This window comes from Cyprinus carpio, chromosome A20 (genome assembly GCF_018340385.1).
Source record: "Cyprinus carpio isolate SPL01 chromosome A20, ASM1834038v1, whole genome shotgun sequence".
NCBI classification, from domain to species: Eukaryota; Metazoa; Chordata; class Actinopteri; order Cypriniformes; family Cyprinidae; genus Cyprinus; species Cyprinus carpio.
The window spans coordinates 11,852,710-11,984,650 of record NC_056591.1 but is presented as its reverse complement, the minus strand read 5'-3'; the positions used below and the strand labels follow the sequence as shown (position 1 = coordinate 11,984,650).

At 37.8% G+C, this 131,941-nt stretch overlaps 2 protein-coding genes across 3 annotated transcripts; both read right to left on the bottom strand.

Annotated features, from left to right (window-relative positions):
• Positions 1 to 23,030: 23,030 nt before the first annotated feature.
• LOC109071944 (protein jagged-2-like) lies at positions 23,031 to 70,807 on the bottom strand. Of its 2 annotated transcripts, XM_042777634.1 has the most exons (26): positions 70,569 to 70,807; positions 69,808 to 70,128; positions 52,361 to 52,415; positions 47,207 to 47,464; positions 46,267 to 46,327; positions 42,554 to 42,684; positions 41,843 to 41,962; positions 40,595 to 40,708; positions 38,743 to 38,856; positions 37,099 to 37,212; positions 36,712 to 36,758; positions 36,449 to 36,625; positions 33,961 to 34,123; positions 33,661 to 33,825; positions 32,862 to 32,975; positions 32,662 to 32,775; positions 32,434 to 32,547; positions 31,446 to 31,562; positions 31,263 to 31,290; positions 30,480 to 30,565; positions 30,004 to 30,117; positions 28,948 to 29,063; positions 28,579 to 28,830; positions 27,953 to 28,084; positions 26,690 to 26,840; positions 23,031 to 25,737 (listed from the first exon to the last, which is right to left on the bottom strand). In XM_042777634.1, the coding sequence occupies exons 1-26, from the start codon at positions 70,635 to 70,637 to the stop codon at positions 25,211 to 25,213; spliced, it is 3,774 nt and encodes a 1,257-aa protein (XP_042633568.1). In that variant the 5' UTR covers positions 70,638 to 70,807; the 3' UTR covers positions 23,031 to 25,210. The 2 variants fall into 2 exon arrangements, with proteins under 2 accessions (XP_042633568.1, XP_042633569.1); XM_042777635.1 differs by lacking the exon at positions 37,099 to 37,212.
• A 17,488-nt stretch (positions 70,808 to 88,295) lies between these two features.
• On the bottom strand, positions 88,296 to 125,504 carry nudt14 (nudix (nucleoside diphosphate linked moiety X)-type motif 14). The gene is made up of 5 exons (XM_042777633.1): positions 125,330 to 125,504; positions 101,766 to 101,809; positions 97,832 to 97,896; positions 95,182 to 95,479; positions 88,296 to 90,714 (listed from the first exon to the last, which is right to left on the bottom strand). The coding sequence occupies exons 1-5, from the start codon at positions 125,408 to 125,410 to the stop codon at positions 90,465 to 90,467; spliced, it is 738 nt and encodes a 245-aa protein (XP_042633567.1). The 5' UTR covers positions 125,411 to 125,504; the 3' UTR covers positions 88,296 to 90,464.
• Positions 125,505 to 131,941: the final 6,437 nt, after the last annotated feature.

Here is a 131,941-nt window from a genome sequence, read left to right as displayed (position 1 = left end):
TCAGTTGTTATAAATATTTAAAATGAATAAATAATAACATAAACATAAAAATTTAAATATTTAAAATACTTTAATAGTAACTTAAAAAGATAATTACACCGCACTAAAAACTATTTTTAAATGCACAAGGCAACTGATTGTGACGTGCTCCTAAAGGGTTAAATCTTTGTCTAAATCTATTCTTACCAATCTGAATTACTAAAATCAGGCAGAAACAATTAAATATCCGATAATGAATATATGTATGGTACATATGGTACATATGGTATATATAGTTTATCATGGATCCCTATTTGAAATCACTGTGCTGTAAACTTCAGAAACAAAGCAATCATTTTTTTTTCTACAGTTTTCTGACACCAAGAACAAGCAGGCACAAGTATTTGCCCTCTGAATCCATCTGAAAGTATAACAGGTGTCATTATGAAGGGGCAACTGTGCATCATCCCTACAGCCTCCCGAAGGCATTATGTTAATACTTGTCTAAAAGCCAAAGCTGGAGCTGACTGGAGGACAAGCCCCGGATCTCCCATGTTTTGTTTTCCCAGCGACTGGATGCAGGAGAGGACCGGATGAAGGAAAGGGTCTGTGTGTAGGCCATAAGCCCACAGGAAACCAAAATCAGGAAAAAGAGATCAGCAATCCCAACATGATGCAGTGAGCTAGCAAAGAACTCCACACCAGAGCAAATCCCACGACAATGAGCCTGCTCTGAAAACAAGCCATCAAAATATGACAGCAGTGATCAGCAGCATCATACTGAACAAACCTTTCAGAAGAATTTACAATATTTTCCTGACTTTAACATTTAAAAGTAACTGTTAGAAGGTTTGTGGATGAATTTCAAACCTAAAGATCAGACCTAGTGCTTAGACTGTCAAAAATTGTGATTTAAGCACTGAAGACCCATTTCACATCAGCCCCACCCCCAGCTCGTGTCAGCTAATGCGATAGGTAGTTGAGGCAGTTTTAAGGAATAGAGGTGAGGACAATGTGGATTTGAGGGCAATATTGTTGGGCTAAAGGCGGGATGTCAGATGAATGTCAGGTATTGTGAGGACTGATAAAGTAGTGAGCCGTGGACCATGAGGAGGTCAGTCATTAGCCATGTGGAACGCTGATCCATAGAGGTGGAGAGGGGCCATTAAGCACACATCAGCGCCCATCTCTGCTCCCCAATCCCATCGTGCCAGTACAGACACCCAGAGAAAAAATAGAGAGACAAGAAAAAGCAGAACAATGGAAAGGAGAGGTGCAGAGGGTGGAGGGAACTGACAAGGAATGAAAAAGGATTCAGGGGTTCATAGGATCATATAGCTTCTCACCTTCACATATTTCCAAATTATATTATTATGACTACTAAGACTTCATGAAACTTTTTTCATGATCATCCAACTATTACCCGCATAAGAGAACTCCATGCCTGTACAAGGTAGTAAGACATAGAAAGGACCTTGCAAGTGCTAACAAGCAATGGCAGCTGAAGATGCTTTGACAACAATACCCACAAGAACTGTAAAAAGAAAGTTCCAAGAAAGAAACAGGTATAAAACAGATTTTAAACACAATAATTACCATTTGATTACTCTCAGTGGTGTGACTGTGAATAAAGAAGGTATTTGGGTATAAAATAAACATTAAATAAAAAAGTTCTCCAGAAATCATGAATGGAGAGCGTTGACTTTTGGTTAGCATTACTGCACTGATAGCTTATTAGCTCAACTTTGACGGGGGACCTATATTAGTGCCAGTCCCACAGGGCACAGAGGGCCAGGGACCACCTCCCTCTGCTGTCCACCGAGTGAGAGTCACACAGCCACATTGTCCTGCATTGTCGCTGGATGACATCACCGACTGATTTATAACACTGGCTCAGAAAAGGATTCTTTGTGTCCAAACAATACAGCTCTAAATGTTTGACACCCCATTAACTGGCCCGCTCTGTGTATTTGCATAGACGGATGGGTAATGATTAAACTACAGCCCTCCTCCTGCTAAACTGGCGCGGATGCACTCATGAGGATGCACAGTTGGTTGAGAAACAGCGCTTCAGTTTAGTCACTGTCACCGGCTGGCTGAAATATTGACTGTGCGTGAATATGCTTCCACTGCTGGCAACCTGACAGATATTTCTGAGTAACTTTGAATGGCAGCCTCAAGCTATGCGTGTCCATGCATTATTTGAAGAAACCTAATTCTACTTTCAAGCTTTTTTGAGTTCTTTTCCAGTGTCTCACATATTATTCTATGACCACAACTTAGTCCTAGTCATGAGTTGTTACTAGGATTACAAATAAGATGTATCTGTGTCTTTTCCTCTGAACATGTGACATAGGTCCAGTAGGGGGCAGCAGGAGGCAGGGCGGATTTGACAGGATTCAACCACCAGAATACAATTGACGCGCATGAAACACAATACCACTGTGCACACTCTCATATATATGGCACACACACGCTCAAATGTCTGGCTCTGTTCCATACTACTGACACACTCAAACTTGGTTTTACATGATGCAGCTTCAGGGCAGTAAAACCTTCTGCTTCATCTACATCTACACCCTCATTAGGGTTTCGCCTGGACTGGCACGGCTATAACAATTAAAGACAGACTGTCTTCTGACTTCTCACTGTTTCTTTGAAAGAAGTCCAGAATGGTATGAAACATCAAAAATCAACAGTAAAAGCTTTTAAATTTTCTACCAAGGTTAGAAATTAGCCAAAATTACGGGCAAGAATGTACTAGATATTTAAAATGTGGAGACAAAAACGCCCCTGCAGTACATTTTATAATATTTTAACAGGCCTATTACTGGTGGTCAAGTATCTGTTTAATGTGAAAGGGCTTTAATAAAATAAAATAAAAACATTTAGTGTGAAGAAAAAACTGCCATGACAGTAGACAGCAGAGCTGTATAATATAGCATTTGATGTTAACTATGAAAAAAAAATCTAGCAAAATGTTTTATGCTATCTATTTTTGAATTATTTAAAGCTATTTTTGTATTTGATTTTGTCCAACAAATCACATTTATTCAGATTGGGAATTTTTTAAATTGTATCAATTTCAATCAGTGAAATTCATTTTAAGCATCTGACATAAATAGATAGTGTTTTCTTATATAGTTTTACATTATATATATATATATATATATATATATATATATATATAAATACAGAGTAAATAAGCTTTCCATTGATGTATGGTTTGTTAGGATAGTACAACATTTGGCCGAGATAAAAATATTGAATAAATAAGCTTTCCATTGATGTATGATTTGTTAGGATAGGACAACATTTGGCCGAGATACAACTATTTGAAAATCTGGAATTTGAGTGTGAAAAAAAAAAAAAAACTTCCAAATATTTAGAAATTGACCATTACATTTGTCTAAATGAAGTTCTTAGTAATACATATTACTAATCAAAAATTAAGTTTTGCTATATTTACAGTAGGAAAGTTACAAAATATCTTCATAGAACATGATCTTTACTTAATATCCTAATGATTTTTGGCATAAAAGTAAAATCTATAATTTTGATCCATACAATGTTTTTTTGGCTATTAATACAAATATACCCCAGCGACTTAAGACTGGTTTTGTGGTCCAGGGTCACATAAACTCGTAAATGGGACAAATGCCCTAAAAAAATCAATTAAAGGTGACAAACATTATTCCTTAATAAAGTACATGCTATTGGAATGACTAATAACCTTTTTTTCTTTTTTGGTTTATTATAACATTATTGCTAATAATTGGTAAAATATTAACAGATAACAGATATCCTGAAGGGTGATTAATACCTTAAAGGTACATATTAGTACCTAAATGGTGCAATTCAGTATCTTTTGAAACTGTACCACCCCAGTGACAGCTTTTTATATGTAAACTAGCTGAAATCTGAATCAAATAAGAAAGCATGTTTTCCCTACAGCTACTTCCACTAAATCTACTGTCTGCTTGACGCACACCAGAGCCAACTGCAGCCTCCATTGTTGGCACTTTCTCCTCCATTTCGCTGTTCTGGTTGCTCCTGGATGGCGAAATTAAATTCTCGCCTTGCTCAGAAATCTAGTCACCCCACAGCCCAGTAACTGGGCAATCCTGCTTGCGGTGCCCAATCTCTTCTTGCTCAGCCCAGCCCTGGGACCAGAAGAGTTTTTACCACCTTTTAGGAGATCAACCTCTTATTTACCCTGTTATTTATTTAGGGATGCTTCCGGCCTCTGTCTTGGCTCCATCACCTTATTAATTCTTCTGAGCAACTGAAGTGGGTACATAATATCCTCTTTCTTTAGCAGAGCCATATCCCTGCCAGACAAAGTTAACCGTGCCCTGATGCCAAAGACTCAAATACAACTTGGCCTGTGCTTGTGGCGGTGCCAGCTGAAAAATGCTGTTAAAATTTGTCCACAAGGATGCATATTTACAAAGACAAATGGTGTCACTTTAGTGTGTGATAGATTAAGATAGCAAAGGTAAATATCCATATTGTTTGTAAATACAAATCCATGTGCCTTCATCATCTGATCCCGTAATCAACACTGGAAGATGTGCATTGAGAGAATGGACCCATTGTACTCGGCTAAGCATATATTTTATTTATAGGGGACTTTTTACTGTCAAATAGGGATTGGAACAGGTTCGTTAGCTATGACAGCCAGTGTCTCGTGGTGTTGAAATATCCCCCATTCTGCCACTCAGGTCTTCATCGTATAGGTGCCGCTGTGAAGCATGTCGGGCTCTGGGTTACTATATTCCTGACAACCACTGCACACCCCTTTATCAAGTGTGAGTTGAGAAGCTGTCATCTGATGCAGATGCAGAGGGCTAATCATTCATTCTTCCAGACAGCCAGTGAAGGTGTCCAAATTCCACACACATCAACTACCCTGAGCCCTCTGCATCCCCCCTGGGTGTTTCTCATAGCCACTGATTTTAGACTGGCTGCTAATGGCTGGGACAAGACTGTACTGCTGGTGGTTAAGGTGGGGTGGGGGGTGCAGGAACAGCTGCAGTCACAGGACAAACAGAAGCTGGAGGACGCTGGTCTACCCCGATCACAAACAGACACCACTAAAAGCAATGCCAGAAAAGACAACTGGCGAGAGCCGAGCAACTGTTATCTGATGCAGTGGGAACAAAACTCTCGCATCTTGGCAATTTTTGGCAGTAGTTAACATAAAATTACATCACAACATTGCAGATATTGACAGCAATTAATTCTCAGGCTAATATTATTCAGGCTAACACCAGTTTTATTCATGCTATAATGTCAGCCTACGTGAAAAAGATGCATGCTTCAACATACTTTTAAAAAAAGAGTACTTTAAGGAAATAATATTCTAAAAGAATCTATTATGGTGTAAATGGAATACAATGTTTTCAGACACTTAATTGCATGTTATTTACAGTTAAATTAAAATCTTTTATAGTATACATTTATAATAAAAGCAGTTAGTTGGATTTTTTGATCCACTTAAGTATGCAACTTGTATGCAGGCTTACGTATATCTTTATATGCAATTTCATAATTGTATTTTAAAAATGATTAAAGTGTACTGCCAAGCATTTATATGTGCAGACAAGCATTGATGGTAAACTAATATATATATTTAACGTAATTTCTATTGAAACTTGCATTAAGTTTTAATTTAGCATGCCTACATTTAAATATTTATTAAATGTAATAGCAAATAACATACTACAATTAAAAGGTAACACTTTAGAATACTGTTCTGTCATTAATGAATAACTACACAGGAACTAATGCACTATTAACATTCTACTACGATTAACTAACAAGAAACTCTGATTAACTAATTAGTAAGGAATAACGCTTAGTTGAAAGTGGTAGTTCACTATTAGCTAATCATTACCTTTCATAGCTCCCAAAAAACTACTAAGAATTACAAAATGTATAATTAATTCTAAAGTGAAAATCATGGTAGCCCACTACAACTAACTTTTCACTTTAGAATACTGATCCAAATAATTATTAATTCCAACTGAAGGATTTTGTAATACTTGAGTCATTACTAGTGGGTTACCATGACCTTCACTTTAAAATTAATTTTACATTATGCATTATTCATATTAATTACCAACTTTCATACAGTTTAAATATTATTATTTAATAATAATAATAATAAACATTTTCTACACATTATTAAAGGGATAGTTCACCAAAAATTTTGAAGAATAATATTTTATATATATATATATATATATATATATATATATATATATATATATATATATATATATATATATATATATATAGAACAATAATTATTCCAAATCTTCTGAAGTCATACAATAGATTTCTGAGGAACAGACCAAAATAGAAGTCATTATTCACTGAAAATCTTGATATCAAGCCCTAGATTCCCCAGGCACGACAACATTTTTGAAAGTAGTGTTGTCTGATTTGTGAATGAATCACTCTTTTGAGAATGATCTTTTCAATGAATCAGTTGAATCAGAGTGCTGCCTTCACAAAACTGACTAATCCAGTTCTTGAATACAACTCAGTGATTCTTGGTGGTTAACAGTTCACTAGAAGGGATTACCAGTGAATTTCGGTCTATTCTTAACATGAATATATTGTATGACTCTCATATGGACCACTTCTTGACATTTTAATAGCCTTTTTGAAGCTCAAATCCCATTCATTGTAATTTGATATAAAAGCAGCAGAAATTCTTCAATATTTCCGTTTTAGTGTTTCACAGAACTCAGTCCTACAGGTCTGGTACAACATAAGGTTGAATAAATTATAACAGAATTCTCATATTTGGGTGAAATATCCCTTTACCATAAATCGGACGTGACCATTGCAGGCTTCTCACTCAGCCTCACTTGGAAGTAAGGCAATGCAGTGTTATCCGTGCATGACCTTTAATGCTCTAATATACTCTAATTCATCTCAGCCACAGAGGGAGTCCATGCAACGACTAATCCAACAATGCCTTTCATGTCTGAAACACCAATTACAGGGGGCTGATTTGTAGCCACACACACATTTACAGCATCCAGACTTGAAGTACTGGTGATCATGGCCGGGACAAGCGTGGGAAAACTGACATGAAAGAGAGTATAGGAGTTGGAATGATTACTTGGATGCAAAGTGAATCAGCGGCATAGAGGCTGATAAAAAGCCTGTTCACTGGATTTCAGTTCAGACGTGTTGTCTCATGCACAAAATTACTAAACATCACTGGCTATTAGCCACTGATATCCAGCCAGGAAGAACATCAGACTGTGAGCCAGACAGCCAGGAACGCAGGATGGAGGTGGGGGTGCTGAGGTCTATTGTCAAAAGGATCGCTCTTACAGCAGAGCTGGACACTGAGCATTGAGTACTGCTATAAAAGGCTTCAACTAGCAGGCCTGTTTCTGATGCCCAGATTAACACACAGAGGTTGGACCTGGGCCATATCATACTATATCATGATAAAATAATACCATATATTTAATGTATAATTATTTGCAATAGTGCTATATATCCTTTTTTTAAACACTTGGACTTAGCTCATTCATAAAAAGATAGTTCACCCTAAAAAAAAAATAAATAAATAAAATCATTTACTTACCCTTAAGGTGTTCCAAATGTGTATGAGTTTCTTTCTTCTGCTGAACACCAAAAAAGATATTTGGAAGAATGTTGGTAAGCAGGTTTCTTTTTTTTTTTTTCAACAGAGGACATAAATTCATACAGGTTTGGATCAACTTGATGATGAGTAAATGATGACAGAATTTATATTTTCAATTAAACTTGGCTAATTGTTTTGGATGCTTTTTTATGAGAAAATCTAACCCTAACCCTAAAGTCTAAAGAACACAGTTAGAATGTTTTAAATTTTCAAAACTGGTCTGAGAATATTTCAAATCTAATCATAAAAAGTTCAATTGTGTCAGATCTGTTGCAGATAATCAGAACCAAAAGCGATTGAAGGCTGATAAGGAGAGCTCCATTAGTTAGCAAAAATGAGGTGTAATGGAATCTATAGGAGTCATTTGTGTCAAAAAAATAAATAAATAATAATAATAATGGGAGGGTCAGGTGTGTGGTGGAATGAAAGATAAACAGAAGAATGAAATGAATAAAGGATGTTATTGAAAGGAGGCCATGAGAAAAGCTCCACAGCTCGAAAGAAATGTTTTTATTTTACAGTAATCTCATGACTGTAACACTCACAACCACACACTTGTGTGTCCTCCCACTAAGCCAAAATTTCAATTGTAAGATTAAATGATTATGAATACAGCAACTGAAGACACATTCAAACCAAACAAATGACATCAAAAAAATAACTTGAGAATGACTAATAAATCTTAAAAAAAATACCTTACCACATATTATTTGTATGTTTAATGACGTGTCTACTCAGCAAGACCCCCGCCTCTGAGAAGTTCTGTGATCCAGTCAATGTAATCTAAAATCATGAGAGCTGGCTTGACCCTTCGGCAATTACAAACACAACTGATTCATTTTATGGAAGGAAGATGACATTACTGCAACAAATCTAAAACACACATCTGATGCCCTCTGTAAAATTAATTGTTACATTACTTTAAAAAAATTTAATCACACTATCCTTAATGTTATTCAAAAATGAGCCATTCACTTGTTTTGTTGAAAGGTTAATTTAAAACCAGACTGTCCTCCAACATATAAATGACCCTATAGGTTGTTTGTGCAAGCACCTTATTACGACCTATATTTACATTTTAAAGTTAAGTGTCTTCTAGTGGGTGTAAGAATAATGACAGTGTCGTGTTGCGTCTGTCGACATGAAATGACATGTGTGACATGTGACATGTGTCATTACCAATCAAAATACTTGTTTATTTAAATGCAATGTGTGAACTTTTCACATGGTCCAACCCGATCTCACGGCAATTTGTACATATTTTACTAGGAGGCTAATTCATACGAATTTGTACGAATGACCACCACCCTACCACCATGAGTGCATACATGAATGAATGAGCGAATGCATGAGTGCAGGAATGAATGAGCGAATGCATGAGTGCATGAAAGAATGAGCGAATGCATGAGTGCATGAATGAATGAGCGAATGCATGAGTGCATGAATGAATGAGCGAATGCATGAGTGCATGAAAGAATGAGCGAATGCATGAGTGCTTGAATGAATGAGCGTATGCATGAGCGCATGAATGAACCAGTGAATACCTGAGTGAATGAGTGCGTTAATGAATGAGTGCATGAATGAATGAGTGAGAGAAAGCATTGTGACTGCTGAAATAAACACTAAGCATGCATTAAAATGAAAGAGAAAGCTCCTCCTGTGCTGCTGGGGTTTGGGGGTTACAACTTGCCTTGGGTGTCCATTAATCCATTAGAGCATCTGATTAAAATATCAGACTGCAAGAGCAGTGAGTCTTCAGTCAATCAGCAGCCAAACTGAGAAACCTAAGGCCTCCACATCAGCTCATCAGTCCCTGAGAGATGCTGCCATGTGTTGCTACAGTACACACACTCTTCCATGCTTCATACTGTAGAGTATTTCAGCTAGCAGTGCTGATCATGCTCCAGTACTTAGACAGCATACTCATCTATTCTTCTTCTGTGCTTTTCAGTGGTTAAAACACAAAGCTTTTCATAAAGCATTTAAAGTGGTCATATGATGCAATTTCAGTTTTTCCTTTCTCTTTGGAGTGTTACAAGCTCTTGGTGCATAAAGAAGATCTGTAAAGTTGCAAAGACTAAAGTCTCAAATCCAAAGAGATATTCTTTATCAAAGTTAAGACTTGTCCATGACCTCCTAAAACGCCTCGTTTAAACACGCTCCCACATGTCAAAGTCACTGTGTGGGAAGATTTGCATAACACCACCCAAATGTTCACGCAAAGAAAGAAGGCGTAACTTTGATTCTCGCTGTAGTATTGTTGTTGTCGCCATGTTGTGGAGATGCTGTGTTTCGTTTTGAAAGCGAAACTACTTTGTTTGGCCTTCCAAATGAATACAATATCCGCTTAGTCATGCCTAGAGCTGATCCGTGCTGGTTGCTGAGGAAATACATCAACTTTGCACTGTGGATCGCCGGATCAGCTTTTACCGTGGACAAAGCGAGTTGAGTCTGGGGTCGTCACATGTGTCCTTCGTTGAATCCGCCAGCCGTTCCTCACTCAAACCCACAGTGTGTGACGCATTTTATGGAGGACTGTTTCCTGAACCTGCAGACTAGCCTACAATGGGTCTGTGATCAAAGGCTGTTCTATAAAGTGAGGCAGTTCCAACTTTGCAAGGACAGTCTGGTGTTTCTGACTCACAGCCTGTAAGTACATGTTTTATATTTAAAGAATTTGCCATTGATAATTCAAAGGTGAGTTTTGAGCAGTGTAGAGTAGTGCTTGTTTCTTTTCCCCTACCACAAACACAAACACAGACATATTTTTACGCATACCCATATCCAAACGCAACGCACCGCGTAAAAACACAGTATAAGTCATTATAATCAGTAATTATGTCCCCACTGGATGCAACAAATGCCTCGTTTGTAATGGGTTTTTATTGGTTTTGTCTGGTCGTGCCAGTCGGGAGATGCCATCACAGTATGGTAAAGGGCGTAACATTTCCGGCACACGCTTGAGGCTTGTACTTTTCAGAACGATGAGCTTTGTAAAAATTGACGAGTTTCAGAAAGGCAGGGCATAGAGGAGAAACAATAATGTACATTATGTGGAAAATAATGTTTTTTTTTTTAACTCTAAACTGCATAAACACATTGCATTACACTAAATACACAACATAATGTTCTTTTTAGCAATGCCATATGACCCCTTTAATTTTAGGTTAACATCTTTATAAACACAGGGTCAAGCATTTTTCAAGCTTTCACACCCTGAGTTCAGCTGTTATCGCTAGCTTAAACCATAAAGTGTTTTCAGTTTTGAATTAAAATAAAATATAAATATTAGAAAATATAAATATTATTAAAATTGCCTTGGCAATTAACTGAAATAACTAACACTAACTCTAAAACTGAAAAAAAAAAAAACTAAATAGAAATGTTAAAAAACAAAACTAATAAAAATGAGAAAAAAACTAAAGTTAATATGAAAACTGAAAATATAAACATAAAAAGCTATTTAAAAAAGAATATATGAATAAACACTATACAATTAAAAAAATAAAACTAAACAACACTGCCTTATTTATGAAACCTTGCTTCAGAACTGAACTGCATTGGCATTTGGTGTAAAGTGTAAAACAAAATGATTTTAAAATAGTTGTTTTGCAACAGAATTAAATTAAATTATTCATGAGCTTCAATCAATTTAGTTAGAGAACGACTCAAATTAATACTTTAGTATTGATATAAATATTAAATTACTTAATACTAATAATATTAATTTTTAATAATAATATTGTATAATAATATTTTTTTTCTTCTAGGAGTCATTTTGGGAGTTCAGTCAGATTCATTGCCATCATAATTATGCAAGAAGAATGTTAACCAACCATGGTTTACAGTATACAGTGCGAAATCTTGAAACCTGATAACCCAGAATTAATTACTAACAGAGATGCAAATATGAAAAACATGAAACATGAAACAATATAACCCAGGATTACGTTATCCCAGGTTGATTGGCTTTGGAAAAACAAAGCAAGCTCACAGAAGATTTCTCTGAAGTCACAAGTACACTCTCCCATCCTCTTTGGTGAGCTTCTGTTGTTCTGAAACCAAAAACCATGCAGCGCTGTGAGTACACAAACTGTCCCTGCTCTTCTTTTGGACAGCCCAGCTGGAGCATGTCTACAGCAGAAGAACCCCCACCATCTTCTTCAGAACACCGTCTGACGGGTTATATGATAAAGTGATGAGGGGGTGCTATGAGCGAGATGGGAATAGACTCTATTTTTAGAGTGTCAACATGGAACACATTCTAGAACATGCTCCTCAGGGAACACTGGTCTTAAAATTCCTGAAGGACATTAAGCTGCAGTCACCTGGTAGACAAGATAGAATTACTATTGTGAATATAAAGAGTTAAGAAAACCATATTAAAATGCCCAAAGAATTCATCATTACTTGATCTATTTAGGGTGCAGTTATAGCAGCATAGCCTTTTCCTTTAAGTATCTTCTTCTATTACCAGCCATATGTTTAGTAAATGCGCTTTTAGCATAAGACAGGCAGGAACAGGACAACAGGGTGTATTTCAATAGTGCCAACAGTTAAATCACTGCATCAAGTTCAAAGAGCTTCTAGTAAGCACATGACAGCTGCTGCTGCCATGCTGTAGCACATGATAGTAGTGACACATCAAATAGCGATTGTGTTTCACTACTACTTGATGTTTATGTTTTAAATATCTGGAGTAAAATGTCAGGGCCAAAGGTCACAAATCATGAAATCAGCACAGACGTTTAACTAAACTGTATTTAATTGCATCTACAAGTTGCAGCTAGGTATCAAAAAGTATCGGTTCTCATTTGCCACAGCTATAATGTTCAAACTTTTTTGATCTTTTTGTAGATAAACAAATGAATAAAAAACAAAAAGTAACAAAATGAAAACAAAACAAAATGAAAAAGTTATTTCGCTTTCATTATGTTGTCATTTTATTTCTTGTATCTTTTTTTTATTTAACAAACCTAAAAAAGTAAAACATCTTGTGAAGATGATGTTTTAAGTGTATGTTTTGAGCGAAGATGATCATTGTTTTCATTTTATTTGTCTTTTTATCTTTAAGATTGACAACCTTTGATCTTTCAGTAGAAATGATGCTTGATTTTCTGTGTTGAGCACTCACAATGAAGGCAAATCAGTAAAACTGCAGTTATATAACTACAACATAAGTTACAGTATGCCGTAGTTCGCACTATGGAAAACTTTGAACATGGAGCATTATTCATACTCCCAAAACAAATCCTTCAAAGACAGATTTCAATTGAGTTAGAAATAAATGTGTGGGATTGAATTGTTTGTGTGGAGTTCTCACAAAACATTGTTTATTGGAAAGAATTTTCTGGCCATTGATGCTTAACCACGCATTGCTATTTTTACACCAACACTTGTTCTCCTCGAACGAAGAGATATTGTATTCACCCGGTGCATAAACACACATAAACACTAGTTGGCTTGGAATAGCGTGCTGCTTATCAACAGGAAGTTACAGTTCCTACTATGGAAATGTCATTGTTTGACTCCTACAATACACATTAAGGGGCTTTCTGTAATCAGCTCTGGGGACTGAGGGGCTGGGAGCCATTTCTGTGCTCTCACAGAGAAAGAGTGAGTGTACTTCACAAACCAAAGAAAGATTCCTGAACAATGGATCTGACAGGATATAACTTATAGCAGGAAACTCTGAATGGTTTCCCACTCTAATGTAATCTTCAATCCATCATACTGACCAGTTATATTGTGCCAACAAACAGACCATTTAACAGCCTTTTATTAAATTAATAACAGTCTTTAGTTCAATGCATCACGTAGACCCACAGAAACATCTACTATGTATGTTTGGTAGGACAAAAGGAGCCTGAGTTGAGCTTGTATTTAAGGCTGAGATGCAAAACATGAGTGTTCTTAGTGACAGCACACAGCGTTCTCTTCCCTTTAATCATTAGCCTTATGGCCATAATCAGACAGTCTTGTCAGAACATTTATCTGTTTACTGAGGCCTTTTATGACAGCTTAAGCTCTGCTAAGTCTCAGAACCCATGTATCACATTTCCTATCAAGAGCGATGGTATACGTCAACTGTGTAATTACTTCCACTCACATGCAAACAGAGAACATCACATTTCTCCTGTCAGGTATTTTCTCCATGCATTTCCTTTGCTTGTCTTGATGTAATTAGGTGAGTCAGAACAAGTGGATTTTATAGGCAAGATGGGCTTGTCAGAATACAGGGGGGTTTGACAGCATCATTGCTTCCTAGACAAACAGGACTACACAGGTCAGCTGATTTACTCTAAGAAATTCTTAAAGCAATGACAAGAGAATATTCTAATCCTAAAGTGCACTGACGAAAAAAAATAAAAATCATTGGTTTAACTTAATTCAGTTTTGGACTTTGTAAATGGGTTTTCTTAACATTAAATTTAACTGTGAACTCTTCTCAAATGTCTTTGTGCAGTGGAGAGTTTAAAGCCAATAAAATTTATGAAAAGGTAATCCCAACTGGTATGAACATGGAGATTTTGAGTGAATAAACAAATACAATTTTTAAATGTTTTTTTTATTTATTGGCTGATTTTTCTTCTCATATTAAACAAATGGACATATTTTATTGTTTAAATTCAACAGAACGAAGACCAAAAGGACATACAGTATGCAGTTTCACTTGTCTACTTAAAAATATAAATAAGTGAATCTGAAAGAACATCTCAATAAACATAATTGAAACTTTGCATTTGGATGCATCATCTTTTAATCCATAAATTTATGGGGGGGGGGGATCCACTGGTTTAAATACATTATGCTTGTAGTGTAAGACTAACGGTACAATTTCTGCACTTTTGTATCACAGCCCAAAAACTATTTTTCACAAACCATTTGCAAACCAGTATGATCTCAGGTTTTTAGGGGGGCTATAACCTAAATACAGAGAGTCTGGAATCACCTATTAGTGAAAAATAGTGCAAGCTAGCATGCTAAATGTACCCATTTTACCAGGTGTATTGGATGATGTTGGCACAAAATATCCTCATGAGCACAAACACCACACTTCATCAAAATGGCAACTTCAAAAACGCTTCTAAATTCTTAAATCCATTTCAAACATAATAGAAAATAAAACATCATCAAGCTCTGTAGGCCGATCTCTCTTTTCTCATCATGCTCAGAAACACACCATTCAGTTAGCCTGAGATAAACCAACCTTGGAATGAGCTAACCTGGGCTAATATTTCACTCGGTTTGATCTCTGTCTTTCACAGAGGTCACATTGAGGGGAGATGCTGCAGTTCTTCTTCTTTGCATGGCTCCTCCCTTAACTCTGCAGTCAGACTGAAGATGCGGTCTGGCTCGACTTGTATCGCTGTCTGATATTCGATATGTCAGAAACATCCTCAGACAGTTGAGGTATAGGCAGGGTGGCTGCTTGCTGTCTTAAATGCACCTGAATGGAGGGGAGTTCTGAATGAAGACATGGAGAGGAGTAAGATGACTCTTCACATTTTGAACTCCACTATAAAGTAACTGTCAGCACTGGTACACTTAGAATGACAAGCTGTCTTAGTATTGTGAGTATTGCTGGCCATGTGAGGCAGTGCAGCACTATAGCTGGAAATGAGCAGAGGGAGAAAGAGAGACGCAGGGAGAGCTGTTGATGTGGAGAGCCCCACACAATGCCCCTGAAATAGATTTATCTTTAGAGCTGATCAATGGCCCCCAAATACAGAACACAAGTTCAGCCAGTTCAACATAAAAAAGCCCCTCATGTCAAAAAGAAGTTCACATTAGCAAACTTTAAAAAAGATTACTTTTTCTGGAAATAATATACTTTAAAGGAATGAAATTAAATAATAACTTAAATTTATATTAAATGCAATTAGCTGAACTTAAGAGTACATTTTTAACCCATAAGACTTCATTTTTGTATGTATACTTTTGTTGTAATTTCTGTTGAAATTTTACATTTAAATCCCATATTTTTATAAATGTATCCAGTTTAAATGTGATATCAAAACACACTAATTACACACTAAATACATGTGCTTTTGGTATGTAAGTCAACTCATAAAAATAAGTGTACTTTAAAGCATAATAAGATTATTAAAACAATGATTTAAAATGTAATTTAAAGTAAACCTTTTCATTTGACAATACATACTTTTAAAAATTATGTTAATAACCAGTCATGAAATGCAAGTAAAATGCAAGCACCAAATGCAACAAAAACAGGTTTTGATGAGTAAAATAAATAACTCAACAGTGGCTAGTAATGTTAAAAGGAACTGCAACTTAATACATGGCTTGAGTCAAAGAGTGTATAAAACTTAATTTACCAAAATACATTGTGTTTGTATTATGTGTATATGTGTATGTATACTGTAACTTTCTTACTCTTACAGTATGATAATGTGCAAGCCATGTGCAAGTTAAGATATTTTAGTGACAGAACCTCTAGGGGGCTGCCCTGTGACACATATAATGAGATCGGTACAGCACAGAGTGTTTGCCTGGGTCATATCGCACTGTCTGTGATAAGTTAAGGGCTTGAGGTATCAAATCAGACACCTTGTCAAGAGAGTGCTATCAATCCCTGTTTGAGTGGGGCACTGAGTGCCAAACGACTAGACAGACACAGGAAGGACAGACACAGTAAGTCACCATGTATTCCCCGCTACCTATTTTTGCATTATCATGCTGGCAGTGCTGGTCAGTGCCTCGCGTTGGCCCCTTTGGGGTAGCAATACGGCCCTTCCGAAACTACTCACGTCTCATTGACCCAGTTGGACCGAGTAACTAAGAGTTTGTAATTACACAGTAGGCCTGTGTCAATAAGGAAAAGATAAAAGTAAAGTAAATGGAAGGTCACACTACAGTTTTTGTTCCACTGACTTCCATTCATACGCCTGCGAATGTTGGAGACGGAAACACAAGCTCATGCAAAGGAGTTTTGTAAACTCTAGCCTGCAAATTTGTAGCACTTTAAGAGACATGACCAAAAGAAGGTAAGTCACAGTGTGATCTAATAGCTGAATCATAATTAAACTTTGCAGGGGATTGAAATAGACTGTATATTGTTGCATTTTGGATCTATTCTTTTTTGTTATGAGTTTACATTTTTAAAGAAGGCACTAAAGAGTTTGAAGTCATATCTCATTCCTTGCAATGTTTGAAGATAATTAGCATTGTCAGAGTGGGACCGCAGCTTAAGCCGGTCATTATTGCGAAATGCAGTGAATCATGAAACAGCACAGAGCGTGCATGGTACAGTACTTACAGACATATCATGAAATAAAGAAATATGTTGACATGAAATGCTGATTTGAGTTGATTTTATAATGATTTTAAAAATTTGTTAAAAAAAAACAGGCTAATGGCTTCAACAAAGTCATTAACCACCTTGTAACTAATATGTTTGTAAGATATTATTAGAAGCCCTATGGAGAAAATGAATAAGGGTTTTAACTTCCGGAACCAACCTAAGCGCTCCATTAATAAATATCCCACCACTGTCATGGCTGAACAATCAGAATCAAGTATTTTGGAAAGCCATGTAAAAATCAGATCTAAGCAAAGAAATACAGCGCTCAGACATCATGGGAGAGACAAAGATGAGGTGCCGCATCCTGGAATCAGATGCTACCCATATTTCCACCAGCAGACAGTATTCTCAGGGGAATTCTGGGTACCATCAACTCCACATGTTGTGAAAAAGATCAAAGAGCAGCATCCGAGCCAGCAGGGCAGCGTGCCAGCATACATGGTGACCTGCCAACCCCAGCTGTTCTTGCCATGCCCACGTCTATCGTGTTCAAACCTGACCTTTTGCAGAACAAGCTGCAGCTTCATGGGGAGGTCCCTCCTCTTCCTTATGGCAAAAATCTCAATTAATTAAAACGCCAGCATGTCCTTTTAACTAATGCATATGACGAATTAGTGCCCAGTTCCTGTTCAGGCTTGTGGACTAAAGTACCAAAGTAATGCTTGGTGGATCTAAGTTCCTTTTCAGACACAACTCCAATGAAGGCTACCACTCCCCAAGCTTTTGTAGAAGCAGCTGTGGGAAAACACCACATCTGCAATCCAGAGCAGCAGCAAGACCCAACCCTACTGCGGCATGTGACCAACTCCTTGGGCTTAGTTCACCCCTCGCAGATAATGCCTGAGTTCTGCCCTCTTTAATGGACACGACACGATAAGTTGTGAGAGAGAGCCAGATTATGATTATGACAGTTATAACACTGAGACACGATATCTCTGTACTCTCTGTACTGGTCAACATTTTATTTGATGTCCCTGGTGGTTTTCATACCTTTCACTATTCAAGACTGTGACAAGTATGTGAAATCATTCTTTTGAAAGTAACGTTACACAAAAGTTGAGGGCACTTAAGACAAGCCTGAACTGACATTGGAATGTGATATTACAAAATAAATCTATCAAATTTGTTCATTAAATTACATCTGGCAGGAAAAATATTACAAAAACAAGCTCCAGAGGGAGACCGGAAAAATAATAGGCATGTAAGGGTGTTTCTTCAACTATGAACACATTTGGTGCAGGGGAGGGGAAAAAAAGGACTAAAAACACTTTTCACTCCCACCAGTTTGCATGTCATTGTTTCTTTGTGATTTCCAACACATCTCATAAAATTTATTCTTCTTATCATTGGCAATTTTATGTATCCTGAATACACTTTTTATTTTTAGGGTTCCTTGTATTAATATTAGTTAACTACATAAGTTAACATGAACTTTACTGCTGTAGTTATGTGAACTAGTGATACTAGCACATCTGATGGCAGATGGAGTATTTTGACGACGACTTTCATACCTTTTATGGACCTTGACACTGTTATTTACTTGGCAGTCTATAGGACAGTCTCAAGCCTCTAGGTTTTCATCCAAAATATCTTAAATTGTGTTCCGAAGACCAACGGAGCTTTTACGTGTTTGGAACGACATGGGGGTAAGTGATTAATGACAAAATTTTCATTTTGGTATGGAGTATCCCTTTAATCATACATTATTAAACTTAAAAGTTGTATGTTAATATTATAAAATATTGGCCATTTATTTTGTATCTCTTAGTTGTGTTCAAACCTTTCTGTGTTTTTTTTTTTTGTTGTTTTTTTTTCCCTCAGGTAACATTTATAAGCACTGTTGAAATGTTTTATATATATATGTTATATGAGTAGTTTCAACAATCCCACTTGCAATCTGATACACATATTGGTAACTCAATAAAGCAATCTTTGCAAATGCTTAGTGTTCTTTAAAATGAGGCTGTGACAGACACAATGAGATTTTGTGAACAAAGGAAAACATTGTGAATCATGTTATAATTATGTGAATGCTTCCATCCAGATCTACAGAATCATGTAAATGAAAACCTACGTTATCATTTTTACATCTGCATTCCCTTATCATCAACAGGTATGGATTTTTTATTTTATTTTTGAAGTTGACCACAATTTTTTTATTTAATCACTCTATAAGCATCTTAAATTTATGTTATTGAAGTCTACACAGTGACAATACTGACATTACAGGCAAAGTGACAATGGAAAATTGAATCAGGAACGGGAAGTCTCTTACAAGTCTGTTTGATGACCATGGGCAGCAAGGGCCTGTGGATATCTGAGAGGTGAATCTCTATGAATGTGTATATTTTGGAAGGCACTCTCTTTTATGTCAGTGGGAATTTTTTGGTTTCTAGGTCACTAACACAGTGGTCAACAGTTATTCCATCCAAGCTGAGAAAAGCATTATTTGAATATCAGCTGACTATGAAAATAGGAAGATCTGGCTTTGAGTTGGAGGAAGCAAAGTCGCACCAAAGTCAACAGATCAACTCAGCATGTTCTCAAGGACAGGGCATTTAGCCTGCACTCTTCTTCCTTTTTAAATTCACCTTCTTCTGCAACAATAACATTTCAGGTGGTTCTTGGCAGCATGATGAATTTCCCAAAAAAACTGAGCCAATGATGTGTCTTATCAAGTGAACATACAAAATTTCACTGGATCTGAGCAGAAAAACAAGGTACACAGTGCAGCCATCTTGAGCTGCATTAGATGAATCTGAACATAGACACATGATGACAGTTCCTGCCATGGGAGTAATTCTTGATCTTGTATGGAGGGGGTGTTGCTTGCATGGGGGCTCATGACCTTTATCGTGCTGCCAAAGCCTTACCCACGAGACCTTGCTGCATAATCCATGCCTCATTGCTGGAATATAGGCCCCTGGGTGGAGTTCATCTGCTTCATCCCATATCTAGATGGAGGTAGTGTGGAATATGCACACCAATGAATGATTGGTGATTTACTTGCTTAAAATATCTCGTAATGTCAGTGATTTGGCTTATTCAAGTTCACAAGAACTTCCACAGGAAGCGCAATGAGTATTATTGACCTAAAAATACCACTGTAACGCATCTGTTCATATCCAAAAGAGGTGCAAACAACATCTGGGTGCACAACCAAACTCCCATTTAATCCTGTTGGGTCAACTGCCACCACTGGCTTCAGGCCAGAACATGTGCACCTGTTTGTTGAGCCCTGAAAGCTCTAGCGCCAGCTCTGCCACAGGTCACAAACGCTGTGAGGAAAGGCCTAAAGATGTACAGCTTGTTATGCAGTTTTAGCACATTTTGTCCCAGCAACAAATGCATGAGTTTTCCTCATGTCCTGTACTGCCTCTATATTGTGCTGGATATATTGAGTAGTGTTATCTGAATCCGTACACCCATGTGATGAGCAGTTTCTGCTCTCCTGGGATTTGTTGGAATGACCTCACTGCTTTGACATCCCAATCACACTCTTCTAAAGGTCAAAGAAGTAGCAGGATGAGTGACAACCTTTGATCAAATTATAATGATCTGACCCACCAGACAGAAAATGAGCAAATTATTCTGTCCATCAGTGGACGACGATGGCAGTTGCACATAGAGCAACAGTGACTGCCTACTTTTGGTCCTGGCAGTATTTTTCTCATGCTTTTTTCCGTAAGGATTAAAAAATTAATCCTTTATAAAAATTTATAAAAAATGTCAAGTTCTGCTGAACTGCAACATTACAAACGCATTTCAAAAACTTGAAAATCAGAGAAAAGTGCACACTTCACGTCTTTAATAAGGCAATGAACTACGAACATTTGAAGCACTGTGCATGTTGTAATATTATTAAAAATGATGTTGACGTAAAAGATGTTGATTAAAAGCGCAGAAACAAAAATTCCATTTCAATGCAGTATGTGGTATACAGCACAAAATAAGTAGAATTAATTACATCCAGTAATTGTCTAAGAAAAAAACTATTTAAAATAATTTTCAGTAAAATACAGCTGGAGTAAAATAAAAAAATAAATATTAGATGAAAAACTTAAAACGTAAAAAAAAGATAAATAATAAATAATTAGAAAATTGGAAATATTGCCGTCAACTAAATTAAATTAGTTTAAGTTCAAGTACTAAAATTACTAAAACTAATTTATCTAAAATAATGGTAAATAATAATAATGCACTCTATTCATATAACAAAAGACTATCCAACAGAGTTAGGTGACAGTTAAAATGTGGATCCTCTAGACGGTGAGCAAAGAACAAAAGAAATGTTTAAATCAAATCCACCTGTATAAATTATTAGACTGGATATGGATACTAACAACTGAGCCATTTTAAATCCAGACAGAAATAATCCTCGAATTCCAGTGAGGCGCCAAAAAGTTGGCAGTCACAAAAGTAAATCATCTATGTTGGCATTTGTCAAGTGTTACCAATTACAACCTTTTTTCTTCTAAAGGGGAGATATGAAAAGCCAAGAGGAATTATTATTGAAGGCAGAGGCTTTAAATTAGCCAACATACTATTCCCTATTTCTGTAAAGCCAAATGTTTCAGTTTCAGATCAACTCTGTCATCTCCTTAAAGGCTCAATGAAACCACGAGTCAAACTGTACAGTTTTGACTTTCTCAGTTTCTTGATTCGGCACAGTTGGAAAGATCTTGTCATATTGTCATATACTTTGAAGGGGAGATGCACTTTAATCAGTCAAACTGGCCGTTTTTGGATAGCTTGCTCAAATGCAAGAAGAATGGGAGGAGATTCTCCTGAATACCTAACAGCAGACTGACGGTTGAATGAGATGGACATACAGTACCTTTCATTCAGGTCATGACAGGCACAAAATGTTTATAAATGTGTGTGGGTCAGACGTCCTTGACTGCTAAGAAACACTTTAGGAATCTGGTATCAGCTTTCAGCCACATGCAGCCGTCTTGTACGGGGAGACGTGGGCAACTTTATAGGCTCCATCACACATGTAGATCACTCATGCCTGTTAAAAACACAGCAGTTTAAAGGTGCTTTATATGAACAATACTGCAAGACACTTTTTCTAAGAAATGTTTCTTAGTTCCAAATCAGCATATTAGAAGGATTTCTGAAGGATCATGTGACACTGAAGACTGGAGTGTATATATATATATATATATATATATATATATACACACACACACACACACACATCTTGGACATTTAATAAAATAAAGATAAGTACAAATAAATCCCTTATAAGTATATTTGATGCTCATGCATAGCCTAGAATATGGAGTGACTGTATTGTCTCAATCCTGCCTTCAGTACCTTTTTAATGCTGTAACTTTGTTGTGTACATTAACAGTAGTCAGAATTCCTAAGAGGATAGAAATAAAAAGCTAAAGTTAAGTATTGCCCACTGCCCAGTGTGAGATCGAGGATTAGCTTTAACGAGGGGGTTGAACCGAAGCAAGTTTTGATATTTTTAACCATTTTTCGAAATGCTGATATTATCATAGAATTTTCTGCAAACTGTAACAGGATTTAATGTTCAAAAGTGTGACAAACCAACAGAAAACATCATACAGATCCACTGCTAATACTTGTGTTTGTGCTGTTTTGCCTCCAAAAGTGATGTCACTTCCTGGAGTATGATGTCATTAGAGAAAGGGGATATTAGTATTTACTCCCTGAAAAATACTGCACTTCCAACAAATATGATCAGTATGTCTTAGGATACTGCATAACATATACACAACTGGCTTGTTTCCAACTTTTTAAAGAAGAAATTTAAAAAAATGACAAATGACATCTGCTCTACTCAAATGGGTTAAGTAACTTATAATTCATGCTATCATATATCAAGACATATTTGGCAGGGATATGAAAATCTACTTCTCAACGGGAATGACCCCAGAGCAGTAAAGCTTTACATTGTCAGGTCACGAAAGATTTTGCCTTATTTTTTTCTTGTGGCATAATGACATTCACACAAAAATGCAATAAATTTATGTTGCTTTACAATGCTTTTCATAGAATATCTAAAAAGCGACACAACTAGGTTAATAGTTTATTTCATGTAGGCCATTTACCATTAAAAACATTTATCAAACCGCCATTAATTACAGCTCCCAGCAGCAGTTCTCCTCTTCTTCACTGGATTTGCCTTACTCTCATAATGTCATTTTTCCCCACTTTACTTGCATGACCCAAGTTCACTTACACCATCAGAGACACCTAAACCCAACACTATGGTATTGTGAGCGATGTGAAACACGACTCCAGGCCTCCGTTCCATTAGAGCCCGTTACTTATGGAACAAAACCATAACAAACTTACTGCATCATCATAAGCATTCTCATAAAACATTCACACCAGATGAAGCCACGAGAAACCCATCATCCATTGGCCAGCCAGCAGTCAGCCGAGAACAGGAGACCAGTTACCATTGGCTGCTTCCTGTCAGTAGCATCTCGACTGGAAGCACGAGTTCCTGTATCGATCCGGAGTCGTCCTCACCTCTGGCAGGGGAAGGGGGATTATTCTGTTGTATTGGTAATACGATATGATGAAAAGACTTACCACAAACTCTGAACACCAGCAGACAGTGGTTCTTTAGAGCACATTGTTATAAAATGCTTTAATAAATAGTATGATTTATTTCTAAGAACAAACATAAATTCCACTAAATGAACCAAATAACTTTTTTTCAGAGCAATTCTTCTGTAAAAAAAAAAAAAAGACATCTTAAAAAAAAAACCAAACAAAACAAGAAAACTGTCCTCCAGCTCCACCCCATTTCCCTTCCATAATGGACATTGAGATAACTTGCTTATTTATACTAGTTTGTTTGCACTTGATTGTGAACCAATTGTTCAGGAACAGTTTTAAACGTTTGTCATCTTCCCATAAGCAAAAAAAAAAAAAATATATATATATATATTTAACACCATGATGAAAGAAATCAAATCATAGTCAGCCGTTTCTGAGCTAATCCATTTCTTTGAGTTGGTACCTCAAGTACAAATGCTTTAAAACATAATTGTTCCCTTCATCAAATTTAGATCCAACCAACCAAACAAACAAACAAAAACAGAAAAGGAGGAGAAAACAGCTGGACATCATAATTTTGACATATCAGCATTTTTACAAGAAACACGGAGCATGGTTTTATGATCAGCAAGAAAGGACAGGTGTGAAAAGGGAATAGGGGTCTTCAAGAAAGCGAACACACACGCCACAATACAGCACACGATTGTATAGGTGTCTAGTGAAAACAAAAACCAACAACATAATAGGATGATCTCTGATTATATTTTTGTTCTGACTGGGACGCTGTATACATCTTACAAAACCTGCCATATCAGCTGGCATAAATAAAAGGAATGGTATTTAAAAAAAAAGAAAAGAAAAAAAAATACAATAAACAATAATAATCATAATATTTAAATCATAATAATAATAATAATAATAACAACAACAATAATAATAATAAAAAAAGTGACTTAAGTTACTAAATTCAAATATACACAGCGACTCCTTTATTATATACAAATATTTACAGATCTCTTGTCTTTGTTTAAACAAATACCTTGATGGTGATATGGGAGCTGCTCTTAAGACCAGCCTCTCCTCTTTGTCGTGATCTATCAGGTCAGGAGACCCTGAAACCGAGGGGCTTGTCTGAAGGCACTTGCGACCGACTTAAAATACTGCAATCCATTTTTTTAAAGAGTGTTCAGCCAAGATGACAGAAAGAACAGAAAAAAAAACAAGGCCACTTTATAGGCACCGTAGCCCTCCTCACGGACGACGAGCTCGGTAAGGCAGGCGTGGAAGGAGAACAGATGAACGGTTGGAGGGGATCCCCCGAAGCCAGTGTCCCCCACCCCCCGCATGTGGTCTGCACCGAAATTGGGCCACTCGAAACAAAACCAAAAGCACAGCCATTTGTAAACAACAACAACGTAAGTGTCTTTATACGTTTTCTCTCACGAGTTCCTTAGTCCTGCTCCTAATCCAGCAGTTTTTTTTCTTCGAAAACAAAGCAAGGTTTCTCACTGCCTCCTTATAAAGAAATATAATTTGCTTCCTCTGTACATAAAAAAAAGGAACGAAAGAAATTTGCCACTTTATCAGCCTCAAAACATCTCGAAGAAGTCAAACATAAAAATAACACACGAGGAAAAACTCAGTTTCTGAGATGGCCTTGGTCTCCACATCCTGCTCGACGGAGCTCATACGCAATGTTCTTTGTGCTCTTGGCCGGTGGTGGCATTATTGACATTTTTACAGTTGTTGTCCTTTGGGCTGAAGCCTGTCCAGTAGGGTGCTTTGAGGGAAGGGCTACTGCAGTCGCCGCTGTTGCCGCTGCTCCGCGTGGTGCAGATCAGCCCGTTCTTGGTCTGCGCTGCAGATTTAGAGTACTTTTGGATGTGATGCTTGCCCCCCTCTGTCCCACACCACTCTTCAACCAGCTCCGGCTCTTCCTCCTCCATCTCCTCCTCGTCCTCCCCGCTTGTGCAGGTCCGATCCGGGGAGCCCATGAGCTTGGTGCGCTCGTACTGCGCATCCCGGTTGTCCTTGTGCTGCGGCCGCGTCACAGGCCTCAGCGGTTCCCACTGGTTGTTGACGCTCTCCTCCGTGGGCACGCGCTCCCGCCTCTCACGCTCTTTTCGACGCTTACGGGTCCACCACACGCAGACGATGATGCAGAAGACCCAGAGTACACACAAGACGACACACAACACAGGCACCAGGTAGTCTGTATGGAAAGAGAGTCGAGTCAGACATGGCAAATCTGGGATATATGTAAACACTATTTTGTCTAATACAATTGCAATAAAAACTCTAAATTAATTAGAAAAAATAGTATATATTTTGTTATATTAGGAAGTCACTTAAAACACTATTTGCTATTGACAATTTTTTTTATCTAAGCCGTATGGGCCACAACTTTAAAAAACAAAAAACAAAATAGAAATATAATAGTATAATATTAGCCATAACATGATAACAAAAATAACCACCATCTAAGCCGTATGGGCCACAACTTTAAAAAACAGAATTGAAGTAATAGATATTTCGATGGGCCAGCATTAGATATTTAGTTGTGGACACTCAATACATCAATTTTCCAATATTATTTAAGACAAAATAGTAAAAATAAAAAAAAAAAAATAAATCACACTATTTTGTATTCACAATAATAAATATAATAAACACTCAAAAATAATTAAATGTATAAATTATTTTTAAGATAAAAAGCCACTTAAAAATTCATTAGCTATTGACAAGAATTATTTTAAATTGTTTTTTTTATTAGACAAAATAGCATATTTTTTTAATATCGACTATAACATTACATAATCGAAATGAGGGAGAAAAAGACCAAATAATTTGGCTTTAATTCCTACACGTTTCAAATATTATTCCTTTTTTTTTTGCCTTGACCCAAAAGTTTGTTGTCATTAAGTTAGTCCCATCATTCTCAAAGTATTTCTGTGGTGTGACAGATGACTGCGGAGGAGTTATATGACTGTCACACAGGTTTATGACCTCCTGCCCACAACTGCTGGATCCTCTCGGTACCCTTCCTCCTGTGACTAACAAAGACATTTCAGCCGCACTAATTGGTGGAGACGGGGCATTGACACACGGTCAGGGGATGAAGGCTGGCTTTAGCCTTGAGGCCAGTTGGCCCCTGCTCTACTCACCCACTGTCTGGGACATGACCGGCATCTCCACTTTGACCTCGATGACGGCAAGCATGACGGTGCTGTTGTGCCGCTTGGACAGCATGCTGACTATGGTACTAGCTGCCTCCTGGATCTGACTGTGGTTAGGCTGCTCGTCCGGCTGGAACGACTGCAGGACAAATAATGGGATTAAATATATATTAGACTGCATCCCAAACATGTAATATGAGGCCAAGATTCCAAAGAAAAGCAACCTACAAAGAACAATTATTGATTGTAAATGTGAGGTTTTGGGGCATTGCTGCATTGACACTTGACAATCCCGTATTTGTTGATCTTCTAGATCCAATTTTACGTCTTGTAAACTAAATGTTTGGTTTTCTGTAATGTTTTAAAATTTGTTTACATCATACAAATATTTTGGTACAGACCATAAAAAAAAAAGAACTGAAATCTAACTATGACAATACACACAGTAAAATTACTAAAACGAAAGCAGTCTTTATCAAAAAAGCAGCTGACTCAATCATTTAAACTCTATTCTGTTTTCAACATGCAAAAACCTGCAGCTGTTCAAAGTTCCTGCCTACAGGTTCCATTTTAATGAGTCAGTACAGTTAAACATGGGCCTTTAGTTATTGACTTGTTACAACACTGCAGGGATTTAGTGTAATCTGATCGAGGATAAAGGATGCATTTGTAGGTAAGCACTATTTGTAAGTAACTTCCGTAAGGCAAAATGTTTCATTGAACACAGGAAACATGGCTTCAAGTTACACAAAACTTGCCTGACAGCACAAAGATATTAATTTTCATATCATTACCCAAGTGTATTTTTTTTTTTCAAGCTTATTTGGTTGTGCAACATTTTTTTGTCTAAATACAAAAGTGTATATCCTAAGGCTGTGTGAGATGCGCTGAAACCCGTTTCCAGCACTCCGTGTGGGTGGAGGGAATGCTGCAATGCAGTACGGCCCGCTGCTGGTCAGTCAACCGAATCTCATTACAACATAATGGGCTGGTTTGAAGAGGGGGCCAGTTGGCATTGCTCTGGGCATTCGGGCATTTCGAAGAACTGTGCTCGACTTGGTGAGGAAAACAAATTTGCATCCATTAACAGACTTGTGCGATGAGTATCCAGAACCCCCATGGTTTTGACTTTCTATTCTGCTGATAATAAATCTTAAGGGCCCACACATCACTGCATCATGAATTTAAAATGTGCGAGCATAGAAAGCTCTCCCTTGGTGCACAAAGCGAGGGTCTTCAAAATGTACTTACGATGGCCACCTCTACTGCGTCCTGGTTTTTGTAGGAGAGGTCACAAAGAATCAACAGCGTGCAATCTTTCGCCAGGCCCCGCGTGGCAGGCATATACCTCAGCTCTGAGCAGACGTTCTCCACTGTCGTTCCCTAGAATGCATAGTGCGTACTTAGAAGAATATTTCGGAAACAGCACTATTGTAGATCATAATGTAATTACGTTTGGAGAACGATCAAAAGGTACAGTACCCAATAACATTACCACCTTTTTTGGACATGGTACCCTGGTAATATCATACTTTCTGGAATTTTTTGACATATTTGGACAACTTCAATACCAAAGTACTAAGGTACTATGATATTTTTCAGAAATATACAGTTTATTTGGATAAGACTATTGTCATATTAAAGTAAAGTTACTGCTATGTCTTCTATGTGATCATGTTAACCTGGTAATAACATGATTTTCTGGACACACTACCATTACAAAGTTAGGAGTCTGGAAGATTTTACGTTTTTGAAAGAAGTCTCTTATGCTCACCAAGGTGGCATGGTATTACCATCTGATACCATCTTTTACCTTGGTACCATCACAGGGCTTTTGTATAATGAAACAAAACACCAACTTAAAGGTGAATACTTACTGTGGGTAGTTTGTCCCTGTTGAATATAAGGGTGATGCGAGCACAGCTCTTGTCCAGATAGACTGAGTTGGGCTCACATTTAGTTTGGAGGTTTGGGGCGGCTTCAGGGCTCGTACAAAACCCCCACTGGTGGCAAGGGGGAGAGAGACACGTCAGGAAGTTGTGCTCCAGGCACTCACGAGCTCCTGGACAGGAGTGAAGCTCTTGCCCTGGCGTCCCTGGCAACAGGCACGGTCGCCGGCCACACACCACCTGAGAAAGTGCCATGAACACATTGATTTATTTATATAAATAAAAAGAGAAAAAAAAAAAAAAAAAAAAAAAAAAAAAGAAGACATGTTTTTCGACATGTTTTCTTCAGGCACTTACCTTGGTGCACTCCACTTTGCCGTTGACACATTGACAAGTGTTGCATTCTTCCTCCCAGCGGCTGCCATGCGGAAACTGAAGTCCAGCATAGTGACACGTCTTCCCAATGCCAATGACTGCACCACAACACAAACACAAACACCGTAAGACTGGGGCCAATTCTAATTTAGAAGCAGATCAGTTTCCTGTCTGGAATGATCTAAGTCACATGATGCCAGGTCAATGCTCCTACGAACGATGCCGCCTGCCTTTCATGTCGTTCACTCCTTAGGAACCATATTTTCTGTTTTGTGGCTTTAGATCCATATCTAATAGCTTTTAGCACATCTATGCTAGTGTGCCAAATCACCATATTATAATGATTTATGAAAGATCATTTGACATTGAAGAAATGGCTGCTAAAAATTTTGCTTTGCCATCACAGAAATACAAAAAAAGTACATTTTAAAATATATGAAAATAAAAAAACAGTTGTTTTATATTTGTATTTTTACTGTATTTTCTATCAAATAAATGCAGCATTGGTGAGTATAGAAGACTACTTTCAAAACATTTTAAAAATCTTACCAACTCCAAACTTTTGAACAGTAGTATATACACATTCAAAATTTACAGTGTTTATTTTCCAGAAAACATACAAAAAATATTTGACATCCTGCACTAGAGAGATTTTTGTCCAATCAAATGCTCTCTAGAGACGGAATGTCCCACCCAGGGTTGCAAAAAGATGGAAAGTTTCCTGTAAATTTTGGAAACATTCCAGAAATTTTGGAAACTTTCCAGGATTTTCTGGAATATTCCAGGTATTTTTTGAAAGTTTCCGGAAATTTTCCAGCTCTTTGCAACCCTAGTCCCACCTGCTTCCGACTAACAAGCAGAATTAATATTCACGGCTGTGAAGTAAATAAACCATTCTGGCTATATTAGAGGCACTCACTTTGAAATAATAAGCAAAGCACATGATTTCATGGGGACTTTAAGGTCCATTTCTCAATATCAGCAAGCTGAGAGATGAAAAGGGATTGACTGATTTAATGATTAAACAGTAACTCTCACACTCTTGGCATTGAGGTCCAGTGCGACCGAGTGGGCAGACACATCGGAAGCCATTGATCTCATCCACACAGGTGGCACCATAGGCGCAGGGTGACGACTGGCACTCATCAATGTCTGGTGAAGCAAAGAAAACATGCATTCGCATCAATACACCTACTGCCTAGGGCAGAAATGTCAAATGGTTAGGAAAGCTAAAACTGTGTGGATTGATGGCGTTCCCATGGCTGCACCTCAGAAAATGAGGCCGGGGAAATGCATGGAATCCTTAAAGAGTACGTCAGAGCCATCAATGGACACAACACAAAAAACAAAAGAAAATAAATCACTTGCACAATAAAAATAAACTCACCTCCCCTTTCTTTATGCATATCCAAGCCTAAACCTTTGACCCCCGAGGAGGTCAAAGGGCACGGGATGCTCGGTAATCCACCAACACCCTCTTTCTATCCCTATTCTTTCCTCCTCAAGATACTCACTGATACGACAGTCGGGTCCAGCGAATCCAGGGGCGCATTCACAACGGAACCAGTTCACCCCGTCCACACAGATTCCTCCATTGTAGCTGCAAGGAGACGCGAGGACAATGAGGTTATCAGCCCAAAGAGACACCTTCGCCCCAGTGATTGACATGATACTTCCAATATACATGTATAGAAGAGGAAAGGCAGGAAAAAGGGGGAAGGAAAAGAGTTAAAGAGAGATGGAAGAAGCGGGATGCGGGATACTGGCACCTTTCAGATGCAAATCCCCACAGTGGCTCCTTGCTGGGATCCCCACCCCCTCTTCTGCCCCACCTCCCAAATCCCTTGCTCCCAGGTCAGCGATGAAGAAAGGCAGGAGGACAGAGCAGGCTGGGAGAAAAAGAGCCTGTCCATCCCCTCCTCCCCTCACCGCTGGGGGTGCTCTTTTAGGGCCATAGGCTCTATTGTGGTCCCCATTAAAACCAGCCCGGGGTCTCCTGAGCTGTCGGATTTAGGGGTGATTTAGGGACATCTTCTCTGGTCTTTACAACCAACGTCCCCCTTCAAACCCCTCCCCTCGGTGCATTCGCTCGCAGAGAATGGGGGTTAACGGGGCAGGAACAACAGGGTGGAATAGGGCAGAAAGCCATATTGAAAGGGTTATTCCTAGCCGTCTATGTTGTACAGGGAAGGGGAGGGTCGGCCCAAACAGAGGACACAACAGATCTACTGGCGTCCCCAGGCAGAACAGAGTAAAAAAGAAGAGGAACAACTGCAGGGCCACATAGGTCTTCTTACCAGGGGTGAGGGTTGCAGTCGTTGATGTCTGCAATGAATCACAAGAGAGGAAGAGAGAGTCAATGCAAGGCATTTGCGCATCGATCAGATGTAATTTAACACTTCTGTGGATCGTGATGTTTGCTTTTAGTGGTATGCAGACATGCACTGGCAGCTAAATAGTGAATTGGGGAATTCACTCACTCTGAGCGCAGGTGGGCCCCTCCCAGCCATCTTTACAGATGCAGGTGAACGTGTCACCACCACCCACGCATGTTCCTCCATTCAGGCAGGGGCTGGAGGCGCAAGTGCTGTTCTTTGCTGAAGCAGAAAGAGCAAATGGGAAAGTTACAGAAAGTACACAAGTGATTCTGTAGACTAGTATACCTCAAATTAGGGTCCAACAGGGGCCAATAGCTAAAGGGGTCTTAAGAAAATGCCATAATCTGTTACTAAAAAAAAAATAATAATAATAATAATAATGATAATTTTACATTCATTTTGTGTATAGGTTTCTGTAAGGTTTCAAGTCTTGAATCAAATGAACCAGCTCCAAAATGAATCGGAATCCAAAAAAGACAAAGATAGAAGACTGTGTACTTATATTTACATTCTTTTAAATAAAAAAAAAATTAAAAAATCTACCATGATACAATATAAACTGTAAACTAAAAAAAAATAAAAAAAAATAATAATTATATTATATGTTAATTAGAAAAGTGTTTGGGGACTGCGCATACGCACGCACACACGCATGTATGAAGCATGTATGAAGCATGTATGAAGAGAGTGAGAATGCAGGATTGCAACGTTGACTGTGTTGAGAAGGACTGATTTGATTATATTCATGCAAGCGAGGGGAGTCTATGAATAGTTTGGGGTTATGCACTCTCCCACCTTCAACACCACGACTGAGGTGCCCTTGAGCAAGGCACCGAACCCCCAACTGCTCCCCAGGCGCCGCAAGCAAAAAAAATGGCTGCCCACTGCTCCGTGTGTGTATTCACGGTGTGTGTGTGTTCACTGCTGTGTGTGTGCACTTTGGATGGGATAAATGCAGAGCACTAATTTATGTAATGGTCACCATACTTGGCCACGTCATGTCAGGTGTTTTTGGTTCAAAAAGTCTAAGAAACCCAACTGTAAATAAACTGCGAGTATGAAAACTGGACTTTCACAGAGGTCTACTCACCTGTGTTGCATGTACTTCCTCCCCATCCAGGAGCGCAGGCGCAGCGGAAAGTGTCTCCGTGGTCATAGCAGGTCCCTCCATTACTGCATGTGGTGGCATCACACTGATTTTCACCTAAAGACACAAAAAAATGACTCAAAATATTACTAGTCAGTTAACATATGCAGCTAAATTATATAACAGGAAAAGAGGGAGTATTTAAACATAAAACATGGAGAGGTAACTCACGTGAATGACAGGTCTTTCCTTTCCAGCCATTGGCACATTCACAGTAGAAGTCATTGACCAGGTCCACACAGTGGCCGGCATTCTTACAGGGGCTCAGACTGCACTCGTTCACATCTGAGTGCAGAAATACAAGTGAGAAAGATAAGATACTGAATGTAAAGAAGATCAAGATGATGAGGAAGATGAAGATGGACACTCACTGAGGTTGCAAAGGTCACCCTCCCAGCCATCCGGACAGAAGCATTGGAAAGAGCTGATCCCGTCGATGCAGGTACCTCCGTTTTGACACGGATTGCTCACACAGTCGTTTACATCTGGGTAGTTGATATATAAAATTTCAATGAACATCATCATTTTAGGACAAAATGTACATATACAATGGGGTTCAAAAGACCTAACTGAACCTCAGGAGCTTAAAATCTAATACAAAAATGGAAATAAACCATGTTTTCAACAAAATGAAATTAAATAATGTTATGAATTATGATTCTGCACTATTTTTAGGTCCTTAATCAAATCAAATTGATCATGTGAACTTAGTACAGATAGTCAGATGTTATTACTTCCATTGATGCCCTAGATGCTATTTGTTTTTGTTTGTGTGTGTGTATAATATTTTCAGTTTAATTGGCCTTGTGGTACCTATGATGAATTAATTTTCAAATATATTATGTAACTAATGAATACAAGTTTATTTATAAAATTATTAAATCAATAATTATGACTACTAATAAAATACCTTTTATAACTAATATTTATATTTCAAAAATTGTCATTACTTTTTAAAACAATCTGAAAAGAACTTGAAAAGTTTTGCTTAAAACTGTTGTGAATTATAGCACAGGAATCTGCTGAAATTGCTTGAAAAGTCACGCCAATTATCCATCAACTATATAAGAATAATCAAAATGAATGAAGAAGTGAACAAACAAGGACAAACAGGCATCACATGAATATGATTAAAAAAGGGAAAATGGTGAAACAGCAAGTATGACTCACTCTCGTGGCAGTATGTTCCTGTAAAGCCGAGCTCACAGGTGCAGGTGAAGTTGCCGCCCGGCTGGCTGATACAGTGGCCACGAGAACCACACACATTAGAGTTGATGTGTCTCACACCCCCATCTGAGCTGTTACTCGCCACAGTAATTGTACAGCTGTCAATCACTGGGAATGAGAAAACAAGAGAAGCGGGAATAAGATCGGACGGCTGTTAAGGTGAACTATTGTGCACTACTGTTCAAAAGCAGGTAATTTTTGGCTATTGCATCTGGGTCGGCAGCAGAACAGGAAGGGCAGTACCTTGGCAAGGGGTTGTCTTGCAGTGGTCCTTGCGGTTTTCACAGGTCTTGCCCTCGTAGTCTTCAGGACAGGCGCAGTAGAAGTCACCAGGCAGGCTGTAGCACAAAGCCTTATTCTGACAGGGGTTCGGTTCACAGGGGTTTGGGTGAGACAGACTCTCCACCTTCAAATGAGACCGGGAGCTTGATTTAGTGAATGAGTTAGGCCAGTCCTCTTAAACTAATAAGATAAACAGTCAGGTAAGCTGTGGAAGGCTCCCATAAGCCTACAGCTAAAGGAGACAGCACCATTATACTCACACAAGAGACCAATCAAAACAAACTGTGCAGCTAAATTTAGACATCCTTCCGCTCTTACCGAGTATATTCAGCTGGGACAAGGAACACTTTTGCACATCTAGTTCTCCTTCTACCTCGACTTGGCCTTGTTCTGGTAAATATTCTTAGAAATTAATTTCTAATTCACACAGAAACTCATAATTCTTCAAATTTGTCTATTCTATTCTATTCTATTCTATTCTATTCTATTCTATTCTATTCTATTCTATACAAAAGTGGGTTTAGAAGAGGCTTTTTTGACCACAAGTCAAATCACTGGTCTTCAGTCCACAGCAATCTATCATTTTGTAGTTGACTTTGCCAGTCTGTCTGAGGTAGACTTAGGACACGTTCACTATTTGTTAATTATAGTCTAGGACACAAGCAGATGGATGTCTTTACCCATTGCACCATGTTTCTCACCATGTGTGCCACATTTTTAGGATGCTGTGTCAAACTCTCTATGGGTCAAGGGTATTATTAAAAAAAACAAACATTTTTTATTAATGTGTTAAATTGACAGCCTAATACGACATTTTTTAACACTTTAAAAAAAAAAGTTATCTTAAATCAACACTTCACAATATTACTGTTTTATTGCAGAATTATATATAATATATTATAATATAATATAATAACAAACAGGAAAAACTCACTACAAACACCTGTTCTGATCATGTTTACTGATTAATGTAGGTTTCTGCAGCTTTCTATGAGCCCTTCAGTGTTCTCACAAATACATTTCTAGGGAGTTTTGGAATCCTTTTTGGAATGCAAACAACCTCTCTAAAGTACACATCTTGCCAGCTGCCATGTATGGTGTTAGATTGTTCTACTACGCTGTTCTCCTGAGCTCCAAGACTGCTGAATTTATTTTATTAGGGATATGCATTGTATATACTGGAAGCCGAACGCCTGCACAAAGCACTTCTTCACAGGCAGTGATGTAAGAGGAGAGTCTGCAAACCAGACTGTATCAAGATACATTAAACTACAACAGAAAAAAGAAATAAAAAAAAAACAACCATCACCACACCAACAAAACAAAAAAACCAGTATGATTTTCAAACAGTGGTATGTTGGTAGTCAAAACATATCATTTTTAATTACTAATCTAAAGGTTATTATCAAAAGCAAACAGATATATAGTGGTTTGAGGATTTCATAAAGTGGTTTGAGCATTTTACTGCATCTGAAATCACATATTTCCTTATGACTTTTATTTCAATTAAAGAGACCTAATCCCATATCAAAACATATCAGATTCTATGTCAATACTGGGCCAAAGCTTTATATATAGCCTCATGTGCACCTGCACTGAAAACAGCCCTTCCAGATCAAAAGCTTCCCTAGTATAGTCTCACTTTTCCAAGAGACTGCAGACAGTATGGTCTAATGTGAGCGTATGGCGTCCCAGGCATGAATATAACGTGAAAAATCAAGGCCCTCTCTTTCCCGGGCTGACTGTGGGCAGGCGGCCAAGAGGCCAAGAGAAGAGTTGCCTCATTCACTACAACTTATTTTTAGTCTGCACAGTAAGCCGAGACTGGCTCAGGACCAGCTTTCAGCACCTCTATAGAAGTCCATCTTTAGCCTTCCAAAAGACTTAAACTGGCTCCAGACCAGCAATAATGCCCACATGAAGAAAAAATACTTCAGCCCTCCACCCAAACCCTACTCTAGTTACCCTGGCACACCTGTGGCAGAATAGCAGGCTTGATCTGCCTTACACCAAGGCTTTAAACATACATACACACAACAAGGGGGTGCCAACCAATTTAGCGCTGCCAAACGAGATTGTGAGCAAAGTATGAATGGTGAAGTGACCATCTGTAGTACTAAATGTCACCAATTAATCAAGACTGAGCCCCTCTGTTTCCATTAAATGTTTATAAACAAACAGATGAATTCCGACTAAAACCCTAAAACAAAACAAAACACAAAACAAAACAAAACAAAACACAAAACAAAACACAAAACAAAAAACAAAACAAAACAAAACAAAACAAAACACCAAAAAAAAAAACAGAAAAGAAAACAAAACAAAAAATCTGGGCACAAAACAAAAATAAATAAAAAAAACATCATGTTGAAAAATACTGACAAAAAGTTTTCCATTAAAAAGCAGTTTTAAAATGTCTTTAATCACTATAAACAGTAAAGATTCTCACCTCACAGAGCATCCCTGCATAGTTTAGCGGACATTCACAAACAAAGCTGTCCAGAATGACATGGCAGTGGCCGCCGTTTTGACAAGGACCGCTGGCACATTTGTTCCTTGAGACTTCACAGTGCAAGCCCACAAAACCTGGAGGACACTGACAGTGGTAACCTCCATGAACCAGCTCCTGCACAGACACAAATAAAATGGCACTAAATATAAATAACAATTAATCGAGATGCTAAAGTAAACAAAGAATTGTAAAGGCTATACCTTGCATGTTGCACCATTCTGGCACTGTCCATGGCAGCCATTGAGATCTGCAGTCATGGGCAAATTAAATGAAGCGATTAATCAATGGCTAAGTGGAGTAAATCAGCACAGCAGTTAGGGACAGCTGAAGACGTGCAATTAATACAAATTAGATGAGCTTGGTAAGTGCGCTGAGGATGGAAAAGTTAGTACACTACAAATCAACACAAACGTGAGGTATAACCAATAACCCAGCATGCAACAGTAAGTAAAGCCTAAGATAAAATAAACAGTGTGCAGAACCCCACAGGATATCAAGTGTCCAAAGAGGAAACCCTGAGTGTCACTATAGTGTATGCTGTTAAAGACGGAGGAAAGGAGAGGCGAGGAGCATGAGGAGATACTGACTGATGTCACAGTTCTGTCCGGCCCATCCTTGAAAGCAGTCACAGTGATATCCACCAATCATGTTTTTGCAAGAGTGAGCATTTACACAAGGCTTCCCCATACACTCATTTGCATCTGTGAAAGTGAGGGAAAGAAAGAATTGGGAGATTTTGTAGACAATTGGTAGATTGGGAGATTAAAAGAAGGACATGTGAAGTGTAGAGTAGCAGGAGAGGAGCAGAGAAATCTGAGATCTCGTTGTGTAACCCCACCACCATTAAGCCCATTGAACAGTCTGCTGGCTTGAAACTCTAACAGTCACGACGATGCCAGTCTGCTTGACTTCCTGATCAATGACCATTACACAGCAAAAAAAAAAAAAAATTCTAAACAAACAAATCTAAGTCTTATTTGATAAAAAGTAATATTCTATTTTTAATATTCTAAATTAAAGTAATATTCTAGTTTTCTATTTGAATATGTTTTAAAATATAATTTAATTCTGTAATGCAAAGATGAATTTTCAGCTGCCATTACTCTAGTCTTCATTGTCACATGATCCTTTAGAAATCTTTTAGAAACATTTTTAAAATCTATGTTGAAAACTAACTAAAAGTTCAAAAGAACAGCATTTATTTAAAATATAAATGTTTTGTAAATGCCTTCACTGATGCTTCTGATCAAATTAACGAATACCTGCTGAATATAATACAACTATCTTAAAAAAAAAAAATCTTACTGACCTCAAACTTTTAAACAGTAGTGTATAAATATACATAAAAACATATTTAGATTTTGGAGAATATTCACTGAAAACATTTTAAATAAAATTAATAAAGAAAACCAATAGAAAATATACAAAATAAATATTTTTTTAAATGTTCTTCTTAAATATATTTGTTTAAAGGAAGTTTAAACAAGACAATAAGTACCAAGAAAAAAATCGTAAACTAAGGGTCCACTCGTATCACCCCTCCTTCTTCTCATCCCTTCACTATTAGCATACAGCAGGTGACCAATCAGTTCAGGGGGCTACGACTCTTTTGACTTAGCCATGAAAAAACTAGTGTTTATTAGGTGTTTAAATATTCATCAGGGGCCCCTAGTGAGTTGTGTTTCACTCCCCTGCACACCTGTCCTCCTGGAAACACGACTCCCCACCATGCTCAGGCCTGGCTCTTGTGAGTGAAACACAAGCTGGAGGCTAAGGTTCGAAGCGTAAGATGAGCAGCCCGACTCCTGTTCCCACCCCACGCTTGTTTACAGGTCACAATCCACTTCCTTTTTACATTCATCACTTCCCCTGACAAGCAAATTGTGAGCAAAAGGATGATAAAAACTCCTGTGGCACCTGCAATGGGCCATGTGATCTAGTTTTAGAACCAGTTCTAAGGCTGGCCCTCCTTTTTACATATGCATGTCTTACAGTCAACAAGGATAAGGTTGCCACTACAATTTCTTCATGCAGACTAATCAAATCTTGTTTTAAGTCTTGCTTTGCCTAAAACACATGCAGACTTGCAAAGTGCATGCAATTTAGATGCAAAAATGAATAATATGGCATGAGTGGATGGTCCGATGAACAGTGTGTGTATTACAAACTCAAACCTCCCGAAATGCTATAGTTCAAAACACGACTGCAATACTGGAGGATCTCAATCTTACCGATTTGACACGTCATCCCAGCCCACTGAGGAGGGCAGACACACTCAAAGCCATTTTCCAGGTCAATACATGTTCCGCCTTGCGCACACGGGCTGGAGGCACATTCATCCATGTCTGCAACATCAAAACAAAATCATGTTACGTTCCGCAGATATGAAAAACACACCTAAAATTGTGCTTTAAAATAACATGCTGAGAGACAGTTTGCATAAAAAAGCTATTACAGCCTTAACATCCCATACTATTATGGAAAGTTTTCAGTTTCATGCATATAAACATTCAAACTGGGCAACTTTACACCCAGCATGTGTGTGCAGTCTATTCACCGCCCACCACACACGCATACACTGCAGATACACATGCTAGAGAAAGGATCGGTTACATTGATTAAAAATTATTCAAAGTGGGGGAAAGCATTATGATGTATACAGTGCAATGGAAATGTTTCAACATGTCTGCTTTATGGTTTATATATTGTGACATATTCACAAAATTTAAAAGAAAATCCAACACCAAGCAGAAAACTATAGCATGTACTCAAATATCAATAAATGTGAACGGTTTTGATGATGCACTGCTTCCCTTGTCATCACAGTAGGTCCCAATTTGGTTAAATAATACAAATGATGTACAGTCACACGAGTGCAAGTATAGGGTTATTTCTCAATAGCTTCACACACATCCAGTCATATTTTTCCACATATTATTGTTTTTAACTTGTTACTCTACATAATGCGAAGCTGTGTTTATCTCTGCTTTGCATCATTCAAAAAAAATGATGCAATGATGCATTATATGTCATATAATAATATAATATAATATAATATAATATAATATAATATAATATAATATAATATAATATAATATAATATAATATAATATAATAGGTGGTTAAATGGCTATGGGGAAAGGGCAGGGAAGAGTGTCAGTGTGTCAGAGAGCAAAGGCTTTTCTTTGTGGAATACAGTAACGCGATTAATTTGATATAATCCAGGTCGCCAGATTAGCTGCTATTAGAGCACAAATCGTTACAGTTTTAATACGATCACAAAAGCACAAAGAACTGAGCAGCAGCCATTCGAAATTTGAAAGAAAACAGGAGGAAACAAAAACAAGAGAAATTCCTCCCTCCTTTTCTTCTTGCTTTAGTCTTATACATATATTGTGGTGAATGGGGTGGAGCGGGGTGTGTAAAAGGGTCAGACAGGCAAGTGAAGAGGGAAGAGGTGGGGGGGGGGTGAATGTCCAAATTCCAGCAGGGGACCCTGCTGTTGCTATGACGATGGAAATACAGCCTCATATGTGTGGTGGATGAGACTGAGGAGGTAGGATGTGGAAGGAGCGATGAAGAGTGTGAGAAATACCAAACATTAAAACACTGGGCATCCAGGAGGTGAGAAACACATTTGAAGCCGATCAAATATGAGCCCTGTGGAGCTAAAGTGGGATGTTTTGTGGAACGGGAGGGGTGGAGAAGGAAGGGTGACCCATGACACACTGTGTTCTCAATTTGTGAAGCCAAATGCTGGTTCAAAGTGCAGACAGATTATGCAAATCCCCCTGTCTCAGTGATGGGTATCACCAGACTCTAATCCGGGACCAGTAAGAGCTCAAGCTATGCTCGCCATGCGATGGGACCCCGCTGTGCAGCCAAGATCCAAGACTGGCTTCCCTTCCCATATACCTGACACATCCCAGCATGACAAGCATGACACTGGCCTCAGCATCTGGACACATGTTGGGGAGGGGACGGGTGTGTATACTCTAGTGTAGGTCTGTAACTAGGTCTCCAGACTGAACAAATTGAGCCTGGAAAAAGTCAGACAGGAAGGTGCACGAAATGTTTACGCACCTTTAGCACAAGTGGGTCCCTCCCAGCCTGGTGGACACTGGCACTCAAATCCAGTCGGGACTTCGTGACACGTTCCTCCGTTCGCACAGGGGTTGGAAACACACGCATGTTCAGCTGCAAAAACACAACAATGCTTCATAAATATAGACAGAAAAGACACTGATAAAATGCATCTAATTACCTCTATATCAATCTATACATATACATACACCCACATAAATATATAAATAAAAACATATCCATTTATCTATCCGTTCATCAAATTATAAATCAATCCATTTATTAATCTAGCCATTTATCCATCCGTCTATTCATTTAACCATTGCATTCATATATCTGTTAGTCCATTCATTTATCAGTCCATCTATCATTTTTCCATCCATGCAACTATCCATCCATCTTTCTATCAATTTATCAATCAATCTATCCATCTATTTATTTTCCATCCATTCATTCACCCATTTATCAGTCTATCCATTTTTCCATTTATCAATCCATTTATCAATTAATCCATCCCATCCATCCCAACACCACCCATTCAACCCAACATCCATCCATCGTTTTTTCTGTTCATCCACCCACCCATCCATCAATTTTTCTATTCATACATCCCTATATCCATCTTTTTTCTATTCCATCCATCTATCCATCTATTTTTCCATCTAATTATCAATCAATCTATCCATTTATCAATTAATAAATCAATCCATTTATATATCCATCTATTCATTTATCAATGCATTAATTTATCCATTTATTATTCCATCCATTTATCAATCTACCATTTTTCCATCCACGCATCCATCTATCGTCCATCCTTCTATTCATTTATCAATCAACCTACCCTCTATTTATTATCCATCCATCCCAACATCAGTCTGTCCATTTTTCCATTTATCAATTAATCCATCCATCCACCTCAACACCACCCATTCAACCCAACATCCATTTTTTCAATTTATCCACCCACATATCGTTTTTCTATTCATCCATCCATTCATCTATCATTTTTCCATTCATCCATCCATATATCCATTGGTTTTTCTATTCATCCATCATTTTTTTCTATTCACCCATTCATTCATAATTTTTTCTATTCATCCATCCATATATACATCTTTTTTCTATTTAGGTATCCATACATCCATAGGTTTTCTATTCATCCATCCATCTATACAACATCATATAATTAATTTTCCATGTACACTGTAGCTCTTTTATTTACTGAATCCTCCATCCATCTCGTACCTATCTCACAGTTCTTGCCAGAGTACCCTTCAGGACAGGCACAGTTATATTTATCCGGTTCAGAGTTCATGCAGGTCCCACCGTTGACGCAGGGATGGTGCCTGCCGCAGTAGTTCAGATCTGTAAAGACACATAAAATAATAAGGAACTGGGGTACTTCTTAAGTCAATGGGGAAAGCAATGCTAACCCTATATTCAGATTTTTTTAAGCCTGCTAACATTTGCACTTTGAATGAAAACAGTTGGCAGAAACTATTGCTGGGCTCCCAGCAGGCCTTGTAAGGCCAGGCTGTGCACATAAAAGCTGGTAAATAAATAAAGAGAACTGTAGGCACCTCTCAGCTGCTTCTCATTCCTAACCACCTTCCAGGACACACGCTGACCAAAAGATCAGATATCCGAGCACCACTCCAAATCACAACCACAATATCCAGAGTGTATTTGTGCGTGCGTTGTCACATGATGCCCAGCCTGTGCCAATACTGCAGCCAATAAACCAGCTCTATTTAAGATACTGTAATTCTATTTAACGCCACAATATAAAATTGCTACCCTGGCACCTCCGAGGCTGGATGTTCACAGGCTTAACGTATTCATTCTGATTTACTGCTGACCATTTTATGGGTCACTTCCAGGTTGACCTCCATTTTTCGAAAACTAACTAGGTCAAAACTTCAGTATCAGCATGTTGGATGCATTTAGGACCCTTACCTTTATCGCAGAGGAGGCCGCCCCAGTTCTTCTCACAAGTGCACTGCCAGGGGATGACACATGTCCCATGCAAGCAGCCGGGGAACGGCAGACACTCGTCACAGAACTGGCCCTGCCAGCCGTAGCTGCAACTGAAAAGCACATAAGGGTGTTAACACATAAAGGACTGAACCACCATGACATCTTAATGACAGACAGGAACAAACATACAGCTGCACGTCGCTGCGCTGACACCTAATCTTAGGGCAAGGCTACATTCTGGGTGACAAAGGTTAAGAACACTTTCACGACCGTGCACAGACACACTTCCCCCCTCGGGCGGTTCAGTCGCAGCTCGGGGGCGCAGAGGGAAATGCTGCAGAGGGGTTAACTAATCATTGGTTTATAGCAGCACTCCGCTATTCCAAGGCCAGTGGTGCGCTCTCTCCATCCCCACCACACCCCTAACCCAGCTGTCTTATCATTTCTGAGCAGGCTATTTTAAGACAGCTCTCCTGCAGAGGAGGTACGGCCTAACTCCAGCTGCCGAGTGGAGAGACGCTGTCTGCATATCTCGACCTCAGTGCCTCGAAGAGAGAAGACCTAACACTTATTAGCCCTATAAATAAGTACTGTGGTGGTACCATGGAACAGTGACAGAAATACTACAACAGTACTCTAAAAAACAGATTTATTAATTTACCATGGTACTGACATGGTACTCCCAGTAATATGTTTATACATTAATATTTTCATGGTAACACTTGGTTTTCAAGGGTAACACTTTACAAAAAGTTCAATTTGTTAACATCAGTTAATGCAATAGGTATCATAAACTAACAATTAACACTATATTTACAGCATTTATTAATCTTGTGTAGTGTTAATTTCTACATTTTAAATAAGACCTTTTTATATTAAACTAAACAGAATTAAAATAAATTAACAACAGGCAAAAGTAGATTTATAAATTAACCTAGATTAAAAAATGCTGCAAACAATACAATGTAACAAATCAATTTGAATATCAAAAATGTTCATATTTGACATTAAATAATATGCATATCATTATTTAAAGTTAACATGTAGAAATAACTACTACCCAAATGCTATAAATGTATTGTTTGTTAATGACTAATGCACTAAATGTTAACAAATTAAAGTTTAACTACTTTTATCAGTTTAATATTCTAACAATTAGCATTTGCATTTTTTTTTCCATTTATCTAAAGCTGATATCAATGCATTCATAAAAAAATTAATAAATAAATAAATCAGGACCACAATGCCTTACATCAGCTCACAACAACTCCAAAAGCATTAAAGGTGAAAAGCAATGGTGTTTACTAACTAAATAAAGCTAAATAAATGTGCTCTTCGAGGAGGTGGGCAAAGTGGATTTGGCCACTGCATACACACCTGGCACATTCTTGTATGCAGTGGAGGCCTTGATCCAAATCCCCTTATAACATCTCCAATGAAGTCTCTGAAATAGCCCCCCAGATCTGTGCCATAGGGGCAGGCCAGAGGCTGGATTACTTACACCAGAGCACACACAGCTTTGCGCTGCCCAGTAACAACCTTACTAGTATTGTATGAAAGAGCATGTAGGCAGTAGAGTGTGTGGGGAGAGTCTGAACCTTGCCTGTGCACGGGGGCGTTCAGCTCTGCCGAGCACTGCCAAACATAAGCTTGCTCACTAACTCAGAGAAAGAGAAAGTTGCATTGCATTTACTTTATGTGTCAGGACATGTACATTAAAACCATAAAAACACCTTAAACTTAAAACACAAGTGCATTTATGTGTCATTTTGTTTCACATTTGATTCACAGCATGGGTTTGCAGTGGCTCTACAAAGTGTTAGTAAACTTAAAGGGGTAGTTTACACACAAAAAAAATGCTGATTGGACCTAACTGTGTGGACAATTAAACAATATCTTTTTTGTGTTCTGTAGAAGAAAGTAATACAGGTTTGGAAAGATGCAAGGGTGAATAAATTGTGACAATATACATTTTTGTGGTAAACTCTGAATTATGCTAGATTTTTACAGTTACTTTTACCCAATTGTTTCTTAGGATGTATAAAAAAAAATCTGCTAAAATGGTTATTTAAAAAAAGTGCAAAAACAAACAAAATAAAATCAAAACAAACCAAATCTACTGGACTGATTTACTACACTTTTGGCAAAAATATCCCAACACTTTCTGCGCCCCACTAATACATCTTGTTAATTGTCTGTGGCAACCTCAGTCCTCTAGTCTCCACCTCCTTCCTTCCAAGGACTATCAAGATAGTGACGGCAGGGAAGCGAGTCACTGCATCCTGCAGGGGAGTGAGGCCTCCCAAATACTCAAACTCTGAAATAAAATATTGGCCTCTGTTTCCTAGCCCCGGTTCCAGAAACTATTTCTTCCAGGCCATCGAGAAACTTGGGTACTAGATGTCCTCAAGCATGTTTTTGGCCCCAGCGTCCCCTGACACGTTACTCCTGGCCTTTCTGATGTCGAGGCAGAAAATATCCATGTCCTTCTTAAACCGCTCAGGTCTCGGAAAATGTAAAGGAGGGCTCAGTAGTCATAAGGACTAGAAAACTGAAGCATGACGGGTCCTTAAGTGTCTGAATGATTTGTTGTCAAAGGATTCCAGTATGTCATCATCGTCTAGAGTGACTTCCTGGTTTAAATACATCTGGATCTATTCATTCCCTGCCCTTAGACACAGAGAGGTTGTAGGTGGCATGAGCAAAAAGGCTTTACTCATGCTAAAGACCAGGAGTTTTTTCTATGGCAAAGGAAGAAGGCAGAGCTAAGCTACAGGAAGAGAATGAGAGGAGAATGCGATGTGGGACGGCGAGGTGGATTTCACGCTGAGCTCCAACACAGGAAGCATCAGAATTTCCTGTGATAGTAAAAGCAAAATACCAACATTTGACATACTGTAATTATCATATGATGATAATGTCCAAAACACAAGGTGGGCTGGGATACTGCTTTGGGCAACTTTCCAAAAAGTCCAATTCAAATTAGATTTCAAATGTTTATAAAGAAAATGTGTGACTAGGGTGTTATGAGAGGTTGCTAAAGTCTTCAGATAGTTTATAACAACACTGCTATGTGGTTGCTACAGTGTTTTAGGTGGTAGACAGATCCAAATCAGAGGAACCCTAGATATGACTCCATTTTTTGCCAGTTGTATCATCTGCCAGATGGAAACTGTACATCGGATCACTTAAGTGTAACAGGAATTACATATTAAAGGGTGAAGGGATTCCAAACCCTTTAAAAGGATAGATTTAATTTATATATATAAACATTGATCAATGCACATACAAAGAGCTCAACCACATTTGTGTGACATGCAAGATCAAACCACACTGGTATGAATATGAATAATAGTATCAGTTTGAGGCAACATGAGGGTGAGTAACTGCAATTTTTGTGTGAACTAGCCCTTTAAGTATGAGCAACAGTAATAGTGATGCCTTAAAGTATTTCATCCCATCAAATGTTAAACGATCACAATATTTAAACACTCGAGAGAAAGTATAGCGTGATCAAAAAAGCATATTAAACAAAAACAGCTTGCACAAACAATAGCTTCAGTGCACTAATTAATTAATGGAAAGGTAAACAAATGAAAAGACCTTATCAGCATGAGCACATATGGCCCTGCTGAAATAAGGAGCCAGATTAGCCCAGCCAACCGAGCATGAAATGATGCTCAAACACTTACTTGCATTCTCCAGGCACCTTACAGCCTCCGTGAATCAGATTACAGCCCTGCTTGCAGATTGCTGTAAAAGGAGAGGGGGAGCAGAAGGGAGGAGAGGTCAGTCTTGTTTGTTTGTGTTGCCTTAAAAGTGCGACAAGATAAATTCATCATTCTCGCTGTGACAGAAGACAACTTTATGGCCCGAACACACATATACGCTTGCCCCTATTCACCCCCGTTACGCCCACCTACTCGTACCCTTGCTCATTAGGACAGTGGCTGGTGATTTACTGCCTTTCTTTAGTGGGGTACATACACACATATGCACTCACAGCATCAGAACAGAGGTGTTTAGGTTGCCTGCAGTGGTCCATTAAAGACATCAAAAACCCCAGCATCACTCAGATTAATTGAGCTAATGGAAAGTGTGACTCCAGAACTGCAGAGGCAAAAGGAGCAGGCAAAGGAGCAAAGATCACAGGGCTGTGAAAACACTGATAGCAGCAGGTCTCTTTACAGGGTGGCAAAGGGCAAGATTTAACAGGGTTTCTCTCTATACGCTTCAAGACATTAGCCAGTCCTAGTTCATCCTTCATGAAGGGCAACTTGGCTAGATATTGAGGATGCCAGATAAATCATTACCATTAAACTATTAAATTAAATTTTAGTGCAATATTGTTATTGTTAACTAAGACAACAATAATTGTTTTTGTTAACTGAAATAAAGCTGACATGAAATAAAATATAATATTAGATGAAAAATAAATGTAAAAAAAAAAAAAAAAAAAAAAAAAATTGCCTTTTCAACTAATAACTGAAATATCTACTAAAAGTACTAAAGAACTAAAATTACTAAAACTGATATAAAAAGGTAAATAAAGGTAAAACTTACCCTAAAATGAAACTTAAAAATAAAAATATACAAATTTTTCGGCTTTAACATTAAATCAATATCACTCACCTGTCCGGCAGTCCTCTCCCATCCAGCCTTCTAGACATACAATATTTCCTGATGGATCGCAGCGGTAATGTCCGAAGTAATCGTCTCTTGGCCGACACTGTTTGTTGCACTTACTCCCGTAGTAGTTCTCGTCACACCTGACCCGGATGCGGTACTCAATGTGGGCCATGATGCCGGGGTGTTGGATGGACTGCCAGTGGTCACCAGGATTCATCATGCTGGCGTGAATGTGTCGCTCAATCAAATTCTCCTCACCGTCTTAAAAAAAAAAAAAAAAAAAAAACAACAAACAAAGAGAGAAAAACATAAAATCAAATACTGTTAATAGTCTAAATGAAAAACGGTCAACAACTAACTGTTTAATTACTTTTTTTAAATTTTATATTTTAACTGATTGATTTAACGTGTCATTTTAGTCTGCTATTTGGTGCTAAAAAATAACACTTTATGATATGATATCTCAAATCAAGTGAGGAGAGGTGTGGTATTGCTTTTCTAAGTGATCAGACTTATGGTTTTTGAGTCGGCAACAATAAAATGGGCAGAAAAGGGACCCAAGCTATATCCAGAGACCAGAATATTATATAGACTTATGACTGGGTCAGTAACCATGAAGGAACCATCCAGAACGCCCTAGCAACAGCAGCAAAATGCCTTAAAATCACTCCAAACACCTTAGCAGCTGCATAAAAAACACCTTGGCATCACAGCAGTCACTTACACAAGCAAGCACCGTTCACATTTCTTGTGAGTTCTAGTCAAAGTCTAGTTCTAGTTCTAATAAAAACATTGATGTGTGGCCAGAGGGAGGGGTGCGAGTTTGACTGCTGTTACCAGGGAGATCTGGGCAAGAGCAGCAGGCACTTTCAGCTCTTAGCCCTAGCTGTCCTTGAAGGACCTGGATCCCACCCTAGTCCTGATCATCAAGCACACTGTAGGTCCACAAGGACACAGATCCTCGACACGAATCCCTCCTGCTAGTGAGAGTGGTTAGCGTTCACACTAAGAGCTCCATTTTCCCAAGCTTTCCCAGCCTCTCTGCAAAGAAAGCAATCTTTATCGCAGTGGGATCGGAGATGGCGAACAATCACAGTGGAAACGGGGGGCCTGCGATTTCCTCAGTCCCAACGTGCAGAACGCGTCCGCGTCTTTCTCTTCTAGCAAACACACATGCGGAGTGCAGACATACACATACCTTCCTCTCCATCCCCTGACAATGTCGACCGAATTAAGCAACAAAAACAGAAATAGCCCTGGGGCTTCCAGATAAAGAACAATGGAGCGAGCATTTGCTGGACCCGTTCTGCCCAATGTCTAAACACTGGGCAGTCCAGAGCTCTTCCTGCAAAGTAAACACACTGCTACCGGACTTTTCCTGCAGCCTGCAAGGCCCTACCATGCACACATACACATACGAATTGTTCTGACAAAGAATTATTTAAAGCATCTATGAAAAATGCATGTTGGCTAATTTCCTCAGTTGGAATAGAACAATGTTTCAAAGTCCAAAGATGACATGATGCATTGTGCAGGCTAAACTTTGTTCGCCACAGCGAAAGAGTGAGAGACATTTTTTTTGCCCTTAGGTTTCTGACAGACAGACAAGGAGGGGGCGTGGGGACGTGTCCAGTTTAAGAAAACAGGTGCGGCAGCTCTGAGCGTTCACACTGCATACTAAACAAGTAGTATCAAACGGCATTGGAGAGAGGAGGATGTACTGGCGCTTTTGTTGCCAAGCCTTGCGTGAGTACAGACTGCAGATAGTCGCATCAGACAGACCTTGGCAGCGTTCTCTCTCTATGACAAGATCATTAATGTCTGGCACGCCTCTATACTATGGGCTCATATGATAAATGAAGCCACGGTCTCAAACAGAGCTCTGCCAAGTCATTGAGAGCACTCCAGATCATCAAAGAGAGCTCGTCAATTTCAAAAATCTCTAATCAATGGACACTACAGCTTACAGATGGTCTGGTGAAAACTAGGAGAGTCATTGTTTTTAAAACTCTAAAGCTAAAGTCAAGGAGTTTTATGTATCCTAAATAAATTATTAAATAATACCTTCAGATGTTTTCAATAATTTGACAAAATTACATTTAGATTGCAAATGAGGCACAATACTAAATATTGTGCTCTAGTGATATTTATCTTGATCTCTCAGTTTTCTTCACACATCTAATATTTCATCTAAGCAGGTCATCTATGCATGTAAGCAGGTTTCCAAGTGTTTATGTGACTATCATATAACATCATCATCATCATACAACAAAAAAAGCAATAAAAAAAAAAAAACATACAAAAAAAAAAAACACCGAAGCCTAAACAAAAACTAAAATTAAAACAAAAACCAAAACCAAAACCAAAACAAACAAACAAAAACAAAAACACCAAACAAAACAAAGCACACACACAAAACAGTTTTAGTCCGTCTGGTCAATTTAGCTCAAGCACTGATTAAACAAAACCAGACACCTGCACTGCATTTCTCTGAAGTCACGCTCAACGTACTCCTGACGAGCAAACTCCACAAAGAAGAGATCTACAAGACACTTGACTCACTGGAGTGAGCCAAACAAGCGTCCTCTGGGCCACTGTTTTAGGCTGAAGTGCATGCAAAGATGAAAACGAAAAACAGGACGTCAAGCAGAGAGAGAGTGTTTGCATTTGGAGTTACAGACTGGGATATACAGTGATTCTACAGATCACATCCGCAGATCAAAGCCAGGCTCCCCCTCGGTCTCTCCCGTTTTACCAGAATTCACCTTTCTTTTGCATACGTCGAATTCCTCCGCCTGACCCTTTCCCACTGACAATTCCTCAAGCCAGACAAAGGCGGCGGGAGAAAACAGGAAACAGCTGTGGAATCATGGTGCCCATGTTGTTTCCCCAAGATCCTTACATTTCGGATCCTTACAAAAAATGAATCATGGGTCTTGTAATTTTCATTAAAAAAAAATTAAGGTGATAATTAAAAATAATGTGTAGATTTCATTAAAGAAATTGTGATTCAGTGTTGTATAGAAAATAATGAGGACCTTTTACTAATAAAACCAAGAGATGTGTTTTCCTCATTTTTTTAAACGAAACTTAAGCATTTTTGGTAACTGAATAAACTAAAAAAATAAACTAAAAAAAAAAAAAAATAAGGAAAGAAGGCTACCTATTAATTTTAATAGAATTAGCTCAATCTTGACAATTTTATTTTAGAAATGATTGTTAGTTCCCAGCATGCTTTGCATATATGGAGAGTACATTTTGAAATTAAATGCTATTTAATGTTTTTGAGTGAATGGAAGCATTTATTAATGTTTAATGTGCAGTTATGTTTGACATTTGAAAGAGTTTCTGTTACACTGAAGTTTCCATTACACAGTGCAATCATTACCATAGTGCAGAAGAGTAGAGTTCAAGTTCAAGTTCAAGTCTGCTTTATTGTCAATTTCCACATGTACAGTACATACATACAGAGAATCGAAATTGCGTTACTCTCAGTCTCCGGTGCATACAGATAACATTAACATTAAAGCCTAAAAAAATAAGACTAGATCAAATATAAAATGTAGATACAATTATACAATAATGGATTTATAAAAAAAAAAAAAAAAAAAAAAAAAAAAAAAAAAAAAAAAAAGACATATAAAAGACATATAATAAAAAATACAAGTTAAAAATAAAGTTAAATAAAGCAGCGCAAGGTAAATGACAGATATAGTGCAAATCAATGAAGTGAACAACAGTGCAGTTAAAAGATTTTTAGTGCAAAAAAAAAAAAAATCACTTATTAAAAATAATCTTAAGTCTGATTAAAGTGACAAGTGACAAGTGACCAAGAGCAGTTATTTAACTGACTGATGAGGTAGTTCCATGCCGAATGAGGTAGTAGTGAGCGGTGAGTGAGCAGACCAATGCTGCACAAGTGACTCGTGCATGTCATCATATAATTAGTGTGTGTGTGTGTGTGTGTGTGTGGGGGGGGGGGGGGGGGGGGGGTTCATAGTTCAGTGGTGCCTGGGGAAGAAGAGGGGAGGGGGGGCAGGTTCGGGAGGGAGTTCAGCTTCCTGACAGCCTGGTGGATGAAGCTGTCCTTCAGTCTGCTGGTCCTGGCCTGGAGACTCCGCAGTCTCCTCCCTGATGGTAGCAGGCTGAAGAAGCTGTGTGATGGGTGAGTGGGATCACCTGTGATGCAGAGGGCTTTGCGGGTGAGACGTGTTCCATAAATGTCCTGGAGGGAGGGTAGAGAGACACCAATGATCTTCTCAGCTGCTCTCACTATGCGTTGTAGAGTCTTTCGGCAGGACGCGTTGCAGGCGCCATACCACACAGTGATGCAGCTCGTCAGGATGCTCTCGATGGTTGCCTCTGTAGAATGTGTACATGATGGGGGGTGGGGCTCTGGCTCTCCTCAGTTTGCGGAGGAAGTAGAAAGTAGGAAGTAGAGCTTATGGTTATGGATACTACTCCTCTAAGGCATTAAGCCTTGTTTAATGAGCAGTAGCTTTGCTAGTGCTAGTGCAGCACTTTTCAGTATTTCTCAAGTATTTTCCTACTTGAGCTCTTTAAAATATATAAAATAACTCAAAGTCAAATACAAACAGACCTCACTCAAAAATCACAGACTTTTGAGATTCAACTTAAAATAAATGAGCACATTTCACTAATTAGATTACATTCGTTGTCTCATAGATTAATATATTTAGGAGATTTCACATGATTTATTCAGGTAGATTCCATAAAAAAAAAATAAAAAAAAATAAAGTCTGAAAAACTACTCAAAAAATGTATGTGTAATATTGTTACCTTAATTTTTTTTAAGTAAATAGCTTGTTCCATTTTTTACAGTGTACCTACATGAAAACTTTTACACTTAATCCTCACAACAAAATCCTTAAATAACCCCATACGTGTCCAGTAAAACCCTGACACACCCCAACGAATTCCCCCGCACTAAAATTACATCTTGTCAGCGGGGCAGCTTTAACGCTTTCATCTTATTGTCAAGGATCAGACTCGGTCTCCACATATGAAGACATCCTCTAAAGCTCAAAACTATAGACTAACAACTCTCAACAGCCATTATGAGCATCAAACCCAACCCAGAAAGACTACAGCAGCCTGCAGCAGTAAACCATACAGCGGTTACAGAGGAATACTCACCGTCCTGAGTGGAGTTATCCCAGTCCCAGGCTTCCAGGATGAGTGTGTAGGATCGCTGAGGGAGAAAGAGAAAGAATATCATTATGAGATGAAATATTAAAATGCTATTGAAGAAAGCACAACAAGTGTCCATGATATTCTGATCCCTAGATATGGGTCAGGTACATCCTCCAAATAGAAACCAAATATATAGACCTGTTTTATAATGAAAAAATAATAATAATAATGATAAAAACTCAAGAAAGGAATAGCATGCCTCCTCTAAACAAAATCTGAGGTGGCAGAAATTGTGCCAGACAATTTATGTAGTTTTAATGCGCTTTGGATCAAAAGCGTCTGCTAAATGTTAAATGTAATACAGAGCATAAGAGGTTTATTCAAATCCCTAACCTCAAGTATGAGCAACAGAAATAGTGATGTTTGTCTTAGCAAACAGCATTAATGAAATGACAGAGACGCTAAAGCTCCATTACAGTCCTCTCTCATGACAGCGGGCAGCATTTATAAGAGTTGAGTTACGATACACACGACATGGCCGGAGGGAGAGATTTTCAGCCACACCTTGGATGTTCAGACTAAATCTGGAAACATTCTTGATGCTCCTCTGATATCTGAGTCTATCTACTAACATGTTGCTTATAGTCCCTACCTGACCAGGTCAAATTATCAACTTTCACGAAGTCAAAAACGGGCCACTGAAGCAGGGCATCTTCAAATGAGGAAAAGAATCATTTAATTGACGTGTTTCCTTTAGAGATGAGTTTATTCAGAACATGTCCTCACTCCTGACCTTATTCAACTTCACTGAGCCTCCTGAAAAGACATATTTTCTTTCTCTAATTTTGTGGAGAATAAAAGTCAATCTGTTAACTGCATGTGCTAACCGCTAGACTTACATCTCCAGCTATAAACCTAGTGGCAAGTGTTAAAGCCCATTCACACCAAGACCAATAACCATAAAGATAACTATAACGATAACTATATTAGCCTCCAGACAACAGCACAATAAAACGATGCTGATTATAAGCACATGCTGCAGTTATATCATCTGCCACTTTAAATGCTTGAGCTCTTTAAAGTCAGGTGGATTCTGATTGGTTGTTAATGTTTTTATTGCTCATTAGCTGGAAAAAAAATCTTTATAGATATAGTTTCATTATAGTTTTTGTCCTTGGTGTGAACGGCCCTTTAGCAAGTTAACACTGGCAAGGGTCTTCCCACAGTCAGTATCATCCCAGTGTACATTTGCTTGCTAGAAATTCCCAGGATGCACTGTGAAAATCAGTACTGGATGTTCACTTCATCAACTTTTTAGTAGCTTTAACTTAGATGTATGCTCAACAAAATTGTTGAAAAATTGTAGTCCAGATGTAGTCTCAATAATTTGTATACATGCTGGCCAAACCGAGCAATAAATGCAATATCTAGGTCGGTTAGTCTGACTTCACAAAAAACAGAATAATGCATTTTATTTTTAAAAGACTGATTACTGCTTTAGTTCGACTGAAATCAAACTTTTAAAGTGCACACACAGAGTGAGTCGATGTGTTAGATTTACTCATGCATCTTGTTCATCTCCAGAGGTGGAGTGAGAGGGGCAGAGCCAGAAGGCGTGGTTGGAGAGGTTGGGGGCTGGTCTGGTGGATGCAGTCAGGGATTAGCAGCAGCACCAGGTCTGTCTGGATGGGTTGGAGTGGGTGGGCCACATATCCATGCAGACGTACAACAGATGTGTCTTAAAAAGGTGGATTATTTGACATGAACGTGGATCATCCCACGACATGCTGCAGGGCTTCTGACCTCTCTGCCCATCCCCCAACATGCGGACGGCCACTGTGAGAGAGCGTATTAGTGGGGTCTTGTGGTAGCGAGCATCTGCGTGGCTGCGAAATGCATGTGTTTATCAGCGCACGCTTATCTGTACGTGCGTATTTGGTCCAAATCTCCATCAGTAAATGAATATGCTGGATTGATCCGGTTGGCCGCGCACATGCGGTCATGCGTACCCAAGGAGAAAGGTCAGAATGTCAGGGTGTGTGCATGGGAGAGGGAAAGAGACACGGTAGCATGGGGACGGTCCTGTTCCCACACACTCGGTATCTGATTAGCTGGATTAAGTGACAGCTGCCCAAATGGCTAGATGTGGATCAAGACTAGTGGGGGAGGTGACCAGTGAACCAGTGAACAAAGACCTCCATCTAAAACCCATCACTGCAAGACACCATCAACCTAAGTCTCGTGACACTCCGAGAACATTCCTCCGGCCACACACACACACAAACACTCTGACCCCTAGAAGTGGCCCAACATGCAACAGCGACACAAATGCACCCAAACAAACCCCCTTGGATATGCGTGTTGCCATTTCACCACAAGTAATTCTTCCTTCCTTATTTTTGATGATAGCAAGGATATTTATAGAGGGCTGTGAACAAGCCAACACATAATGCCTGGCTAGGACATACTTAGGCAGGTTTGTATCAGAAGCAAACCTTCGGCCGACTGCATACTTGCATTACGTACTGCAGTCATGTTTGGACGTTAAGCCTGTAAACACCATGAGAGTGTGTGTAAGTAAGTGGGTGGCTAACAGGGTGGTAGTGGAGGGAGCCACAGGTGCAAGTTCCCACAGTCAGTGGATGGGGCAGTTTAAAGAGGGGCAGGGTTGAAATTAGAGGGGGCTGAAGTGAGAGAGGCTAAGAATGACCCTGGAGACCTTTCATCAGGCTTCTCATCAGCTTCAAAAGGCTCCCACGCCGCAGTTTCAGTTGGCAGCGGCGCACACACGCAATCGGCTGCAACACTCTGATGCATTCGCACACAAGGCCCTACTGAGCACAAACCATATGATCATTACATTAAACAATGTTAACTTTAATCAAATGATGATCACATTACAGGGCGATGTCGGGATCTTCTTGCTAAGGCGGCAAAGTGTTTTCCACCAGCAGTCACAAACAAGTGCTGTCCAGCTGACAGCAAATGCGAGGTGAGGCAGTCTGAGAGCTTTCACACGCCTTATCTAAAGTACCAAACCCTTCTGCACCGTGTCAATAATACCCTACAAAGAGACTGATTGAGAAAAAGAAAATAGAAGAACTGGGTCTGGGATGCGAAGGAGAGATGGAAAGAGTCCAAAAGAAATCAACACAGAAAAAAAAGGTCTCATTCCTCTGTGACCTTGGTGAGAAAACGAGCACTTCCTTTCCTCATCTGCTTTTGGAAAAGGAACTGCAGAGAGAGGCAAACTTCCCTTGTCTGACCTGGCAGGACGACATCATCCCCACCCTCTCTGTCAACAAACACATTACAAGGGCCACAGCGGTTCAACAACAAAATATATAAATTATAGATATAAGTTTTGTTAGTTCAGACATTTTTGCGGCAATTAGCTTTAGCTGTAAGATGTTTTTTCACATTCAATCTTTAGCCATTGCATTATGTCCCACACTCCTCATTATGTCCCACAACTTTTTTTTGAGCATTTTAAAAGCTCAAATTGAAATCTCTTCATCTTGTTGCTTTAAGCTCCATTTTTTGCATGCAAATACTTGTCTTATGTGAACACCTCTTGAGAAGCGATCAAGGTCAGATAAATCTGAAACTGGCCTAATTATACAGGACTTTTCACCTGAACTAGCTACCCACGACTATCAACATTTTACAATGTTTAATACACTATATTCCAGTACATGTTCTCACACACACATACACACAAACACACACTAAACCTGTCACTCAAAGTCTGAGCACCAGTCATACAAGTTCTGTGCCAGACTTTGATTGATTGTCCTCAGGGGACCCGCAGGTCATTTATCCATTCTATCCCAAGCGACCTCATCATATAATCTCCATTAATCTGGGATGTCAATCCCATCTTTTTAGTTGAATTGTTGACTGACACAAGAGATTTGGGCCAAACTGAGGGTGGAGAGGCAGTGGACAACATTGACCACAACCTTCAATTACCACAAAATGTAAGACACCACCAGGCCAATTAAAGGACACTGAAAGGCTTTTTTGTATCATCAGGCTGGAACAAGATGAAACTGTTTCCCAAAACTACCGGATAGTTTTGGAGCAGAGTGTGTCCTCAAGATTTTGTTATCCAATAAGAAAATCCTCATTCCAGTTTGACATATTTTAATAGTTCAACATTAAATCAAAATATTTAATCCTTAAATGCATTTCATTTCCCGATCACAATATGGGCCGATGAATAAGGCAATGAATGTATGCAGCTTGAACTACAACTGTGCAAATGTAATCCTATATATTGGTTAGAGATGTACAATATATCACCATATCAAGATAGAATATTGGAAATTAATAATTGGTATATAAGCTGATATTGTACATTTAATTGTGCATGTGAATTTTCCGTACTTTCACATTCAACTTATCTTAGCAATCATCTAACACTCACTGAAAGTTAATCTAAAAAATTTAAAATGTAATTTTTAGTTAATCTCACAATATCCATTTTCATACTGTGCATTATAATATTTTAATGTCTAAATTGTAGCATTTTAAATTATCTTAAATTTTGGTGTTTTATTTGTAATTTATTTATAGAAAATTGTACAGAATCAATACTAGTGGCTCAGTGGTAGAGCACTGCGATAGCAGCGCAAAGGTTGTGGGTTCGATTCCCAGAGGAACACATGTTAGGTAAAACAATGTTAGCCTGAATGCACTGTAAGTCGCTTTGGATAAAAGCGTCTGCTAAATGCATAAATGTAAATGTACTTTTTATCAATAGTTTATGTATTCATCTATACAATTTTCAACAATTTAAGAATTTTAGGAAATTGTACAATTGAAGACGCAAGCCATCTAAATAAGCATAAACTCTAAAACCGGCGTTTATCAATGTGTTCAACATGTGGATAATAGTGAGAATAAATCAAAAAGTCAACCCCCTTTGGTAAATTCAGCATATTAGAGCCCAAGAATGCACATTCTCTTTAAGAAGTACAGTGCAATCACACAGCATAGATCAATTCATCAAGAGGGTGCTGATTCAGACTCTGTGTTCTTCCCCAGGGTCCTACAGCACAGGTCTGATCACAAATGAGGGCACTTTGTTCTCACCGGCCCTCTAGAGCAGGCGATGAGCGATGTGATGATGGCTGTCACCCAGCCCAGCATGACAAGGTCATGTTTGTGTCAACCAAGTCTAGACTTGGTTGGGGAGTGATTGGGGGTGTCGGGGAGGTCCAGTCAACTCACAGGGTCCACATCACACCCTGAGTGGTAGGAAGAAGGAGGTTGAAAAGCCAGCTCTGTAATCAATCACCCACAAGAGAAAGGTGTCCCCTACTCCATCACCAATACACAGGGGTCTCGGCCACACTGCCGACACGGGGTGACCAGGTCGTTTCATTTGTGCTTTTTCTCTTGCCCTCTCCTTGTCTGTCAACCCAATATCGATCACACATCCATCTTAAACTCTAAACAAACAAACTAGGGCTGTGCGATTAATCGTAATTGAATCACAATCACAATTTAAGACACTGCTGTTTGCAAATCGCAAAACCTGCGATGTGGATGCGATATTACTGTGTTCTAGAGCATATGCATTCTCCCCAATCAGCACTGCTCTAGCCAACTGCGTAATCGCCCACCATTATAATAATAATATATTTTTTTAAAAAAACAATCAGAAAGCGGTAGAGAGAGTATGTGATTATGGTGTCTACCAGGTTAGATTGATAGTTAGGCAAATTGATACTAAAGAAAAACAAATGTAATTACTTCGGCTTCGAAATGACAAGACACCAAACAAAAAAGGTAACGTTAATTTGCAAGAGCTGTGTCACAACACATATCAAGAGCTCCCTTATCAGTTCTGCTTTCAGTACTGGAGAATAAAAGATACTGTACATTCTTAGAAGTTTTTATAAGTACATGATCATTATCTTGCACATTTTATCTCCCCAACAGATTCTGATTTGAAAGAAGTTTATAATGCACATTCGCTTTTCCCAATTCAGAAGACTGCACACATAGCCTGTGTTCTCTGAATGCTTCTCATACTCTCTCCTCTCTGCCGCGTCTCACGGAGGAGCCGTTTAATCTTGCCGCACACACGTAGCCTGTCTCGTAATGCTCTGTTATACTCACGCATGGTGCCACACCACAAGTCTTCAAGAGTGCAACCTGTGTCAACTTGCGCCTGACTCCGCATTTAAAACAAGTGTAAATTCAGTCTAACTGCTTTGCTAATTTTCCACTTGTTCTTAAAATCCCAAATACTTCAAAATGAATAAATCAGTCTATTTAACCTATGTAATACTTTAATAATTGACTTAATACAGTTCTTTATTTAAACAAAATAAACTAATCTTTCCTGAGATATTCAGTAGTTAAGTCAATTCTGTAAAAGTAGTAATACCATTATAATATTCCCTACTGAAAAAAACAATAGAAACCCTCCCAAAACACAATAGAAAATGTAAAGGTTTTAAGGGTTATAATTTTGATGTAAACTGGATGTAATGTGGAACATTAAAAACAATCAAAAAAAAGCAAAAAACACAATAAAAAAGCCAAAAACACAATATAAAAAATGAAAACCGTAATTGTTTTAATGAAAACCAAAAGAATTTTTACCCGATATCTACACTGTGCTGCACACTATTGACAATATTAAGTTGAAGCATGACATTGCAAAATTAAAATTGCAAATCAAATTGCAATCGCAATATCGGTCAAAAAATTCGCAATTAGATATTTTCCCTAAATCGCACAGCCTTAGCCACAACCCCATTTTTTTTTTCGAAAGTATTCAGCTTTCTCACAAAACCAGCCACAACAACTCTCTGAGAAAAACAACATTGAGCTTGCAGTCTAATTAAACCAAAGGAAATGGCTCCTTGGATCTGGGTAATGACAGGAGAGCAGGGTGGGGAAGGGACAGGATCAAAGAAACTGGCTGGCAAAAATTGCTGGGGAAGAACCTGGAGGAACACCCTAACCCAACCTGTAGCTCAAGAGGGATTCTGGGTGGCTTTGATGGTCTGTCATTTCGAGAACAATGTGGAAAGTCTTTCCTATCCACCCTCGTCGACAACCCTTCCTTCAGCCTCAACCAAACGGTTTAGCCGAGAAGGGATTTCTTTGTAAGTTCCTCTTCAAGAGGCCAATGTGAAAGGTCTTTCCCAACCTTGGATGAGAAATTCCTGGCTATTACATCCCAGAAATCCCTCTTCCACTGCAGCAGTGACCTCTCCGCACAACTAGACATGTGACGGGATCAAATTTTCATGTTGCTATAATTGCAGAAACTTTTATCACGGTATACTGTATTATCACGATACTGAAAAAGCTGCAAAGAAAAAACCAAAAAAAGTATTGTCATATAATAACAGGTTTGATAACTTTTTAATTAATATAACAAAGAAATGGATATTTAAATACAATAAAGCAATACACAAAAATGTATAAAGTAAACAAATGTTTCAAACAGATTAAAGTGCAAAAGAATTATAAAAGAACAGCAGGTAACACCTAACAATAAGGTCTCATTAGTTAATGCACTAATATTAACAATGAGCAATAGCAGCTGTATGTTGTCGGGGTTACCGGGGCAACGGCTGCATTTCTGCTGTTCCATCAGCACCATCTGCTGTCAGAGAGTGAATGTGCATTTTCATTCAGCACGTCTCTTTCACTCGTTCCGCCATGCACTTCTCATGCGTGTTGGGCTTGTTTACATAAAACTGTGCATGCCTCTTTGACGCAGCATACAGTGGTGTTGTGCATTTAACCAGCTGATGGGAAAAGTATACTTTAAATGCATTCAAAAAATCTGAATAATTTGTAATAAATAATTATTCACAGTATTTTGAAGTGGCCATGATAACAATATTGTGCATGTTAATTATCATGATATATATATCATATTACTGAATACCAGTACATGTCTACACACAACAAGACCATATGACACGACTTTTTGCGAATCAATCAATTGGCATTTTCCGCTAGGCTTCCAGAGCACAAAAGTGAATCATGGCTTTGTTTAAGCAGCATTATGGCCTTGGGAGGACAGGAAGATGCAGCCCGCCGTGCACTCTGGATCCTTGAGCCAGTAAATGATATTCTCTGCTCGGTAACCTCCCCTCTTTCAGCAAACTCCCATACGGGGGTTGAGTTCCTACAGACATAATAAAGCGCCATCATTGACTACAATGCATCTAGTTAACTTTGCATACCCATGAGACACCATCATCAATAAAGCGAGTCAGATAAGAGTCTGGTGAGTCTGAAAGGCAGGAACACCAAGCGAGATGCAGAATTATGCTTGCATGGTGCTTAACGCTGCAGACTTGGCCAACGCAGGGCACACTTTGGGTGAGTGTGTACACACACAGCCCATTTAACATTCCGCTGCTATGCCAACAAGATCATTAGCAATGACAATACAACAAATCCCTCCCCTCTGGGTGCTAATTAAGCAGAAAGGGACGGCAGTGGTCATGAACACACACACAGTCAGAGTTACAGGCCATATAAAAACACAAGCAAAGGTGTGTATGGGTTATCTCACTCACCTTGATAACAAGGTGTCCTACAGGATGTACATAAAGGAGGCAGAAATTAAAACACTGAACTACTCAAAAAATTTACTGAGACTAGGGGTGTAACGGTACAGGTATTCGTACTGAACCGTTTCGGTACCGGTCTTTCGGTTCGATACGTATGTGTTCCGAACTAATACAGTTTTTTGGTTGTTGTTTTTCTCAGGAAATTCAAATGATAAATGCCGTTTTGACAGTCTTTGATGTGGCATGACAGATCGCTGTATAAACGCCTTGGAGAGCCGCTTCTGGTACAGTTCAGAAATGTGCTGGTATAAACCCAACACAAGCATTGACTCCAGTGGCCGCGATCAGCTCCGGTTCCCGTGTCTGAGCCGTGACGCCCCGCTGATTTGTGCAGAGCGGAGCGTGAGTGAACGCGATCATAATGCTGCGTTCACACCAAACGCGAATAGAGTAACTATTTTCCCCCTAATATACAGGTACTTTTCGCTAACAAGATAATGTGTTTATTCAGAGGATGTGTGCAGGAAAAAGTGGAAAAGCCTTGAATGCTCGATCAACATCAGCCATCATGCAAACAGACAAACCGCCTAGCACTTGCCCCTCCCACAACAAGCGGATGATTTCGCCTTGGACGCGCGTCAATTTCGCTTCAAACTCTTGCTTTCTACGGGCGTCTATTTCGCTCTAGACACGCGAATGCATTCAAATCGTTCAAGCGGCAAACTAGACGCGGTAGACACGAATTTGACGCTCTATTCACGTTTGGTGTGAACGCAGCATTAAAGGGATACTCCACCCCAAAATTAAAATTTTGTCATTAATCACTTAGCCCCATGTCGTTCCAAACCCGTAAAAGCTCCGTTTGTCTTCAGAACACAATTTAATATTTTGGATGAAAACCTGGAGGCTTGAGACTGTCCCATAGACTGCCAAATAAATAACAGTGTCAAGGTCCATAAAAGGTATGAAAGTCGTTGTCAGAATACTCCATCTGCCATCAGACGTGAAATCTGGGTTATATGAAGCGACGGGAACACTTTTCTTTGTAAGCAAAGAAAACAAAAATAACTATTTATTCAATAATTCCTTTGTCAACAGTCTCCTCTTTGTCTCTCCATATCACTGTATGCTGTGTGTGCTCTTCTGTGTCATCCGCGCCACAAGGATGCGCTGTTTCTACGTGTATTTAGCTTTGATTTGAAATAAAACAGTGCATCCTTGTGGCTTTATGTTTGGGTAAAGTTGTTAGGCCTAATTGTAATCTTATAATGTAAAAGTGCTCCCTATAGTTTTAAGCATAAGCTGAGGTAGATTTGCATCACTAAGAAAATTGAAACTATAACTGAATGTATTTCGAGAAAGAGCAACTTGTTCAGTAAACCATTAAAAAAATTAAAAAATAGTTTTTCCCCCTGCTGTACCGAAATCATACCGAACCGTGATGTTAAAACCGAGGTACGTACCGAACCGTCATATTTGTGTACCGTTACACCCCTAACTGAGACACATTTTTGCAAACCATCTCAAAATATACATAAGAAGAAAGTTGACAATAAAGCCTAAAGTTTTGAAGGTAATATATATATATATATATATATATATATATATATATATATATATATATATATAGATATATATATATATATATATATATATATATATATATATATATATATATATATATATATATATATAACAAGCCGTTTAAAATGTACAATACTATGTTCACCATAAAGTCACTCATTTCATGGACAAAATCAAGTTAAATCACAATCAAACTTACTATTACATCCTCAAAACATACAGTATCTGTATAGTCATATTTGAAAAATCTTTTTTGATGTTATCCAAATCAAGCCAATCATACAACCTGATAATATTCAACTTAAAAAGTTGGATAAAAGACTTAAGGACTGGAATTACAATATACTCTATAATATACTTGACTGTAAAAATAGCATAAAAATACATAATTTTAAGAGGTATAGTATAGTATAGTGATACAAAAATGACAAATTACAAATCAATCACCAGTATACAGTGATCGTTTAGATCTTCTCAATTTCAGAGAAGGTTTAACTGCAGCATTTGTACAAACTGAGACTAGCATGGCTGCTTGGCAGCAACAGAAACAGGCTGTGAGGTTGGAAGCTGCCATATCCCAGTGGGCACAGCTCACAGATCTCCCAAAGACGCCGGCCTGGATCAATTCTCACAGCTCTAAATCCTTCCAAACCGTGCATTACAGCCATACTAATCTAAAGTAGGCTTCCAAAAAATTAATTTGAACACGTCAACCACATCTGTGAAACTCTCCCACCAGGTACCTGCTCCTACACTCGTGCTATAACCCCAATATGGAATGACAATATTCCATAAACTGCTCATGGGCAACCACCCATTTGGCAAGCAGCCCCTCGGTTACTACAGTGAGGCGGCCATTTGACACCCTAGACTGCTAGCTCCTCATCAAACCATCTGACAAGCCAGTTGTCTCCCTGTTGGTCTTGTCCAGTTACAGTACCGTCGATTACTCCAGTTTCAGCATCTAGTTAAAATGGCCTAGTTGCAGTATAGCAAGATAGCAGAGCGCTGGCCTCCCCAGCGATGTTATGATCACATGGGCTACAACTCCATTACAATCATTATCATTTTGAACAAGGTCAGAGGTCAAGCGGGAATTAAACTTGCTGTGCGGTAATGCACTTTAATCACTGCAGCACACCTGCTCACAATTCATTAGCCTACTAGCTCACTCATGAAGCTGCACATGCATTAGTCAGACACAGTCACACACGCACCACATCCATGTACGCCAACACAGCAAAAACAATCTGGCTCCCCCTGAACATATTCATACAGCTGGAAAGAAACAAACAATCATCATTCATGCTAACATTTGTGAAATTGTGCTGAAGCAAAGGAGAAACCCAGTACCAGGGAGGTAGAGCATCATGGGTAGTTGAAAACAATTAGTTGAGCACCAGGGGCTAACAATAGAAACAGCTCTCTCTCTCTCACACACACACACACACACACACACACTTGCTTCCAGTGTTATTGGGGGGAGACATCAGGGTTAAGCTCGCTAACTCCCACTTCTTCTCAGCTGAAAGGACACCATGTTTTCTATGACCCTTCTCAGGGGAGACAGAAAGTCCATTATAATTGCTCTGCCTAATACAATCATGTCCACCACTGGTGAATCGGTGCATTCAACCTAATGGAAGCTCTTCTGTTGGGAACCTGGTTATCTTGCACTCTTCATGAGGGCGCCGGTCAAGATCTCAACATACTCTAAAAGCACCGACATGCTTTCTTGAGTACTCAACTGAAGCACAAAAAGAAGAGAAAGCTTTTTCTTCAGCTCTCCCTTCCTGATGCCAGGCCTAAAGGCTTGTTCACATTAAGAATGCTAATTGTAAAGAAAAGATAACTATAACGTTAACTATATCGGCGTTCACAACAAGGGACAATAATGTTCTGTTTATTATAAGCTGCTGTTATGTCTTCTTCCATTTAAAATGCCCGAACTCTTTAAAAGTCAAGTGGATTCTGATTGGCTGTTGATGTTTTTATAGTTTATCACCTGGAAAAAAAGTGATTTCAATGATACTGCATTGGTGATGACTCCTCTAGTCTTAGATAGAATTACAACAATTGTTAAAACTTTATGGTTATAGTTATTGTCCTTGATGTACTCTGGCCTTAACCCTTGTCAGAACCCTACCGTCGCAATCATGTTACCAATAAGTGGGTTTTCAATTCAAGTATTTTAGTCAGTAATCGATTAACAGCATTTTGGCAGAGGCCCTTCTAAATAGGCTGTTTTCATGGGTTTAAAGAGTCCATCATGTGGGAGTGATGGAGTAGGAAGTGCCTGGCTCACTCGCTTCACAAAGAGTCCAAACGGTCTCTCTTTATTTAATTTTTCCAAAATCCCAGTCCCCCTGTAAAATTGCTATTTCACAATTATACATGGTCAAAACTAGGCGGGAAAACTGTCTGTGTTTACAAAATGCAACAGACAACCTCTCTCAACCTGCATTGTATCACAAAAGATTGCTTCATAAAGTCACCTCAGGAACATCACCTCTTAATTGGTCCGGTCTCTCTGCTGCTAAAAATACCTCTACCATGACTGTTGCATTCAGGAGAGGGAAAATGCAGCCTTTGCCTTTCGTTTAATAAGAAGACATGGGTACAAAAAGCCTTGCTCTGCCCCAGGTCACAAGAAAGAAAATGTTTATTGTGGTGGCAGAACAAAAAGCTATTTCAGGGTTAGGAAGGGAAAGAGAGCGAGAGAGTCGCACATCCAGCTAGAGATTCCTCATGATCTTAAACTTCCTGGTGAATCACCACAGCGGGTCTCCATGGAGAGACAGGAATCAATACCGGCTCTTCCTGTAACATCACAAACCACTGCAGATGACTGTGAATAGTGCAGCCAGTTAAATGAAAGCTACTCTGCCTTGACCTGTTTATTAGATCTGGAAATGTGTCACAGGTCAACTAATCATGCAATAACTGACTAGTTCCATGCAATGGTTAATGCATTAGGAATCACAAGCTAAAGATGAACAACTGTTTTAACAGCATTTATTAATCTAGATATAGATTAATACACATAGGTTATAAAAAAAAATGTATTAACTAGATTAATTTTTTGTTTATTGTTCATGCTATCGATCGCACTAATGTTATTGTACAGAACCTTATTGTAAAGCGTTGCAAGGCTTTTTATATTTTCAAAAAACAATGTTTTAATTAGCATGCAAATAGCTAGCTGCTTTTTTATTTTATTTTTTAAATGACTTTGGTACACTTCTTAAAATGCAGCATGTGAAAATGTGACACTGTCCCACCCATGACTTTACCGTGGCTTCCGGTTATCCGCCATAAAAGACAAAAACAACAACTAAAGATGGACAATGCTTACTAGGAGATTTTGAGGCCTTACGGGAGCAGCGATCTATAATCAGTCCCAATCAGCTGCCACCTGCTCCGATGCTGAACTGGACAATTACTGCTTTTTGTTGACCGGAGACACAGCCAGCTGCGACTGGCTAATTACACAGTCAATAGTGTAATCAGTTGTGAGGCTCTAGCACTTCTTTCCCAGGTGAGACGAGAACGAGTGGCTCCACTGAAAGACCAGTTAAGGGGGAAGGGAACTCGGAGGGCAAAAGATAATTGTTTACCCATGTAACGGTCTCCTAGCAACTGCCCAGCAAGCTCCCAATCAGGTGTGGCGGACGCTGCCGTTTAGCCTTGAAGCGTAGTGGTCCTCCACTCTGACAGATGGATACAGCTGCCGTCTCTACCGTCAACATTCACTGTGCCACCAGTCTCTCAATCTCTTACGCTGGAGTTACACATCCACTAAAACTGTAACTCAACTCTATGGCCCCATTTACACTGCATGGTTCAAGTGGCCCAATTCCGATTTTTTCCGCTCATGTGGCACAGATCGGATATGACCGGTGACCGTGTAAGCAGGAAAAAACCGCATGGATTCCGATTTTCTCAGATCGGATTCAGGCCTCATTCATATGTGGTAATAAATCGGATATGAATCGGATACGTGCATTTGCGTGTGCCATGTAAGCAGACAAATCGGATATTCCCCAGTAAATGCGAGTCGTACGTCATTAAAAAAGTGACGTTAACTCAGGTGGAGACCACCAACTGAGATCACATGACTTATTATAGGCGCGATGGAGGAAGAAGGATACACACAGTGGAGCAATGCGGAGGTTTCATGTCTTTTAAGTCTTTGGGGCGAAGAGACAGTGCAGGCAAAAATGCAGGGTTGTTACAGAAATAAATCCGTGTTTGAAGACATTTCACGAGATATGGGGAGGCACGGTTTTAAGCGCTTTTTTCTCCGCCGTACGAGATGTTTTGTTGATTTTTTTTATTTTTTTTTGTTGTTGTTGACTTTTCAAAATATTGTGGAAAGCAAAACACTGTATAATTTTATTTGCATCTGCATCCATTGAATTTCGTGCTGTTTTACTTCCTTTTCCGGGTCAGAACATCTACATTTGGTAGTTTCAGCAGTGTATAGTGTAAATGCAAAAATCGGATACGGGTCACTTTTAAAAGATGATGTAAGCAGGTCGTCAAAAAAATCGGATATAGTCAGAAAATCGGATTTGGGTATCAAGACCTGCAGTGTAAATGCAGCCTATGTTACACAACTGCAAGGGACTAGAACTAACAAGTGAAGATCTTACTAAACATCTGGCTCAAAGTCTGCATTAAATAAAAAACTAAACAGTAAGACTGACTGATAAATGCATTAAAGTAGGACTGGGTCAAAATATAATTAAATCACAATCTTTATATGCACTTCTTAAAAACACAAGATCAATCTTAACTTTATGCAAGTGTTTCCTGCATTCCCGCTACTGAATCTACATGCCCAAAACAAAAAAAAGCCATATTTTACCATAGTTTGCATTCCAAATTTTATTTGATATTCTAAAAAAGGCTTTATACGACAAAATAATTGCAAAACACGTTCCTCACAGGTCGCATGCAATAAAATACAGCGTGAACAGTGTTGTCTGTTTCTCAAACAAATGACTCATTAACTAATTCTTTTTAGTGAATCAAAACAAAGAATGCAACCAAATGACTCTTTTGAGTGGATCCTTGAAATAATGAATCATTCAAAAAGTCTTTTTCTACTCTTTCTGAGAAGTCTATAAGTTACTTGTAATTTTTTACAATAACGAATACTGAAAGTATTAAAAGCATATATGCTCCCACATTGTTACACCAAAACATTGCTATAATCACAATTTTTTTTTCATTTAAAATATACTTGAATTCCACATTCAGTAGCAAAAAGAAACAAATCAAATTGAAAGCTTTTATCAAATCAAATCGGGGAATCTGTATTAATACCAATAAGCAAACTACCATGCCAGACTAACCAGAGATATACGAAAACAAACTGCACCTCCGACAGGTGGCGGACTCAATCTCCAAGAATCTGGGTGAGGTGCTAGATATCTTTATACAATGCACCCTAGATGAGGTTACACCAAGCACATCAAACAGATGTCCGGATGCAGAGGCACTCAAGAACACATTCCTCTGGCAATTTCATTAGCTTCCATGGGACACTAAGAAACTGCAAACACTCAGCACTCAAAATGCAATCTCAATCACAGGCTTTCAGAGACGGATCTACAGCCACACAACATGTGCTCTGAGTTATACAGGGACATATAAGGTGAAATTTCAAGCGGCGGTCAGAGGAGAAGCAGGTGTAGCATCAAAGGCGGCTCCGAAAGGGTCAGTTTGATAGCACGTTACAGATTAACTTAAACGGTTGAGTGTTTGTGTTGGGGGGGAAGGTTCATTTTCATGCCTATGGGAGGGCTAGTTTAGGGGTCCTCCAGGTGAATGTGTGCCTAACTGGGCTGCCATCCAAAACTGACAGTCAATACTACACAACATCTCTTTTGTTGTAGCTGTTGTTGTTTGCGGGTGTGACACTGAACTGCATAAAACATTGCAGCGATTTGCTACCTGATATTAGCATCAGTAATGTGCCTGTGTATCTGGAGAGACACTTGATAAGTTTTTCACATATCAACACAAGAGAGAAACAAGTAGTACAAGGCTACCCTTACAACAAATTGCCATGGTAACTATACTTTCCACTAAAATCCCACAGTTAGTTATTGTTCTAACTACTATAAAAGTGCAATATTAGCCACTAATGACAAAAATATAAACTGATCAAAAATCTAGAAGCTTCTCACAATGTTTGAAGATGATTCCAAATGAATTTATTAGCGCTGTACATATGTATTTGTCGTTGAGCATTTGTTACAACGTCAGTTTAACACTTTTAAAATTACTTCTTTTTTTTTTAATGTTGAAGTTAAAAACATATATATAAAATTTCACACCTGGATCTGTGATTATTTTAGTAAAGGTTTCAACTAATTTGTAGCAAAAAAAAATAAAAAATAATAATAATAATAATAATAATAATAATAATATATATATCAAAGATTAATAGGAAACAACACTTAGGCTACAACACTCCATGTTTCCCCCTAACAATAAGTAGTAACTATGGGGTTTTAGCAGAAACTTTGCTTACCATAGTTCATTTTTGTTAAGGTTAAGCTACAAAAGAGCGAATTAACAAATTCACAAAGACCAGTAATTATGGCAAATGCAGCTGACGCAGCTGAATATCACGTGAATCTTTGATAAAGATTCGAATCACTCGCAAAGAAAAGCCAAATGAAACCAATGCAGAAGCGGCGTCAGAACCTAGTGAGCTGCCTACCTACCTATACAGCGTTATTCTGGCGCCTTTGATGGCCAAAAATGATATGCTATCTAGATAGGCAGCTCACTACGTTTTAAGACTCAACCAGCTACGCCTAATATTCTCTCATGCTTTTTTAAAAACCCATATGACCGACTTTCTTCTGTTGGGCAAAACAACAGACTCAGTCCCCGTTCACTCACACTGTCATTCTGTCTAACAGATGCTCCAATGAAGAAAATAAGTCATACAGGTTTGAAACAACATGATGAGGGTGAGTACAAGACAGAATTTTGATTTATGAGTGAGCTATCTCTTTAAGAGATGCGCCTCACCTTAAACGCACCTTAGTTTTAAACACGAACAGCAAATAAGTGAATGTAAGATAACGGTTCGTCACCATTATAACAAATAACTTTTTTCCCTACACAAAAAATCGTGAGGACACAGCAGCCTTACTTTACACGCCCAAGATTTAAAAAAAGAGAGACCCTGTCATCACTGTAACAATATAGTGCACTCAACTTCCGAGCAGTGACAGCTCACCGTGGCGCATTATTATTATTATAGTTCATGCAAAGACGCGCACTTACCGGCCAGGCGAAGAGAAAGGGAATGATGATCTTTCCAACATCGCTCGTTTTGCTGGGTTTGTTCTTTGCAGTCTTAAAAGAAATTATATTTCCACCGAGAACGTCAGTAGATCCAGAGCCAAACGTGCACGGCCCAGTGGTGGTGACTTCAGACTGGTACTCCTTCAGACACACTTTAAAGTATGTATCGCACTCGTCCCGTACGCAGCGCCTGTCTTTAGAGTTCCGCGTGCCGTCGCAACATTCCCCGTGCCACAACTCACCGTTTACATTTTTTACAGCAATCAGCTGCAGCTCAAAATAGCCAGAGGACTGGGACACCTAAAAATAACATATGAATAAAAAAATAACTAAATACACAGAAGTCATTATACAGGTGGATTATTATTGAAATGCAGATCGTGTTTGCAAAACTAAGGTCATATTATTTGAGGGAATGTGTGGCGCGCGCTTGTGCAATGAAGTCTCCAGAGAATCAGTCTACAATTTTGCTAACCTGTTAGTGCGTACAGAGGCTGGAAACAACAATTTGAAAAGATCTCCTAATGGATCCACCCTTCATTTTATCGGGGTGCAAGTTAACATTAATTACATCTGACATTTCCAATTGCATGTGCACATGTGGCTGCGTAATTCAAATATCGATTACTTTGAGCAAATTTCGTTGAAATCGCCAGCCCACACCCATCAACTTTTGCCAGCTTATCCCTGCTACGGCAATTAAATCTATCTGCAATACTAGAAACAATCAGCGCTCTCACCTTCGTCCATATCGTTAACAGCAGGCACGCGATTGGGAGCCAATTCCTAATCCTGATACAATTCCTCATGCCGCTGATTTATGCGTTATGAATACAAGATGGAAAACGGCCGTTGACCGGCGGCAGGATCCTCCGCTCCTGACATGCAAAAAAAATCACAAGCGTGGTGTGTTTGCGCGGTGATGGTCTGGGCTGATCTCTCCCTCCGTCTGATCGCTTCACGGCAAATGATATGTTTCACAGCTACCACACGCCTGGAGGAGATCTCGCGTGATTGACAGCTGGTTGAGCCAATCACAAAGCCTCCTGCTGATTCGTTTGGCCAATCGCCACTCGAGGGCGGAGCATTGTCAAAAACTTACGCTGTTTCACAACGAGCAATAAAACGCGTTCTTTTCCCATTAATAATTCTGACATTTTTGTAACAGTAAAATTACAGAATTTGTAGATTATTATTTGAATGGTTACTAAATACATTCAGCGCCAATCACACAGCAAATGTAACAGATTTAGCATTTTAAGCGTTAAAACATGATCTCGTTGGCTGGAAATGTATCTATCCATCTATATTCGTTATAAACACTGTGGTGTATTCTAACATTTAAACTGACATAATACTAAGTTAACTTAATTTTTGATTCTAATTCCTTTTAAATTGTCATTATATATTTTTTAACATTACTGCCACTTTATTTTACTATTTCTTTAGTATTATTGTGTGTTCTGGTGATTTGGCAATATATTATATGAAAAAAGTCAATGAAGTGCTTTAAAATTTTATTGTAATTCACAACTGAAAATATAATGTAAAAAACACAAAACCACGTAAAGTATTCCGAGCCTCAAGAAACCTGTATATCCTCGCTTCTGTCCTGATGCGTGCTCAGCCTGCCAGTGTGATGTGACACAGGTGACAGCGCCCTCTACTGTACATGTGCATTAACCTGAAAAGAGAGACCCCAAGAAGACAGAAGACAAACATCAAAAAATATTTATATTTAGATTATTTATGGGGGACAAAAAGTGTATAATCTAAAAGTTTAATTACCTTAGTACCTAAGGTGGTTCTCAATCCTCATTGATGGAAAGAAACAAGAATAAAACATCTTAAAGGAATAGTTCACCCAAAAATTAACAGTTGAACACCCTCTCTCTCAGGCCATCCAAGACATAGATGAGTTTGTTTCTTTACATGAAAATTTGAAAAAAATTCAGCTTTACATTACTTGCTCAAAAATGGATCCTCTGCAGTGAATGGATTCCAAACTGCTTTATCACAGGAGGAAGCATTATTATGGATTATGGACTCGTATTTTAGCCAGAAACAATGGTTTAAAGTTTGGATTTGGATTTCTTTCTTACAAGCATGCCAATTTTCACTTCACGATATTTAAAATCTTCTAATACTGTCGTCACCAATGCACATTAGTGTGATGTTTTTATCAGCTGTTTGGACTCTCATTCTGACGGCACCCATTCACTGCAGAGGATCCATTGGTGATCAAGTAATGAAATGCTATTTTTCCAAATCTGTTCCGATGAAGAAAAAAAATCACCTACATCTTGGATGGCCTAAGGGTGAGTAAAAGTTCATTTTTGGGCAAACTATTACTTTTAAAGCCAAGCCTAAAAACATAAGCTGGTTTGTGGGCTGGTTGTAGAGGAGTTTTGGTCACTTTTCAGCAAGTAAAACCGGGAGACTGGCATGAACACCAGCTTGGCCAGGCTGGTCCTGGATAATACCTTAACACTCCACATTTTGCTTTTAACCTTATTTATCACACCTGATTTATATCATGTCTCATAAATAAAGGCTGAGAGACCTGCATTTTGTGTGTCAGATAAAGGAGTCATACAAATGAGCAGTACTGAGCTCCTCCATCATTCTAAAATATGTCCGATCCTGATTTGTATTAATAGGCAGGCTGCATGCTTTTGTGAGCACATGAAGTAATGCAGACAGGCAGTGTGCCCGAACAGGCTCTGGTTTTCTTACGCCACCCAATGCCCTCTCACCTGGCAATTGCCGTATCACTAGGCACGCCATAAATAAATGCAATGATTACTTAAACAGCAAACTCACTTCAGCTGAAATATTTCACACACTGTCACAGCCGGGTACAAAAGGGTGGGCTGGGGAAGCCTGAAGGAAGCGGAAGAAGAAGAAGGTACGGGTGAGTAATAGCAGATTTGTGGTGGAGATGGAGGGGGAAGGGACTGCTGGACAGCCGGACAGAGATGCTGGTGCTGGTAGGCGTTTTCCTTTGAGGGCTCGCATATAAACCTATGGCCAATGCATTGATTCCCTTTTATCTCCAATCATGGCCTTGACCCACTTTAATGGCTTTCACAATTGTTAGTTGTTCATTTCCTCCTAAAAAGCAGCTGCGACTCGGATATTTGGAAATAATGAATCCCTTGTTGCAATTCTGATAAGACAAAACCATATGTTAAAGTGACAGCATCATTCAGCCATGCAGAAGAAAAAAAAAACAGGGCATCAAATAGCAACATTTGTACATGCTGACAGGTTATAAATCAATTGTGGGATCCATTTTCTTTTTGAATTGCTGTGCTCAATTCTCATCCCTATATTTGATGCATGACCTTATTACTGAAGCTTGTTTCCATAGCGATAGGCTTACAATTTTACTGTAAAGCAAGCACAGGAAATTAAATGTGATATAAGGAGATTTCCCAAAGGTGAGAAATTATTGATAGGAAAATCACACAGATTTATGGCTGCTAGACGCTGGGTTCTTTGTATCATGACAGAACTTCCTGTCTTTTTTCACAAATGATGTTCATAATATATATCGGTGCCCCCTCCAGCTACCAGTTTTTCTTTCTGCCTTAGTTTGAAGTTAACATATTGGATGCATGAAGCATGGCCAAAAAAAGTGTCCACCATTCATTTCCAAATATAGGCATTATTAGGAGAATATTTCTAGGAGATCTGATGAAGAAAAAAACACATATTGCTATTTTTTTGTCATCCATAACACAATTTTCCCATATGAATCTGTAAAGTAACTGCAAAATACTCAGTAACTGAATTACAATTTATTCATGAGGATTTCTTAAATGTACATGAGATCCAGTGGCCAGATTATTATGTGCACATTCTAATTTGATTGCATTTCCAAAGCAATTTTATAGACACCCAAATACTTTGATATCTTAAGTAAAATAAAAAGTACAAGTTATACAAAAACTAAGTAAACTAACTAAAAAAGGCAAAGAAAACAGTACAGGTTTTGCTTCTATTTTTGCTTTACCTTTGTTCATACCTGGCCAGTAACCTGAGGCAATTTCAGTACAGGTTTTGCTTCTATTTTTGCTTTACCTTTGTTCATACCTGGCCAGTAACCTGAGGCAATGTACTTTCATCTGAACATAATCCTTACAAAGCATGACTCACATATAATTTCATGAAAAACGGTAATCCTGCTAGCCCTGACATTATATAATGTCATTAATGTAGGTGTGACACCCTGCATGAGGCTGTCAGTAAATGGTCAGTGAGTTTTAAGTTTATTTTAGCCCATGTGCATAATAACAAATGTGTCTTCATGAGAACAGATGGGCTTTAATGAGGCGTTACAGCAGAAAGGTATCAAGGGAAAAAATAAAAATTATATGTGACTTTAAAAATCTGAAATAAACTACTTATCCTCCCATAACTTCAAAAGAGCAAACAGAAGAATAAGGAAATGTCAATGGTTGTTCTCAATGGAATCTCACTCTTCATGTTCCAAAAACAATTTTCCTAGTAAGCCTTGGACACCTAAGCCTCATTCATGAAGACATGATAGACAACTAGTGAAGTACAGTATGTCACATTACATGATGTGAATGACTCCTTGTTATGCGTTTTAAAGTATTTGCTATTGGTAACATTCATCTTCAGAATCCTAATGTTGACTGAGAAATATATCATATGTACTGATGGGAATGGTAAGAAGCAAATTGTAAAATAATGTCTGTTTTCAGGGGTCAAATCCCAGTCAAGCATTCTGTGACCTCTTGCATGGTAAAAGTGGTATGCATATTTGCAGTGGTGCATAACATGAGGGCATCCGACACCTGACAGAGCTGAGACTCCCCACACCCTGATCACTGGTCCCCGCTTAGTCGCCTTATCTCAGAGGAAACATTACTTCCTCTAGCCCTGTAACCTAAACAAGGGATTCATCTTAGGACAGACAGAGCTCATCTTCAGTCAGTGTGTGCTTACAAAATATGTGAAATACGGAAAGAGAAAAAAAAAGGAAAATGGGAATTTGATACACTATTCAGTTTAATGCAAAAACAATGCTTCAGATATGTCTCACAGTGAAGGAACAAATAAGTTATCCAGAATAATGGGTGAATTTAATTTAAAGAGAATGAGCATGACAAGTTGCAGTGTGTAAGCTTCTTGTGTCTGCCCTTGAGAATGACCTGACACACCCCCGACTGATTCGCTCCTTTGGAGCAGGTGCAGATTGCTCTGCTCAATAATCTTTACAATTAGACCTTACACAATGGGCCCAATCAACCTTGACAATCTGTACCAAGGAAGGACAACTCACGGTTCACAGCAGCATAGATAGATAGATAGATAGATAGATAGATAGATAGATAGATAGATAGATAGATAGATAGATAGATAGATAGATAGATAGATAGATAGATAGTTTTGAAAATATACTCAAATAATACACATACTGTAACCAAATACATAGTTTACTTCAGTAATATTTGAATGTATTTTGTACATAATAATGTGCATAATGTAGCTGCACATTTGTTTCAAAACAATTTTGAATTCACCCTGGACATGTTTAATGAGGAGCAGCAGCAATCGATGATAAATTATGCTAACAATATATAATTAGAGCTCACTTGAGAATGTTGATGAGTTGTGCGTAATCAAGAGACTCTTCACCCTCGTTTCATGTGGGTCTCTGAAGAGGGTAGAATGCAGGGACATGACTGTGCTATTTGTGTCATTAAAGACATTATACATCTGCACAGAGGATTCTTTTGTTGTCAAATTAATTAAAGGGGGGCACATATCTGTTTGTCATCCACATACCCCATTTCAAGTATTTGAATATCCCATTCTCAACCCATATTTACTGCTTGCCTCTATTAAGTTTTATCTACTATATTTCAGCTGTGATATTCATGCATCCTAATCAATAGATTTCTGAGACTATTATGCTGTTATAATCACATCTGAAGCTCATGTCTTAAGTAATTCATGGTTGTTTCAGTCTTATGTATTAAAACGCAGTATCATCGTCCACTTCAGAAGGCCATTTTTTCCATATGCAAAATGGTTATATTTGGGCTAGAAATGTCCAGGATGTCCGTCCTGTTTATGACATCACACACTGGCTTCTGAATGTCATGAGAGCTGAGCATATCAAACTCTACATGCTTCGGCTGCCCAAAAACAGCAGCGACATGCACTCATCCAGGATATCCTACAACAGAGTCGGAATGGTGACTCCCCTGTTTGCTTGTTTTTATTCTGCTCTGTTCCAAGCTCCACATCCGTCCACTGGTTCAAAGAGGGTTCACAGAGTCTAAGAGTACACAGTGAAGACTGTGGAATCAAAACTCCTTTCTTGTCTATCACTGCAGAAAAATACAGGGAGAGAAAGAAGCACACATTGTAGGAGACAGAGCAGCAGGATAATGTAGTCAGTGAAGCCTCATAAATACGATAAGCAGAGAGGACCTTGTCTTCTCACAGCTGGTTCTCTGCCTCACTCTGAATCGAAACATGCATCATTCCTGTCACCCGAAACACAGTGAAGAGTGAGCCCTTCATAAACTACAATACAGTTACCAGGACATGACTGCATAAAAATGACACAATGATAATTTGATGCATTAGAGGCTATAGAATTTAGTTATTTTATCTGCAACAAGATACTTGGGCTATTTTAATAAAAAAAAAAAAAAAATCCATATTTTTTAAACATAATAAACAAAATGTTTTGTTCCTCTTAGTCTCTTGCTCACCAAGGCTGCATTTATTTGATATTCAAATCTTTATTTGATTAAAAATATTGTAAAATAGTAATGTTATAAAATACTTTTATAGAAGCCTATTTTTGTCCGTAATGACTTTGATTTAATATATACACACACACACACACACACACACACACACACACACACACACACACACACACACACACACACAAATATATATATAAGAGAGAGAGAGAAAAGCTCAAGAAACATTTATTTTTATTATTAATGTTGAAAACAGTTGTGCTGCACTGCAATAATTTTTCAGGACTCCTTTATGAATAGAAAGAGCAGCATTTATTTGTCTATATTATTATTATTCATTAAAAGATGAAGGAAACTGCTTAAAGGAATAGTTCACCCAAAAATGAAAATTGATTTACTGCCCATGATTTACTCACCCTCAAGCCATCCTAGGTGTATGACTTTATTCTTTCAGATGAATGCAATCAGTTATATAAAAAATGTCCTGGCTCGTCGGTGCCAGAGCCTTGTGGTAAGTGTGACCCGAGTTCAATTCCCCCCTCGAGGTCCTATGCCGATCCCACTCCCCTCTCTCCACCCAACACTTTCCTGTCAGCTCTCCACTGTCTTCTCACATTAAAGGCATAAAAAAACCCATAAACATAACTTAAAAGAAATGTCCCGGCTCTTTCAAGTTTTATAATGGCAGTGAATGGGCGTTAAGATTTTGATGTCCAATAAAGTGCATCCATCCATCATAAAATGTGCTCCTAAATGCTCCGGGGGGTTACTAAAGGCCTTTTAAAGTGAAGCGATGTGTTTGTGTAAGAAAACTATACATATTTTCAACTTTATAAACCTTAATCTAGCTTCTGCTTACTGTTGTACATGCGTACACGTGCGCTGCAGCATAAATGGCTGCCCACTGCTCCGGGTGTGTGTTCACGGTGTGTGTGTGTTCACTTTGGATGTCATGAAAGTCATGAGATGGCTTGGGGGTGAGTAAATCATGGGGTAATTTTCATTTTTGGGTGAACTATCCCTTTAAGAGTATTATGATGCCATCATCCATGAGATTCCTTCAGAGGGATCTGCTACAATTTCTCATTCAGGAACTGAACCGCAAAAACCAAGCAAAAATTTGAGACCTGTTGGCCACACCATGTTTGGTGACCACCATTTCCAAGTCAAAAGCCTCTCAGGACACGGTGTGGGCAGCCATATCCTGTATCACTGCCCCTGTGTGCACACCATTTCTCATTAGCATACAGATGGACAGTGTGTTGGAATCATATTGTGTGTCCCCCTGCTCTTTGTTTGCCAGTCATAACTCCAGAGGTGGGCACAATGCTCACTGCTCTTCAAAGGGCCGGTCACACCTGGGAGTGTTCTGAGAAAGGGAGTAAGCACCATAGCCAGCTGCACAGATGGCCTCTCACGCTAAAGCACAATGGGTGAGCTGTAAGAGGTCCATGTGTCGGGTTACATATGAAAGTGCTTGGCAAAACTCTGGACGAATTTGGGAGCCATTTACTAGAGGAGCTCATTACTATTTCATCATCAGTAGTGACATAGTGGAAACATCATGTTGTGATGGGCTTGTGTGGTGTATGGTAGGGTTTCTTATTACAGTACCTACAAACATTATATTACGCTAACTAACTTTTTACTACGGAAGATAAAAAAAAGTAACTGCAACTTTTTATCTTGCAATCCTTAGAAAAAAAGTTAGAATTGTGAGTTATAAATTCAGAATTGTGAGATGTAAATTTGTGATTCTGAGAAGAAAAACAAATTTTGAAATATAAACTTGTAATTGTGAGAAAATAAGTCAAAATAAATAAGACAAAAAAAAAAAAGAATTGCGAGATTTAAAAAAAGGGTGTAAGCTTTTTTACACAAAAAAATAAATAAATAAAAAGCCCTAATTGTGAGATAAAATGAGGCTTACGTATTTTCTGTTTTTTCCTTCTTTTTTCCAGATATTGAGACAATGTCAAATAAGGGTGTTCACAATAAAAAGGACAAATCTTTCAAAGACTTCTTTGAAATGTCTTATTTGTATTCATGTTGGTTTCATATGTTTTTTTAAAAAAAAAAAAAAAAAAACTTTAATAGCTTAAGAAAAAAAGTCTTTATATATAGAGACATATCAAGAGACTCATATATAAACTTGATTTTTGATTTTATGTATACACTACATATATGCATAATTTGGCTAAAATATGGTATAACATTTTTATAAGCAAAAATATTAAAATGAATTTTAATAAAAAAATTAAAAACATGCTCATCATTGCATTTTTTATGTATTGATGAAAAAGTTAATAGATGTGCATTATGCAATTGATGTGCACTGATAAAACCAAAATGAGTAATATAGCTGCAAGCAGCGATGGCGGGCTCAAGCCATCAGTGCAAACGCCGCCCCGGTGGCATCAGGAAAAATGTGCCCAGCGGGCACATGCATTTACAGTAACTCTATGGCAGTCTGGTTTTTTAAGGATCGGCAATTAAAGGGTTAATCCCAAACCATCAAGACTATGAAAGACACACACAGAGAACAATACATAATACTTTAGTAAATCTTTTTATAAGGTTTCAGTTATTAAGATTAACTAACATGAACAATAATTATATTGCATGTCAATTTCAGTTAATAGTCAAAACTTAAAAAAAAAATATCTGTTAACATTAGTTATGCACTGTGAACTAAAATCAACAAACATTAATAAATTCTGTGAAAATATATTTTTCATGTTCATTTACTAATGTTTACAAATTAGACCTTATTATAAAGTGTTTACTAAAACCTTTATTGATTTACACTGTGTGCACAATTATTAGGCATGTTGATATTCTGATTTTTTTTTTCCAAGCACATTTTACCCAATTCCCAATGACATCAATCTTAATAACTACCATTAATTTTGTATTTAATCATTTATGAGCGATATATAATTTGCCATGAAGGCTGGAAGAGAAAAACTCCTTATATTCAGGTGTGCAGAATTATTAGGCTTTTTTACAGATGAAATGAGCAAAAAAGAGTTTTAACGCGGACTGAAAAGTCAAAAATTATTAAATCCCATGAGAATTATTCAAAAACTATGGCATATAGAAATTGCAAAATTTCGACATGATCATTGGACAAAAAAATGCTGACTGGGACAGTGGAGTTTGAAAAAAAAAAAAAAAAAGGTGGAGAAAAGACACAAGTTAACTGCAAAAAGAATTAAGAATTAAGACTTTGCAGAATAGAAGATGGAATAAAAATGTGCTCCCCAAACTTACTGCCCAGATTCTGGAACAGAGGTCAGGAACCTTTTTTGACCAAAAAGCAAAATATTTATTTTTGGTTAAGAGCCATTTTTCCAAAAGGGCATATATATATGTGCTTGGAAAATATCATCTGAATATCAAGTGCCTAATATGAGGATGCACGCCGTGCAAAGAATTTTTAATATTTTTATTGATCTATAAGCATTTGTAAAATATTTCTGCCGGCATTACAGCTTGGTCTTCATCTGTGAGCTTATCTGTTTTACTGTTACATCATGAGTTGTGTAAATCTCAGATAAATTTCATGTCACATGATGTCATAGGTCAGTATTTAAATGAGTTTGAAATTATTATTATTATTTATTATTATTATATAAAACCTATGCAATTATATATATAATATATATATATAATATATAGATATTATATATATATAATATATATATATATATATATATATATATAATATATCTATATAATTGCATAGGTTTCTAATAATATAATAATAAGTAATTTTCAAAACTCATTTAAATACTGACCTATGACAGTTGAATGTGTATAATATATATATATAATATATATATATATATATATATATTTTTTATTTTTTTTTTTTTTATTTTTTTTTTTTGAAACACACACACACACAGCCTATAGCCTTTTATTGATTTCATCGATTTGGGATCATCGATCGCATTGATTTTTTTCACCGATAACCTTTTGAACCCATGCATCGATAGCCTCTATTAAGTGGGTGGTGTTACCTAAAAAAATGCGATGCATCGATATGCACGTAAAAAAACCACAAAACCCTTTGATATAACCCTTTGTAACATCAAAAACGATTAATCTATATTTAGTTTATCGGGCAAAACAGTGATGTCTATGCAGTTATTTACGTTGATATATTAGGGATGTATTGATTCATCGATATGCGATCGATTATCGATACACACACGTACAATATGGGATAGATATGCTGTTATATAAATAGGCAGCGTATTTGCCACTGTCTACATTTTAGGCGGGCGCACATGAATGTCGTCAACGGCTGTGCATTCTCCGTTCAAAACTCACCGATTAGGACTCGGTTCGCGTATAAGGCACAAGGTGAGCATATAAAACGCTCGGGATTGTTCGCGGAAAAAGTCGAGCGCTGTGTGTTTCACCGCACACATCTGAAGCGCGTGCATGCACACAGACAGCCGCACGCGCGAATACTAAACTGAGCTATCTTCCGCGTTTTTTTTGTGCATGGATCAATAAATACATAATTACATCTAAATGCGCGTTTTGGGGAATATCCTAGTAAACACAGTCGGTTAGGCAAATGTCCGTCTAACGTTAACAGTTCAGAAATAAAAGGCATGTGTATATTAAACCCGTGATTTGGTTCTTAAAGTGAAAAGCATAATAATAAATCTAATGCTGTCAAAGAAAAATACAAGTGCTCACTGCTTAGGACTAAATAAACCTTTGTAACATCAAAAACGATGAGACATACACTCAGCGCACACACATTCTTCACAGGGCAATGGCAGAGTCCTCAGAGTGACTCAGCCCCCTCCTTTTTCTCACACAGAGAGACTGGCCTCAGAGTGAGATCAGATGACTGACAGTTTTTTAATTTCTGTTATCCATAGAGCATTGAAAAGTCGTGAAACTATGCATATTTGCTCAGAATGACTTATCCTCTATATTAAAAATTTTTGAAGTTTTGGAAAGCTGCACTTTAAGAAATATCTAAGACAATTTATGTTTACTTGTTTTTTTTTTTTTTTTTAACTGTTATTTCAATAAATGACTACGGCACAAAACCGTTCAAGCTATCCAAAATCATTCGCAATTAATTCGCAATTTAAAATGTTTTTTGGCATCATGTAGACAAAGTTTTCGTGTGTATACTGTAATTCTCCTCTGAGCAGTATGCATTAATTCACAGCTATATTTTTTCCAAAAATCCATATTCAAATCAATATAACTGACTTCCTGTTCATCGTAGCTGATGACTGTGATTTAGAAAGTTGTCCGTCTTGAATAAGAACAATTTATGTACTGAGTTTGGTGTCTGTAGCTAAAACTAACCCCCTCACTTTTGACAAAAGGTGGCGCTATAGAGTGGCTCCTCCACGCCCTTTCATGAGCTTTGCCATTGTCTAGCTATCATTAATACTGATATGTGTTCTGAGTTTTATGTAATTCCTGGAGCATGTTATCTGCCTCAAAATCACCCAGAACAGAATATTCAAGTTTGACACGTTGCCATAGCAACATTATATTAGATATCAAATATCCCCACAACAGATTTACATCGGCCGTGGTTTTGTCATTATTCTGATGAAGTTTGAAGCAAATCGAGTAAAAAATAAGATGCTGAATTCAAAGCATTTTGAAAATGACACACCTTCCTGCTGCCAGTTGGTGGCGCTGTGTAACTTTGACTCCTAATATCACATATATGCGATCGGCATCATACATCGAACAAACCGATGAGTTTGATCAAACTCAGGTAGTGTATGTTTGATGTTATTAGACATTTCCTGTTACTCATTTATCGCCATAATTTCAACGCCTCGCCACGGACAAACCGTTCGAGAATATCAAAAATATCTTCGCAATTTAGCATCCCCAATGTCTTGAGATCATGTTCCACCGAGTTTGTGGCAAACAATAATTGATGATCAATTGATGAAGAACACTACCATAGCCCCTGAGAAGATACAGTGAAGGTTAGCAGATGCAATGAGAGGCAAACAGACTGACAAGAAGACTTGCATCTCATTGAACAAAACCCTGAGGGTGTGTTCCATGACCTGTTACCATCTCGTTCCCTGGCAACAAGTTTTTCATGCAGCACTGGTTGTATTATAGAATTTTTGAGGAATGCTGTAGGCGGACTGGAAGTCAAGTCACGATTCATAAAATCCACCACTTCCAAGAAACTCAGCCTTCAGGTCTGCAATGATAACATCTGTATGTACAGTATGTACTGCACCTCAACCCAGGAACTCACAGCATCCATATCAATGCAATACACCTCAAGGAACTTTGCTTACAGTGAGGAGCAAACTCAAAATACTTGAGGAAGATCTGAACACAAGCACCTCAGTGTAGGTGATCCACAAGCCCTTATTTGTAACACAAACCCACATGCTGATCATGAGATGCTCAGAAGATGGTGTAGCTTGAAAGATGAAACAAATGATCACTTACAAGTCAGATTTCGAGTACCATGCCCTGAGGCATTGGAAGCAGAGTGAAAGTGAAAGCAGGAATTATTGGAAACCAGGACCATTCTCAGCAGAACGATTCGAAAAATGACGTCCTAGCAGGCAAAGCAGATGATGATGCCATGAAAACCAAAATAAAAAAATATGATTATTACTCCAAAGGCTCAAATGCAATTAATACTAAAGAATTAAAAGAGTAGTTTTGATGCACAGATGCAAAATACTATGATTATACGGTTAGATGATAATTCTTTAGACACTGACAGATGGTAAATGGGGTTATAACTACAAAAAGACTACCTGAAGAGTTCATGCCACAGGCTATTCTTTAGTTGTTTACCCTTAGGAGGAAATAACAGGAAGAGAGGACAATCCCTTGACACCTAAAATCTCATGTGCACTGATTACAAGTATTGGTTCTGGCAGCTTAGCTTGGCTTTAGTGTCATCTGCACCTCAACTTCTACACAATTAGCCTCATTTATTGACATTTTATGCAATTATTAAGCAAGAAAATGAATGATGAGCTGATGGCATAAAAATCACATTAAATCAATAATCTACTGTATGTGATCAAAATCATCACAATTACCACACTGTGTTCCATAACAGAAGCAATGCTAAGAGGCTCCAGCTGCAAGTCTGTCCACGCCGAACATGAGAGTGGGGCGTGGCACGACGCAATCAATCACAATAACACAGCCAATCAAAACAGTTTCTCTCTGTTTGTGCACTCTCTCGAACTCATAACGCACTGCTGCTGAAGAGTGTAAAAGCTAAAAGTTAAAACACACACCTCGTGTAACTTTAAGATTTTGTCATAGAAAATGCAATTCTAAATGTCTACAACCAATCAGCATGTCCACCCCCATGTTTGATGCTTCTTCAGTCCAATGAGATTTCAATGTGGGCGGGGCCACCTGACGCAATGCAGCCAGTTTACCACTTATTGGCTTTCAAATATTTGATGATTCCGCCAGTATTACACACTATTTTGGCTTACAATACATATATTTTTTTATTATAATGAGATTAAAAAGAAACCCCTGGAGCATGTTAGTAAATTTTAGATACTATATGCTAAATAATTTTTCAAATTGTATCCTATCGTTACCCCTTAATAAAAATGTATTAGACTCCTCCTAAAATATGTTTGATTAATAAAGGACAAAAATTATCTTATTTATTAACATTTTTCTAATTTTTTGGTATTTTCTTGTAAGTGTTCTTGAAAGTGTTTGTTATTAACAAAAGAAAAAGACTATTGCAGGGGTGATTTTTTAATTTAATTAATTTAATTGATTTTTTTAAGGAGAGCAAAAGTGGGTACATGTTGTCTACAGTTGCATAGGCAAGACAGTATAATGCGATAATGTAACAAAACTGAAACTGATAGCTAGATTTGCACCAAATGTTAAAAAATGTTTCAGTTTACTCACAATAAATATTCCAAGGTGGCTTTCAAAGGGGATACATGTGCAACGGTAATACATTAGGCAACTAAAGATCAAGTCAGCTCTGCAAACAAATTCAGTGGGCTGTAAGTTAATATGTTTATATATGACATATCTCTGGCTTGCTTATAAGCTATCGTTCTACCTTTAAGGCCCCAAGCAGAAAACAACAGGCCTTAATTAATCACTCTCCTGCCTGGCATGACAGAGCTCCCGGAGGATGTCTGGGTATTCCCCACTGAAGCTCGCAGCAAATCAGTATAGCCTACTCCTAGAAGCAAAATTGGCACATTAGAGGGAACCCATGGTTGACATCAAGATGGGGCAAATTCATACAAACATTCAGCAGCACCATTAATGCATTAAGCTCGTATTATCTACAGTGAATCTTATCAGCTGCACTTGGTGTGTGAAGCAGGATGGGGGAGTGATGACAGATCAGGATTTCAGGGAAATGGAAGTGCCCTTTCCTTTAGGGGCGGAAAAGATTGGAACCTGCATGAAATTAAGAAACTGCTGCTCAACGTGAGCTGAAATGTTGACCTCACCTCCTCATCAAGAACATTGTGTTGATACATTTTCCTCCATGCAGATGGTTTTTGAAAGTACTAACAGTACTTTAAGAGTACAATAAGAGTGAACAACTCACAAAGAGTCAAAATTCTATATGCAAATTATGTGAAACTATAAAATACTGACTGAAGAAAATGGCAGCCTCAAGAGACCCGTTAGTAATGTTTACTCAACACAGGAAGCCTGTTTCTGCCTCACAGAAAATGATTAAAAAGGTACTGTAATTGTCAAATGAAGTTTGCATAAGTTGCATAAATTGAGGTATAAAGTCACAATTATATTGTGTGCTTGATAAAAGTATACAGAAAAAATTATGAGATTGGCACCAAACTCAAAGCAGCACAACTCTGTCTCCCAAACATCATTTTCATTGTAAAGTGAGTTTCCGTCTGCAAATCAAACCGATGCCAAGCTTCACAAAGACAACATCCATCTGAATGTTCATAATCCATTGTGTTTAGACTTTAGTTAAAGGGATAATTCAAATAAGCTGTAAGCCATAAAAAACCAATGTATCAAATATGATAAACACAAAAACACATATGCAAACATTTCATTATTTTCATTTTGTATAAAATTTCAAAAACTGCATCATTCCAAACAAATTATCTATCATTTCATGCCAGGCATCACAGGGTTAATGATTAAAAAAATAAAAAAATGCACCTGAAAGAGACACAACCGAGGCAAAATCTTCATGTAAATTAGTCCCATCCCCACCATTAATTTCTATTAGCAAGCTAATCCCATTAGGCGTACTATAAAATAATCATCGCATCTCTAGAGCGGGTCCCAGTTCATTACATTAAACGCACAACAAGAAAAGCCAAAAAAAAAAAAAAAAAAAAGGCTTAGTACATCTGACAAATGAGCGATTGTTTTGTATTGATAATGTATTCAGTCTGCGTACACTGCCCAAGCCCTTTCTGGGTCATCTAAACAAAGCCATCAGTAAATCAAGAAGCATAGAAAACATGCTTAAGTGCCCTTGCCATGTCTTCTCCTCTTCCCTGCCTCACAGATCACACTCATTGTGTCTTGTTGTGAGGCGTGCGGTTGCTATAGCGAAGTGGTGGTAATTGCACTCAGTTACTTAATGCTATTATTTGTGACCCCCTCACCCAACCACCTGTCCCTCCTCCACAATCCCTTGCCCCGGACATCCGTCAGTAAGGCTGTCTAATGATTACCAATGTGCCTAAAAAGAGCAGAGATGAAAACAAACATTACCTTGACAACTCAACTCCTCTCAAAGCTCTACTTATCGAAGAGCTCACTCTGACCCCTAGAGAGCTCTGGATGAGAAGGACTTGATGAATTGTCCCTTAGCTTGGATGAAAACATCACAGTTGTTTGGCACATAAAAGCCAGATTACAACCAAAAGGTGTGGTAATGTGAGGGACTGAAGAAAGGAGAGTGACATTAGGGCAGGTGGAGTGGATCTCGCTACTATTTTAATGTATTACAGCCCTGCATCTTGAGAAAAAAAAAAAAAAAAAAAAAATTCGCAACAAAGGCCTAATATTACCCAATTAAGAACTTTCCATTACATGTTTTTTTCTTCAAAATAATGATTTTTTTATTTACTAGATTTACTAGTATTCAAGATTAATTTACTATTTGCAAAAGAAACGTAAAATATTTTCAAATAATAAGTCTAATAACATCAAACAACTTTAAATAAACACGTTTATAAATTAAGCTTAATGCTGATAAGCCAATATGCAACAAAGGCCTATTACCTAATTTGATGGTGCTACTGTAAATTCAAAAATAATGAGAACTTTAATAATGAGAAAAATAATGAGAAGTTTTTTCCCCCCCACAAAATCTGTAACAATCTGTTGTTGTTAGGATGTAGAAGAAAACACCTTTGTCATATGTACATTTTTTTTTTCTTGATGGCCATAATTCTAACCTTGAAATCAGGATTAGGTATAAAGTCTTCAGAATCATTCATACATGTAAAAAATGGATGAGAATTGAACATATAGTTGTAACATTGTTTAAAAGACATAGGCCTACACTTGTTTTCATCATTCTCTCCACTCTCTGTGGCAGAAGTCTCTAAACTCATCCTTTTCAATCATCCTACTACTTGTCCGCTTGATCCTATTCCATCTCATCTCCTTCAAGCCATTTCTCCTGCCGTTGTACCTGCACTCATTCACATCGTTAACATCCCTTTACACTGGTGTTTTTCCCTCAACATTTAAACAGGTTCATATAACCCCCACTTCTTAAGAAACCCACTGTTAACCCAACTCTTTTAGAGAACTACAGAATGGTTTCCCTTCTACCTTTCATTGCTAAAACACTTGAACAAGTTGTGTTCAAAGAAGTCTCTGCCATTCTCACACAGAACAACCTCCTGTACAGCAACCAATCTGGCTTCAGAAATGGACAATCGACCGAGGCTGCCTTGCTCTCAGTTGTTGAAGCCCTATGACTGGCAAGAGCGGAATCCAAAATCTTCTATACTTATCTTGCTGGATCTGTCCGCTGCTTTTGAAATGGTTAACCACCAGATTCTCCTGTCAACCCTATTGGAAAATGACATCTCGGGAACAGCACGCCAGTGGTTTGAGTCTTACCTTTCAGATAGGTCCTTCAAGGTATCTTGGAGAAGTGAGGTGTCCAAGTCGCAACATCAAACTGCTGGGGTGCCTCAGGGCTCAGTTCTTGGACCACTTCTCTTCTCTGTCTACATGGCATCACTAGGTTTTGTCATTCAGAAACATGGCTTTTCATATCACTGTTATGCTGATGACACTCAACTCTACCTCTCATTCCATTCTGATGATCCGACGATAGCTGCTCGCATCTCAGCATGTCTAACAGACATTTCTTGTTGGATGACAGACCATCACCTTCAGCTCAACCTGGCTAAGACAGAACTGCTTGTGGTTTCAAAAAATCCATCACTTTATCAAAATTTCACCATCCAGTTAGGCTCATCAACCATAATTCCTTCAAAAACAGCTAGAAACCTTGGAGTTGTAATTGATGATAAGCTATGGTTTTGTGGCAGATTTTCTGATGATTAAGGGATAATACAATAGTTCTTCACACTAAAAATGGTTGTCAAAAGCACAAATTCTTCAAAAAGCACATATTTCGTGGAAAAATGTGACATGCTACAGCAAAACATGCACTATTTTTGGAATCAGCACCCCAAAGAAACAAGTCCTGGATTTCATTGAGCAAATAGTGTTGTTTATCAGTCATTACACCACTTACAATTTTGCATATGTATAATAATTTGACATGGATACCAACTGAAACTGACACAAATAGAGACTCCATGACCTAAGGCAGTAACCTATTTATTCATTTAAACTGAATGCAGATCAATGTAATACAGAGTGCACATGCAGTATTTCATTTTTGAAATACATATATATATATTTTCAAATGTCAAAAGATACTTAACTGTGTGTATGTATGTGTATATATATATATATATATATATATATATTTGTTCGAGGTGCCATACATGAAAACGATCAGTAAGTTTGAAAATCAAGCATTAGTAACAGTGGCACATGACAATAAATCAACAATTTATTACTTTTTTAAAAGAAATCAAGCCCTATCCTGAGGTAAACGTACAAAACACTCAAACAAGTTCAAATATATTTTTATAAGAAGATATTAAGAAAATGAGGAAATTATATCTGAGGCATTGTGATATGAAATAATGCTTCCAAAACATAATGCAATGCATTCCTAATGCATTCTTAAATGTCTCATTTGCATACTTTAAAAGGAGCGCTTGAAGTTTAAAAACACTCTTACTGTGGAGCAAACCTGTTTGACTTTTTCCACAACACTCGCTTTGACTGATTATATGACCATGGTAACTTGTGAATTAGCACACTGACCATAGGTATTGATAAAGCTGATAAACAATCACAATAGAATATAGACTACAGAGTACAGTGATAGGACAGAGGAAATTCTTTACAATAAGTTTCAATCAGCTGGTAATACTGAATTTATTTAACGTGACAGTGATAATAGTCACGACAAAAACAAAGATAGTATTAACAAAAGTTTGTGAACTTCAATATCCTTCACAAAAGTATTAATCCAACAAGATTTAGGAAAAACAACTGACTGATTAATCAACTGATTGAAATTAAGCTAGTGAATGCTTTGTGCATAAGAGAATCTGAACTGAACTACAACAGAGCGACAATCTGATTCAGAAAGCTTCAGCTCACATTGATAAAATGTTTGCAAAGTGAAATTATAAGCAGCCTCTCAAATCTTCGAGGTATCATGGAAAATATTGAGGGTATATTGATTATAATCAAGCAATATAGTCATCACCCTATATATTCATACAGTAAACTGCAAGTGTAATACAAATGATTTCAAGTATCATATTCAAGGGATTTCAGAAAGTCACTGTGCTTTGTTGCTGTGACTTCAGGAGGTACCAGTCCTCTGACAATATATGGTATTTGAAAATACTAATTTTTATTTTTTTAGCTTCAGCTGGCAATCTCATGCATCCCTAATATATTCTATTCCATAAGTTCTGAAAGAATTCAGAACAATGTTAGAGTTGTGATGATTATGGCAAAGCAGCGTTAAACCTGTAGCACTAGCACTGTACTCACACTTTAGGTTTTTGTAGTAGATATTTCATGAATAAATTCTGTGCAAAATACTCAGAATATCAACTTAATGTTAAGCGGCAATAAAAAAAAACAAAAAAAAACACCTCAGTATTTTTCAGCATCATCACTAACCCTGAATGTCCCAAAGTCAGCTTTGGACCTGAGATAAATGCAACAGCGTAATTGTTTTTCTTTGTCAATGATTGTTTTCTAAGAAGTGGCTCTCAAGTTCTCTCATTTGTGTAGCTGCCTGTGTGTTGGTCACATAATTTACATTAATTATTGTGATTATTTACTTGCTTACTTATATTTAAAAATGAATGTCATTCTACTAAATGGCCTGACAGCAAAACTGGTGGGAATATGGCTAGAGGTCTCACTTTCTGACCACAAAGAACAGCTTCAATCAAGACAGTCTTTCAGATCTTACCCTCTCAAATTAGAGTGGAGTAGATCACCATTACAAAGTCTTTAAGGGCTGGGGTGTGATTTCAAATGGCTGGCTGAAATTCCTGACATGTTAAAAACAAAGCATTCGGTTACACGAAACAAACTCACAATGAACCTCTTCAGCGGATGGCACACAAGTGCTGCTTAAGACAATAGCTAGAACCACAACAAACAGATAAAAGTGTAAGAAATAACAAAATAATTAACAGTTAGTGACCATTTTGATTACTATATATAAAAATGTATGCAATGACTTGTATTTCTGGATGGTTTGGAACCGTTATGTTACACGTTGGTGGAGATCTTGTACTTCGGTGACATGTTGCTGTGGAACCAGATGAAGCTGAAAATGACACCCATCGTTTTAGGGATGCTCTCATCAAAGGCAAAGGTCATGGCTTCGTGAAGGGGAACTTTGACCACCTCGATCAATTCGCCCTCTTGGGGTTTACCTCCTCCTTCTCCGACGCGATTCTCCTCAGACACCTCTGCATAGAACATGGTCTGCTTCGATCCAGTCACTCCAACTCCTGATCTGTGGGGGAGGAAAGCACAAGGGACTCAGGACACTCGATAATAACAAGCCAAAAAGAGCAATACGAGAACACAGAAACCTGGTGATGCACTGCAGCTATAAACTGTGAATGCAACTATGAATATTCTGTTTAGCAAGATTTAAGCTAAAGAAGCAACATTTGAGTAAAATAAATGCTAATGCTAAATAAAACTGTTTCTTATTTCTGATTTCAAATATTATTGAACCGCAAAATTGACAAACAGCATCATACATTTTTAGCATAAGAGCTAAAGAAGCCAACTGGTTAAATACAACTATAGTTAATCTTAATCCTGATTTGAAATGTAACCTTGACAAATAGTTTCCCAGATAACACACATATGTCTGCAAGATGTCTGGAAAAGATTGCTTCATCTGGAAAGCATCTGCTGTGTACAATCATCTGATAGACATCAGTTTTACATACATTCTAAATCAAAAACATCTTAAGGACATCTTCTAAACATCTATTTGACATCTGATAGGAAACGTCCTATAGATGTATTGCAGACGTAAATGCAGACGTCCAACAGACGTCTCCATGATGTATGTGTGCTATCAGAGTTAACACATATTTAGCGTATTCCTGATTATTTATTCCTGATGTTGTAACTTTGTAATGTAACTTTGATAAGGAGTGCATTTTAACATGATTTAAGCTAAAGAAGCCACATTTTTGCTAAATGCTAAATTATTGTAAGATAACCTTGACAAATGTTCCATATGATTAAAGCCAAACAAACCACATTTTTGCTAAATGCTAATGCTAACTACACTGCTATTAGCTTTTATTTCTGACTTGAAATGTGTCATTGACAAACAGCTTACATTTTTAACAATTTGAGCTAAAAAGTTGTATTTACTGCTAAAATGTTACTGTAAAGATACTGTACCACTGTTGTCAAATTGTACTCCTGATTTGAAATGTAATCTGGGCAAATATCTTGGTAAATTTCTGTCTTTCCCCATTCAGATAGGAACTATACTTTACGTCTAAGCTTATAACCAACCTAGAAACTAGCTGCTCAGGGGTGCACTTACTCATGAAAAAACTCCCATCCATTAAACGATGATAAAAAAAAAAAAAAAAGGATTTATAGATGAGGAAATATCCACCACTCAAGCAGCTCTCTAGGTAGGGTCACAGCGGTCTACTGTGAAGACCTGACAGCACGGAGAAAGACCTCTCATACCTTAATGGACAACAACATAGCAGCATCTGGTAAGCGCCGCTGTGACTGAAGCGTTACCTCACCTGAGACTCTGTCATGGAGACATCACCATGGAGATCTCCCTGACACCCTGAGAGCATTACAGAGATGGGAAGCTTCCAAAAGCCCCTTCTTTTCCTAGTATTTTGTAGTCTGAAACAGATTTTTTTTAAACGAGCTCATGAAATATGGAAGAAAATTACAAGGCCGTGAAGTCTGCACACCATTGAAGTGATGGATGATGGCCTGAGGCGGCAAAAATGGAACAAGCCCCGGCAATCACTTTCTAGGATAAGTTTAACCACAATGGGTGCATTGCAAAACATGACTCTACATTTGAAAGGACGAATTTCAAGAGAATCTCCAGGACTCCACTGTGTCTGTCAGCAATGAGGAATGGGGTCCATGTTGACACCCACTCATGAAGAATAGAGACAAGAAATGACAAATTAACTGTTCTGAACCCCTCCTGGGGCTCTAAAGGGGCCAGCAGATACAGCACTTCTATTAAATCTTTGGACAATTCTAGTTTCGTAATGTTTTCAACACAGAAGATAGAATCCTCCTCTCTTTAGGAGAAAGTTTAGCACTACAAATGTCAGTGTAGCTCTATTAAGCTGATATTAATTTTGCAAAATTGAAAACTCAATGCAGATTACTCCTGTTCCTTCAGTACTGCCCAAAATAACTTGCCTTAATTTATGTGATATTATCCTCAACAAACAACAACAAAAATAATGACATAAGCAATGTTTTGATAGAGCCACAGTGCTTACACACTTTGGGACAGTAAGTTTTTTTTTTTTTTTTTTAATAAAGCAGTTAATACTTTTATTCAGCAATGACATATTAAATTGATCAAAAGGGATAGTAAAGACATTTATAAAGTTTCAAAAGGTTTCTATTTCAAAGAAATGCTGTTCTTTTTTAACTTTCTATTCATCAAAGAATCCTGAAAATACAGTATCACAATTTCCACCAAATCATTATGCAGATCAATGTTTTCAAACTTCATAGAAAGAAATGCTTCTTGAGCATCAAATCAGTATATTAATATGATTTCTGAAGGATCGTGTGCCACTGAAGATTCAGCTTTAACAGGAATAAATTGAATTTTAAAAATTGCATTTTTAAAATATATTAAAATAGAAAACAGTTATTTTAAACTGTAATAATACAGTATTCCACAACATTACTGTGTTTAACATATTTCTGATATAAAAAAAAATGCAGCCTTGGTGACAATAAGAGACTGTGAGGTTAAGAATTGTATTACAGTAAATGATAAACAATGTCAGAAAGAGAGGGATAAAGTTCATTTTGGCTGCTTTAACCAAGTTAACATAATTATTTAGCAATCTGGTTAGTGCTGTGGTCCAGTGGTTAGTGTAAATGCTCAAATGGACAATGTGTCATTTCCTCATCCTCTTCTCCACAACATTTTCTGTTACCTCTTGCTTCTAATTACTAAAAGTGGGAAAGGGGAAAAAAGACAATTTCACTGTTTAACACAATCAAACAGAAGTAGGTCATCCTCTCTCTGCATGCCTTTATGGCACTACCCAGTCCATAAAAGCTGCAGGTGCAACGTGAGCTCCACAGGTGTTTAGGATGGTGCAGTTGGCAGGTGCGTCTGACCGTGTCTGTGTATGCCAGTGTGCATTTGGGAGGAGGATCCTTTGTGACTCCATGTGGTATTTTAGCTAATCAGAGATAGCTGTGGCACAGGTCACAATAAACAGCACCAGGCAGATGTTGCAGGCTCTCTGTCTCTCTCTCTCTCTCTCTCACACACATACACACACACAGGTGTGTGACTCTGGCAGGTGTGAGGCGGCAGGGGTTTACGACGGTCTCGTCAATGAAGACTGATAAGAGAATAATGCAGCACTGTTTCTTCTTCTTTTACACATGAGATTGGGACCCATTTAACCCCTGAATACTTTATCCGAGGTTCTTTACTCTGGGGGTTTAGGGCTGGTAATGATGGAGATGAAGGTTAAATATTAAAAAGGGAGAGAAAAAACAGTTGAGAAAAAAAATAAATAAATAAAAAGACGTCAACCATGACAGAGTGCAGTATTACCAGACAGTCATACATTCCTTTCTCACACACACTCTATATTGTTCAAAAATTTGGGGTGATTATGATTTTTTAAAAATGTTTTTGAAAGAAGTCTCTTATGCTCACCAAGGCTGCATTTATTAGATCAAATCTACAATAAAATACAGTAATACTGCGAAATATTATTACAATTTCAAATAAAGTTTTTTTTTTAATACATACAGGACATTTTAAAATGCATTTTATTCCTCTCACAACAAAGCTGAATTTTCAGCATCATTACTCCAGTCTTCAGAGTCACATGATCCTTTATCAATCATTCTGATATACTGATTTGCGGCTCAAGAAACATTTTTTTAAATCATTGTTGAAACTTTGATGAACAGAAAATTCAAAAGAACATCATTTGAAGTAGATTTTTTTTTTTTTTTTTTTTACTATAAACACCTGTAATTATATTATAAATATATTTACTATCACTTTCTGACTGATCAAAATTAATGCCTTCTTGCTGAAAAAAAGTTTTCCTTTCTTTCAAAAAAAAAAAAAGGATAGTGATAGTAATAGTAGTATAATAGTTTCTTAAAATACTGTGTGTAAAGGATAAATATATAATCATATAATTCTGAAGGGGTTTATTTTGTGATAATGACTGGGTCCATTTACAAAAATATCTGACTGCAGAAAGCTGTGATTGACTAATCAGAATCAAATATTCCAGAGAAACGTCTAAAAAAGAAAATAAATAAGCCTGCATAAACCTCATGACTTGTTTCATTATCAATGTATCACTGACGAGACTGCTTGTGTTATTTTTAGCCACTTTCACACTTGAAAGCTGCTAAATTTCCTGAAGAATTATCCCACAACCATTATTAGAAAAAGCAGCAGCTTTCAGCATTTTATACTCATTGATATTACCAAAATACATAACATCTGACACCATTTGCGAGAAATAACCTCTAACCACAAACCTTCTGAAAATTTATTTGAAGACATTTCTCAATACAATGTTGCTCTCTAGCTACATCATGCTAATAGGGTTTGACTCAGCATCACGTGGGCCGATAAGTAAATGCTTTGCAGTGATTGCAAAGTAACTCTGTGTGATTTGCAGCCATGAACTTACCATAAGATCAGAGATGAGACTTATTTATGAAAGGTTCTCACCTGTATGTCGTGATCTTCCTCAGTTTGGTGACTGGCACATCATAGCCACACTCTTCCAGCACTTCCTGCCTGGCAATCTCTTCCAGAGAGAGGTTGGGTTTGTCCACTAACCCTGCGCACAGCTCGTAGGTCACGCCGGCCGAAGCTGGAGGTTGGTGGCTTGACGTCTCTTCGCTCGTCTCCCCTGCTTTGTCCTCTTCTGGGACTTTAGGTTCTGCTGGGGCGGCTTCTGCAGACTCTTCCTCCGCAGGCTGCAGGGGCTTCGGTTTGCTCCGCTCCCATTCGCTCATGTATACAGCTGTGGAGAAGATGTGTCACTCATCATTAAAGACTGCATCCAAACACCTAGACTGATGAGGAAACATCTGAGTACACAAGCACTTTGATTGATGAGGTCTCAGATTTTTTAGATCATGTAGGCACAAGTATGTATTTGAGAAGCATAAGGTCAATAAGGGTGCCCAAGATAAGAAGAAAAAAAAAAAAACTTTTTATTCATGTTGGTATTCATATAGTTTAGAAAAAACAAGAAAAACCTCTAGATTTTAAGTTTAAATTTAACAAATAAAACAAAAAAAAAAATAAAAAAAATCAAACACATCAAAAAAAATTAAATACACATAAATAAAAATACACACACAAAAAAAAAAAAAAAACACACACACACACACACACACACACTATGTTTTTGGGGAGTCAGACCACATTACATTTTTAAAATAAACATTTTAAAATCCACTAACCATGATTTGTCATAACAGAAATTATTTCATACTTTAGGAGACTTCCTGACCTTGTAATAATAGTGATGGACTGCACATATGTCTATCATTTTAATATGTCATTGACCTTGTAATAATTTTTATAAGTCTGTATAGTTTTTATAAAGTTTTAGTTATTTTAGTACTTTAACTTAAACTAGATGAAAATTAGAAATCTTTCCTTGGCAACTATAAAGTTTTTTTTGATATTTTATCTTCAGTTAATGACATTTATTTATGGTTTTAGCTTTAGTTAACAATAACCCTGAGCTGAACTCATGGTTCACCGCAGATGGGTTTAAACCTACAACCTTACAGATATCTATACCCAGATCTTTGAGTACTATGCACCTTCAGACGAATGTACTGTATATTTGGGACTGACTTAGAGCTCATTTAAAGAAAAGCCATCCTTCATCCTTATGTTTCCCTGCACAAGACCTGCCTTTTCATTTCAAGCATTGTTTGAAAACTACAAAAAAAAAAAAAAAAAAAAAAAACTGTAGAAAGAAGTCTCTCTTTCAATGCAAGGCTTTCCTTCCATTCTGAGAAGCAGGCAGCCGTTCCTGGCGAGCATGTATAGAACAATAGTGTAACAGTGCAGTGCGGGGCCAAAGCTTCACAGAGAGCACTGAAAAATGCTCTGTTTGCACGACGACCATCAGCATGAAAAATGTTCCATTGTGAGAATGTTATTGTTTTAAAGGCTGTTTTAGAGTCTTTTAGGGTTTTCTACATCGCATTAGGTCAGTATATGCTTTTGTGGTTTTCTCAATGTGTAATCTAAACACTGAACGTTTCATTTAGAAATGACTAAAGATGATACAAGGTCACTAGACCAAATAAAAACGCTTGAAAAATTAAGAATGTGCGATACATTTGAGAGAAATGACCTGAATGGATGTGACAAGGTTATAAACTGTATTGTTTATAAATGTTTATCATCTATGTTATTCTCAGGCAAACCATTCAACATAGCAACACTCTCTAACAGCAGTTATAAAACGGCACCTGATACTGTATCTGTTACATATCAGATGTTTTTAAAAATCTGCAGCATGAACAAAAGATATTTCATCATCTCTTTCAAGTAGAGATAAAAGAGGGATCTGGGTGTTGTACATCACTTTGTAACAGGATCCAGTATAAATGAAGTATGTGTGAAAGTGTTTGAAAATGAGTCTTTGTAAAATCACTGTACAATGTCAAGCTGTTGTTCTGCTGTCAAATCATGCTACAAAAAAGTAAGAATTACATATTAAAAGAAAGTTTTAGGGACGTTTTGAATGTATCTGTCCCACACAGGCCCTTGGGTTGTGTGGGATGAAGGGGAGTATAGGTTAGACAGACAGATATGAAACGAAACAGGAAAATTAGTTAAAGTGTAAAAAGCATAATGCAGAAACTTTCTTTATTTTTAATTTTTACATTTTTTTGAGGGCTTTTCTAACAAGGCTGTGCAAAATTCACAATTGAATTGAGAATGATTATTAAATTCAAAATCAAATTCAGAATTGTAATTGAATTTGAATGAACAAACGGATGCAGCACTGAAACACAAATTTAAGGAAGCAGAATTGCATTAGCAGTGCTGGATTTCTTTGAATTAGAATGACAGGGAGTGGAATTTACTGAAATGCAATTCAAATTCCAACTCATTATCTGAAAGGGAGCCATTTCTTTATTTCCCTTCACAACCCTGAAATCTATTTGAAAAACCATACAGCCTTAAACCTTCTGAAGGTCTCGGAGGAAAAAAAAAATAGGCTGTACAAAGCATTCATTAAGCTGGGGTGGAGAAAACAAGATTATAACTAAAATCAATCAAATTCAAAGAATCAAAGACTGCAGAAAAAAATCAGGAATTTACATAGACTGCAGGGTGTTACCTGGGCGGAACTGCTTGACCAGGATGAAACAGTGTGAGGTGGTGTTGAAAATCAGCACTGAGACACTGGAGAGAGGAAAGAAAGGGAAGAGCAATGGATTTAGAAGTTTAGTTGGCATTTAGAGAAACAGTTCCAGTTTGATGAGTATTTGACAATAGTTTCCTTCCTGTCAATGCATCCAGTCCTGCCAGAGCAATAACACAACTGGTCCAACAACAAATCTAGGCTTAGTGATAAATAGAGAAAGTGAATGTGAGGATGTGTGTTAGAGAGAGTGGCACATGGACACCCTTGCTCATTCAAGCCCCAACAAATCACCCTGGATTAACACCTTGGATGTGGTCTTGGCTTTTCACTTTATCTCAGTTTGAGACTGAACACAATGCTTTAAGAAGAAGAGAATAAATCCCTGTGTCTTAAGGATCTCTGTATAATAGGATTTATCCACTGAAGCATACTGGGATAGCCAGGCCTTGGTGGACTGAAAACAAGCTAATAGCTCAGCATGGCATGAGGTCCGAGGACAGTGTGTTTCTGTACAGCACTTTCACACTCACACAGGGGAAGCAGATAACTGCAAAAAGCTGTTTGTAAGAAATAAATCAAACATCAAGGCATTTTAACTTTAAACCATCAACCAAAATTTGAGTCCATAATCCATAATAAAATGGCTGCCCACTGCTCCGGGTGTGTGTTCACAGTGTGTGTGTGTTCACTGCTGTGTGTGTGCACTTTGGATGGGTTAAATGCAGAGCACGAATTCTGAGTATGGGTTGCAAGCATAGCATAACATTTCCTCAGTGAAAAAGTTCATTCCCTGTTGTCCTCTCACATCAAAATAATTGTTTAGAACTGTTTTCACTTGTAAGTGGTGCTTAATGTATGCATATTTCTTGCCTGACAACATTTTCTCAGGAGAAAGCAATATTATGGATAGAGGACTCATATTTTAGCCAGAAACAACTGTTTGAAGTTAAAAATGTCTTAGATCCATGTCTAGATTCATTTCTTATAAACACAAAGCTTTTCTCTTCACAAAACTTTAACTGACTGACTGGAGTTGTGTGGGTTACTTGTAGATTATGATTTTTAACAGCTGCTTGGACTCTCATTCTGACGGCACCCATTCACTGCAGAGGATCCATCGGTGAGCAAGTGACAATGCTAAATGTCTCAAAACCTTAATCTTTTTTGGGATGATCTGTTCCATTCAGTTGTGGACACATTAATGAAATTTCGGCAAAATATTCTGTATAGCAAATGTATAGCACTGTACAGTATGAATCACAGCTTCAAGTCACTTTCAAAACAAGCAACTTCCTATTGGTCAACACGGCAAATACGTGGGCTACTTGAACCAGCTGCAAAATCTGTTTGAGCAAATCTTCACACAAAATTCACAATTGTTTGATGGCTTCTTTTTAAAATGACTGGATTTTGCCAGAAATAAATGTGACCACACCTTAAGAGTGCAAGATTTGTTGATTGTCACAGGCCTCATATCATTCTAAGCTATAATACGTTGTATTAGCGTGATTGTTTCAATGGCAATGCAGAGAGACGACTCTTTGAGTGGGGAAAGCGGATATGTCTGTAGAGGCAGGAAGCCCTGCCCTGCCTTTCCCATGGTGAATGCATGCCAGAGATTACCACACAGTCTGAATATAAACCTACACACACTCCTGAATCTTAAACACAATATGCATTCACATACAAGCATTTGTTCTCTCCTGATTTATTTTTTTAGAGTCTTAGCAAAGGAATGCACAATAAGGTATATCAGTAGCATTTTGACTAACAATTTTTTGTTTAGCTTATCAGTTTTTTTAACTTATAAATTCTGATTATTTAGTTCATACTCTTTTTCTGTATTTTATTCTTAGAACTAATCTTTAAAACCACTTATAGTTTAGTGATGCAGCAAAATTTCAGCAACTGTAAATACTATATAATAAATAAAAAATTCAGTTTCAGTCAAAATTGTTGTGGAGGGACAAAATCATTGACCAAAAATGTTAGAGCTTCTTCAATGAGGAAGACACTCTTGAACTGATATGACCAAGATCATACACAAACTTTTGGTGCTATGATCGCTATCATCTGGAGCCACAATAATCTGATGGTTTGAGGCCTGATTAAGAGGGGTCCTGAAGTGTCTATCAGATAAGATCCTCCTTTTTCTTCACTGTTGATGAGCTGTTACTATCCAAAATGAAGAGTGCAGTCTGGGTCAAACCTTGAAAACTGATAGTTGGATCAGTATTGTGCAGCTGATAGGTCAGTTCCCCAGCGAGCTGAGGCATGTCTGAATGGCGCGCTCCTCGCCGCTTCACCTCTTTCCTCTGAAAATACTGCCAAAGTCACGCAGGATGTGTCACACACAGTTAAACATGCTGTCCATTAGGGGTGTTTGGCGCTTGCTACTGGATGCAATGCATTTGGAGCAGCAGCAGCAAAGAAAGCAGACGACTGGTGCTGGTGATTATAAGAACCAATAACATCACATACACAGACAAACATAAACACTCATCAACACTCTTGAAAGTCCTCACAAAAGACAATGGCTATCAGCTCAACCTCCCGAACACCAGCAGAGCTCTCAATAGACTGTAGCAGTGGCACTAATGACCTGAACAGATGCTGATCGTAATGGCTTTACCTTTCAACTACAGATCACCTCATTCATCAATCCACCAAAGTGGAAGTCTTCTTCAGCTCCACTTAGTCTTGTCCTTGAATCTTGTCCAGAACAGGTTTGACACTGTGGTTTGATTTTGTGACAATCTCTTCAGTCAATTTGAGTTTCTGTTTGTCCCATTGTCGCTTGAGTTGTGATGGTGGTCCAAAATCCAGGTCCACGTAGCTGTTCTGACTGGCTGTGATGTTCTCAAATAGCATTGTCATTTTCTCACTTTGAATTTACTGAGGTCAGAAAAGTGCCTTGCCGTGTTGTGAATGGTTAGAAAATGGTTATTTCAAGCCCACAGAAATCATGTTTTGGATTGCAATCCATTTTCTCACAGACGTGGTCCAGATGCTCCTCATCGAAGAATCTTCTTAAGAAACCTAATATAGGGACATAATGTAACTCTTTCTATATTATTGGCTGGAGACTTTGTAGCTGTTTTGTTCTTCTTACTGACATGATTGAATCGCCAGATAGCTCCATGAGAAAATAAAAGTGTCTGGCAATATTGACACACAGTCCACAGAGGTACTCAATCCTCACCGATAGCTCTAATGAACCCTGTATGAAAGGTCAGCTGTGATCTCAGGGCAGCAGTTGACAACTGGAGAGGTACAAAGGGGGTCCTCTTAGGTGTGTAATGACCCCAAAACTGCTTTGGGTCGGTGGGAAACAGAACTGAAGTTTAACTGCTTCTGCCTCTCTCTTGGACACTTCAAACCTGGTCAGGGATCAGCGAGTGCACTGAAAACAGGTGGAGGGTTGTAAACGCCTACCTAAGCCTACTAAAAACAGGACTGAGTATGAAAGCGAGAAAAAACGGACAGATTTATTGTGACAAAGCTCAATGGAGACATGATCATGTAAAAGACAGAACTGAAGAGAGATCAAGACGTGCACACAAAGACTTTTGGGGCAGGGGAGAACTTCCTATTGTTGCACCGTGGTGAGACATTCCAGCCCCAAAAGCCTCTAATCCTCCCAGGTTTACAGTTGCCTTGAAGTATTGTGTTAAAAAAAATGCAGCTCAATGCATCCCTCTGAGAATATGGAAAACCAAAATCTTTATTTCTCACTAACGCAGAATGTACCAATTAGGTACACTCCAAAAGGAAAGAGATACAGTCAAAGACAGTAAATAAATAAACCAGATTCAAAATGATTCAAAGAGGGTTTACTTCAAAACTTACATTGTTGTTAAATAAAAAACAAACAAAAAAACACAACAACAGTAAGACACATCCTCACCTATCATGGGTTTGCATAAAGTCCCAGGACTTCTTTGTTCCATTCTGTGAAAAAAAGCAAAAGTAGAATATCATACATTTCTAAAATAATAAAATTCAGTTAAATTTGTAAAACAAATAAACAAACAACTGAGACAGACAATCTGAATATTCAAAACTATAAATCATTGCACTGAATGAGTCTTACATTTAAAAAAAAAAAAAAAAAAAAAAAACTCATAAAATCCATGTCCAAAGATGACCTGTAAAGAATATTTAGTTCCATTGGGAAAGTGGCTAATAAGATAATTTTTGAAGGTTTCATTTAAAACGTTAAATACTCTTTTTTTTTTTTTCATTCTGTAACTTCTGTCATGAGAAAATTTCAATTTCTCAGGTTAAAAGAGGTAGAGGTAGCTGCTAGAGTAGTTGTCAGTCAATCAGATATCCAACCCAAAATTATATAAAAAGAAATTAACCAATAATAATAATAATAATAATAATAATAATAATAATGTTAATAGCTGTTGTTTTAAGGCAAAAAAAAAATAATAATAATAATATGCTGGATTGCATTATCCCAACGTACTTACATTATCCCAAATGTTTCGAAGAATGTTTAAATCCAGAGAAATAAGCAATTTTAACTAGTGACATGGACCGTGTCCATAGTGTCATTGTGTCGCCTGCCAATGATGTCATAACCCCTAATTTTTTTTTTAGAAAACATGGAAACACCAAAGACGGTTTAATATGTTGTGCGTTTTAATAGACTGGGGATTACCGCACAGAGTAGCATTATAACAGAACTTTCAAATGTATTTAGTATGATAAAACAGCGCTGCTTTTTTTCCCCCCACATACGCACGACCGGAAGGAGCGGAAGCGGTCAACTGTGGCATAATAAAAGCTCCGCTGCTTTCAAGCCGTGTGTTATGCTCGTTCAGCTGCCTCGTTTTGCTTCGACGGCTTTCATCCTCACCCTGCTTCATTCTACTATGTTAATAAATGAACATGATTTCTGCCTGAGTCCCGTTGGATTGCATCAGCTGTGGGGATGAAGACGACAACTCCCATGATTCCACACTCAGCCACAGCATCATCAAACTACGCAAAGAGCAAATAGTTTCTTTTGAATATGCGCCCTCTAGCGACGAAAAATTACATATTGTGCCTTTAACAAAGAGCATATTCACATTAAAGATCTCATGGTAATACAATAAAATATACCAAGGTTAAATACATGCCATTTAATCTTAATTAAATTATTTAATCACAACCTTTTGGATTCAAGCTAGACAAGTAGATTTGTGTATTTGAGTTGTCAAAACACCCCAGCAATAATTGCAAAAGGTGTGTAGCTCTTAAAAGGTTAGCAGTAACAGCCCAGGCTTATGTTTTGTGTCTCACTCACCCTTTTATATAAAGCTCTAGCACTTTTGATCACCACAGTGCCTGAAGACAGGGATTCTGTGAGACATGAATCTCACAAGAAGGGACATGTTTCTGCAAAAGGATGTTGGTGTTGCTCAAGATGATGGGGGATCAGCCCAGTGTGTGTGCGCTTGTACTCTATTTGAAGGGGCATCACCTCATGTTTAACCTACAAGCTTGTAAAACGTATCACCTTTTCTTTATAGCCTACCTCTAGAACAGTTCGACTTGTAGTTTGGGATGGAAAGTGACTGAACACTCAACAAGTTGAGCAGTTCATCAAAGGTGACACAACGTTATGCACCCTGTGAGATGCTTGGCATCACAGAAGCATGTTCCCTGCAGATCCTGTATCACATTTTCCCAAACAGATCAGTTCAAATGATATTCAAAATATGCTTAACTCTGAGACTTTGCAGCCGATATTTGTCTCAACACATATTAGATCATGTGTCATAGCTGTGAAGAAGTAGCCTACAGCCTTTATAACAAGGAGGTGGTTTTGGAAATGAATAATTTTCTTTTCATGGGTGCTCTTTATGCTTACACCCACAGTAACTATTCACTCACCATAAAAGAGTGAATTTGCACATCACTCTGAACTTTGAAAAATTAAGCACAGCTCAGCATAAGCGGCATCTTGTAGGACTGTTATGATATCCTACATCAGCTAAAGGATCATGATAACAGGCAGCATCATGAGACAACTTTCAATGTTTGAAGTGATGTTCATTATGCAGAATGTGACAGTCACTTTTTTATGTGGATTTATCAGTTTGCTCTTTATTTAATATCTAAGTGCTGTCTGCCTGGTTGGTATATAAACACAAAGCCAGAAATAATCAAAGGCTTCATTACACCTCTCAATGAACAGACACTGTGCTATTTAAAAAATGCAGCACATTTTTCTAGTTGAACAGCTTAAGTGTGACCTACCTAATCATGGTTGCAGGTCTGTTAATAAGAAGCAAAGCTCCATTAACGGAAACAGTCATCGGTTACCTGAGGCACCAGTGTAAAATGAGAGTGTGGAAAGTGAACCTGCATACCAAGCACGGTCAGTGGATCCGACGGGGTCATGTTTGCTTTTGGCAATGCCGCTTTTCATGCTAATGACCTGTATCTTTTGGCTCCAAAACATGGCTGTTTTGGAGGGAAGACCGAGAGAGCGGAACAAACTTCAGTCTTGTAGATCTGTATGGTGTCAGAGCTGCTCCATTAATCCAAAAGCAGCTAGTTATATGCTTGGAAGGGTCCTTCCTCTTCATACTCAAGCATCTGCTGCTTTGCTACATGAAAGAAATGTCAATGTTTAGAAAAGATTGCATCTTTTTGACTAATGAATTTCCAATTAGTGATCGACCGACATTGTTTGGGTTTTTTTGACAGCCGATGCCGATATCTTGGAAAGCGGGGTGGCCGATATAATTGTATTTATTTGAATATTTACAAAATCTGAAATCATTTGAAAATGGATTAAAAATAAATTTGTAAAATAAGTATACTTTAGATGACAAAGTATTTTCCAGAAATAATAAATATTTAATAAAAACATAATTAAAAAGGAAGTAAACGGTAACCAACAGAGCACTCAGTATCCTGGGAAGTTTGTGTGCATTGGAAATCATATATTTTTTCAAATAAAGCTATGGTAACACACATTTTACATACAGCACACAATGAAAATGACATGAATATGACAGTGGGCAAATGCATAAAGCTCAGCATAATTTGAAATCACAAATTTAATGTTTAAAGCAATAAATTTGCACGGACCGAAAGTCACCCAGAGAACACGCGATCATGCAGGTCACATGCACACTTCACAATATCTCACAACTGGATTCGACTAGGTTTGCAAGGTTAGTGAAAATAAATTTTCATTAGCCATTCAAAGATTTGTTTAAATCATGTAAATGCGTATTTGCTGAATGCTGATGGCAAAAAAGAAAGTATTATAATGTTTGCCTTTCTATTACTTATTATATAAAAGCAATCGTTATAATAGTTTTTGTATACATTTGAATTCCTGTGTTTAACAGTTTATTCGGATTATTAAACAGACTTCTATCCGTATTAGACAGAACTGTTAACGACGATGGCGAACAAGAAGGAGAATGTGAGTACTGTGTGCTCAGGCGCTGCTGCTCTCAGCACCATCAAAATAAAAATCCCACCTCGGACGCATCGTCCAAACAGAAAAAACTTATTGGCCGATGCCAATATTTGAAAAATGCCAAATATCGGCTTAAATATCGGCCTTGGCGATATATTAGTCAACCAATATTTCCAATCATTTGTGATTATTTTATGTTTAAAGATCTGAAAAATAATTTATAAGTAATTCAGATCTGGTATAATTAATAATTTAGACTGATCTGTGAATCGGTTTAATCAGTTTACTGATTCACTCACAAATCAGATGATACTTGCAAGCAAGATATCCAGCTGATTAAACATCTTGGAGAAAAGTGTAACTAGCAAAACGTATATTAACAAATGAAATTTTTCTGAACTTCCTTGACTTTATAATTATACCAGGTTTTCCATAACCATGAAAAAAAAAAAAAAAACCCAACTTAAAGTTTTGGGGGAAAAAAATTATAAGTTTTACTCAATATTAAAACATTTCCACTTACACACTGCAGAAAAGATGCTGTTCACCTTACAAAAAGTGTTTTAAAAACACCTGGGTCAGGAAAGAAGTGTGTGTCCGTTTCCTCTTATCATGTCACAGTGATTCAAACATTTTTGTGTAGGTGCTAAATTCTTCAATCTTTCCCGCAGGGTCAGACAAGTGGGGATTAAAAAGTGCCTTTTCAAGGCAAGTGTATACTTGAGTACATACTTGTGGAGGCGAAAGTGGGTATTTTAATGTGTTGAGGGGGATGTACCGTGCCGAGTTTCAGATTGTCAAACGAAAGTCTTTACACTACTATTATCTGAGCATTTCGTTCATAAGGGATGATGCCAACTAAAGTATATGAAGCAGAGACGACCCGCAGTTTACTGAGAAGCTTGAACATTTGCATTCCATGAACGCAAACCCTTAGTCTTTGTCTGAACATCAGTATTAACCCAAACATCGCCAGCAATTTGAAAGAGCACAGAGAGGGAGAGGCTATGCAAGTTCATGCATCGCAAAGACAAGCCCAAAAAGTGAAAGTGCTTTAAACTGAGCTTTAGCTCTTACAGGGTAGAAAAAGACACAAGAGCAAAGAGTAAAGGCTTTAAAATGAGGGTACAACAGATTAGTGTTAATGTTCGTTGCTAAACAGACAACGATGCGCAGTCACATACCACAGACATCAGGTCTATTGTCTACATAATCACTGCCATGACATCCTGAAGTATATAAAAAAAAAAATTGTGCAGGGACTTAATCCTCTTTGTAATATTAGTGCTGTCATAGGGAATGCTAAGTATTTCTAAGATAAATGCAAAAAAAAACTTAAACACTTAAAATCAGGGAAAAGCCTGTTAGGCCGGCTAATGGTCATCAGTAAAAGTGACTAATCACATGGAGCCAGCATCCTGCATTATCACAAACAGTTTTATGAGGGCTGTTTCTACTGGATGACACTTCATCAGTAATGGCTGGGTACTGATTTCACAAATCGATTAAACTCCAATAGAGTAAAAACATTAATAAAAAGAGCGATATCACGTTTGAGATGTAGAAGGTCGACCGATGTATCTGTTTTGCCGATTAATCGGTACCGATAGTTGATTGCTGGAACAATCGGTTATCGGCAAAAATCCATGCCGATAGTTTTGGCTGATAACGTCCTTTTATCAATACTCTCATAATGTACTTCATACATTATAAAGTGCGAGAGCGGCCTTTAGTGATTGAAATCACTGACAGCATGTGCTATTTGTTTAGACACATGATGCTGCATGCTGAACAGAAAATCCTGCCGCGCCACAGAGCGCCATTCACATAGTTTTCCATTAAATTACATTATATTCGCCAGAATCGTTGTTAATGTACATAATGAATTGTATATTGAGCATTTTCATCAAAACGTTTGTCTTTCTGTGGCTCTAATAAAGTCTGTATCCTTCATTTATAGAGCTATAATATAGATCACTCTTTTTGTTTGCTCCATTTTTTTAAACACTGAACTTCAAACTTATCTATGCTTCATTGTTCATTCTTGAAGTAAACTTGTGTCCGTTTGGTGAATAAATAAACTGTTTTAGAATGCTGCTTGAGTTGAACGCCACGCGTCCAGAGTGTGTGATACCAGTGAGTTCTCCTAGACTCAGCGCTGCTCTTTTATTTCGATTAGATAATCATCAAGTGTTCAAGAATAGAAGCAGTTAAAGTGTGAGAGTATACATTGTGCTGGTATAATTGCAGTGCCCTGTGATTTCCGTGATGTGGAAAATGCGGACGGAATCCAGTCATAAAAACAGAATTCACAGTTTAATGCGGAATGTCACGGAATTTGTCAAATTTTGAATGAATTAATCAAAAGTAGGTCATTACACTTAAATCAAATTGCGATATGGACTAGTATCTGTAACTATTAAGCCTTAAAAGTCAATTTAAATATGAATCCTGCATGTTCTGCTTGACTCTTATGAATGGCGCAGACGTGAGGTTTCATTTATACTGAAGCGTGTGACGCTCGCGGTGATTTCAGCTTCTGTCGTCTCTCTAAATGAGGACGTAAACACATGAACAACATCTCCAGAACTGCTCTGAGAGAACTTTCATGAGCTTCTGACCATTTGATTGGCGTAAAACTGTAAAGCTGTAAAGGTATTCACGGCAACCCGTCAAAATAAAAGTCCGGTCTATTTTTCAGTAGAATGTACATAGTCGACTACTACTACTACTACTACTACTACTAAAACGAAACAAACATTATTTTTTTAAGGAATAATCACACAACATTTCTTCCATGTTTTAATTTTAATAGTAAATACCCTTTGTCTGCCAAAAAAATTGCTTAATTTTCAGTAATTAAAACATAAATGAAATTAATGTTTCATGCCTTGATTTGACAACCAGAAAAAATTTTAATACACAAAACTGACTTTTTGAGGGGAAAAAATCATAAGGCTTCTTTAAGAAAAAATTAATAAATTAAGTTGTTTTATGCTTTCTTATTATTAGACATGCTAAAACACAGAATTTGGTAAAAATAAAAAAAAAAATGTGGTGAGAAAAAATAAAACATTTCATAGGGCCCTAAACATGTAATTTTCGTTAAACTTTTATTAAATTGATGTGAAAATGTATAAGTTTCATGGTTTTAATTAACTGACTTGCTTTTTGATTAATAAATGTTAACTATTGAAACAGAAAAAAAAAAAAAAACAGAATCCAGAAAAATTCAAACGGAAATAACAGAATTTGGAAAAAAATAAAACAGAATTTAGAAAAAAAAAACAAACAAAAAAAACGGCTTTTGTGGTAATTTCAACATTTACTATTACTATTATCATTACTTTTATTATTATTACTACTACTAGTATGATTCAGTACTGTTTATGTTTTTAAAATAAAGGACTATTTTAGTTTTTGTTCAGTATGCATTTTAAAAACTATCAGTTAATTAATCTGTATCGGCCAGCGTGGTCCAACCTAGCTATCGGTATCAGCAAAATCCACTATCGGTTGACCTCTAGTGAGATGTGTATGATAGTCTAGAAGGTCAGAAAGAAGAAATTTGAACTGGACTAATTTTTAAATTTGTATTTATAAAATAAATGTATCAATTTTAATAGTTTCTAAAATTCATGCCACCACACTGTAGAAGTGGTACTAGAAATGGCCTTGATTCCAAAGTGGTGGACAAAATGAGCAATTCTCATCTGCAGATAAACTGTGCACTTGAATAAATAGCATGTAAACACCACAAGCCTTTACATACCATGTTAGATATAAGCAACAGATTGAGGCAGGTACACAGATGCCAACATTTTCTGAGAAAATGCATTTACTGTAAACATACAGGCAACTGAGTGCAAAATGCTATTAGAATGGGAAAAAACAATATTTCACAATAAGGCCATTTAAAAGTAATTTAATTTATTTATGGCTAAGTAAAGTCACTGTAGAATCGAATATGAAATAGCTCAAAGCGAGGGATAATGTAAATGCAATGACGTGAAATAAAACGTCATCATGTTTTAAAGAAGAGTGGCTTGATTAAGTGGTGGAAATAGCGGATGATGGGCACAGAACAGTAACAAAACTCATTTTTGAGAGTTTACAGTCACACTCAACTCACATGGGGATGTTTTAGATAACTGTAAATTCACTCACATATTTAAGTTTTCTTTTGTATTTATTGAATTATATATATATATATATATATATATATATATATATATATATATATATATATATATATATATATATATATATATATATATATATATATATTTATTTCTATTCTATTCTATTATAAGCCTAAATAATTGACCTCAAAAAGGCAATTCATGAGCAATGAATGAGTTTAATTTTATCATATACGCTATATTACATACATACATATACATATATATATATACACACACACACACACACACACACACACACACACATACATACATATATATTATACTATTATAAAGAATTAAACTATTCTGTGTGAGATTTTTTTTATGATTTTTAATAGAATTTCTTGGTAAGTAACATAGTACTGTAAAAAATGTTTTCTCAGATAACCTAAAACTAGCATCATTTAGTTACATCAAGGGTCAAATCAAATATGAATAGCACAATAAAATTAAAAGTTACAAAATTCTTTTGTGTGCGCTGTACAGGTCTGGTATACTTTGGTATTCTTTATATATATAAAGAATGTTTTTGTTCAGGTGGCTGAAATGAACACAAAACAGAGAACACATATACTCACCAAGAAAAAAAAAACTAAAAAACCAGACAAGAGGAAGTGAAATCAGAGATTTCAGAGATTTGCTATGCAGGTGAATCCTGTAGAACCAGACAACATCCTAACTCAAAAAGTCTACTACTACTAAAGGCTGTTAAATGCATTAAAGGCAGTTGTGTATGTACAGTCGTGGCCAAAAGTTTTGAGAATTACATAAATATTGGAAATTGGAAAAGTTGCTGCTTAAGTTTTTATAATAGCAATTTGCATATACTCCAGCATGTTATGAAGAGTGATCAGATGAATTGCATAGTCCTTCTTTGCAATGAAAATTAACTTAATCCCAAAAAAACCTTTCCACTGCATTTCATTGCTGTCATTAAAGGACCTGCTGAGATCATTTCAGTAATCATCTTGTTAACTCAGGTGAGAATATTGACAAGCACAAGGCTGGAGATCATTATGTCAGGCTGATTGGGTTAGAATGGCAGACATGTTAAAAGGAGGGTGATGCTTGAAATCATTGTTCTTCCATTGTTAACCATGGTGACCTGCAAAGAAACGCGTGCAGCCATCATTGCATTGCATAAAAAATGGCTTCACAGGCAAGGATATTGTGGCTACTAAGATTGCACCTAAATCAACAATTTATAGGTTCATCAAGAACTTCAAGGAAAGAAGTTTCAATTCTTGTAAAGAAGGCTTCAGGGTGTCCAAGAAAGTCCAGCAAGCGCCAGGATCGTCTCCTAAAGAGGATTCAGCTGCGGGATCGGAGTGCCACCAGTGCAGAGCTTGCTCAGGAATGGCAGCAGGCAGGTGTGAGCGCATCTGCACGCACAGTGAGGCGAAGACTTTTGGAAGATGGCCTGGTGTCACGAAGGGCAGCAAAGAAGCCACTTCTCTCCAAAAAAAACATCAGGGACAGATTGATCTTCTGCAGAAAGTATAGTGAATGGACTTCTGAGGACTGGGGCAAAGTCATATTCTCCGATGAAGCCCCTTTCCGATTGTTTTGGGAATCTGGAAAAAGGCTTGTCCGGAGAAGAAAAGGTGAGCGCTACCATCAGTCCTGTGTCATGCCAACAGTAAAGCATCCTGACACCATTCATGTGTGGGGTTGCTTCTCATCCAAGGGAGTGGGCTCACTCACAATTCTGCCCAAAAACACAGCCATGAATAAAGAATGGTACCAAAAACACAAAAAACTTCTTCCAACAACCCAACAACAGTTTGGTGAAAAACAATGCATTTTCCAGCACGATGGAGCACCGTGCCATAAGGCAAAAGTGATAACTAAGTGGCTCGGGGACCAGAATGTTGAAATTTGGGGTCCATGGCATGGAAATTCCCCAGATCTTAATCCCATTGAGAACTTGTGGTCAATCCTTAAGAGGCGGATGGACAAACAAAAACCCACTAATTCTGACAAACTCCCCAAGAAGTTATTATGAAAGAATGGGTTGCTATCAGTCAGGATTTGGCCCAGAAGTTGATTGAGAGCATGCCCAGTCGAATTGCAGAGGTCCTGAAAAAGAAGGGCCAACACTGCAAATACTGACTCTTTGCATAAATGTCATGTAATTGTCGATAAAAGCCTTTGAAACGTATGAAGTGCTTGTAATTATATTTCAGTACATCACAGAAACAACTGAAACAAAGATCTAAAAGCAGTTTAGCAGCAAACTTTTTGAAAACTTATATTTATGTAATTCTCAAAACTTTTGGCCACGACTGTAGCTCAACCACTGAGGTTAACACAAAATGGTCTACTGAAAAATAATTTTTAACTGTAACACCAAAGAAGAAAGCAACACAATAAGGTCTCCTTTAACATGACTTAATGTGTTAGCGAACATAAACTAACAATTAGCAATAAACAATAGCAATAAAGAGATAAGGCTCTTGGCTCATAATGTATACTATTGAACCCATGGTCAAATGACTGTGTTGAATAAATGATTGTGAGGTACACACTTCTCAAGAGAAATGTGGTACAAGTTTGGCTGCCCCGCTTGGTTTGTAGTACAAGGAAGTACATCATAACCTACAACGTTAAGTCAACATCTGTCCGGGGTTCTAGCCAGAATTTAAATAAACAATCATCGGGTTCCATGACACTTTTGCATCTTTTTCTTTAAAGCTTAAATCTGTTCACTATTCACTTCCAATATATTTTTCAATTTTCTCATTTTATGGTCTGGAAAAAGACAGAAGGTCATATGGCATTAAAACAACACCAGACTGAGCAAATAATGACTGAATTTTCATTTTTGGGTGAACTATTGCTTTAAAGAGATATCAAAGACCAAACAAGGTGTCCACTAGAAATATTTTCAATCCATCATTCAATTTTATGGCCTCCAGAAGCCCTGGTGAGGTTCTTGCTGCTTTTATGGTTTGCCCCCTACAGGTCTATTCTGTGTGGTTGAGCATGTTTAGGGTCCCTGGTCTTGCACACAGATGGCGGGGGTCCCTCATTATCAGGGCCACTCTCTAGGTCAACAAGAAAAGCCTTTTGGGAACCTGGGAATCACAAGCGACATGGATTACAACACAGATTATAGGGAGTGGAAGGAGATGCAGGGCCTTGAAATTATTGTGCCCCCTCAGTCTTACTTGCAATAAAGGCTTATGAGTGAATAGGGAGGAGTGACAGGCCTTGTTCTTTTGCATGCTTAAAGTCTAATTATCATCAGCTTGCAGTTTATAATGCTGTGACCCTGACAGCTGCTGAGAATTCAATTGCCGTCACGCTGCCATTTACAATCAAGGCCTTTAATTCCCACCATGTGCCGTTCAACTTCCCAAGATTTAAAGCCTTCATCGCACATTATTCCCACCAGGATATCATGTGCCAAGCCCTGCTGATATTCATAGCAAGAAAGATGCTGTCTGGATCCGGCAGGGTGTGTTGGTGTGAAATACAAGGGATAATGAGCAAAAGGAGTCATTAACTTTAAATCACATGCTTGTTTACTGCACTTGCCCATTCATTTTCTTCTAGAATCTGAACATCAGCCCAACATGATTCAATATCTACTACTGGTGCTTAAAATTAAACGTTTCTTTTGGAAAGCAATTATATGCGCCACCAGCCCACAAAGGGTACAAAGGTTAATTGAGTCCTCGACCATACTTCTTATGATCTCAAAGGTAAACACTAAAGCTGGGCACACACTACATGACTAGTTGAAACATTCTAAGTCTGACCTCAACACACTTAAAGACTGTTTCCATCAACTGGCACCCAACAAGCAACAAGAAAACAAGAAAACGAGCACAAACCTAATGACTGAGTCAGTCCACTACACAACACACTTAATGACTTTCTGCTGAACCCAAAAAAATAAAATCCAGTATCCTATTACAACACAGTGGACAACACCAGTATTCTTAATTATTGAAATGTTAAAAGATTGTTTTTCTTTTCAAAGTTTTGCTTAATATAACAGAAAATATAATGGCAATAGATGCCACAACAATGTCTTGATTTTTTTGTTGTTGCATTAAGTCCTATTTTTCTCTTTCTTTTTTGAATTGTTGCTTGTTGCTTGTGTATATAAAATAGTTTTATTTCGTGTCATATTTGTGATTTATGTAAAATTAGTTTTGAACAAAAGCTATTCATTATATTGATTTAAAAATTCTTTATAGCAAATTTTAAGAAAAAATTTAAAGTTAAGAAAATAAAAGAATAAAAACAAATTAATGATAATATCTTTAAAATGAGAAATCGCTGACATAATTTAGGCTATTTTACTTTATTCAACTGCAGAAAAAAAACGAAGAGTCTAAAACCATTTAACTTGCAATGTTAACGTATGAAATAAAATAAAGGCAAGAAATAAATCACAAGATGTGTAATCAAGAAAAATATTTCACAGAATTACTAAATAAACCTTTAATGACATTTGACAGTGAATGCATAGCTGTATACAATCGCTGGCATCAGTCGCAAATATTAAATGTTTAAAAAAATCTTTGCGAAAATGCCTGGAAACTAGGGCTGAAACAATTAGTTGACAATAAAAAATTGTCGACAAATATTTTTGTTGTCGAGTAGTCGTTTGATTTCATATGACCTAATGTGAGAGCCTGTTTGACCTTGTGCTGTAGCGCAAGACTGTAATTCAGCTGTCCTGATGCAATTCAAGAGAAGACAGACACAGCGCTTCAGTTCAGAGCAAATGCAGCCAAACCTGAGGCTGCTGAGTGGCGTTTGGATGAATATGTAAATATATGCTGCGCGCTTTCCTCCCAATAACAAAATAAACACATCAAAAACTGACAGCAGTGTGAAAGCAGCACTTAAGAACACATTTGATTACAGCAATGTGGATGTTTCCACAAACTCTGAAGTTCGGCACTCCAGTAAAGTCCAGTCACTTCACGTTTATTTATATAACAGTACTTTATGCTATAGTCACTTTCAGTTAGAATTATAACTTGATTTTCTGTTATAAAGCAGCTCTCGAGTTTAGAGCTATCTAATGATAAAATATTTTTATTAGTGGGGGAAAAAAAAAATCATTAAAGTTTTAGTTTGGTTTGATCTAGCTCAGGACTGTTTTGATTACCATAACCCTGTAAGGTATTTTAAAAGAGATTACATTGTGAATAAATTAGCTTATCCAAAAATAAAATGTCCTGTCACTTACCTTTATTTTGTTTCTTATAAATATAACTTACAAAAAGAGATGTTAGGCAGAATGATGTGTCATTCAGTTACTTTCTCATATAGATAATTAAATGACGAATAAGAAAGTCTCTGTCATCTCATTTTGTGTGCCAAATATATTTATTTGTATAAATTAATTGAATAATTAAAATTACTTAATATGACTTTCAAAAGTTGTCATTAAATTAAATTAATTACCTTAATTTATTTGTTAGAATTAGAATATGTATAAATATTTTAACTAATTGCAAAAGCTGAATAAACAAGAAATGTCTAATGATTAATCGGTTAAATAATCAATGATTAGTCGATTAATCATTCCAATAACAGTTAAGATTAATCGATTATCCAAATAATTCTTTGTTGAAGCCCTACTGGAAACGTCTGGTTCTTGAATTCTAAGATTATAATCTTTAGGCACCACACACTATGTAATTTTTTCTGCCGACTGCAAATAGCGATTGAGCCCAATTCGAACAGATCCGGTTCGACTGGACGCGATCCGTCATCAAGACTAAATTCCATTCATAATCGGCATGACAGTCGTGTAGTGTGTCCTCGGCTTAAGACGTCATTACATCAAAGCAAACAACGTAACCAAACCCACCAACCACCAAAACAAAACACTTTCTGTGTAAACAACAAAACCCCACCCTCTGATGTGGTCACATGCTGATTGCCCTCATGGGCCTCACTGGGACAAAAAAAACAAGTGACAAAACAAGTGTTAAACACTTTATGGAAGGTTTCTTTTCTCAGAAACTTGTCAGCCTCTCAGATGTAATCATCAGTTGCTCATCTTCATCTGTCATCTTTTTTACTTAAATTTTGAAGAAGTAAGAGCAAAGGCAGACGTGTCCACCATTTTAGCCTAATTGAAAAGGCTTTGTGTCGCTGCTTCTTTTTCCAGCTCTTGCGCTTCAGAGCACAGGGTTAGGGATGAAAGAGATGGGAGAACAGAGGGAGCTCAACCTCTGTGTCTCCATCTGCTTACTCCGCACCCTCCACCCCTCATCGACCCCACTCTCCTTCTGCCCCTCCATCCCACAGGTGTGAGCTTACCTCCCCAAATTGCCCCCTCCATGTGTCCCCGCCCCCCTTCAAGCCCCATGCTGGGCTTGAGTAATGCTCATGCCTCTGAGCCTGGGGCTACAAGTTCCTGCAACCATTACATTACAAATGCCTAGTGCTGGGGAGGCAAATAAAGGTCCTCGATTATGCCGCCAGTTGATTGATGATAAAACAAACTTTATTATTATTTACACTGATTTATTATTTCAAAAAGTTTCTACATTATTATTATTGCTTTATAATATCTTTTTCAATTTTTTTAAAAAATATGAATTATTAATTCATAATTACAATTTAGTTTTGAGGGAGTCTTATACAGATTTTTACAACCTGAATAAACATTGCCTTGTCATAAAAAGGTCAAATTATCCAATACTTTAAAAGCCTTTTTGACTCTTGACAAACAGTCTTTAAGATCTGCAAAGATCCTCTCTATGATGTCATTTTCTGTTTAATGTGGTTTTCCCCCTGCATGTTGGTTGCAATGATTTAAAAAAAAAATCTTTATTTATATACTTATTTTTTTAGTTTTTTGTATGTAAATGATTTGACATGCATCTTTCTCTTGTTTTTATTAGTCTTTTTCCACAGGTTATTATTATTAGGAAATGTAGAAATTATTATTTTACAATTTTAATTCAGAAATCCAAAACATGCTTTTAATAAAAGGGGTGTATTCAAGTCATTGTTTGCATGAATTTAATTTATGTATTTTTAAAAAAAAAAAAAAAAAAAAAAAAAAAAAACTTGTAATCCTTGTAACTTTGCTTTCACTAGGGAAAAACAAGCATCAGAAAACAACCCTAACATGTAAAGGAAGACAGCATACATTATATCCTCCACTATGTGAGTGATTTATGAACTTTTCAATGCACCACACATCATTGTTCCTATGAACAATCTCACAATGTCACAGGGAAATGATACAGGACATAAATACAATGCCCTGAATTGTGGCTAAAAACCTCTAGCCACAAGATTGTGGCTTTGCCATGCAGTGGGAAAATTTTCTTGGGTGCAGTCACTTCCAGATTCTCACCATACAAAACCAACATTTGTAAGAGAGGAGTTCAATGGAGATATAGGGCCGCAGTCTTGGGAAAGTGACAGAGTCCTTTCATCGGATGTGTTATGGGTTTGGAAACAGTTGATAAGTAATAAGCTACACTACAACATACTTACCACGCGATGCAAGATGACAGGCCAGCCTTGGGCGACAAAGAGTACTTAAGGCTCAAGAGCCTTTATTTCTCTTCATCTCCTTGTGCTCTCATTGTTTTAGAGTGTTTCTGAAAAGCTGTCTAAAAAAGAGGTGGTCTACACAGAGGGTTAGGTTTAACGCCTTTCATGGGAAGCGCACATTGGTCGCTCTCACCTTTTTCTTTCTCCTTGGGCTCTAATGCATTCATTACCTCTCTTGTGCATCTGCCTCACGTAAATCCCATTTCCTGTGTCTATTGAGCGCGCCCAGTGGCCTGGTGCTGGGGTGATGGCCGCCACACGTTTCCCATGGCCTCCTCACCCTTCTGCTCACTCCAGCGTCCCTGCCCCTATTGTTCCTCATCTGTTCTTCCCCACCCAGTGCACACTGTTGTCTGCCCACCAACCCCTGCTTTAATCCAACACCCCTTCTCTCCCCAATACACTGTCCTTTGATACCCCCCTTTCCTAGCCAAGACCCCTGCTGCTAAAGCAGTAGCGTGGCAGCTGGAGCAGTTGACCGTGTTGGCTCAGCTGCTGGTTCTTGGGACCTGAGTGACTCTGGCCTTTGCATGAGAACAACACTGGAAACCTGCTTACTGTGCTCAGGCTTCAATTCATTATCCAACCCCTCTACTAATTAATTAAGGCTTAATCCACTGGAGGTGGATCCAGTGGAAGAGCACTGGATGACTACCGTAGCTGAGATACAAGAACCAGTGATTCAAGAACTTGCCATAACAGATAATGTGTAGTACAATGAAAGATTATTAATAGCGTTTCTTGTTCTGTCCTTTGATAGGAGAGAAAAAGAAAGGCTATAAATAATCTAATGTATAGCAAAGTAATGGAGGCAGCAACATATTTATTACTTATTCATGTTTATTTGTTCCCCACTAAATAATGTTATTTCACTAAATGTTTAGATTTTTACTGTAAAATATACACAAAACTATCCAATAAAACTACTTATGAAAAAAATTCCACTAAACTAGTTCATAATAGTACTTTTGTCATAGATTATGATATTTTTTTGCTATGTTATTTTTCATTAAAATTAAATTGTCTATATTTAGTAGATTGTGTTTAATACAAAAGAGTGACACACAGGTTAACACACAGAAGTTTAGAAATTCTACACTGATGAAAAAAAAAAAATGCACTGGTATCAGATTGGAATCAGGCGATATTCCGAATTTTCTGGATCAGATCAGATCTGAAAAAAAAAAGGTATCGTTGCATCCCTAGTATTCTGACGATGTCTTTTCTGGACTTTGACAGTGTAATTTACTTGGCAGTCCAGGGCTCCAGACTAACATTTGAGAGCAGTGCCACCAGCGCCACTAAGTTCTACAGATGGTGGCGCCAGGAGCAGATTTGGTAGCACTGGGGGTGGTGTGCGGGAGTATTAAAATATAGATAATTTAATTATAAAATTACTATAGTTTTGCAATAATAAGGGCAGTTACTAATAATATTTCATGTTCATTTCTTGTTTATTTTTCTTTTATTTATTGTTTATACAGATATGACAGTAAAGCACTAAGCTTGAGTTAAGATGAATACAAAATTTACTTTTAACAACAACAGTAACAGGTGCAAAATCTTCTTTTTATATACAGACTATATATATATTCCACTCTTATTAAATGTACCATTATTTTTCCTAGCATATGGAACTGACCAACTTCAGTGATTATGTGTGATTTAGTAGCAAATTGATGAAAAGTTTGTGACTTTTCTTACTTCATACACACACACACACACACAAAAAAAAAAAAAAAAAAAAAAAAAAAAGAGTAAAATTCTGACAAAATCTGATTTCTTGATGATCTGATATTTTATAATGTCAAAATATAGAGAAAAGGTAGAAATGAATGACTAATAAGCCAATAAGTGCTCCTCTACTGCTGTCTACTGTTTATAATTGTGATTTGATGTATTTTTTAAATTTTACAAAAGTGTTTGTTTACCACAAAGTATATTTTGTTCATCCCATTAAAAATAACATTCAAACTGGATCATCTTAGAGCTTAAGTGCTGGAAATAGTTTTGTGAAATGCTTGAAAGTCTTTGAAAAGTGCTTGAATTTCTCTCTCAAAAAGTTGTACAAACCCTGAAATTAATGATATAATGCATTGGACTATTTCTACCACAACACCGTGGTTACAGTTAACGTTACCGCTTCTGGTTTCCAGACGTATGTCAGGGCTGTTTATAACAGAGATTTCTGTGCAGAATTTGAATGATTCTCACTAGATCTCGCAGCAACCTTGTCATTGTGCGGCGAATTCAAACGCTTCTCACTGAATCTCGCAGCACTGTTGCATCTGTGCAGTAACAGTGTCGCGAAATCAACTTTGGCTCCTGAGTAAAGCTGTTCTGAGCTCGGACAAGTTTGTTTGCGTCGCTGTCTGAGCCGATAAGCGGTCTGCGCTGCGCAGCTGAAACATAGCATGGTTTAGTTTCGAGTTTGTTTCATTTGCTGTTTGATGTTTCTCAAATGCAAGAGAAATAGCAAAGCTTATGAGCTGGGCAACGCGGCAGTCGCACCAGTGTGACTGCTCACAAAAAATTAGACGCACCGGCAGAAAAAATGGTCTCAAAATGCAACCATTTGGTAGCAGTCTGGAGCCCTGCATGGACAGTCACAAGTCTCCCGGTTTTCATCCAAAATATCTTAAATTGTGTTCCGAAGATGAATGCAGCTTTTAGGGGTTTGGAACGACATGGGGTAAGTGATTAATGACAAAATTTTCATTTTGGGGTGGAGTATCCCTTTAAGACTAAAATTGCACTTTGAAAAGCTTGATAAATACTCTTCCGCTATTGATATTGTCTCAGATTCAACCCTCTTTTGTTCTGTTTCGACTCAAAAAAAAAAAAGAAGTTGCTCAAGGGGGTGTTGTAGCAATGCCATAGAAGGCAATTCTTAAAAGAGCTAAAAAGTCACAGGCACGCAAAGCTTTTGCACAGCGATTGTCTGCAAGCTGTGACATCAACACATCATAAAGGAACAAAAACTTTATTGACTTAAATTGTATTTATCGAATGTTTATTTATTTTATTATTTATCGAATGTTTATTTATGTTTTCATCGAAATACTGAGAACAAACACAGACACTTGCACAATTCCGTGGCTGCCACAGGGAAACAAACTGCATCCACTGTTCCCTTAATGCTGGGTTCTTTGGGAAGCTGAACAAAGTTATCTTTCTCTCACAACCAAAAACACTTCTGGTGACAACTGTTGATTTCATGGTCTAAAATCAAAATGAAAAACACTTCTCGAGCAAGTCCTGTGCAGTGCTGCTAACAACTTCTGTAACCCGAGTGAAGCATGTTGATGGGCATGCTCTTGCTCTTGCTGAAGTGCGCGCACGTTCTTCTGGAAAGAAGTGCCCATACAAGGAATTTCACACATCATACAGGGCCAAAAACTTTCAGTAAAAAAAAAAAAAAAAGAAACTTAAATGATCCTTGAAGTGGTGTATTGGGCACAGAAATACTCCATTGTCATACGTCCAATTCGTTTTTTTTTTAACTTTGGCCATGTTTAGCATGAGAATAAGTCAGAATGCATGAAATAGCATTAGACCTTCCCTTTAAAGTGGTCATATGATGCGATTTCAAAGTTTCCATTCCATTTAGAGTGTTATAAGCTCTTGGTGCATAAAGAAGATCAGTAAAGTTGCAAAGACTAAAGTCTCAAATCCAAAGAGATATTCTTTATAAAAGTTAAGATTTGTCCACGCCCTCCTAAAATGTCTTGTTTAAACACGCCCCCACGTCTACATCACTGTGTGGGAAGATTTGCATAACACCGCCCAAATGTTCACGCAAAGAAAGAAGGCATAACTTTCATTCTCGCTGTAGTATTGTTGTTGCCGCCATGTTGTGGAGATGCTGAGTATTTCGTTGTGAAAGCGAAACTACTTTGTTTGGCCTTCCAAAAGAGGACAATATCCGCTTAATCATGCCTAGAACTTATCTGTGCTGGTTGCTGAAGAAATACACTTCGTGCTGTGGATCACCGGATCGGCTTTCACCATGGACGAAGCAGAGTCCAGCCCGGGGTCGCATGTTGTTGCCGCAAGCCCGCCGGCCCCGCCTTTCTCAAGTCTGCCAGCCGTTCCTCACTCAAGCCCGCAGTGTGTGACGCTGTGTGACGCATTTTATGGAGGACTGTTTCCTGAACCTGTGCTCAAAGGCTGTTCTATAAAGTGAGGCAGTTACAACTTTGTAAGGACAGTCTGGCGCTTCTGACTCACAACCTGTAAGTACATTTTTTATATTTAAAGAATTTGCCATCAATGATTCAAACGCGAGTTTTGAGCAGTGTAGAGTAGTGCTTGTTGTTTGTCGTTTCTCCAATCACAAATGCAGACATGGTTTTGTTTACGTGGCACGATGCGATCCGCAACGCGTAAAAACACAGTATAAGTCATTATAATCAGTAATTATGCCTTCACTGGATGCTACAAATGCCTCATTTGTAATGGGTTTTATTGGTGTGGTCTCATCGTGCCGGGAGATGCCATCACAGTATGTTAAGGGCGTAATATTTCCATCACACGGTTGAGGTATTTAGCCAATCACGACACAATGGAAAGCTGGCTAATCACATAAACTGACAGTAATCACTGATAAGCTACTACTAAATATTGTAGAAACTTAATTTTCTGTAAAGTTGCTTTGCAATGATTTGTATCGTAAAAAGCGCTATACAAATAAACTTGAATTGAATTGAAATTGAATTAATGAGCATACACCTCGCTTTTCAGAATGATGAGAATTTAGCTTTGTAAAAATCCGCGCGTTTGGTGCATTACACCAAATATACAACATAATGTTCTTTTTAGCAACATCATATGACCCCTTTAAATGTTTTTCATGGAAACATTGATGCCAATATATTAAGCGTATACTCTCTCGACTTGGAATCAAATGGGCTAGTCTTGACTATGATGCTCTTTGGAAGAATTCATGTGCCAAACTTTCCTTTGCCACACAATGAAAAGCAGTGCATAAAACACTCATCCATGGAACCTTCTAACTTTGTACATTAAAAATATATTTTTTTTTTCTAAACAGAGACTATGAAATATGTGAATATGAACAAGTTCATTTAGCAGAACACAGTTTGCAGGATGGAAAGTGCCATACTGTACAAAAACGTTTTCTCACAGTCACTGAAAATTAAGTAAAAGGTGTAGTGCCAAGGTGAGAGGTGGGCTGGATGGTGGCAAAATTTGAAAGTACAGGTGGCAGAATGGATCGGCAGCAACCGTCTACTGCTACATGGCAGCAGGGCTGTGTGGGTGGCAAAGCGCTGTGACTCAGTGATGCGGCTGGTGTTGAAAAAACTTCCTTCACAGAGGCAAAGGCTGGAGGTGTGGGTGCATAGATTGCACTTATCTTCAGTTTCACCTGAAAGTGTCTGGTGTTTTCTGACCTGCACTTTAAAGAGCTTAAGACCTCCTACGATCATTCATAATGGAAAAGTGGGACAATTAAGGCCTAATTATTCTTTTCAACATGCCTGAATTCATACATTTGCAATCCTGACAACACTTTGTAATTATTAACATAAATTGTATCTATGAACTGACTGGCCTAAACATTTTTTTTCTTTCACTCTAATGGACCTATGCAGTATTTCTAACACAAAGCAAATCTATTCAAATGGCGTGCATTACTATTACCTACCATAGCATCAATTTCATAGCAGAATCCTGTCTTTTTTCAAAAAATAGACATGCTTAAGTGTTTAATCAACACTCTGTGAATAAAAGCTTTAAAACGCAAAGGCAAACAAAAAATGAGGGCCTGCCAACACTGCCAAATTTTCACAGGGTCCTCCTCAGTAATTCCAGCATAGTAATAGGAGAAAAAGGTATCAAGTTAGAAGGTTTCATGTATTTGGGGCATACGTATGCACTTGTGAATAGAAATCTATTCAAATCGGGAAATCCTTACCAATAATCCTCCCTACTGTCTGGATACCTAAAAAAAAATTACATGCGGAAACCATTGTCAAGTAAATACGTTCATCTACTGCATGTTGGCATGGTGCTTGGTAAACATGAACACAAATATAATTTTTTATAAATATAATTTTTAAGTTGGACTTGCAAAGAAGTTATTTACTAGGGAAAATGTACAAAATTAGAGGATACTTCAGGGTGCCAAACAGTGTTATAGTCAAGACCGGCTCAGTCCGAGTACAAGCTGAGACTCTGAAACAATGTTTTTTTTTTTTTTTTTTTGGCACCTTTGTTGTAATGTAACTTTATAGTGGAGAAAATGTTCTTTAGATTATTACAATAAGAAAAAATGGTTCTTTAGAATTGTTCTCTGAAAGGTTCCCGAATGATTCCTTTATGCATTCCTTTATGGTGAAACCCTCCTTCTGGAACCTTTATTTTTAAAACCGAGACTGGAAAAGGGCTGAGTCCAAATCTAGACTAAGACCATTTAGACAACGGAAATATGCCAGTACCACACCAACCTAGAAATCATGCTAAAATGTTGAAACAGCATTAAATCAAATAAGCCTCTGAGCAGGGCCTGAGAATTAATTGGCTGTTCTTTACTTTACCTTACTTTAACATTAATAGACTTAATCTAATAGCAAGAGAATCTCGAGAAGCACCATACATTCCATCCATGCCCGCACAGAGTAGCGGATGTGCATGACTAAGACACCTCATATGGTGGATCCAAGATCCGCTTGTCAAACTGTAGCAGGGGGAAGTATGACTGTATTCTGAAGTATGCAACACACAGCTTGAGGAGAACAATCAAAGAGGAAACACCCACAGGTGCTCTGCTAAAAAAAACAAAGGTTTTAATCTATGCCAGTACAACACAAGGAAAAATGACGTCAACTAAGGAAAACTCTATGGATGTGTTGACATATTTGCTACCACAGTTTCACAGAAAAGGATGGGGATGCATGCCAAAAAGCAGTCAGTACAAACAGGTTAAAAGATTAAACCATACCCGTAGGCTATTTGAATATAACTGCAAGGTCTACAGATGTGTTGGCACGGGATTTTTGCCATCACTCTGTTCATAGAAATAAGAAAAGGAACCCAACACAAAAACAGTTTAGAAGATAAAACCAGGGTCAGGGTCACAAAGTAAACACAGTTTCAGTCAAAAAGACACTGAGAGTGCCTAAAAGATTATTTTAAAATTATATTTCAAACATATGCACGTGATGGTGTGTGTTGTTGAATGTATAGCTACTAGCTAATGTAAAAAAAGTCTGATAAACTCACTAAATAAAATAAAATAAATTAAAAGGATCATTGCAGCATGATTGGTCGATACGGTGGCATTCTATCTGCTAAAATCAACAATGAAATATAGAGTAACAGCTATGATACAAAACAACTGTTCACCACCCGACTGCACAGCTACCACAGACGACTGTTTTGCTAACAACATTCTGCTATGCCAAGAAATATATTCTAGTGAGTTGAAAGATATCCCACTTAATGAATCTGCTTAAAAATGTTTTAATAATTCGTCCTTATACTTAAATTTAATATTCATACAAGCAAAAAGGCCTCTACTGAGCTACTGAGAGTTGTCCCTAATAATTGCCTTTACCCCTGACTATCAAAATAAAAAGCAGTGACTTGCTGTATATATATATATATATATATATATATATATATATATATATATATATATATATATATATATATATATATGTGTGTGTGTGTGAAAAATTTATTTTAAAAATGTATATTATTAAAAAAATTCACACACACACATATATATATATAATGTAAGTTTTGATAGATAGACAGACAGACAGACAGACAGACAGACAGATATGATGATATTTAGATAGATAGATAGATAGATAGATAGATAGATAGATAGATAGATAGATAGATAGATTTAATAACATAGCTTGTTTTAGCATGTCTCCATCATGTTCAGTTCAAGATCGCGTTTCCTCAGTACCAACTATACAATATTGTGTGCATCAGGCTTTTAATAAAGCTTTAATAAGCAGACTGTGCTGCTTTTAATGTAAAGCATGTGCTCGAGGGAAAGAGGTTGCTGCCCTGTCTATGGATTAATAGCGTCTTGCTAGTTAAGCTAAGAAGACATTACACGAAATCAGCAACATCTTCTTTCAGCAAATACATCGTTTGTCATATTGAACGACGCAATGTATGTTATGCCCATCCTGAAACATTAGACGCAATGTTGGTCGATAAAAGCAATGACAGAATGAATGGGGGCTGGGCTGCTGACAGCAAAATGATGAGGTGTGACCGCATCACTGACAGATGATAACGTGCGATTAAACTATAGCGACTCACCTGGTTATAATGCACCCTAAACGGTCTCAGATAGTTAGAGCTGGTGCACGGAACCACCTTAATATTATTGATCTGCTCCATGGCTTTGATATAGCTGCCCACGGGTACTTCTCACCACAGATGGCAGAGCCGCAGACTACTGGAGGACAAGAGGAAATGTCTACGGAAGCCTGCGAAGGGCAAAATAAGAACGCTGTTAGTCTTTGCGTTTGCCAAAAACTAGCCCAATCGTGTTCCGGGGGGTACAATACTCGTAAAATACACGTTTTTGGAAGGGTTATCGTGGTAAAATTCACATTTCAGGGGCTAAATATCACGTCATTGGGGTCTTCAACCTACGGCAACAGTTCCGCGGACTTGGCAACACTGATACAGATGTGCTAAGCTTGTGCAGGCATTACCTCAGATTTAGCGCCAACTTCAGGAAGCGAGGAATTCGCTGAATAAAAAAAGTGCAAAAACTCTACTTAATCACTGAGAATCTCTCAAGAAACATACACTGCCCAAATAGAATGTGTCATTTGACCGCTCACCTTCCTCGACAGAACAAGTACAGTATTCAACCATTAGCTATATTAGCTTTTGGGAAATTAATATGTAAGGTTGTAGTACAAATGTGGAAAAAGCGTAAATTAACAAGAAATTAAATACTTTGTATGTGATGCATTATGTAGTGAGTAACAACAAAATGTTTATATTGGTTTTATCATTTTAAAAAAAATATATATATTTATTTATATGAGTTCATATACATTTTTATATGACTTATGCAAGGTAACGAGGTCACGTGACAATAATGTAGCATACTGTCTGAAACATTCTTTTATGCTTTTATTAGCAGCAGTATTCCATTCTAGACACATCCTTTCTGACTTCCATCTTATAGCAGAAGTATTTCATCCTCATTTTACTCACACAAAAACACTAAAAGCATCTATCTACCATTGCAAAGTAAATCTTTCTGCTTATCTGATGGCCATAAAACATCAGTAATATGAGGGAACGTCTTACCATGTGGTTTCAATGTAGTTTGAGGAAACAGAATGCTGCATTTGACTTGGATGTCTTAAGAATGGCAGAGGTAAGCTGTGTGGATCATGATGGGTGCAAGTTTCTTATCTGACCTTATGCCTCTGCTAACGTCTCATCAAAACCAGCTGAAGAAGCTTATCCTCTCTTCCTTGAACATCTTTATTTATCTTTAATTTCTTTTTCTTCAATGGTTGAGTCTTGAGGTGATGTACTTGGGGGTTCCAGCACTAAAGCATGCAGACTCTCTGAGGAACCGCTAAAAGTAGGCTCAAAATTGAGAGTCAATAATGATATAGCCTAAAATAAGGGTTCAAAACAGTGATGAAGCGAGAGAGGAGGATGCTTGTTTGTCACCATCTTTTTTACATGCACACAAAGCGCAAAACTGTCACCTCTGTGTAGGGTGACAGTTTTCCTTTGTCTGATTTAGATGTCTGTGATCACAGCTCTCAAATATAGAAATGACATCATCTATTCGGTTCATCATAAACAAGTGGAAAATATGTCTATTGATGGCTTGACATGATTTCAGAGACAGCAGAAGTGGAGCAAATTGCTAATTACACTGAGATAATCACCTAGGGACCTATATGCCTGCCAGGTCAAGGTTACAGATATATAAACTGGGAAAAAAAAAAAAAAAAAAAAAAAAAAAAAAAAAAATGGGTCCATATATATATATATATATATATATATATATAAATATATATATATATATATATATATCATACTAGATTTTTATATAAAAAAAAAAACAAAAAAAAAAGACCCAAAGGCAGATTTTTACTAGATTTTTATCTTTCAAGATCTTTATCTTTTTTATCTTCTCCTGTAAAAATCAAACAAGTATTATAAACAAAGACACCAAAAACAAAGACCCTCATGTGGTCATAAGTTTCTCTGTATATCCACAGTGATTAATGTGATGACAATTCAATCCACAATATACTCCACACCCTGTTCTTTCAATCATATTTCTCATACCTCTAATCATAGTTCTCAGAACTCTCCCACACGAACAGTTTCCTCCCCTTGGTTCCTCTTTCCCGCCCTTCCAATCTTCTGAGTTTGACTGGAAAAATGCATGTTCTAATTTGATCTAAATTAGATCTTTTGATGAAGGCTCGGTGGAAGTCAGTCGATAAGGCGGCAAGGAAATTCAGCGTGTTCCTTATGGACCTGGGGTGTGCACCTTTCCAAGCATCATTAGACACAATACTGTGCGGTACAGTGTTTTTGGTTGCTTACAATAATACAATAATCAGTGCAATCACAAAAGCACCTTACAGGCCCAGCCAGGAGGTGTTGAGAGGATCTGAAGACTTGCAACACCCAGGATGCCCTGACTTTGATGCTAAACTAAGGGAGAGAGAATGATGTCACCCAAACTGCAATATGGCACTCTGTCTCGGACATTCCGAGGGTCCCAATCTCTTCAAGCCAGTTTCCTCCTTGAAGGGCCAGAAGTACCACCTTCCATACACTGGCAGGATGTAACACTTTTGCTGGCTGATTTACATCTAAATAAACATTGCCAGACAAAACAATGTGCGAGTGGAATGGAAACGCAGCCCTTTTTTCTCCACCCGGCCAGTTGATATGAGCCGATTGCACAAGGCTGCAGTCTATGATAAGCAGTATATTGGAGGTTCACAGTCGTGGCTTTCAGAATTGAAGAAGTGGTTCACAGAGAGTTTAAGGAATCTTTCATGGGATTTGATTAAATGTATGCATATGTATGCATGAATACTGATATTAAAATTTTTTCATTTATTACAAAAACTTTGTTCTTTTCAATAGACAGCACTGAAAATAATGATAACATGCAGTTTAATAAGTCATTAATTCGGGAATCAGACTAAACTGGTCACGCAGTATGTTTTTGAATTACTAAAAAGAACTGGCTCATAAGAGTCATTGGCAATGACTCACATTCACAACCTGGGTAAATATATATATATTTTGCCTCATTTATGTCTTATTCTCCAGTTCTATTTCTAGCACAAAGTAAAATGCTTTGTACCAAAAGAGATTAAACATCCACAGGACTTGGAAGCTATTTATATGAGCCATTGTAAATAGCCCTGTGTTCTGCCACAGCGTATTTGTATGAACTGCCCTTGATTGAAACAGTGCACTGTATCCAAATAAGGAGCCAAAGGAGTGAAAGTCTAGGAACACAAGATAACTTGAGATGAGACATGGCTCATTACACAGTCTATCTCTTACAGCTGAATGCTGATACTGGATCTCCCGGTCTTCCTTTTTGTCAATGTGAGCCCCCCTGCAAGACCCCCTGTATCTTATCAGACCATCTTTTTGGCTCAGGAGCCCAAACAGAGTGCTAATCCTGCACCCCTGTGTGCACCTCAGGGCGCTGCTGTGGTTTGGACCGTCCCTTCACTCTGAATTACACTCTTTGGTGCTGCAACATAAGCCAGGCCACTGCTGGCTCCACAGAATACAGGGTCATGGAGCCTCACACACTCCTTTTCATATTTCTAGCTTTCTCTCTGTCTCCTCTGGTAGTCTAGGCACAGTAGGTTTATCAGCAAGAGTCAAGCAGGGATTTGTTGTTGCTGGAGATGACAAAGGTCAGACTTCTGGGAATGCACTTAGCTGAGGTGCCTGCTACCCTTCTGTTAGTGTTCACAGGGTGTCGGACCAGACACACATCCCGTATAGATTGGGGGATTTGAAGGTCAGTTGCATATGGGTCAATGATATGACTGTCCACTATAAAGAAAAGTATCTTTTTCAAATCTTTTCATAACACATGCAAAGTTCTTCGAAATGTATTCTTAGTACTGATGTTTTGAACTTTGATACCAGTTTAATGACTCTAAAAATGTAATTTGTACTGACAGCTGTAAGTGTGTGTGTGTGTGTGTGTGTGTGTGTGTGTGTGTGTGTATATATATATATATATATATATAAATATATATGTGTGTGTGTGTGTGTGTGTGTGTATATACATGAATGAAAATCTCATATATACCAAAAACATTCTTGTCATAAGAAAGTCAAATTATGTAATATTTTAAGACACTTAGTGACCTTGACAAATATCCATGAGGGTCTGCACTGCAGTAGTCCTCTCTATGATATAATTTCCTGTTTCCTGTTTTTTTCCCTGCATGTTTCTGCAATAGTGGTAAAGTATTCTTGATTATTTTATATTTCTTATATTTATCTAATAAAGCGTGTGTGTGTGTGTGTGTGTGTGTGTGTGTCACCTTGACATTTATGCACCTAACCAAAAATATCAAAATTATTTTTAATACAAATGTTAAAACATGCTCATCATAGAAGTTTAAAGATGAGTTAAAAATGAGTGTCACTGACCTGTCACATATTCCTTCCATTTTATTCCAGTATTAAAAACTAAAAAATCTAATTACATAATTAGAAAATTACTCAAAAAAGTTAAGTGATGCTGTACTGAGAGGTTGCAATGCAGCCTCTACAGCAATGCAACTAATGCACCGTGACCATCACAAGTCAAAAAGCTGGGCTGGAAAATAAAGGGTCGTACGTGATGCCATGCGGGCTGGTGTGATATATACGGCTTTGGGCGGGACAAGAATGGCCATTGCCTGTCACATCAAATGAGACTTCGACTCTCCTCCCTTTCCAGGTAGGGCCTAAATTAAGGCAACCTGATCTGTGTGGAACTCGCCTCTCCTGAATAGTCTTCAAAGCAGCAGGCCTCTCTTCCATCCAAGGCCTTTGTAATGGAATCCACCGCTGTTATTTTGCCTCTTGTATTTTCAGGCAGGGCTATTATTGTTCTCGGCCCCGGATGTGTTACCCAGACAGAATTCCCGCGTCCTGCTCTTTATTTTGCTCAAAAATTATAACCCATGTACTCATACCAACAGATCAAGAGTTACAAACAGAAGAGAGATCATGAAAAAGGCCGTTTGTGACTCTGATGTGTTGAGAAAGATGATGGTAAAGGGATAAAGGGGTGCCTAAGGAGGTATTTTTAGAAGTGGACAAAAGTGGCAGTCGTCTTTGGGTATCACAGGGCCACAGGCCTGACAAGGCAACTGAACCTTGGTCTCTCTCTTTCTCTCAATTTACTAAGGAACAGCTGACCACCCCCTCTCTTGCAGGGGGACTATTTTAAATGCCACGAAATTCAAATCCTATTGTTTTTATATGAGCTCTGGCCTGAGTATGTTTGCGAGATGGCTTGTGCCTCTCATCACCATGGGAATGCACATTCCCTTGCTAATTACTTGCTTGAATTGGCCCACAGAGACAGTTAATGACACGTAACCTGATCTCAAAAACAGCCTGTATATGGAACAAGGGGTTACGGAGGGCGGCGCAGCGGCAGCAGCAGGGGGCTGTAGTGGAAAAGGTGACCAGAGAGAAACACAGTGTGACACACTAAACCAACTGTGCAAGCGCAGTTCTGTCTCTAATTCCATAGACCATTATGTGTCCCATAACGGTGGGGGGAAGATCGGTCATAGTTGTGGGTTAGGCACTATGGCAGAGGGCTCTCTGTTGCAGCTGTGTTCATTAACTGCAGTCTAAGAATAATAATTAGTGCTTTTGTCACGGCAGTGTTGTGTGCACTGTAGTCACTGCAGAACTGTTTGGAGAGGGACTGTGGCCCTAAACATCCACTACATATAATGATGTGTCAAGGAAGCTTGGCTAAAAAAAAAAAAAAAAAAAAAACACGTAAAAGAGGTGATTAACAGCCCCTAAACAAAACTAAAGTCTGGTTACTACCAGGAATAGGCCTCCTCTTCCACAGCTTATATAGCTAAAATAACATGAAATAAAAACGAACAATACAGCATTATTTATTTTTAATTGAGCTCAAGTTATATAAATTAACATTCGCTAATGTATTATGAACAAACATTAATTAACCTTAATTATTTTTAACAAATACCATTAAACTATTTTCAGTATTTTATAATAAAAATAATAATAATAACTGTTATTGTTATTATTGGTTAATGTTCATTTCTAATATCAATCATGTGTTGTTTGAAACCCCAGCGGGATTTGACTTGCTGCTCTCCCCGTTCTGTCCAAGCATGGCTGCATGGACAGAACCATGCCGCCAACACTAACTGTATACTATATAATTCTAATAAATATACTTTGGCAAAGTGGTCCTGACTAAACCTATTTAATAAATATTGATGTTCATTGTTAGGCCAAAATACATAATGTGTTAATTAATGTTAACCTCAAGGAATCAAATGTTACCTCAAGGTTTAATATAGTCATAAACAGGGCGAATCAGAGCCCAGAATCATCTGAGGCTAAAATGAATAGTATAGCAGAGAAGTAGATACAGCAGTACTCAGTTATTATAAATGCTGTTCTGGAGATGGAAAAGCCTTTGAAAGCTGGCCTTAAATCATCACATTCATTATCGAAAGTGAGTGTAAAACACGTGCAGAAATCATCTGGGTATTCAGAACCTATTTTAATCACTGTGGGGCAGAATTCGTTATCAGTGTGAAGAAAGTTTCACACCCCCACTGAACTACCAGCATTCATTTTCACCTCTGGCTCAGAGTGAGCAAGACACCTGCGGTGGTAAAT

What these genes read in the sequence shown, in the direction of transcription:
- LOC109071944 (XM_042777634.1), bottom strand. Translation starts at nt 70,637, where the DNA reads ATGAGGAATTGTATCAGGATTAGGAATTGGCTCCCAATCGCGTGCCTG. An exon ending in CGGACAGAACTGTGACATCA is followed by an intron (nt 36,759 to 37,098) that starts GTCAGTATCTCC and finishes CCATGACTGCAG; the next exon opens with ATCTCAATGGCTGCCATGGA. An exon ending in GGTCATGTCCCAGACAGTGG is followed by an intron (nt 25,738 to 26,689) that starts GTGAGTAGAGCA and finishes CTTTCCATACAG; the next exon opens with ACTACCTGGTGCCTGTGTTG.
- nudt14 (XM_042777633.1), bottom strand. Translation starts at nt 125,410, where the DNA reads ATGGAGCAGATCAATAATATTAAGGTGGTTCCGTGCACCAGCTCTAAC. An exon ending in TTAGGGTGCATTATAACCAG is followed by an intron (nt 101,810 to 125,329) that starts GTGAGTCGCTAT and finishes TTTTTTTCACAG; the next exon opens with AATGGAACAAAGAAGTCCTG. An exon ending in AGGAAGATCACGACATACAG is followed by an intron (nt 90,715 to 95,181) that starts GTGAGAACCTTT and finishes CCTCCCCCACAG; the next exon opens with ATCAGGAGTTGGAGTGACTG.